At 41.9% G+C, this 138627-nt stretch overlaps 14 protein-coding genes across 21 annotated transcripts; 10 read left to right on the forward strand and 4 right to left on the reverse strand.

Moving 5' to 3' along the window:
- Window positions 1-298: 298 nt before the first annotated feature.
- Window positions 299-2615, forward strand: LOC115739015 (GRAS family protein RAD1-like). The gene has a single exon (XM_030671866.2). The coding sequence runs from the start codon at window positions 701-703 to the stop codon at window positions 2237-2239; it is 1539 nt and encodes a 512-aa protein (XP_030527726.1). The 5' UTR covers window positions 299-700; the 3' UTR covers window positions 2240-2615.
- A 17211-nt stretch (window positions 2616-19826) lies between these two features.
- LOC115738990 (protein HHL1, chloroplastic) lies at window positions 19827-22946 on the forward strand. The gene is made up of 6 exons (XM_030671827.2): window positions 19827-20259; window positions 20354-20491; window positions 21856-21942; window positions 22079-22126; window positions 22358-22506; window positions 22625-22946. The coding sequence occupies exons 1-6, from the start codon at window positions 19972-19974 to the stop codon at window positions 22635-22637; spliced, it is 723 nt and encodes a 240-aa protein (XP_030527687.1). The 5' UTR covers window positions 19827-19971; the 3' UTR covers window positions 22638-22946.
- LOC115738817 (tryptamine 5-hydroxylase-like) lies at window positions 22678-25056 on the reverse strand. The gene is made up of 2 exons (XM_030671543.2): window positions 23930-25056; window positions 22678-23651 (listed from the first exon to the last, which is right to left on the reverse strand). The coding sequence occupies exons 1-2, from the start codon at window positions 24872-24874 to the stop codon at window positions 23031-23033; spliced, it is 1566 nt and encodes a 521-aa protein (XP_030527403.1). The 5' UTR covers window positions 24875-25056; the 3' UTR covers window positions 22678-23030.
- Window positions 25057-26682: 1626 nt separating this feature from the next.
- Window positions 26683-38362, forward strand: LOC115738980 (heat shock protein 21, chloroplastic-like). The gene is made up of 3 exons (XM_030671814.2): window positions 26683-27136; window positions 27441-27956; window positions 38353-38362. Exons 1-2 carry the CDS (start codon window positions 26845-26847, stop codon window positions 27935-27937), a joined length of 789 nt encoding a protein of 262 aa, XP_030527674.1. The 5' UTR covers window positions 26683-26844; the 3' UTR covers window positions 27938-27956; window positions 38353-38362.
- LOC115738978 (two-component response regulator ARR11) lies at window positions 29469-33542 on the reverse strand. 3 transcript variants are annotated; one of them, XM_030671812.2, is made up of 5 exons: window positions 33027-33542; window positions 31665-31817; window positions 31155-31547; window positions 30952-31061; window positions 29469-30700 (listed from the first exon to the last, which is right to left on the reverse strand). In XM_030671812.2, the coding sequence occupies exons 1-5, from the start codon at window positions 33160-33162 to the stop codon at window positions 29741-29743; spliced, it is 1752 nt and encodes a 583-aa protein (XP_030527672.1). In that variant the 5' UTR covers window positions 33163-33542; the 3' UTR covers window positions 29469-29740. The 3 variants fall into 3 exon arrangements, with proteins under 3 accessions (XP_030527672.1, XP_030527671.1, XP_030527673.1); XM_030671811.2 differs by having other exon boundaries at window positions 30952-31079; XM_030671813.2 differs by having other exon boundaries at window positions 30952-31028; window positions 33027-33539.
- Window positions 37632-39363, reverse strand: LOC115738982 (E3 ubiquitin-protein ligase AIRP2-like). The gene is made up of 5 exons (XM_030671816.2): window positions 39177-39363; window positions 38523-38685; window positions 38364-38430; window positions 38052-38265; window positions 37632-37936 (listed from the first exon to the last, which is right to left on the reverse strand). The coding sequence occupies exons 1-5, from the start codon at window positions 39257-39259 to the stop codon at window positions 37726-37728; spliced, it is 738 nt and encodes a 245-aa protein (XP_030527676.1). The 5' UTR covers window positions 39260-39363; the 3' UTR covers window positions 37632-37725.
- Window positions 39364-43405: 4042 nt separating this feature from the next.
- Window positions 43406-45372, forward strand: LOC115738981 (E3 ubiquitin-protein ligase AIRP2). 2 transcript variants are annotated; one of them, XM_048274206.1, is made up of 5 exons: window positions 43406-43693; window positions 44212-44388; window positions 44488-44554; window positions 44659-44893; window positions 44986-45372. In XM_048274206.1, exons 2-5 carry the CDS (start codon window positions 44269-44271, stop codon window positions 45194-45196), a joined length of 633 nt encoding a protein of 210 aa, XP_048130163.1. In that variant the 5' UTR covers window positions 43406-43693; window positions 44212-44268; the 3' UTR covers window positions 45197-45372. The 2 variants fall into 2 exon arrangements, with proteins under 2 accessions (XP_048130163.1, XP_030527675.1); XM_030671815.2 differs by having other exon boundaries at window positions 44226-44388.
- An 847-nt stretch (window positions 45373-46219) lies between these two features.
- LOC115738818 (GDSL esterase/lipase At3g48460-like) lies at window positions 46220-48446 on the reverse strand. Its single transcript, XM_048274190.1, has 4 exons — window positions 47769-48446; window positions 47580-47690; window positions 47029-47459; window positions 46220-46917 (listed from the first exon to the last, which is right to left on the reverse strand). The coding sequence occupies exons 1-4, from the start codon at window positions 48340-48342 to the stop codon at window positions 46417-46419; spliced, it is 1617 nt and encodes a 538-aa protein (XP_048130147.1). The 5' UTR covers window positions 48343-48446; the 3' UTR covers window positions 46220-46416.
- A 6415-nt stretch (window positions 48447-54861) lies between these two features.
- LOC115738977 (trans-Golgi network-localized SYP41-interacting protein 1) lies at window positions 54862-63130 on the forward strand. Of its 3 annotated transcripts, XM_048273279.1 has the most exons (9): window positions 54863-55206; window positions 55575-55871; window positions 55950-56873; window positions 57000-59318; window positions 59404-60262; window positions 60366-61015; window positions 61820-61967; window positions 62047-62128; window positions 62723-63130. In XM_048273279.1, the coding sequence occupies exons 1-9, from the start codon at window positions 55042-55044 to the stop codon at window positions 62823-62825; spliced, it is 5547 nt and encodes a 1848-aa protein (XP_048129236.1). In that variant the 5' UTR covers window positions 54863-55041; the 3' UTR covers window positions 62826-63130. The 3 variants fall into 3 exon arrangements, with proteins under 3 accessions (XP_030527670.1, XP_048129236.1, XP_030527669.1); XM_030671810.2 differs by having other exon boundaries at window positions 54862-55206; window positions 55950-59318; window positions 60372-61015; XM_030671809.2 differs by having other exon boundaries at window positions 54864-55206; window positions 55950-59318.
- Window positions 63131-64723: 1593 nt separating this feature from the next.
- LOC115738956 (regulator of G-protein signaling 1) lies at window positions 64724-71454 on the forward strand. Of its 3 annotated transcripts, none has more exons than XM_030671775.2 (12): window positions 64724-64992; window positions 65748-65921; window positions 66243-66371; window positions 66467-66530; window positions 66620-66704; window positions 66941-67014; window positions 67637-67828; window positions 68525-68613; window positions 68728-68966; window positions 69347-69471; window positions 70567-70688; window positions 70830-71454. In XM_030671775.2, the coding sequence occupies exons 4-12, from the start codon at window positions 66467-66469 to the stop codon at window positions 71037-71039; spliced, it is 1200 nt and encodes a 399-aa protein (XP_030527635.1). In that variant the 5' UTR covers window positions 64724-64992; window positions 65748-65921; window positions 66243-66371; the 3' UTR covers window positions 71040-71454. The 3 variants fall into 3 exon arrangements, with proteins under 3 accessions (XP_030527635.1, XP_048135045.1, XP_030527634.1); XM_048279088.1 differs by having other exon boundaries at window positions 66243-66363; XM_030671774.2 differs by lacking the exon at window positions 65748-65921 and having other exon boundaries at window positions 66243-66363.
- A 1146-nt stretch (window positions 71455-72600) lies between these two features.
- Window positions 72601-75952, forward strand: LOC115739024 (very-long-chain 3-oxoacyl-CoA reductase-like protein At1g24470). Its single transcript, XM_030671879.2, has 4 exons — window positions 72601-72825; window positions 72926-73582; window positions 75107-75176; window positions 75680-75952. Exons 2-4 carry the CDS (start codon window positions 72936-72938, stop codon window positions 75935-75937), a joined length of 975 nt encoding a protein of 324 aa, XP_030527739.1. The 5' UTR covers window positions 72601-72825; window positions 72926-72935; the 3' UTR covers window positions 75938-75952.
- Window positions 75953-81853: 5901 nt separating this feature from the next.
- On the forward strand, window positions 81854-92752 carry LOC115738819 (very-long-chain 3-oxoacyl-CoA reductase 1-like). Its single transcript, XM_030671546.2, has 4 exons — window positions 81854-82212; window positions 82332-82663; window positions 83011-83080; window positions 92507-92752. Exons 1-4 carry the CDS (start codon window positions 81919-81921, stop codon window positions 92750-92752), a joined length of 942 nt encoding a protein of 313 aa, XP_030527406.1. The 5' UTR covers window positions 81854-81918.
- Window positions 92753-102795: 10043 nt separating this feature from the next.
- Window positions 102796-106252, forward strand: LOC115739025 (very-long-chain 3-oxoacyl-CoA reductase 1-like). The gene is made up of 4 exons (XM_030671881.2): window positions 102796-103104; window positions 103176-103501; window positions 104222-104291; window positions 105862-106252. Exons 1-4 carry the CDS (start codon window positions 102811-102813, stop codon window positions 106105-106107), a joined length of 936 nt encoding a protein of 311 aa, XP_030527741.1. The 5' UTR covers window positions 102796-102810; the 3' UTR covers window positions 106108-106252.
- A 2605-nt stretch (window positions 106253-108857) lies between these two features.
- LOC115738820 (very-long-chain 3-oxoacyl-CoA reductase 1-like) lies at window positions 108858-128442 on the forward strand. Its single transcript, XM_030671547.2, has 4 exons — window positions 108858-109198; window positions 109283-109608; window positions 110453-110522; window positions 128001-128442. Exons 1-4 carry the CDS (start codon window positions 108905-108907, stop codon window positions 128244-128246), a joined length of 936 nt encoding a protein of 311 aa, XP_030527407.2. The 5' UTR covers window positions 108858-108904; the 3' UTR covers window positions 128247-128442.
- The last annotated feature ends 10185 nt before the right edge of the window (window positions 128443-138627 follow it).

Below are 138627 nucleotides of genomic sequence, written 5' to 3' on the forward strand. Positions count from 1 at the left end.
TCGAAATTAAGCAATAAGTAGGCACGTTAGCACCTGAAGAACTGGTCAAATCTATTCTCCAGTGGCAGGTATTCAAGGGAAGCACCTGGACAATAGTAACAATCCACAGAAAGTGCATCAAATGAATGGAATGGAGAAACATATTGCAGATCTTTTCACAAACTGGGGGAAAAAAATCGATGAAAGGAAGACAGCCAAAGAAATGCAGACATGATTGGCAAAACTTTATGGTTCATGAAAAAAAATTTACAGGAAAATTTCGTTCTTTTTGCGAAAAGAAAAACACAATAATATAACATAAGCCGCTGCAGAACATGAGGAAGTCATTGTCCACCGAAAAAGACAGCCGTGTTCCGACAACACGAGTAAGCCAGAGTAAGACAAAGCTTTGAGTTGAGGGAGATTAAATTAAACCCCAAAATGCTTGGGATTCCATGCGGGAAAACGTTCTCTCCTATTGATCAATGCTGCCTTGCTCTATGCCTCCATCTAGCAGGACATTCCATTGTTTTTTTCGTGCTTCTACCTAGCTAACATTAATTTTTAATTGTACGACAACGTTGGAAACACGTTCATTCCTATGTATCATAATTAACAAGGAAACTTTGGAAAAATAAGAATAATATATAACAAACCTGGACCACCATTGAATCTTTGTCTAGCTTCCTCACACACAGTTTGTGTAGAGTTTGGTGAAATTATGGGTCCAGGCTACTTGCAACCCGAACTCTATGGTGAAGATCATAATGATGAATCCCAGGTCCTCGACCTGAACCATTCGACGCTGGAGCGTTACTCAGATTCATCCACAGCCCACCTAGAGAGCATCCACGACTCTGCATTGCAGACCTTCTCGGATGAGACAAGAGATTGCAAGAGGTTGAAGGTAGAACCGTCCGTTGGAGAATCCATAGAGAGTCATGAAATTGGGTATCATGGTTGCGGAGGTATGAGGACTAATAGCTTTAACAGCTTGCCTAAGCTTCAGTTCAGGGATCATATATGGGCATACAGCCAGAGGTACTTGGCGGTTGAGGCCATGGCAGAAGCAGCAGCAGCCATCATGCGAGGTGACCAAAGTGAGACGGGGGAGGAGGTAAATGGAGACGCGATGAAACTGGTCCAGCAACTCATTGCTTGTGCGGAGGCTGTGGCTTGTCGCGACAAGCCACACGCCTCTGCATTGCTTTCGGAGCTCAGTTCTAAATCTCTGGTGTTCGGAACGTCATTTCAGCGAGTTGCATCTTGCTTTGTGCAAGGCCTTGCTGACCGCCTGGCATTGGTTCAACCACTAGGGGCCGTTGGAGTTGTTGGCCAAAGCGCAAGGGAGATGGTGATGACGAACGAGAGAGAAGAGGCTCTTTGCCTCGTCTATGAGATTTGCCCATATATCCAATTCAGTCACTTCATTGCGAATGAATCGATCTTGGAAGCCTTTGAGGGAGAGAGTTCAATACATGTGGTGGACCTAGGCATGACCCAAGGCCTGCCTCACGGCCACCAGTGGCGCAACCTAATAAGCAGCCTAGCGAAACGGCCAGGCTCATCATCTTGCCACCTCAAGATTACTGGTGTTGGGAATTGCAAAGAGGGCCTCCAAATGATTGGGGACGAGCTAAAACACTACGCAAAAGGCTTGGGAGTGAATTTCGAGTTTTTTATGGTCCAAAGCAACTTGGAAAACCTCCAAGCAGGGGACTTCAGTCTCCTAGAAGGCGAAGTCCTAGTAATAAACAGCATCCTCCAACTGCACTGTGTGGTGAAAGAAAGCCAAGGAGCGCTGAACTCTGTCCTGCAAATTCTGCACAAGCTTTCGCCGAAGCTCCTGGTCCTAGTTGAGCAAGACTCAAGCCACAACGGGCCATTCTTCCTAGGGAGGTTCATGGAGGCGCTGCATTATTACTCTGCCATCTTCGATGCCTTAGACGCCATGCTTCCCAAGTACGACACCAGGAGGGCCAAAATGGAGCAGTTCTTCTTCGCTGAAGAAATCAAGAACATCGTGAGCTGCGAGGGGCCCGCGAGGGTCGAGAGGCACGAGAGGATCGACCAATGGTGCAGGAGGATGAGCCGAGCCGGGTTCCAGTCTGTGCCCATCAAAATGCTAACGCAGGCCAAGCAATGGCTTGCAAAGTTCAAGGTCTGCGAAGGTTACACTATAGTGGAAGAGAAGGAGTGCTTGGTTCTTGGTTGGAACGCAAAGCCCATCATTGCAGCTTCCTGTTGGAAATGCTCCTAAAGCCTAAGTGTTGCTTTAACTGGTTGACTTCACAACTTATTAAGCAATATATTTGATTTGTACAACAAGTTCATGTACTATTCTTGATAGTATTTGTAGCAATATGGGAGCATAAGCAAAACCAAAAACATGGCCCTATCCAGAATAAGCTGATTACTCAATCAGTTTCTACACTGATGAGCAAATATTTGACTCTGTATTGAAATCTGCTCTTGCACATGAGATGATGAGTCTCCTGATGTAATGATTTTAATCCATTTCTTGTTGTGTTGCTTTTATCATAGATGAAAAAAATCAGAGGTGGAATTGAGCTAAGCTTCGGCAATTAAAAGACATTGAATTTCTTGTCATGAGTCAACAATTTAAAAAGGTTTTGTTTTTCCTCTGCTTGGTGTTGCGCGTTAAAATCCTTCGACAAAGTTTTGCTGGTTATGGGTTCTAGGCCCGGACCGACTATGGCCCAAAGAAGGTTGCTTGCGCGAGAATCTTTTATCGAACTTAATCCGTTCGTTTTCCAAAAAGGAGTTCTGGGTCGGTTTTGGACAGAGAGTGTCAAATGCAATAGATTTACACAGAAGGGCGCGTTACAAACGGGCTTTCGACAACTTCGACGGCCCAATGCGCAATAGTGACAGTATGTTGACAGACTTCGACGTGACCCTGGAATTGAATCGACAGGATCGTAGGACACAATGCTGGAATTCAATCGACAAGACTGGACAGGGAATTATAGGACACAATACTGGAATTGAATCGACGGTATTGGACGGGATGGGTGAAGGGTGCAACACCGGAATTTAATCGACGGTATTGAACCTAACGAGCAGACTCGGAATCTAATCGACGACACCTAACTCTGGATATGATACTCGCCGGAATTGAATCGACGACGGGAATCTCAAAGCTACAGCTAGGCTAGGCTAAAGGCTAAAGATTAAGAGCTAAGAGCTAGTTTGATAATGCAGGTGTTTTGGATTTGTTGTGTGTCCGTATCTTTGCTATTGCGATGTATTTATAGGCAAGCTCTTTAGTAACCGCCGAGCGGTTTCTTCCCTTTGGCCCCACGCTTTGCTTTTTTCCATAAGCCACGTGGAATGACGGTTTCCTAGTCTTCGCGCATTTTCTTTTACCTCGTGGGGATTACCGCCAACCGCTTTGATCGTGGCCTCCCTCCGCGCGCTTTTCTTGTTCTAGAAGGAAGTGGCGCCAGAATTTATCCCGACACGTGGCACCTTTCTGATTGAAACGTTCCTTGCTTCAGTGTTTCTTCCCGTAGCTGATTATCGCTTCCTCACGTGCTTGTCACGAGTCTCTCTTGGTTTATTTTGAGTGTCAACATATGCCCCCTTAAAAGATGTAAATCGAAGATTTACCTCTTTTAAAATATCTTCCTCCGGTTTGGTGATCTCCAGTTTGTACAAATGATGATTAAGCTCTCCTTTTGATCTCTTTTCCCGAAACGCAACCTTTTCGACTTCGTACCGTCCACTGGCCCTTTTTCACCTTGCCTTTTAAGGATCTTAAAAAAGCTCCCAATTGTCGTCTTTCTTCATCAGCAGTTTTCCCTTAAACCCTAAACCCTTTTCTCCGAGCATTCCAAGCTTTCATGGCGACCGAAACTCCCGAGTTCCTTCCTCACCAACTCATCGCCCGCTTCGATGGGATCATTAATAGTGATGACGCTGATCATTGTTTTCTCAAGTTGTTGAACTCTCGACGAGAGCACGCCGGTCTCATTCTCGGGCCTAGTCTCCATGATCACCACCATATTACACCATCTCTTCGGTCTTGCTTTCCAATGCGAGCTGATGAGCAGCTTCCCATTCAAGCTTCTTCGCTAAAGGACATTTGGTCCATGCCGGCTCAGCGATTTAGGAGTTTTCCGTCATTTGATGACATGGCTTATACTTGGTTCCAAAGGCTTCAAGAGGATACTCCAACAGTTGGCCTCTGGGAAACAGCGCAAATCGGGACAGCACTTGAGGTCGGCATGTTGTCTCATGATTTGAATAGAGGTCTGCTAGGGTCCGTTACAAGCTTTTGGTCCTACTCCACTAATTGCTTCTTCTTCCCTTGGGGTCCTATGTCCGTAACCCTTCTAGATACTTTCGCCATAGCTGGTCTCTCTCCTTATGGGGCCTCGGTCAAGAATCTAGGAAAAACTAAGGATTGCCCCATTTCTGACGATTCTCTTGCTTATGGGAAGTTCATCGATGCCCATAGTAAAACGTTTGGGGATGTTTCCCTCGAGGAACGAACAGCCTTCCTTCTTTTCTGGCTGTCGAAATATCTATTCTTTAGCCCAACACTCAAAGTGTCCAAGGACTATTACGATCTCGCCCTTCTTCTAGCAAAAGGGAATCTAGTTGCCCTTGGCCCTCTTGCTCTTGCATCTCTGTATATGAGCGTTTCTTATGCCGCTCGGCTAATGTCGAATTCGAAGAGGATGGTGTATTGTCGGGGCCGCTCTGGATTCTTCAATCTTGGATTGCATTTTACTTCCCTTTCATGTTTGAGAGCGTCCCTTCCTTCAATCCCAACATGGTTCCCTTGAAGCTTGGCATACGACTACTCCAAGTTGTTCCCTTGAAAGTCCCCGGTGATGTTCGACCTTTTCGGTTCTTTCTTCGACAACTTCTATCTCTCGAGGCTGATCGAATAGATTTCTTTCCTTACCGTTCGGGTGAATTCGATTTTTGTTTTAACTCTCGAACCTTAAAACGGTTCAACCACCGTGATTTTTGGACCTTTGTCCTCTTTCCTCGGGACCTTCCAATCGGGCTATGTCTCAAGGGAAGGTTCTATCCTGGTTTTGAACCATATTCCCCCCAATACTGCGCTAGGCGGTTTGGCCTTCGACAAAACGTACCCATGCCCATCCCTTATCTCATGGATTTCCCATCGATGGACAAGAAGATCTATAACATCAAGATTGATGGGCCGTTCACCTCTTGTGCCGAAATTACCACCATGATGCATCGGCGGTTTTCAGGGGATATCCCAACAATACTTCGCTCCAGCCCTGGCGTGACTTCCGAGTTTACGACCTGGTGGACGTCCTTTGCCTTCGAAAGCCCTTTCGAAGATGCCATCTCATCCATCCTCCGAGAGCGATCGGATACAACCCTTCGGTCCCGCTTTGAAGAAAACTGGGAAAAAGGGTGCCACCAGAGCCCTTTCGATTGGTGGTCGCAAACGTCCGACGATTGTTTCAGGTGGGTCTTTTTCTCCCCTGGTCTTCGTAGTATTGCTGGCCCGAGGTGATTTTACTTTATTTTCGCCGTTAGGTGATGATTCCGACGACGGAGCTGATGAGGAGACGCTCACTTCTCTTAAACGGCGAAAGATGATAGCGAAGAAGAGCAAATCTCCGGTGGAATCTCCGATAGTCCCTCGGCCTGTCGAAGCGTCTTCAACTGTTTGTCCTGGAGATCCTTTGGTAGATCTTGATCCACCCGCTGGGGTGTCTAGCAATATTGCCAATGCTGAGGATCTGTTTGCACCCGCGGCTCCTTCGCCTACTGAGCCTCAAGGGGAACCTATTTCGATGACCCTTGCTATTGTCCCGACCCCGATAGTCGAAGCTTCTTTGATAGCTGAAAGTTCCTCAACACCCGAAGATCCTTCACCCGCGAATATTATCTGGGATCTTCCTGCTGCTTCTCTTCTTACGTCGCCCATCGAAGACGTTCAAGCTCATCCAGGTGGCTCTTCTCGTTCTTCGGATCACCCGAGTATGCCCGAATCAAGCAGCTCACACGACTCGGAGATTTTCAGCAAACCGGGAATCATGTTATCTTGCTCCCTCGACCTTGTTCATTCGGGGGTAGCCTCTTTTGTTGACAACCCATCGAATATTCGAAACATCCAATCCGTGATGGAGTGGTCGGTCAAAGAGGAAATCGGCGCGAAGCTTCCCGAAGGCTTAGTCCGCCGGCTGAAAGCATTCTTGGAGCACTTTCCTACTCCCTTCATGCATTTTCGACGGTGTTGGGACAAGGTGCTTGCTCTGTCGAACTTTCCCGATCGCCTCTTTTCTCCCGGTTCCGAGACCCAAGAGGCGAGGCAACTTGTAACTCAAGGAGAACAGTCCCTTCAATCCCCCGTCGACGAGCTTGCTGCTTTAGATAAGAAGGAGGCTACCCTGGAGCAACAAAGGCTGGTGATAGAGAGAGAACTAGAGGAGACTCGAAGTCAGCGATCGACAGTACTCTCTCGTCGATCCTCTATAGAAGATCAACCGAAAACGCTCGCGGCTTCGTTAGAAGAGAGGAAACGAGCCGATTGCGCTCGGGTTATGCAGGCAGAAGTAGACCGACGTCATACTAGGAATATGTACATAGATAAAAATAAGAAGTTTGAACGTTTACTCTGTGAACCGCTTGAGGGAATCAAGGCGGCTTTGTATCCCGATTTTCGTCAATAAAATTTCCCCTTCTTTCTCCTTATTTTCCGTATTGCATTCTGCCACGATCCATGTAATTGCCCACGTCCGAGTAATCGCCATCACAACCCCGAGTCGGTTACTTCAAAATCCCTTATAAATAATGATTGCCTCCAAATGAACTCTGCTATCAAGTTCACATGAGTACTGCGCAGTGACTTCCACGCTTGTCGCGCTTCGACGCCTTCTCTCACAATGAGGCCAAAAGGGAACTTTCCTTATCCTTCATGGATCACCAACCCAGCAATGGTCACATAATTTTGGGTCCGCATTTCACAAGTTTGCCACCTCCCTCTTTCTTGATTAATTGCTTTCCCCGCTTCTCTGAAGAAGTCTTACCCTTCGAGCAATCTATTATACGTGCCTCTGCTTGGTCGTCGAGTAACTATAGATTTTCTTCATACCCAAGCTTCGACCATCGGTTTTACAACTGGTACAAACGATTAGAAGGAGAAGCGGCTACCACGTGGGCACAGGCCGGGATAGATGTCCTACTGTCCTTTTGCGGTACATTCATTGATCCTTCGGAGTATGGCCTCGTCGGTAGTTTGTGTTGCTTTTGGTCACTGTCATCGAACTGTTTCTTTTTGCCTATTGGTCCAGTGACCCCTACCCTTCTTGATATTTGGTTTCTAACTGGTCTTTCTCCATTTATCGATGGTGACCCTCAACCTCCGGACGACCAATTTTCCCTTGATATGTCCTGCTGCCTTGACCTGTCATATGGCGAATTCATGGATCGCCATGCTAAACCTTCGGGACCCATTCTTCTCGAGGAACATACAGCCTTCATTTTATGTTGGCTTTGCAAATATGTCTTTTGTCTCCCCACATGTCGAATTTCCTCGGAATTTCTTGATATGGCCTATGAACCGGCATGTGGTGTTGATGTTGGCCTAGGCCGAATGTTCCTGGCTGCATTATATCGGGGATTGTCGGATGCTCAATCTTCGCTGATGGATAATCATCCCGCCTCCTTTTCGGGTCCTTTATGGATTCTACACCATTGGGTCCGAGTGTACTTTCCTCATATGTTTTTTGATCAAGCGCTCACTTCGACGACCGAATCCTCGAAAAGGGGTGATGTACCCTTGGCGTTCAATCGGGCCCTTCGTTGTGCCCCCGACAATCTTACCGCTTTCGATGACTTCCTTACCGAACCGTTGTCTCTCACCAGCTTTGATTTCTCCAGGCTGCACGTCGATAATGATATATATAGCTCTTCCGGTGCAGATCCCGATTCTTGTCTTTTACGGATGAGCGTGTTAGCCCCGGCCGACTTAGCTATGAATTTGTCCGGTGGGGGCAAATTCTCATCGGGACTTGAGATTTATAATCCTCATTATTGTGCTCGCCGATTCGGGCTTACTCGGGGGATCCCAATGCCGGTGGTGTATTCCATGAAATTCCCTTTCTCTGGCCGCAAGAAAGAGGTAACCGACATGATGGGCCATATCGAAGTTGTTCATGCCGCTCTTAGGCGCTTTGTATTTGTCCGCTTCTCTGACCATCCTTGTAGCACCTCATTTTTCGACAAGTGGTGGCTCTCCTATCGCTCCTCTTTGTTCTCAACCGGTGCAATGGACGTTCTCTCGAAAGTCCGTCGACACCGATTGGGCTTCTTGCATCCTCTAAGAAGACCTGCTTCTTTCATTATTCCGAGCATTATACTTGAACAACCAATTGATGAAGGTAAACCCTTTGTTGTTATAAGCAATCTGATAATGAAAGTGAGTACTCCCTGCATTCTTGCTTGATGTAATTATTGATCCGATTTTCTTCCCGGATGATTCACCGGCTTCTGATGGCCGCACGGATGACTTACCCAACAAATCGTGGGTTGTTCACATGAACATGGCGAGTGCCTCGGCTGGCCCATCGAATACTCTTCGCTGCGACTATTCATACCTTCGCGGCAAGTGGTCACGCCCGCATGACTTACTAGGAGGAGGATATGCCTACATATGTAACCAAGCGTCGATCGAGGATGAGATCAAAGCTCTCCTTGCTTTTCCGGCCCATTTGCCCTATCCGGTCCAATGTCGTGCCCTTGGATTTGCCATTAATGAACTTTTCCTCACATTTAGCTCGACTTTACGGTCCTTCGGGATAAGGCGGCGTGAACTAGCGATTATCGACAAGTTGGAAACAGATTCCCTTCTTGCGACAATGAGGCGGCTTATCGACGTAGTGTTCTTGATACCCTGGAAAGTGACGGTTGTACCACCCCGCAAGTACTATCTGCACAATTGAAGGCAATCAAACAGCAAGAGGCAATTTGCGAATCACCGCACCTTGATATGATGCAAGCCGGTCATCGAAAGGAGGCAATTGTTGACGCCAACCGCAATAGTGAAATGCTACTTCATAGTTTCGTCTTGAGTCTTGAACAGCACGTATTGTAGTCCGTTGTTGCTAGTTCCATATTAATGCCACCTGTCCTTATCATCTTGTTCTATCATTGAACCGCCGGTCTTAGTGTCAATTCTCCAAAGTTCATCATGACGCGATCTTCTCGGGATCACCCTTTTTCCATGCGGCATTTAATGAAAGGCGTCGTTTCCGATTTCTTCTTCTTCTCGCCTCGATAACCGTCCACTATCCTTTCTTGCCTCGATCGTCGGAAGGTCGTGGGCGGATACTCAGCATCGTGGGGCGAACCGTTCCTTGGCCTTCATCTATAAATAGGGTTACTTGCCCGGAGTGCGTCTTCATCCAAACCCTTCTTTCCTTTGATTCTTAGAGAAAACTTCCTCAAAGCCTTAATGGAGCGTGCTTCTTCTTCTTCGGCTTCGTCTCCCCCTACATACTTCGGTCGTGAGTTCTCGGCTATCCGGAGGGAGATTATCTCCCTTCCGAGTTACACCTACACCATGCTGGTGGTGAAACCGCGAGCCCTCGATAAACTTCACAACTTGCTCAACCGTTACGCACCTCAAAATCTTCCCTCCGACCATCCGTTCCGGTCGGACTACGAAGAGTTTGTCACGCTTTTCGACTACGGGCTGGATAAGTTTCACGGAATCGGCAATCATGTCTCCAGCATGATCTCACCGAACATGAAGTTTGGTGTAAGATCGAAGAGATTGAGAACGGAGAAGTGGTGCACAAGGAACTCGCAACGTCCAAGAAGCTCTCCATGCCTCTCATGCTAGCGTCCTTCAACTTCGAACATTGTTTCCAACCGCCCGACTACCAGCCAGCGACACTGCGAAGGCCCTCGAAGGAAACCGAGCGGCGGGGAACATGAACCGGCTGAAGCCTCGTGAGACCCGTTCCTTGGCTTCCATAGGGCCCCCTTTGGAGGGTCCGAAGGCCATGTTGGACTCTACCAATGGTCTTCGCGGGGTCGAAAGAGCACCTTCGGCCGGCTGGAGGGCGAGAAGGATAGGCTGGAGGCGGCATTGGAAGAGTTGGTGAAGCCCATCACCGCGCGGGAAGAGAACGCCAAGTTGGAGTGCCGGCTGCGGGGCTTCGTGGTTCGTTTCGGGAGCACTTCCGGTGAAGGTTTCTTTGGGGCGAGCGGAAGAGAGAGAGGAAGGAAGAGAGAAAGAGAGAGAAAGAGAAAAGGGGGAAAAGAGAGAGAGTGAGGGATGTATTGAAATTTTATGAATGAATTGGATTTTCTCACTCCTTGTCCTCTAACGCTTCCCGCATTTCCCACATCGATGGGTGGAACTTTTTTAAATACTTCCCGTTGATTAAGCGTTGTAGTTCTCTTCCATCAATTTCCATTACTCGATATGCATTTCCTGGGAGGGCGTCTACTATCAAGTATGGTCCTTCCCACTTCGACGACCATTTGCCGAATTTTTCATTTGTCGAGGTTCATAGGCAAAATAGTCTTCCACACCAAGTCTCCCACGTCGAAACGCTTGGCTTTCACGTGTTTGTTGTAAGCCTTGGCAACTCTTCGCTTCGAGCCATCAATTTTTCCAAGTCTTTGTGGCTCGGTTTTCTCCCAATTCATCAATATTGGTGTACATCATTTCATCGTCTTGCTCTTTAGCCATACCATCCTGGAGTTTTACTCTCAATGATTGCACCGTAATCTCTAGGGGTAACACGGCCTCTTGTCCATATGTTAGCATGTAGGGAGTGACCCCAGTGCTTGATCTTTTGGAAGTTCGATAAGCCCATAACACCGTCGACAACAATGAGTCCCATTCCCTTGGGTTGTCCTCCAAATGCTTTTTAATCAATCCGATGATTATTTTGTTGGAGGCTTCTGCTTGGCCATTAGCCTGAGCGTAATAGGGCGTCGAATGAATCATCTTGATACCCCTCGACTTAGCAAAGTCTCGTATTTCTTGGCCTGTGAAGACTGTCCCTTGGTCGGCAGTGATAGTCTCTAGAATTCCAAATCGATGAATAATTCGCTCTTCGATGAACTCCCTAACCGATTTTTGTGTCACGCTTTTATATGACGCCGCTTCAACCCATTTTGTGAAGTAATCTGTGGCTACTAAAATGAAACTGTGCTTCTTCGACGAGGGAGGATAAATTTTCCCTATTATGTCCATTGCCCAACCTCGAAATGGCCATGGCTTAATAATTGGGTTCATCGGTGCGGCAGGTACTTGCTGGATTGGTCCATGCCTTTGGCACGATTGACACCCCTTCGCGTAATCGATGCGGTCTTGGGTGATTGTTGGCCAAAAATACCCATGTCGTCTTAACAACCACTTTGTTTTCAATCCAGGCTGATGTGCACCACGGATCCCTTCATGGACTTCCGTCATGACTAGCATTGCTTCCTCCCGCCCTAAGCACTTGAGAAGCGATCCGTCGATTGTCTTTCGATACAATTCGTTGTCGATCAACAAATATTTTAAGGCTTTCCTTTTGAAGTCCCCTACGCGTAACCCGGGTTCTTCAAGTAGTTTACCAAAGGGGTTCTCCAATCTTGTTGGCCGCTGGTTTCTCCCGAGCTTTCGGATCGCTTAATCATCATTACCCGGGCATCTATTGATGGTAAGGTTCTTACTTGAGTAATGATGTGGTCCGCTAATTCCTTCGATATACGATATCCCGACGCCATCCGAGCCAATTCATTAGCCTCTGAATTTTCACTCCTCTTGACATGGATTAGCTCGTATTCGACGAACTTCGACAACAATTCTTTTGCCAGGTGGTGATGCCTAATAATGTTTTCATTCAAACATTGATACTCACCATTTAGTTGTCTGATCACCAACTGAGAATCGCCATTCACTTTAATTGACCTGACCCCCATGTCAATTAAAACATTCAGACCCACGATCGGGGCTTCATATTCGGCTTGATTATTTGAGCATTCAAAGTCAAACCTGAATATGAGTTTTGTTTTCTGTCGAAAAGGTGATATGACCATGATTCCTGCGCCCTTTGAACCGGATGCCACCGACCCATCGAAATATAATATCCAAGGCGCAATACCCGGATAATTTTCATCATCCTCGACTTTTAAACTTGAAGGGTATTCGGTAATGAAATCGGATATTGCCCGCCCTTTTATTGCTTTGAGCGGCACATAAATCGGATCGATTTCTATTAGAGTAAACGCCCATTTTGCAATCCGGCCCCTAATGATTGGCATGGACAACATGTACTTAATCACGTCTGTTTTACAAATTACATGTACCGTAGTCGGCAACATATAATGTCGTAATTTTGTACAGGCGTAGTACGGTGATAAACATAGTTTTTCGATGGACGTGTATCTTGTCTCGGCATCGTTGAGCATCCTACTTAGGTAGTATACGGCCCGCTCTTTCCCTTCGTCGTTTTCTTGAGCCAAGATACTCCCGATCGTTGTATCGGCGGCCGATAAATACAACTTTAAAGGCCGTCCCGCCTTTGGTGGCGTCAACACTGGTGGCTTGATGAGATAATCTTTTAACCTGTCGAAAGCCACCTGATGTTTTTCTTCCCACATAAACTCTCGCTCATTCTTCAATTTGAGCAACGGGGAGAAAACTTCGATTTTTCCTGAGAGGTTAGCTATAAAACGCCGCAAGAAATTTAATTTCCCGATTAACATTTGCAGCTGTTTTTTATTATCAGGAGATGGCAATTCTGAAATAGCCTTAGCTTTGTTCATATCTACTTCTATACCTCTACGATGAACCAAAAAGCCAAGAAAGTTGCCAGCTTTTATCCCGAAAGCGCATTTCAAAGGGTTCATTTTTAACTTAAATTTGCGCATTCTCTCAAAAACTTGCTCTAAGTGGTCCGGATGACTTACCCGGCCTGTCTTGACGATGACGTCATCGATGTAGACCTCCATAAACTCCCCAATCATATCGTGGAAGATATAATTCATTGCCCTTTGATACGTAGCACCAGCATTCTTCAAACCGAAAGGCATGACGACCCATTCGAACGTACCAATAGCCCCGGGGCATCTAAATGCTGTCTTGTGAACATCCTCCATCGCTATGAATATCTGATTGTACCCAGGATGCCCGTCCATGAGAGACATCATTTCGTTATTGGATGCCGAATCGATCAACATATCGGCGATGGGCATCTGGTACTCGTCTTTAGGGGTGGCCGCATTAATGTCTCGGAAATCAATGCACACTCGGAGTTTGCCGTTCTTCTTCTTGACAGGCACGATATTTGACAACCATTCGACATACCTTGCTGGTCTTATGAATCCGGCCGAAAGGAGACGCTCGATTTACTCCTTAACTTTAAGGATCACTTCGGGAGCGAATCTTCTAGCGGCCTGTTGGTGTGGTCGAAATCCTCTTTTAATTGGTAATCGATGCTCAACTATGCTCCTCGAGAGTCCAGGCATCTCATGGTAATTCCAGGCAAAGCAATCCTTATATTTTTTCAATAGGTTTACCATTTGAATCTTGTATCTCCGATCGAGTAGTTGGCTCACATAAGTAGGTTGAGGACGGGCCTCATCTCCGAGATTGACCTCTTCCAATGGGTCTTGAGCTTGAATTACCTTGTCGTCCTCCTTAATTGGTGAGTCTTCAAAATCTAAAATGCCGTCCGCAAGCTGTCGGGCTTGATCGCTTTGCTCGGCCCTGTAGGCCGCATACCTCTCGGCGAGGTTTTGCGCAAATGACCGACTTTCCATCGGAAAACGGGTCGATCGGTTCCACCGGTTCCTTTCTTGGGATCCACTCGGTACTCCCTTTGTCGAAACGGCAGAATGCAATATCTCTTGGGTCCACTTCGGGCGGCTTAGATATGCGAAGGCAATCATCCCAGCATCACTTTGTCCCTACGGATATACGGGTCCAGGTAACACAAGTCCGGGGATTTGCTTTTACATATTCCACTTTGTCCCCATTCCAAAATGCTAGCATCTGGTGAAGTGTCGATGGGACACATTGGTTTCCATGTATCCAATCTCGTCCCAACAGCAAGTTATAAGATCCGTCGGCGTCGACAACGCGTAAAGACGTCCTCGATGTTTTAGATCCGACGGTCGGGTCGGCGACATATACTCCCTTTACTTCAGTAATTTCGCCGGTGAAATCAGATAACTGTATATTCGATGGGATTATTTCATCATCATTCCTCCCGATTTTCTTGAAGAAGCGGTATGGAATGAGATTTAACGTTGAACCGCCATCCACCGTAACTTTCATTACCGGCCGCCCGTTGATCTTGGCATTTATATTGAGCGACCTCAAGTGATTCGAGAGATCCTCCATGGGTTTCCTGAATTCCATGGTCTCTTCATCGCTGAAGCAAAATTGAGCCCCTTCCTTTTCTTGCGTCGTTTCTTTATAGCCGCCGTCAGCCGAGGTCGACTCGAGTTGAAACTCGTGTGGTAACTTAACTCATACCATACAAGAGCTTAGGGGGGAAACCGACACGCTAGCGGGGGTTTTAAATCGAGATTTGGATGCATATGTTTTTCGTGTCTTTGTACCCTTGTCCTCTTTTTCTTGAGTTGGGTGTGTCTCTTCTGGTCGTCGTCGCCAAACCGGATTTCTCGGCCTCCGCAGTTTGGTGTGGTTAGGAGCTGCTGCCATCGAGTCATGACGGGCTGGAATCTCCTGTTGCCGTAGTATGCGGACCCTGTTCTTTCTTTGCACCCTTCTCTTCTGAGTTCGGGTCAAAATTTTCTCCTTTTCTTGGTCTTCCGTCACCTCATACCATGACCCTTCTACGGGGTTGCTTGGTATCTTAAGAGTGCGTCGACGATGTGGCTCATGAAGGCCTTGTCGAAAATCTCTGTCGAACTCCTTTCCCCATCCATAGTGGACTCTTTCCTGGGGATGTGGGGTCGATGGACCATAGCTTACGTAATAATCAAACTTGCCACTTGGCTCACCTAAAGTACCAATTGTAGGGTCCCCTTCATCGTATCTCCGCTTAAACGACTTATAAACTCTCCGATGATTAGAACTTCTTCGAGGTCCGGCACTTTCGGTGTGAAAAGGCGTCTTATTGCTATGACTGGCTTGACCGCTCTTTTGGTACCCTTCCTCGGGTGTACTATTGTTTTCCAATTTTCGCCCGCAATAAGCGCATAAATTTGTTGACGTATGGCTTTTACTCGATCGCTTTAAAGATACCATTCCAGTCATCACTAGAAAAGGATTCGCGTCTACATCCATCGGGGGTTTCCCTTTGTCTTCAGCAAATCTGATCTTTCCTTGTCGAATCGCTTCTTGAATGTTCTTTTTAAGGACTAGACAATCCGATGTGTTATGGCTCCATGAGTGATGCCATTTGCAATACTTCTTCCCCGCTAATTCTTCTTTGGACGGTATCTTACGCCCTTCACATCGGCTGATTTGTCCGTCGACCAAAGATATGTCGAAAATTTCTTCCGCCCGATTCGCATCGAATGAATAATACACTTGCTTCTTTTGCTTTAGCCATTATAGTTGACTTCTCTTTCATCCTTGCTGGCTTCAGTGCTTGGCAAGTGTATGGCTTGTCGATGATTAATTGGGCGACGGCCACTTCGACGGGCTCCGTTGATTCTTCGTCGAAATCGGGTGGCTCGACAAAACTTACATCTCCTCTTCGGGTGTGCCTTTTGTCTTTTTCCTTGAGCAGACTTTCGTGCTTTGTTGCCATCGTGGATAATTCGAATAGATCCGCACATGGATGACCCACCATCCTATCTCGTATTTCGAATTTCAACCCGTTGAAAGCGAACTCAGCGAATGTTTTTTCCGGTAAAGGAACTAAACATTTGTTCCTAGCCCGTTTAAACCTTGCAACAAACCGGTCGACCGTCTCGTTTGTCATTTGCTTCATCGTCGACAAATCTGCTGCTGACAAGTTTGACACCGCTCTTTGAAACCGGTCATGAAACAAACGCTCCATCTGTTCCCATGTCAACACCGAATTGGGTGGTAATGCAGTATACCATGTAAAGGTTGTTTTCGACAAGGATAATGGAAAGAGCCTTAATTTCCAGTGATCCGCATGTGTAGCATCCCCACATAGTGCTAGAAAACGGTTGATATGTTCATACGTGGACTGATCATCCTCCCCAGTAAAAAGTGTGAACTCGGGTATTTTAAACCCTCTTGGATATGGGAACGTATCCATCCAATCCGGGTATGGTTTTCGGTAAACATTAGCCCGGTATCCTACCATTGGGTCAATGTATACGGGTGTCCGGTCAAACACTGGCTGATGGTACTGCGGTTGATATGGCATTTGATATCCAGGTTGTGGAGGATGATATATGGGTTGCACAACGGGCTGAAACATCGGCTCGGGACCTGGTGGTTGAAAGGCCCGATTCATCCGTCGATATCCGGGTCGTATGGCCCGGTATCCATCTTGTCCTTGCCCCCTAGCTTGGGGTAATTGATCTTGCCCCCTGGCTTGGGGTAATTGATCTTGCCCCCTAGCCTGCCATTGCCCCCTAAAGGGTATTGCCCCCTGATTTTCGACAATCATGGGTACCGGTTGTTCATTGATAGGGACAGGGTTATGTTGGGCAGCTACTTCCCGACGAGCAATATTCTCGTCTTGTCGAACGGGGTGTCCCGGAAGCATAACAGTATCCGCGAGTATATCTTGTCGAATAGGATGTCTAGGGAACATACCGTGTCCGCATTTACCGGGGTCCGGGTTCGTTGGCCGGTAACGCCTCTCCTCGTTGCGGAATCCGCGGAGGTGCTAAAGGCTGAGTATTACCGCCCCGCAAGGCCTATATTTGGCGGTGTTGTTCTTGGTAAATCGCCACTTGCGCCGGTACGAAACCATTCCCTTCCCGAGCATGAGGTGGGTTAATTGTAATCCCATGTTGTCCTGCAGCACATTCGTGATACGTGTTGATGATTAATGGCCCGACAACCTCGGTCATCCGCCGTACCATGTGATCAGCAAACTCGTTCTGGACTTCTTCGATGGTCCGCCTTATCGATGTTAGCATGACGAGCGTCATTTCGGGATTTCTCCTTGGCTCCTCAACGTTACGTCGAGAGACCTCGACGTCCTCTTGATGGGCCGTGGATGACTCCATTCGTTGTATTTCTTCCCGGGGCTCGTCTCCACCACCGTCTATGTTGTTACGTCCTCGCGTGCGTGGCATAGCACTTCTCTCGAACCGACACCAAAGGTCCCACCGGGCGTGCCAAAAAAGATTGTTGCGCGTTAAAATCCTTCGACAAGGTTTCTTGGTTATGGGTTCTAGGCCCGCGATCGACTATGGCCCAAAGAAGGTTGCTTGCGCGAGAATCTTTTATCGAACTTAATCCGTTCGTTTTCCAAAAAGGAGTTCTGGGTCGGTTTTGGACAGAGAGTGTCAAATGCAATAGATTTACACGTAAGGGCGCGTTACAAACGGGCTTTCGACAACTTCGACGGCCCAATGCGCAATAGTGACTGTATGTTGACAGACTTCGACGTGACCCTGGAATTGAATCGACAGGATCGTAGGACACAATGCTGGAATTCAATCGACAAAGACCGGACGGGGAATTATAGGACACAATCTTGGAATTGAATCGACGGTATTGGACGGGATGGGTGAAGGGTGCAACACCGGAATTTAATCGACGGTATTGAACCTAACGAGCAGACGCCGGAATCTAATCGACGACACCTAACTCTAGATATGATACTCGCCGGAATTGAATCGACGACGGGAATCTCAAAGCTACGGCTAGGCTAGGCTAAAGGCTAAAGATTAAGAGCTAAGAGCTAGTTTGATAATGCAGGTGTTTTGGATTTGTTGTGTGTCCGTATCTTTGCTATTGCGATGTATTTATAGGCAAGCTCTTTAGTAACCGCCGAGCGGTTTCTTCCTTTGGCCCCACGCTTTGCTTTTTTCCATAAGCCACGTGGAATGACGGTTTCCTAGTCTTCGCGCCTTTTCTTTTACCTCGTGGGGATTACCGCCAACCGCTTTGATCGTGGCCTCCCTCCGCGCGCTTTTCTTGTTCTAGAAGGAAGTGGCGCCAGAATTTATCCCGACACGTGGCACCTTTCTGATTGAAACGTTCCTTGCTTCAGTGTTTCTTCCCGTAGCCGATTATCGCTTCCTCACGTGCTTGTCACGAGTCTCTCTTGGTTTATTTTGAGTGTCAACACTTGGTAACTCTGAAAGATGAAACTATCTTTGTAAGTCGAAATTGTACAAGCAAGGGTTAAGCTGGGCGCCATGTGACCTGGTCTCACTCTTTCGTGTTTCTAATCCGACCTTTACTAAAACAGCCTATATATTCACGAACTTTTCGTCCTTGGAAAAAGCGGACCGAACCGAAGTTGTGTGCCTTTTCTTTTTCCTGAGTTAAACATATTCCTGTCATGTGCATTGAGGTTTCTCAAGTAAAATTTCTGGTCTGTATCCGTTCAAGTCGTGTCACCTCGTCTTGCTAGAAAAGTTCCACCCTTTATTCGACATTTGGATTGCTTTTGAAGCACTTGTTTGCAAGACAAAGAGAGTGCTATCAGCTCAAGTTCAAGCTTTATGTGCTAACTAGAGAATTAATGTTTGAGGCATAGCTGCTGTGGCGTAATATTGCTTGACTTGTTTGGGTAAAATTTTCCTGGGCTTGTAGGGGGATGTGGTCTACTGGTGTCTACCCTTATTTCTAATTCTTCTGCTTAACAACAATTTGCTCAATAAGTCTGACAAAAAAAAGGCAATTTGCTTCATAAGGAGAAAAACTCTACATTGGGATACGACACAACCAATAAAAGTTGAACAATGGTGAGGCAAAGTGGGACTCTGCACTCTCGCAAGCATTTGATCAAACATGTAGCAGACATTATGAAGAGAACTCTGTGCAAACGCTTCACGCGTCTGGTCCTTATTTTATATATAGGCAAACTAATCTAGTCAAAGAAACAAGAGAAAGGACTTACCTTTGCTTTTGGGGACGCTGAATGAGGCTGGTCGTGATAGTTTCCTATCAAACTTTTGCTTTTTCTTGACAAAACTTTTCAATTGTGTATTTAAAGAAGAAAAGAATGATTTCCTCAAAATATGTCATCTGATATGTAAATCAAAACAATGATTTTCAGTAAATAGAAAGGCAGATGGTAAAATTAAGGTTGTCGCGTTCGAGACCCCTTAAAATTTTTTTGAAAAGGGTTAATACCATGCAAAATCCAAAACCGATACACATAAATTTACTTAAACTATTTTTTTTTACCACGAAAACTTCTAAATCGGTACAGTTATGACAAATTTACTCCAAATAATTTTTCTGACCACCAAAAACCCTAAACTAATATATTTGTGATAAATTTACCCTAAACTAATTTTTTTTACCTCGAAAAATTTCAAAGCGATACACCCGTGACAAATTTACACTCCATTAAACTGGTTTAATACTATCAAAAATTTTAAACCGATATACCTGTGATAAATATATGGTAAAAACTCAAGTTGGTACACACGTCAATCGCCACGTGTTATACAACTTAACACTTTAACGGTTAGATTTAATAAAAATTAAATGAGGGTAAATTTGTTACAGATGTATTAATTTAGAGTAAATTTGTCATAAGTATATGGATTTGGAATTTTTATGATTAAAAAAATAATTTAAGATCACATGTATTTTCGTCTTATTAATCTTTTTGGAAAATTTACTGTGGGACCGGAAGTGGGACAATTTCAGTCTCTGTCATGAGCCACGTGGATGGCCCGGGTTCACCTCTTCTCTCTCTCTCTCTCTGACTGTGGATAAGAGCACGACCCTCATCGGACAAATTCCCATCTTTGATGACCTGTCGCGCCGTCCACCTCTAAATTCCACCTCCGGAGAACGGCGACGACACCCCTGTCGACTCGACCACCTCATCAATAACATCATCACTCCGGAGTCCGAACCCAGACCGAGAAGGAAGAAAAATGGAAGCGGGCATGTCCCTGAACGCAATGGTCCGTCTTCCCCTGAGGAGCTCTCGACCACACGACGACTCCCTCGGGTTGGCCAAGCACTCCCTCTCCACTTCCCGACCCGCCCACGGCCATGAGCCCCGGCGCGCACGGTGGAGGGGCCATCCGTCGCTGGTGGTGGAAGCCAAGGGTAAGCGGGGCATGCAGGCCCGTCAGTTCCAGCGACCCCCGCCTCCTCCTCTGCCCAAGATCGAGGACGACGGCAACCCCAGATTCGTCATCTTCATTCGCATGGCCAATGTTCGTTCAAATGTCCAAGTGGCGGTCTTTTTTAAGAAATTGTGTCGGCTTTGAGCCTTGTGCGTGAACGGGTGACTTTTGCTTGCTTTTACAGGTTTATCTTTGGTACCCGCTTAGTCTGATAACTGGCGGCACCACTGCCAAAATTATGGTGGCGGCGAAAGATAATTTCATGGGGAAGTACATTTACAAGGACACTCTCGCCAGAAATCTTGCTGCTGTTATTTACAGAGTGAGTTTCTCTTTTCTCAGGTTGTTAAAATTCTTGCTCCGAGATCAACGATACGTGTACTGGCGCAAAAAGAAAAGCTCAATGGCGCATGTAATTGATGCTTTGGAATACTGAAAGTGTCCTAATTGAGAAAGCTTAACAAGTAGGGACGTGCCCCGGTGATGAGCACTTTTCGACTTTAGGTCTTCGTGCTGAGTAGCTGCTGCACAGCATTTCTTACTGTTGCTGTCCAGATCAAATCTTTGAAAGTGTGATATTGCCATTGTTTGCCATGTATGATTTAACAACTCAACGGGGAATATCATTAATCATGGTAAAGAGCTACAGCATTCAAAGGAACATTTTGAGTTTTGCAGAAAATTATCCCCCGTTTCTTTTGCTCTCTGAATCAAATGGACCTTGTCTGGGCAGGTTCGTGGAATAATCAAACTTTTAGGTTATAACTTGTGGGCAAGATTACACGGTTACATTGGTAAAATTACAACTTTGGAATCGGACCAAGGTTCCAGTAGAAATGCCTTGGCAGGTTGCATCACTATCCAACAGTATGATGTGTACGGTATTGAATGTAAATCATATGCCACCAAACACATATTTTCAAACACTTAAAAAATATCAGAGAAGGATGCACGCCCATGGCGGGCACGTGCGTGTGTGTGTGTGTGTGTGTGTGAGAGAGAGAGAGAGAGAGAGAGAGAGACGCCTAGTTAAATACAACTGTCACAGCCTGAAAAAAGAAGAGGGATGAAAGAACTATTGCCAATTATTGATTGGTTCAATGGCAGTTTCAGGAGATGAAACAGAGGCCTAATTAAATCCCTTTTCGTTTTGCTCCTGGATGGGAGTGCTCAAGTTATTTGACATACATAGTCCATATCATTTCTTTAAGTTTTGCACATATGCCATTTTTTTCCTTGTTACAACTTAACATTTGGTTTTGGGAATCCTTTAACCGACTGATGAGTGTTTTTTTTTTAATTTTAGTTTGAAACTTTAAGTTTTAGACTTTCCTTTCACAACATACGTACTGCTGTTAAGAGTTAAATTAATCTACTAGTTCGATTTTTCCTTGTTTATCTATCTTTGAAACTCAAAATTTATTTATGTTATTTTGGTCTTCTTTGAGGTTGGTTCTTTTGCTTCCAGATTATTTGTCACATTTGAACATGGTATTTTTCAGGATGTTGCTCTTACGTTGAGGCCTATCTTTTGTGTTCAAACCTTCTGGCAATTGCTAGCTATTTGCAGCATACTAGCGTGATAGCAAAAATTCTCATTCTCTGCTTTGAACAACTTTATCTTTATTCTCATGCCTGGTTGAAACTATTGTTTTGTTACTGAGAGACACAGTCACTAATCTACAGGATGAGAAGGAGATTCAGAAGACTGCATTGAAACAACATCGTGTCCTGAGGACGGCCACTGAGTTCAGATATGGCTACAAGCTGGTGGTATGTCTGCAGATTGTTGACTTTACTCTGGACAAGTTCGATTTGCTGTTGATCCTCCTCCTACTGGCATGAACAATTATTTTTGCATTGCTGGAAGATACTTTCCAATTAAAACTTGCGATCGCCGAATTTGCAGGAAAATGGTAATATACGAGCAGCACTTTCAACCACAGATGTCATTGAGGTGAGGAGCCTATATTTCATTATTGGTTGTTCTAAGCAACTTACTCATGAAGTTGGACATGAGAGTTAAATATGTGGTTTTCTAAACACAGGCACACTCGCACACACATAATCTTTGTATGGCTATGGTAATATTCAGTTTTGTATTGCATGTACTTAAGTTTTATCAGGTGTAGATGGTTGTTCAGTTCTTAACTGGCACTTCTGTCCACCCTTCCCTCTGCAATTTCAGCTTCCAACACAAGACCAGCTGAAGACTGTGCTCGATAAAGTAAAGGACTTCTTTGGGGATGCTAAGGAATCGTTTGGGAAACTCACGGCCCTAAATTCAACCAAAAGTGAGGAGTCCGAGCCAGAGGAAAGCTCTAAGGAAAAAGAGAAGTGAGTTGGAATGTGACATTATTGATCGCTTCTGCTAATCAATAGAGGCTTTAGCTCTAGAATCATAGAGTGGATGGTAATCATTGATTTGATCGTACTCAATTCCTCGATCTTCCAGGGTTAAAAGCTGAGATAAAGAAATGAATCCCTAGAAGGTGGCTGCTTTGTTTGTTTGAGATGGAGGTTGCTGAAGGGATTACACAGATTCTGGCAAAGTAAGGCATACGAATTAAACTTCCCTGCACAGTTTAGCTTTGTGAAATTTTTGGAAATTTCTGTCAATCCAACCGGGTTACCCTTAGCAACATCTCCGCGTGCAAATACAGCATCTCTTAGATATTGATTGTTGGCAACTACGGATTTGTAATGTGTCCTGTTACATTGTCCGGGAAGAACTTCAAACTTTGCATATTATACACTGGTAGAAACAGCTATGGCAGCATAGACAGAGTAATACTAATTGCATTGGCTTACATCAGAAGAAATGTCTCATTGTGTTCTCTTAAGCATATCCTCCTTAAAAGCTAGAACTCCTGACGTTGGCGGACAGTTGGTACAAGAACAAGCGGCGTCTTCTTCCTTGTAGCGAGGCCAAAGATCTCACTTAGGTCCATACCGTGCGCTTTAGCGCCTGGCGGCCATGCCCAATTAAAATGATACAGGAGTTTTGCCAATGAAGTCTCGACAGTCCTTAGACCGAAAGCAAACCCAGGGCAGCCTCTTCGTCCTCCCCCAAACGGTAGAAACCTGAAATCTTGGTCCTTCACATCAATGTCACTACCCTCGAACCTCTCGGGTCTGAACTCTAGGGGTTGGTCCCATGACTCGCTGTCTCTCCCAAGAACATAAGCGTTTATCAGCACCCTAGTTCTTGCAGGTACTTCATAGCCGTCGAGCACGCATCTCTCCATGGATTCCCGCGGAACCAGCAGTGGAACTGGCGGGTGTAGTCGCATTGTTTCCTTGATCACGGCTTTTAGGTAATGTAGGTCGTGGAGATGTCCCTCCCCAAGCTTGTCACTAGTGGGTACATTTCTGCAAACTTCTTCTTGTGCTTTCTTCATTACTCTAGGGTTTCTGGCTAGCTCTGTCATGGTCCATTCTAGAGTTGCCGCTGTTGTATCGGTTCCGGCTACAAACATGTCCTGTTGAGATATGACAATCCAAAAGGAAGTCTCACTTTAGCAGTCGAATTAAGCAATGGTAACATTTCTCTCTAGCTGCTAAACCATCAGACGTGTTAAGATTTTCATCTATGTTTTGAAATGCAAACGCTAATGCAAATCCATCGTCTTCGACTTGGGTAATTACGTGATGGGAACTACTGCATCTTTGATTCAGATGGGCAAGTAATGGATGATGCGGTGGACAGAATCAAGTCGTTTTAGAAAATATTTCGGTATGGATATGAAATTTTTTTTACCAGGACTAGAGCCTTGAGATTATCATCTGTGATGGGCACTTCCAAGTCCTCCTGTTGCACCCTCATCAGCACATCCAATAGATCTTCCCTATCATCATCAGCATCGAGACTTATGATCCTCCTCTCTCTCTTCTTCACATGGTCTCCGATGATCTCATCGCAAACACTTCTCAAACTTACCAAGTTGTTCTGCAACCTTCTCTCTAAACCAGTGACCCAGTTCACCCACTCCCACCTTGGGAAGAAATCCCCCACACTGAACCCAGCAAGCAAATTCTGAGTCTCAGTCAAAACTCTCACCAAATGGCTCTTGTCTCCCTCTCCAAAACCCTCTGCAACGAACCGCTTCCCGAACGCCACTCTACATAGCACGTCGTTGGCTAGCCCGAAGAATATCTTGCTCATGTCCACCTCCGACCCCGAGAGAGATCGCAGCACGCCGAGTAACCGAGCCATTTCCTCCTCGCGCACTTGTCGGAAGGAACCCACCCTTTTTGAGCCGAGCAGCTCGGTCATGCATATTCTCCTCGCCTGGCGCCAGTATGGGCCATAGGAGGAGAAGGTGACGTCAGAGCAGCCGAAGGAGAGGTACCGAGCAGCGATGAGCTGGGGGCGGTTCGCAAAGACATGGTCGTGGGTCTTGAGCACAAGCCTCGCCAGTCTCGGCGAGGAGATGACGATGGTGGGGACTTGGCCAAGTTGGAGGTGGAAGATAGGGCCGAGTCGGCGGGCGAGGTCCGCGAGGGCGTGGTGGGGCATGGCGGTGAGGAGGTGGAGGTGACCTATAATAGGGAGTCGCGGCGACGGCGAAGGCGGGTGCTCAGGTTGGGGGGGCGATAGGTCGCCGTGGCGGTGCTTGTGTGAGCGTTTGATGTAGATGAGGATGGTGAAGAGGAAGAGGAACAAGAGAGAGAGCATTTGGGTTGTGGATCCATTGCAGTCCATCTTGTATTGATCTTCCAATGGTTGTTTAAGGCGAGAAGAGAAAGACTGACTGAATCTTGTGTGCGTTTGTCATTGAAATGCTTCGCTCGGAGTATGAGATTGTGCTTGACATCTGAGTGGCTGAGGGATGCATGCTCTGCCACCACGCTGTGGGAAATTCGACACTTCGACTCGTTTTAAATGCATGTAGAGGGACACGTGATGACTTGTGTGCAAAGGGGGAAGAGTGCATGTGGCCAAAGGGGAGAGAGTGAACAATGAAGAGGCAGCGTCAAAAGAACCATGTCCAATGTAACCACTCTTGCTTTTTATCTTCGTTAGACCTAATTGCATCTCCCTTGGTCCTTTGGCGCTTCAAGGCTGATATTACATGCCTAGGGAGAAAATTGTTCAAAAAGTCTTAAATTTATTGCACTTTTGTTAATTTAGTTTTAAACATTTTAATTGGGCTAAAGTACACTATAAGTGCCAAAACTTTCAAAACAATCACTTAAATGAACTTTTTTTAAAAACGATCACTTTAGTGTCAACTCCGATTTGAACCGACGTGGCTCGCCGGAAATTTGACGTGGCCTATTTTTTTTTTATCAATATTTGAGCTAACGTGGTTGCCGGAGTTAGCACTAAAGTGAGTGTTTTTCAAAAAAATTGGTACTTAAATGATCGTTTTTAAAAAAATTTAACACTTAAGTAATAGTTTTTTGAAAGTTTTGGTACTGACTTAATTGTTTTTTAAAAAAGTTGGCATATTATTTTGAAAATTTTGGCAATAAAGTGAGCACCGTACACGTTTTAGCACTTGTAGTGTACTTAAATCTAATTGGAAACGAAGATGTGGATGCCAGCCTTTTTTCATGGCATGGCTGCCATTGATGTAAATAATTTTTTTTTGAATGATTTATTTAGTTATTTATTTTTTTATTTGCGTTTCTTTTCCTTCTCCTTTGTTCTTACTGTGGTCGGCGAAGGTCGCTAGGCCCTCATCCGCCACTTTGCGAGGGCAACGAAGCTCTTTCTAGCCTCGCCCCATCACAGGTGTGAGCGACGCTAGCCTCACAAGCGGCTTCACCCGCGACTGCGATGGCCTTGCCCAAATCTAGGCAAGGGTCACAGCCCTCACTTGCCACATTAACAGAAAAAGAAAAAAAGAATGAAAAGAAAATAAAAAAAATTAAAGAAATTATTAATGCTCCACTTCAGCACCATTGTTCACAGGATCAATTTTCGACCTAAATTGACCGGATCGACTTGATTAGAAAAACATTGATGTTCTTGGCGAGGGCAGGTGACCCCCTGCAAACCTTCATTGGCCCTCGTCGAGCCCCTACCGGCCCTTTCTAGCAATAGAGCAGAACAAACAAAATTAAAATTAAAAAGTAAGAAAAAATGAAATAAAAAAAATTAGCCGATTCTCAAGTAGACCCTAGAATCGATTGACAAGATAAATTTCAAATTCCGTAACATGCATGGTAGTTTTCAGATTTCAAAAAGTTAAAAACTATTCCGACATGATAAGTTTGAGGTGGAAGCATTGAAATCGCCCACCCTCAACATCATATCTCCTTAATGTCTGTTAATGGGAGGGACAATTTGAATTTTTTTTTTCAATGTATATATAATAAAGAATGAGAAATGGCGTTTATCATTTCATTTTCATGGACCTGGGTGAAATTGGCAGAATAAGAGAAAGAAAGAAACAAGAAGAAGCTCGTTTTGGCGTTTTCAATCCTCGACAAGGTACAAGGTGGTGTCGTTGTCGAGCGGTCCAAACTTCTCATCCACGAACCCAAAAAACACTGTGCGAAATATTTCTTCCGGACAGTTCCAGAACCGCCACCCGACCCTCTCTCGAATGTCCGTCTCCTTCCTTTTTAAGCTCTCCCGCGCCTCTGTTGTCCAGCATCAATCTCTGCAATCTGCTCTCTTTCTCTCGCGGTTGATCCATTCAGCGCCACGAACGAGCCCGAACGATGTCGCGGTCTCTGAGCACCCACCTCAAGCCCATCGTCCTCCCTCTGCCGTCGTCGTCGGTGGCGAGCTCTCTTCCTTCGTGTCGTCACCCCCTGCACTCCCTCGCGTTCGCGCCGATGAGAACCACGCGCTGCGGAGGGATCAGGGCCGCGGCGGCGACCGACGGCGGGGACAACCTCGATCACCTTCAGAGAGCCGCCAGCGGCGCGCGCCGAGGTCAGTCTCAGTCTCAGTCTCAGTCTCAGGTTCAGGCTCAGCCCAAGAGAAGAACCGCCCCTGTCGCTCCTATTGGTAAGTTGCCCGCCCTCCCTACCCCAACAACCCCCCAAAAAAAAAGCAAAAATCCCCTCATTTTCTCATTCCGATTGGTGTAGAATTGGGCAACCCAAGTTCGTTTCTTCGCTGAAAAAATGAATCTTTAAGTGAATTTGACAGACGTTTTCATAGAGAGATGTTTCGAAGCAATCTCAAGTTCTCACAAGTTTTAATTATGTTGCTTAGAATGTCGAGCAGTTTGATGAGTAATGTGGACATTCATGGACCTAGATGACTCGTGAGCTCAAATTTAATGAAACTCTTCTGGTTGGAAACGCAGGTTTATGGGACAGGTTTCCGACAGCAAGGACGGTGCAACAAATGATGGAGACGATGGATAGGTTGATGGAGGACCCGTTCGCCTACTCGGGCACGTGGCCGTTGCCCCTGCCGAGCGGCGGCGACGGGTACAGCCGCGGGAGGACGCCGTGGGAGATCAAAGAAGGCGAGAGCGATTACAAGATGAGGTTTGACATGCCCGGGATGACCAAGGAGGACGTGAGGCTGTGGGTCGAGCAGAAGATGCTCGTGGTCAGGGCCGAGAAGTCCCCCAAAAGGGCAGCGGAGAACACCGCAGGGGCGGGGGTGGCGGCGGAGCAAGAGGAGGAGGAGGAGGAGTGGTCCGCGAAGAGCTACGGGCGGTACAGCAGCCGGATCGCGTTGCCCGAGAACGTGGAGTTTGAGAAGATCAGAGCAGAGGTGAGAGACGGAGTGTTATACATAACCATACCCAAGGCAAATTCCAGTGGCAAGATTATGGATATCAATGTCCAGTGACTCTGAATGTACTTTGCTGAAAATTCGAAGGCCTTTCGTATTGCCACTTCCTTTATACTGTTTATGATCTGCATAGAAGATGATAGTTTTTGTACTTTGTATTCAAAACATAACTCTATGTTGGAGTGGGGAGGTGAAGCAGTATGTTGAGATCGACGTTTTAGTTCATGACACCATCTTTCTGTCACACGAAAGGAAGTACTTGTGACTTGATTGAAAAGTCTGTATTTAGCATTAACCATGATCTCCCGAGGAGATGTTTCGTCAAGTCCTAGGCTTCTAAGGCCGTCGAACCCACCCGGCCTCTATTCGACATGGCCAGAATTTCTGCCCCTCGAGAGAGTCGATGCGAATGTCCAAATGCGTTACAAGGATGTACGTCTTTGCCGCCTCGAGCATTGCCTATCTCGAGGCAAAAGCTTAGTGTCGGGGGCTCGTACACACGAATGGAAACTGTCTCAGCGCTTCTTCGGAAGTGCGGGCCCCGAAGGTGGCGAGGAGGAATCAGGGGTCCTCATCTCGGCCGTCCTTGAGGTCTCAAGCAGTGAATGTACCCCACAAAGGATGGTCCTTTCGCTGCTGGAAAACTCGGTGGGAACTTTGCCGGGTCCTTGTTGGAGGCACATGATAGGATTTAGCTGAAAGAGTTTGTTTTCGCCCTGAGGAAGGCTCACGAGAGCGGCGGGTCTTTGGCTTGGGGGCTTTGAGGGGATGGGGAGGTGTCGGGTGTCTCCGGGGCTGCCAAGAAGTTTGTGGAAACGGCAAAAGGGTGATGGGGGATCTCTACAAGTAGTCCAGTTTGGTGCGGGCTTCACTGGTATGAGGCTGATATTTGGGTCGGGGAAGCCAAAATGGGTGAACCTCGCAGTGCAGAGAGGTTGAAGAACAATGGTCCTCGTGGATGCTAGAGATGGTCATGAAATGGAGGCAAGGGTGAAGCTGAGCGAAGAGGACATGGCACTGCTGGGTCATAACCAATGAATGCTAGATTCTGTATCTGTAGAAACTCTGGTATCATGTTTTTCACTTTCCTTGATCTACTTTGGCTTGTGATCAGGTTGGTGATCCAGTCAGTGATTACTGGTGTTCAGCGACTTCATGTGAATTACACGAGAAGCTTTCAGTAGAATTACATGTGCAGTTTCATTCGTGATCATCCTGATCGAATCTACTCGAACTTCCGGTTATCATATACTTATTGTAAGAGCTTGGTGTATCATCACATGATCAAGATTTCCCTTTTTTCTTGTCATTGTTGAGAGAATCTCCAGCTCATATTACTTTACATGCTGTAGGTCTAAAAATGTCATCAGTTTAACACGGTCAAAGAGCCGTGAGACGTAAGACATGATGTTCCAGACATAGCAATAGATGTCTAATCCTCGTTTTGCATGGAAAGATGCGTGGCATCATGTTAAATCTTCCACTATGGATCTTCCTCGTTTCTTTTCTACAATGTTGATACTCTTTGAAGCTCCCCTTTGGAAGCCGCAGATTTCAACTGTAACCCTCCAAAATAAGTGAAAAAAAACAGTTCTTCCTCGTGGAACTCACTGTCTCCCTGATCATTTTGTTACATGAACGAATCAAGAGAAATATGCACAACATCGAGACTGATGCACTAATGTACGTCGACCAAACTTGGAGAAGCAAGCTTCGTTTAGCTAAGCATCTGCCAGTCCTCACCATTGTACATGTTTCCATAATCAAATCTCCTAACAGCTTATTAGGAAGATGACAAGCGCAGTCCTTAAAGATGATGCAAAACTTTCAGACAGGTCAGCAGACAAACTAGAGCATTGGTCATGCTATGAACAGACCTTGATTTATTACAGGTAACTCCGATTGGTCGGAGAGTTGCTCGAAGTCGAACTTCAGGGCAGTGTACAAGTGCATCGGGACTTCAGCCACCATGCTTGGGTCCCCAAAATCCGGAAACTCTATGTTTTGGAGTCCAAGGCATGTGGAGTAATCCTGAAGCCATCCGACCTGTAGAACCTCATCTGGAGATGTAAATGCCGACTCAGGGGTGGTCGAAGAAAAATTCCTCTGGGAAGATTCCAAATTGGTAACGCAGCTCGGGTTGAAGGCCTGACTTTCCATGCTTGGTTTGTTGGTGGAAGGGGGCTGAATAGCTTGTTGATTTCCCGTGTGGATTTTGGTGGGAACAGGAAAAGAGTCGATTCTCGTTTTCACTGGACTTGCCTGAGTAAAGCTGCTGATTGCATAATCAACATTCAAAGGCTTGGTTTCAATCAGGTTGGGCAGTTGTGCTTTCGAACTAATGGACGTGACGGGTAGTAGTTGATCTATTTGGACATGATTCTGCAGGCCACCCATAGGCACAGCCACGCGGCGAAAGCAATCTTCTGGTTGATTCCCAGCATTTTCTTGGTGAAATTGGATTTCTGGAACTTCTCTCCAAGAGTACGATCCCGGGGTAATCCCATCAATCGCTGGGAATTTCATTTCCTGCTCCAGTGGAGAGAGTGAGTGACTAATTCCTGGACTAGATTTCTCGGTGATTGTAGTCCCTCTGGGGTTGATTTCATTGCTTTTGGAGTTCAAATTCTGGATGAGCAAGTTGTTGCCCGAAATTCTCGAGTTGCAATTTGTAGCATCATTTTGCTCGAAATTGATGGAGTTCTGACGGCTCAATGCTCTGGCAGCATCTTGCGGGTTTAGATCCGAATGCTTCATCCCGCCATAAGAAATTTTCAGATCATTTTCCTTCTGCAACCTGCTCAAGTAAAGCCGGTACTTCTGCATAAAGCAAAATCGCACTGCCTTTACAATCTAATGGAACAAGAAAAGAAATGTAAGCTGGGGTCTATAATTACCTGCTCAGTTTATTGTCGGTTTAAAAATCGGTTTTAGATAACAACTACTTGCTCATAAACTAAAATCCTCGAAACAGCAAGGTAAATTGAGCTTAATGCAAACTAGCATCAGCATGGCCAAATTTTACTGTAAAGTCTATGACCCATCAGCGTGATTTTAGGGAAGGTATGTACCTGCAGGTGGCTGGCGACATTTTCTCTTGTCAACCATGGAATATTCATCAAGTCCAGTATTTTCTTGGGACCGACTTCTGCAGAACAGACAAGACATGTTACATCCTTTCCTGAATAGAAAATTTGGCTTGTGTGCGTGATTATTTACTTGTCTGGAAAAAGACGAGCTTTTAAAATATATTAACAAAAAATTTAGTACTTACTATCATATCCAATCAGATTCACTGCTTTCACAAATTTCTGATGGAGATCAACAGACCAAACTACTCTAGCTTTCTTTGTGGAAGACGAAGAATCGGTGAAGTCTTTCTCATCGTGCTTATTTTCTAGGTCTTTCCTTTTCTTTGCCGGTGTCAACATATCTTCTCCACTAAAGAAATGCCCATCATCAAACTGATCAAACCCGCTTTGGGTTACCTGAAGACCTTCAAGACCTTCATGACTCTCAATGTCCCTTACCTCGTGGATCCTCTTTCGAAAGACATGCTGCCATATGTTTCGGAGCTCTTTCATTCGGATGGGCTTGAGGAGATAATCACAAGCCCCATGTTGAACGCCCTTCTTAACTCTGCTCGTCTCTCCGTCCACAGACATCACTGTCCATTCAAGTAAAGACAGATACTTCAGGTAGGAAGTCCAAGGATCGATACTTCTCAACTATATTAATGGCGTTAAGAAGAAAAAGGGTTCATATGCAGCGACAAAGTACCGACTTATTACAGGAAGATCCATCTCGAGGCCGACAAGTTCCAGGAGTTTGAAGCCGTCCATGTCAGGCATGTTAACGTCGCTAATGACAATGTCATATCCACCCTTCCTTTCGCGAAGCAGTTTCAGGGCATCTCTTGCTAATCCACATGTGGTAACTGAAAGCACAACAGAGGAGCAGAACGTGAGAAAGTTACAAAATCTCAGTGTGCACGACATATTGTTCTTAAGCAACTGAGAATCAAAATGAGTTATTTGGTGGCAATCTAGGCAAGACCAAAAATGAGCTTTGGCCTTTATAAGTGGCAAAAAGTTCAGGTTTGTCCTTTAAATGAAAGAGCAACTACTGAGTAGTCAGAAACAAAGTCACAAACACCAAATCAGTCACGCACGAGGTCTTTCAGTTGACAGATAAGTTCGGAATCTGTCAGTGAATTAGAATCCATCAGCCAATTCGGGAGCCAGTTTAAAAGATGAACAGAGAACTATCCTATATCCTTTACACAATCGTCCCCAAGAACTAATGAATGAAAGAGTGAAAGTTTCAGGTGTCCAAGATCGTGCAAGATGCGATTAATTTCACTGTACCTGTAGATCAAACTCTAAGCCTTTAATGACTAACCAGCACATGAACAGCACTCTTCAGACATATAAGTGTAACCATTTACATATAAACCATGGAACTTTTGTCAGAAAGACCAGGCTACTGGACAATAGGACTTGAAGGAAGCACTTCACCCTATTTTACCAAGGTTAAGAACTTCTGTCGAAACGGTTTTGTGTCTTCAACCATGGCTATTTTAGCTCCTAAATAACCACTGGGGAATAAGTAACGAGAGGCTTGCAGCTTACAACCTTTGAGCTCATCTCGAGCTGTTGAAATCATGAAATACATTTTGCACAAAAAAAAAAAAATCACGAAACACATACTTTTCCTAGCCAACAAGGACAATTTTCCTTCTCTATACTTGCATCTATTAATTGCTAATTGAACAAGCGACCATTGGTTCACATATTATCTGCAAGTCATCCATTCAAACATCGGATACCAAGAACAATTACTCAAAAGAATCTCATTTTGACTGAATTCCAAAGCAAAGGAATGAAACCCGGCATAAATAATTGGACTAGCATCATCATCCTTAGGCAACGCGTTGTCCTTTTCTGAGCCTTGTGCATAATGGCACTGCAGCTTCTAAATCCGAAGGCTTTTAATGAGGGTTACTGGAATTCCCTCACAGAAACGCTTAATCGAACAACTAATGACATAAAAAGGAACACTTGATGGTTCTTGATAATTGCAAGAATCTAGCAAAGAACAGACGACCAAGAACCAAAGAATTGGGACTTCCTCTTCCAACCATTACCTTCATAAGAACATTTCTTGAGCATCTTTTCGAGGATCTTCAACCAAGTCGGGTCGTCGTCGACGACGAGAACGCGCAATCCGGCGGGGAAAGCGGTGCTCCGAGGAGAGGAGAAGCCTTTGCTGCTCTCCATCATCAATCAAAAGGAAAGGCTGACAAAAGACCCCCCAAAAAAATTCTCTGCTTCCCAGAGACACAAATCTATATATATGTGAAGAACAAATGCGGACAAGAAACAAAGGGACCCTTTCTGTGAAAAAACCGAAACATGCCCAGAGGCAGATGCAGAGAGAGAGAGAGAGAGAAGTAGGGAAGATCTGTGGGTGGCCCGGTGAGTTCTGGAAAGAAAGAAAATGGGGGGTTTTTATGTTTGGTTATAAGGGGAAGAGGAAGAAGCTCAACGAATATTGGCGCCGGCTAAGCTAACGGTCCCTGTGGCTCTCTGGTCAGCTTTTTCATCCCCCTTTCGGCTTCTCTCTCTCTCTCTAATCTCAATGTAATTCTTGAAAATGGAATGTCGCTGTGCGAGAGTGAAAAAAAAAAGAAAAAAGAAGGCAAGCTTTATGGAGGACAGGACAGAGACTCAGAGAGTGAGCCCTGTCGGAGTTTGGACCATATGGAGAGAAGAATCGGACCAAAACCCACTGCAAGAAACGACGTTGTCGCGTGGATGTCGGAGTGAAGAAAGCATCTTGTAGCTGTAACAACTGTTCAAGTGAACAAGTCTCCCTTTCTCTTCTTCGCCAAAGAGCAAAAATTTATGCGTATACCATTCTCTTGAGACACAAAGTATGATAGGGTGGATCCGTATGCCTTCGACCGCCAAATTCGACGATGATTCATCAAATACTCCAAGCGTTCTGATCCCGACATCGCGTAGTTAAGAAGGCAATTACCTATATATAGGCAAAAATGATGGGAAAAAAGTTTGATTGGGCCCACATTGCTAGCGTGCTCGACTAGATAACCACAATGGTAGAAGAAAATTCCAAGATTAAGCAGACAAGCAGAAAACAAAATTACTATTTGTAAGGTAGTGGCTTTGAGATCATGGGAAAGCCGACCTAGTGGACTAAAATTCCTAGATTTGACATCTTATGAGTGTTCCAAGTAAGTTTTGATATTTGGTAGTTTGAGTTTATCCCAAAATTTTTCATTTCTTGTGCAACTTGGTCCAAGTCATTTTGCCTCTTCACTTCATGTTTTGCAGCAAACTTCTCTGGTATATATCTTCATGTGGCCTTATGCTAAAAGAACAGTCCAAGAAGCTTCTGATGATTCATTGTTAAAATGCTGATTCTGGGTTCTCTGTTCCTTCTCAAACTGCTACTCTTTATCCACAACTTCATAAGACAGTTCAAAGCTGATCTCGTCGCAAAAAATCTCGTTAAGGCAGAGTAAAATGTCAGACAGAATCTTCAAAGAACTGAGGAAGACTGTCTGACATGTTTAAAGCTTCCTGCTGTATCTGCCTCCTACATACTTGAAGGCATGGAAGAGCAGCGAAAATGAGAATGTTTGAGATCATTTTAATCCATCTGATTAAGCTGACCATTTAAGAATTCAACCTGTTCATCAATGACTGGCCCAAATGAACTTTCATGCTTAGGCATAATTTTCACGCTGAATGGCGAGGCAATATATCTCTGTATTATTAAGCCAAGCAGTCGAAAATTGGAAATGGAGCATCCAGTCACGCATCAGCGTTGCCTTTAGTTGATGAATCGACATGTGCATCATAGATTTTATGGTTCATACACAAAGATCGAGATTAAAAAATCGCTCTTCGCCTTTGTCAGATGATTAAGAAATGCACTCCTTTCTTCACCAATGAGAAAGGAAACATGTCACACGACAGAACTACCTGAACTTGAAGCCATGGAAGTTCAATTGGTGAAGAAGAACAAAAAAGCTCAAGGCCACTTCTGGGTGTTCTCCTTTTGACTTTTCATTACTCTGAACTAATGCAGATTTGACATGCGCTCAAGACTTTGCACTCACTCACAAAATATTGCCAAGTTTTCATCTGCTCATTCAATCAACATTAGAATAATGAAAAAAAAAAAAAAAGTGGGAAACATACAGAAACCTTTGATTGCCCAGATGCCCAATATTTCCCACTTCTTTAAAAGGCCTAGTGTACTTGAGTTGAGTGGGTTATAAAGTGTTTTAATTATGGCAGAATATTTTAGGTGGATTGGCAATCAAATTGACTCCAAAATGCCGCATAATCAAGACACAAAAAAAAAAAACCTATCTTTTACAGCAAGTGCTGGAACCTTGTGGTCTCAGAAAAGCTTCAAGCACAATACCATCACCAAGGGGCACAAAACATCCTTGTCAATGTCAAATTAGAAACCTCAAAGTATATGCACTGTCTCCATCTCGGTGGAGCGTGATTCACACGCCGGATTTAGCCTGTGTCATGTCATGTAAAAACAGACTTGAAAAGGGGTCCTTTCCAATACTGATTGGTTGGGGATTGTTAGGGTCAAGTGCATAGAGCAAGTCATTAAGAAGCACAAGGTCTTAATGATTGGTGATACACGTAATGCAGCCTCTAAGCAGATGACCTGCAAACCTAATAACACAATCAATTCATTCCTGCAATTAAGAAGGACAGTTTAGTTCTCTACAATAAGGCATAGTTAAAAGGTTTGGTATAGGCCAAAAATCATGGGAATAATGAATGGATCTCTTTAAAAGGAGTTAACTTTGATTTAATATCAGGAGCTAGCAAGCTAGTCTTTTCCTTTTTTTTCCAGTTAACTCGGGCTACAGTCAAATTCAAAATGTAAACAGAGAATAGATGAGACCAGAATTGCACTGTTTTGCTCCCACACTGGTGGTGAATGCTGATAAGGTTGCATCTTTCTGCAAAATCATCTTCATGAGCAAAAGAACAAAACAAAACCCAAAGCCTTTCTTTGCACCAATAAGCACTAAAGATTTTCTGAAGCAGCAAAAAGTACAGATTTCCAAATGGACTGCCACATTATGCTGCAAAACAGATAAGTGATTTGAGAGTAACCGACAACACTTAATGAGGCCTTTTTCTTAGTGGATTAACTCAACATTTTCTCCAATACATGGGATGAGGTAGAATGTGATTGGTTTCTCTCCATTCAATATTATTGCTCGATAAGCTCAATTAGGGTGGGCTTAAAGGCTTAAGCTTTTGAGAGTGGGGCTGAGAGAATGAGCTTTTGAGTAAAAATTTGAGTTGGCTTCAAAAGGAAAGTGCCCACTAAAGATAATCTTTTCAATAAAAATTTGAGTTGGCTTTAAAAGGAAAGTGCCCACCAAAGAAAAGCCTTTTATGTGGAATGGGGAATTTTTTTCTGAATTGCAGGTAGAATGATTGGTGACTAACATTTTGGGGATGGATGAACTCCATGCAACTTCTCCTTAGTGGAGTGTTGCTTTTAGCCTTTGTGTAATTTTATTCAAAAGCAAGAATATTCTCAGGTCTGGTAATGCTCCTCCCATGATGCTTCACCCTCTTGCTTCTTTACCTGTTTTATTCTTTCTCCTTTTTTTTTTTTTCCAGAAGAAAGCTTTCCAAGAATTTATGATTATTCCCAACTCTTTCTCCTAATTCCTCCCCATGAAGATGCTGACTCATGCAAGGAAACTGTTCATCCTGAGAATATGCCAAAGCCTATATGTGGCGCCAAGTAAGTGGCTATTCACATTGAGCTTATGGTGTACATAAAATTTCATAGTTAGGCATAAATATGATCTGTTGTTTAAATAAATGAATTTTGCAAAGTACTCAATTTTTCATTTTTGCCTGGAAGGTTCTGAGAATTTACAGCTGCATAGATTAGTCTGGAGAATATGATTGCTTAAACTGGTCCACTTGTCATATTATAGTATTGGGGTTGAACCAAATCACTAAGAAACGGTCAAAGTCAAACTTGCTTTTCAATCCATACCTGTTTTCAAAAGAAGCCCTACCATTTCAACTAAGATGCCCCTTAACCATGATATTAGCAACTCTAAACTAGTACTGTGGAGATCATGCATAAGGCAACAGAGGTCATTTCTGGAAAGATATATTCAAGTTCAATCCATGAGTAACTTCAGTCAACCAGGACTTACAAGGACTAAATTCTTGACTACCTTTGGCAACATGCACCAAACACCAATCCTTTTTTTTTTGGTAAGACACCAATCACCAATCACCAATCAAAAAACTATCAAAATTGCTCTGTCTTGCTTGCTTTATCAGCTGTTCATTTCTAGTTCTGATTTGTTCTAGGATGTAGTATAAACATAAACTCAGAACACGGATGTCATTGGAGTGCCTGTGTAAATGGAGGGTTGAAGATTGTTAATTCCAGGAGTCCCACTGAAAACCCTCAGCCTGCATTGCAAGAGTTGGCTTTTTATATCATTGGCACTGCCAAACTTAGCTTTTTAATGTTGAAAAGTTTCGGACAATGCCTCCTTCAGAGTGCTCAAAGTGCTGATGCAGAGTAAGAGGAACCGCGAAAACAGTTCAAGCTTCTCTATGACATATGAATTGAGGGAGCCAGAGCCTTCTAGTCTCTCCTAGTATTGGATTACAGCACGAACATAAGTTAAAAACAAACGTTTGAAATGGAAACTTTGTCTTGGCTCACTTGCAACACTATGTGCTAGAGCTCCTGGCATTCTTGTTTGTAGGGACGCCAAATGTCAAAACAAGCCCTTCTCAGGGTAAGATCATGTAGTCTAGAAGGATATGTGGTGCCGGAATTGTTACACACAGACTCTCAATATAAAGGTAAAAACTGCTTAGGTTCTCCGTGGCAAGAGTAAACACGTCCACCACGTCACTTTTACTCATAAGAACCCACAAATCGGTAGAGGCAACTCCACTCAAGCTGCCTCGGCAGAAAGGGCAAGAACCAGACCGCGCATTCCTGAGAATTTAAACACGGATCAGACATGAAATCCTCTTTCTTTCTTTTTTTCAGGAACCACAACACACATTGCTAATCTGTTAGAAATCAAACAAAAGCAAAAACCGACAAGTACCAGTTATTGTAGCAGCTAATGCACATGGAATGCCCGCAATCGGGCAATACCGCATCAGCACAACTTTCCATGCATATCCCGCATTCATCATCTCTCTCCAGTTCTCTATTGCAGAACTTCCTCTTGCCTTCTATCCTCTCCGGGATTGCCCTATTGATACTTCCAATTCTGGCAAACTCGCCTTCGAGTAGTTTCAATGAAGGGTATATAACAGCTGCAACGAAAGTTTCATTACTTTGTTCAGTTAATTGATCTTCAAGTCACAAATCTGATTATATTTTTATCGGGGAAAATGGATTTCTTTAGAAAGACCATAGAATTCCCTGAGAGAGGCCTTCTTTTCTTTTGATGACATCCGGGGCATGCTATCGAGACATACCTGGAGATTTGCAGGGAGGACAGAGAACCATAAGTTGGCGAACACCACTGAATACAAGGTCAAAAACTTTCCAGGAGAAGTCTGAATTTTACCTTGTTCACAAGTACGCTAAGGATGCCTAAGTAAGTTGGGACGGTATCGGTGCAGCTATAGTCCATCCACTCCATCAGGAAGAGGAAGAACTGTGCAAACGGACTGTAGGACAACCTCATTTGGATACGATCGCCACAATCGTTTCCCGGCAGGGCCGCCGCGCTGCAGAAATCATTGGTTTCTTCTCAGGATGATCATGAGAGAGAAGCAGTGAGGGGGACAAAAGGGCAAATTTGATTTACCAGATAATAGACCACACGAATAGAGAGTGTCCAGGAAATGAATTCGGAAACAAGATTTTGGGATTGACACGGGAAAACAATTGGATACAGCAGGTGATTTTCTCAATTCATGACACCATCAAGGAACTTGTCCCGTCCACTGATGATGCCACTTTGACAATTTATGCAGTGAAAAGTGCAGGCTCATCAACCTTACAATTCCTTGAGTCCCTACCTTCCTATCTACGACAACTGACATGAACAAACACATAAATAAGAGGCGAGAACAGAAAAAACGAGAAGACTGAAAAAACACACTTAACATTTCTGTATCTTCATCAAATAGGTTGCTAATGCGTCATGCCCAACAGCATGCATATAAACCATCGGACCATCTGATCGCTGTCCTAAAAAGTTCGGGTTAGAACTTACATGCTATTTGCATGCTGTATGTCGGCTTCAAGAGCTTTGACAGACTCACTGAAGGACGACTTCCATGGCCTCTTCTGCCACATTTTTCGCCTCCCTCCTCTTATGAATTGTGGGCGCAGTGAAAAAAAAGAAAGGCTAAAGGGGGGAGACTGATTGAACTTTGAAGCCAGTAAAGATTTGATTTTTCCTGGATAGCCTTGGTCTCTGTCATGCTTTGGAATCATGCAGGACAATTATATCAGATGGGCAGCTAGCTAAAGAATTGAGGACAGATTGCTTTGTTTTCAAACAAGAAACATTTTGCAGAGTCACACTGCAAGACAAGAAAGGGATTACCCTTCTCTCTCATGCATGCATGCATGCATGTATACCTTTCTCATTATACCTTCCCTCCATTAACTTCTTAACAGCATTCATAAGCCACTTAGCTTCCAAGAACATGCAGAAAAGAGCCCATCTGATTAGATGGTGTTGGTGTCGAGCTCCAATATTTGCTGAATCATTAGGCCAGCTGGACCTGTTGCCCCACGATCACTCTCTATCCAGAAACTCACAGAACAAGAGATTCTTGACCCAGGTCAGCAATGGTGGCTGGCATATCAGATCAGGTCAACAGTCAGACCTTAGCCTTCGGCTGAACAGGTCTACAGTCAAAAGTAGTTGGCTTCCTCTCCAGCTGAAAGCCTGAATGTGATACGAAATTAACATCAAAGTACGTTTGATTCTGAGGTAGTTAATAGGAAGTCAAGAGAAATTGGGGAAAAGGAGAAAAAGAATGGAAAATTTCAAGAAAGGAAAGAACATGCGTCAGCGACAACATTGACAAAGTCAACTTTCCGACATGGGTTAATTAAACTGCATATTATTGATCGAGAAAACGCCTCGTTAAACGAGTACTCCTGAATCGCTTGTTAAAAAATTCTTGGTAACGAAATATTTATAATGTTCAAAATATTGACCGTGCATGTCGTTGACCCCATATTAGTTTTGATGATTTCAAAATCATGTTTAATTATGTTTAATTGTCTTATTGCTGTTTGTGTTTAGAGTAATGATTCTCGCGAGATTCCTAAAGAACAGACACGAAGGTTCCGGCGAAAGGTGTCTTGCATGAAAACCTACATCCCTTTAGGCCATTCTTTTGGGACCGGACGTCCTCAGGCTAGCGCCTGGATGGTGTAATGGTCGGAAAAATTAACCGTTTTAAGCGCGATTAACGTCTAATTAAGCTTGTATCTCTACAACTAGGACTCCTTAGCATCTTAGGTTTGGCCGATCACGACAGAAAGTCGTACCGTCAACCTCTTCCACTTCCGTATACTCCTTGCAAAGAGAAAATCGTAGAGCGAACGCATTTTGTTTAACGAGAGATTCCAAGCGTAAGAGAGCGATTAAACATTGGGGCCACGTTTGCTTCACGGACAACCAACTCGTGTATTAGCTTTCGACCGGTGGATTTGGCGCAACTCCCCAGCGGATTGGGGACTGGAGAAGACACCGATTTAGAGCCGAAGCACAGTGAATCCGCTGAGTTTTTGTATATCCCTGAACTCTTTCATTAAACGCACGCCACGTGTTCGATAGATTGCCAATTTTTTCTTTTTTGTGTGTGTGTGTGTGTGTTTTTTTTTTTTGTGGTCCAATGTGTGTGTGTTTAGTTGTTAAATAGTTAGCTTTATTTAGACTTGTCAAACGGGTGGATTGGATAGAGTCGGGCCATAAATGGTCCGGCTCAAATTGATTCATATAACTCATTTATGTCTCATTTATTGGAATGTAAACTTGATTCGATCGATATTGCTAAAACATTTCCATATTTAACATAATTTAATAAAACTCGTTTCTTATAAAAAAAAAATTATATTGCTAAAATAGGACAATTTTTATAATTTAAAAAAAATTAAATAAACTAAAAAAAATTAATTCTTTTTTATTTTTTATGTTGATTTTTTTTTTCCTTTTTTTTTCCATCGAAGTCCGGCGAGGGCTGCCTAACCCTCGCCAATCACAAGCGATCAATTTTGATGGGAAATCGCCGAAGTGGACGGTAGCCATGCCACATAGCGGTTATTGCTGAAGTGAATAATTTTTTGAATTCTTTTATTTTCTTATTTTTGTTCACGGTGGGAGGCCATTATGCGAGGGCTACTGCTAGCGAGGGTCGCGGCACTTACCTGCCATAATGAAAAAAAAATTGAAAAAAGAAAAAGATTCAAGAAAAATATACAAATTTTAAAATAAAAATAAAAAATTGAAAAAAAAAAAATCTACGTCGGCACATGCCGTGCCATATCGGATGGCCATCATCGATGTCAAGCGATTCTTAGCTAAAATTGACTGGAAAGACTAAATTGATATATTGACAGATGTTTTGAATTAAACTGGTCAAATTAAAAGAGCTAGAAGCAAAAAAGAAATGGTAAAAAAAAATTGGAATAAAAGAGTCGAGCCAGCAAATAATGGCTAAGAGCGGCTCGATGACGCGGGGCAAGGCAAAATCGCCAAAGCGCCCCCAGGGCCCCACCCATCTTCAGGTTGAGCCCGCACCCTCCATAGTGCCGATGATGCGGATGTGGGCCATCATGATCATGATGGAGGGTACACACTAGGACCCACTATGCACCAAATGGGCCCCCCCGCCCCTCCATCCCACTCAATCCTTGAAACACAAAAAAAAAAAAAAAAAAAATTATATATATATATATATATTCATTTTTCGAGCTTTTCCTTTTTTGTTTTGTTTTTCCAGAAAATATATCGGTCCAATTCGACTGCCAGAAACGTAATTACTTCGTGGGAAAAATTAAGGTTTTTTACGACGCTTGACGCATAAGCGATCATCGCCCTAAATGAACGGCGCGGATGTCGCGTCCCCGAAAAAGCAATCTGGTTAAATTTTTCTGCCGTGGACGGGATGAGATTTGATTCATCGAGATTTTTATCGGCCCATTGTTGTTTGCGTAAAAGTGGAAAAGGGATTAGGAATGGAGGGGGGGAGGGGGGGACAATAATGCACGCGGGGCCCTGGCCGAGTTGGGTAAACAACCGGGAACATAATTATTATATGACTAGAATCAATTTTGATTAAGAGAGTTGTTGGTGGGAGGGGCAAAAATGGAAATGGCAAGTCTAAGCTCTGTTTTTTTTTTTAATAGTTGGGAAATGGGTGCTTGCGTTCTTATAAGTTAGCTCTTGATAAATGCTTCGAGATCATATGCATATTTCTAACCAAGAGAATGAATGGCATTACCCCGTTGAGAAAATAGCGTTTGGTTCATGCCGTATCGAGAGCTCCGTAAGTAAATAGGCAATCCGAGCGGTAAATTTAACGTTGCAAAAGTCGTGCATTTAAGGGTAAGCAAGACGGATCGACTCACCGAACCGGGGGAACGGCTCGGATCGGACCGAACCGGCCGGTTGGGCTCGGTTCTCGAGGGGGTGCCAGTCCGGTTCCATTCCATAAAAGGGGCAATATGTGATTTTCGGTCTTGTTGGTTCTCGGTTCCTGGGGGAACCGAACTAGTTGGACTAGACCGATTATTTATTTATTTCTTAAATGTAAATCTAATAATTTGCCGATTAATATTATTTTTTTCTTAAATATTAATTAATATATTAAAAATGAAGTTCATATTGCTTACCTCTATTAATAATTCACCGGTTTCATTAGGCGATCTGAGAAGGGGAATCGGACTGATTCTCCGACTCAAAAATTAGGAGCCGGTCCTTTCCGATCCGGTTTCTAGTTCCTAGGTGGGGTCGGACTAGATTGAGAGCCAATTATCCCTAGCTTGCTTAGCGAACGAATAAAATAGTGGAGGGATCAAAATTGATTATTGGGTGAGATGAGCATTGTGGGAGTAGAATAATAGGAGGGAAGGATTTGGTGCAGTTTGACCAATTTTAAAGAGGAATCCAAAAGCAAAACGCAGAGGCATTTCTTTATCCTAAGCAAAAGAGAAAAAAGAATGGCGATATGATAAATGAATTGACGAAGGGGCAACCCAGCAAGCGCAAGGCACAATCTCGTTCATCAACGTCGTCGTCGTCATCATCATCACCGCCGTCGCCATTGAAATAAACGCGAAAATCCTCGGGAAGGAAAGGGGCTTCGGGCGTTCGCTTTCTGACCATACGTGAGGAAAAGGAAGAAGCCAGCAGGCACCAAAGACAGTCGCTATCAAAGCCGCCCCATTTCAGCAAAAGGTTGGATAGAAAGCTGGAGAGAGAGAGAGAGAGAGAGAGAGAATAAAATCCCCTCTTCTTGCTTGTCTTTGTTCGAGATTAGGTGCGCAATATCCCCAGATCATCTTCTTCTTGCTCTCGTCAATCTTCTTCTGTCCTGTTCTGTGAAGGGTTTTCTTCTCCTGCTCTGTTTCCCCTGTTTCTTGAAGGAGAGAGAGAGAGAGAGAGGGGGAGGGGGGGATGGAGATGATGTATTACCAGCTGGCCAGGTCGTCTTCGTACCAGGACTCGCTGAAAGTCTTAGAGGCTGATATACAGCACGCTAACGCTCTGTGAGTTCCAGAAATTTGCTGATTTTCGTTCCCTTTTTGTTCGTCTGAGGTGTGTTTGTTCTGCTCTTGCCTGCAAAATTTTCCCCTATTTCCCCCTTCTGGGTAGCTGCTTCGGTTTCTCCTATGTCTTGGGGTCCTTGCTGCTTTATGTGTTGTCAACAGCTTTCTTCCTGATTCTGCGTGCAAAAATCATGGAACCCACGAACAGTAACTGGAAATTTTATCCAAACTGAGAGAGAAATTGTTGGTGAAATTGGCGCTTTTGGGCAGTAATATGCGGTCTTTTTCGTCAAGTGTTCTAAGCGAGACGAGCTAGAGAGCTAAACCCCGGCATGAATTTGTCGACTTATCTGGTCTAGTTGTATCGTTTGATCATTCACAGTGTAATTTGCTGCCTAAAAGTTAGGGAAAGTGGTCTGTCTTGCCACTCGCGGAGCTGTGGAAAGAGATGTACTTTTGAGGGGCGACGCGAATAATCTGCTCGACGGGGTTTTTCTTTTTCTGTTCTGAAATTGAAGTTGTCCGTGATCAGGGCCACTGCGATTCCGAGGGCAAAGGGCGGCGCGCGCCTTCAAATGAAGCTGGTCTACAATCACTTGGCTCCGCTTTTCTTGTTTTTGCTACAATGGATGGATTGCTCCTGCACTTGTCTACTACCCAGATACTTAGACCTCTTCCACATACTCATATACAAGGTACATCCACCAGTTTGAAGAATCCGAAACCGTCCGACTTATAATTCCTTGCTTAATTGTTTGTACATGTTTATTGATTGTTCTAGTTGTTTTTTCCAGGTTTATAGTGATGGAAGGCCTAATATATCTACACATGGGAGGAAGGCAACAATAAGGGACTTCTACGGTATGTCTCAGAACTTCTTTTTTTATTCTTTTTGAGGATTGGCGAGTAAAAACCCTGATTGTGGCTGGCCAGAATTTTGAACCATGTTTGTTATGCAATTGCAGCCGTTATATTGCCATCTCTTAGACGGCTGCACGGCGACATGGAAGAGTTGGATGATGTCAAAGGCAAGCATCTGGCTATGGAGTCTGTGGGCAGGAAGAAAGTGGAAGGTGACTTTAGGTTTGCCAATGTAGATTTAGAGAGAGAAGATGAATGTGGGATTTGTTTGGAACCCTGCACCAAAATGGTGTTGCCAAATTGTTGCCATGCAATGTGCATAAAATGCTATAGGAATTGGTAAGTACCTCTGCCGCCACGCCATTGTCGTCGACTCATTTTCACTTTTCAAAGTGTCCATTTGTTTCTTATTATTCATTGTCAAATTTCAGGAATGTGAAGTCCGAGTCTTGCCCCTTTTGTCGTGGAAGCTTGAAAAGAGTGAAGTCTGAAGATTTATGGGTGCTCACTTGCAATGAAGATGTGGTTGATGCGGAAACAGTCTCTAAAGAGGACTTGCTACGTTTCTATCTCTACGTCAATAGCTTGCCAAAGGATAGCCCAGATGCTCTGTTCTTAGTTTATTACGAGTACCTAATATGATCCAAAGTAATTCTCACTGCTGTACAGATTAAAAATGAAAGGCCGACTGTCAGATGTAGATAGAGTCTGGTGAGAAGAGTTTCTCTCTGATTTATGGAATAATCAATTCCACATTGTACTTGTCAAAACATTTATCTGCACAAATGCAAGATATTTGATTATCCTGTGAGTCTTCATTTCTGGAACTTGGATTCTGGTCACAATGGTGAATTGTATGGAGTAGTAGTATGTACCTGGCGATTTGTCCAGAAGGCCGAATTGTTAGCCTTGTTCGAAAGGTGGTCCAGTACTCTTAGGTTTGCTCGACTGAGCAATTACGCGATCTATTACATGTTCCGGAACCGGAAGCGACCTGTTTTCCCGGTTTATTGAAGGCCATTAATATCTGGTCCACAATTTGCAGATTGACTGGAACAATTCTGGTTTGAATGTTTGAACCAAAGTGGTAATGTTAGGCTAGAGTGAGCTTTGCTACATCTAAATTTCACGGCCTCCTGATGACCTGCCATCTCTGACTGGGTCTGGAGGACTAGTGTTTGTGCAATGGAGAGAGTTTTGTGAGGCTATTGAATTTGCTCTTTTGACTATTACGTATGAAATAAACAGTCGAGTAGGTCTTTTTATTTTGTCTGCACTTATTGTTATTCTAGAGGCCTGTCATTGTTGACATTTTCAAGAGTGCCAATTTGACTCTTGTGACCAGCTTCATTCTGGACCACTACATGAGACTTAGGAGAGAGCCTGAGAGCTTTTTCTGTTCTGTTTTTTCCTAATCCTTTTGAGTGTAAGATCATCCCAAAGTGAGAATTTTTTTTTTTTTAATTTTTTTTGCCTTCTGGTTTTCCGTTCCTCTAATTTTCAGATTTGTCATGGGAATGATCAAGAGAGCGCCTTGACTTTCCCGGACTTGGCCATCAAACTTTGTCCTCTTTGACTCTGTTTCTGAAAGTTAAGTGAACCTGTGATATCTACTCTGGCCTTTTCCGTATGTTTGTGACTTTGGAACCTGACTCTGTGTTCGGCTGAAACTTGCCCTTGTAACTGGAGATCACATGTGTGTGGAAATAGTCAATCTTTTATTGCAGATGGATCAATTGCATCCCAGGTCCAAACTAAGAAAGAATAATTTTACAAAAACTTAACGAACAGATTAATCGGGAGAAGTTAACTCGGTGACCTAAGCAGTCACTCGGAGTCGAAACATTGATTTAACTCGAGGCTCATCCCATCTTCTTCTTGATGACCTCCTGCAATGGAGGGCTAGTGCAACCCTGGCTGAGGAACTGCTTGGCGATTTCCTTGTTCATGGCCTCCGTGAGATGAATCCCGTCCCAGATCATGTGCTTTGTGGCGTCTCTGCAGGCGGCGGTGTTGGCCGAGCCACACAGGTGGTGGGCGTCGAAGTTGAACGCCCCGCTGCCGGCCCCGCAGCAAGCCTTGAAGGGCTCGGCGAAGTTGTACTGGCCATGGTTCTGGAGGATGTTCATGTACGCTCTCCAGAAGTCGGCATAGATGATGGTAGCCGAGCTGTACGTTTTCTGCAGCTCGGCCAGGTTCTTCTGGAGCAGCTCGTTGTGGGTGGTCACCATGGCATTGGCACTGGCACAGCAGCCGTGTTGGTCACGGTCGCTGGTGGGGGTCGAGGCTAGAGACACAGGGAAGCATCCGCAGGGGGGCAAGCCTTGGACGACGATGTACTTCCCGCCTTTTGCCAGCAGTGCCTGTTTGCATTTGGATAATTGCATGCATTAGTCTGTGAACGGGATTGCTTTGATTTCATGTTCCTGCATTTTGGGGGTCAATTTTTGAGTTCTTTGTATTGTGTTGCATACCTTGACTAGTTTGCAGACTTGATTAACAGAGTTCTGGGTTAGCCACTGGTTGGAGACGGAGGACGAGCCGAGCAGGCGAGGGTAATCGCTTAAACCGATCCCTCCGATCCAAAACAGGGCACCCTGCATGTGGCTGCTTACGCTACCACTCCAACTTCCGCTTCCGCTCGTTTTTCCAGTCATGCTTCCACTTCCGTGTCCGCTTCCGCTTCCACTTCCGCTCATACTAGCACCTCCGCTTGCAGCACTGGCTCCACTCATGCTTCCGCTTCCGCTTCCACTGCCACCTCCGCTTCCACCACCACTGCCGCTCACGCTTCCACTCATTTTTCCGCTTCCGCTTCCGCTTCCGCTTCCCTGCCCACTTCCACTCCCAGTCCCACTTATGCTTCCGCTTGCACTCCCGCTTCCGCTTCCACCCATGCTTCCGCCTCCGCTGCCGCTCATGCTTGCACTCCCATATCCACTTCCGCTTCCCGACATGCTTCCACTTCCACTCCCGCTTCCGCCTCCGCCTCCGCTGCCGCTCATGCTTCCGCTCCCATATCCACTTCCGCTTCCTGTCATGCTTCCGCTCCCGCTTCCACCCATGCTTCCGCCTCCACTGCCGCTCATGCTTCCGCTCCCATATCCACTTCCGCTTCCCGTCATGCTTCCACTTCTGCTCCCACTTCCGCCTCCACCTCCGCCTCCGCCTCCGCTTCCACCCATGCTTCCACCTCCGCTGCCGCTCATGCTTCCGCTTCCACTTCCTCCTCCGGCTACTTGGCCTGCCATTTCTTGTCGGAACTTGTTAAACCAACTTATTTGCAAGTCTATAGTCTTTGGAACGGTGTTCAAGAACCAGCTCTGAAGGTTATTCTGAGAGAAGAAGTTGCTCGGGAGGGCGGTCGATCCAGCCACGGCAAAGTTCGCGCCGTGCGTGAAGTTCCCAGAAGCATTCTGGAATGCGGGAAGCGGGGGAATGCCCAGAGCTTCACACACGAAATCTATCATCAACTTGCCATCGCAGAGATGGTTCCCGCCGAGGGACGAACCTGACGCGCCTTGAGAGCCACCCTGGGCATGCCTGAGGATGCCCATAAACATGGCGTTCCCGGTGTCCGTCAGGGATTCGCCGAACGCGTACAGCGCGCTGAAGATGTCCGCCATGGCAAGGGCCTCGGAGCCCTTGGTGATCAAGTGAGGATGACCGAGGTGATGGCGAAGGTGCTCATGAAGGTGATGATGAAGAGCAAAAGTAGAAGAAGAAGGAGGAGCTTGCATTAGGATTGTGAGAGCAACAAGGAGAGAAATGTGCCTGAAGCTAACCATGTTTTTCTAATTGATTTGGCAGCTAAGATCACAAAAAGATGAAAACTTTCTTTCGTTTTCCTTTTATCACTTTCCCTGGATCATAACTATGGGGAGCTATGGAGTTTGGAACATTGGGGAGGGAGACTTATAATGAGCTCTGGAGGAGAAAATGGGTGAAGCTCCCAAGTTTCAGGAGCTGAATCTGTGCGTCTGTTGAATGATCTCCAGTTTGCTTGGCTCTGAGACAATTCTTAAATTTAGGTTGTTCTCTAATTTGTAAGATGATGATGTCCAAGGATTGCTTCATGGACAATGCAAGAACAAGTGGAGTTCAGCCCATTCGTTTAGAGGACATGAATTTCAACTGTTGTCCAATGATTTTCTTTTTCTTTTTCCTGACTTCTCCATGCAAGTTGATCCATAGGAAAATTGAATCAATTCAATGTTTATTAAAATTGTTTCTCTACCATTACCTGTTCAACTTATATGGAAAATTGGAAATAGTACTTTTAGTTTTAGAGTGATTTGGGGTGGGAAAAATCATGAAATTGTAAAAGAATATCATCTGGAAATGATATATAATATTCGGTAGATAATCGAATGTTATCGGTTTATTTGTCTTATATATAAATTCACTTTGATTTTATCGACGTCTGTCATATTTTACGAAAATTAAACTTATCGGGGAACTTTTTCTAAATAATTCGACCACTTTGTTTGGACATTTTTCTTTAAGTACACGCGCCACATCTGTCCTTCCCGAAATTCAATTATTCACTTTGTATATTATTATTTGATTTTTGCGCAGAAACATAATAGAATAAGTGAAGGCCATGTCACATAAGATCAACCACTTTGACTTAGTTTATATGCATCTGCACATAAATATTGATCATCCTTCTGTTAATACAAACATCCAAAAACATTTTAAAAAAAACAGAAACAAAAACTTATCACATGTCCTGGAATCACATCGGGATACTTGGGTGCGTTTAGCAACAACTCTCTGGACCAGTTTTAAAGAATCATAATTTGTTTTGTAATTGCACAAAATTTCCGTTCGCGGAATACAAATGCATTTGGTAACTGCAAAAATTTTCAGGGAATAATTTCTCTTCCCAATTTTTTTTTTTCATTTAAATCAAATAATTACGTTTTGTCACTATAAAGTCCACCTATATAGCATTACTAATAAAATGAATACAGACCATGGATAATTTATAATTAGTCTATTTATTTCGTGGAGTATAAAGATATATGCAAAATCCTTAAGAAAGGATATAAGATAATTTGCACTTAAATTTTTGCCACGAATTTTCACTTAAATAAACTTATGAGAAGTTTGAATAACTCCTAGATTGCTTCATGATGATACTAATCATGTAGAGACGGATTGAACATAAGCTGACATGAGATTTGTCAAGGTCGCAATGATTGATAAGCTATCAAACACATGTTGGGTTCGGAGGAGGTTTCACAGTCGATCTCTTTTATCTTTTCGTTTTGAAATTTGTGCAAACTCCAGATCGACATTTCATGGAACAAATTGTGCAATTAACGAGGAAAGTTGAGGTTTTGAGGGAAATTCAAAATTACAATATGCAAAACGTGAAGCGGGCGGGCTTAAAAAATCAGAAAAATAAGCAGCGATATGGACAAATGGGAAAAATAAGTAGAGATAGGCGTCAATCAAGCATAGGCAAGGACAAATGGGACGATTTTCCCTGAGGCCGATGAGGGTGGCCCTCACCCAAATCGGCGAACAAAAGACTAGCGAGGGCGACCCTCGCTCGAGGCCAACTAGGGCGGCTCTCGCCTAGATCAGCGAGGGCGACCCTCACTCAAGGTTGACGAGACCGGCCCTTGCTCGGGTCGGCCACCCTCGCTTGAGGCCGATGAGTAGGAGTGAGCGGTTCCAAGTTTTGTACAGGTTCCACCAAAAACTTGGAACCTATCTCTTGAAACCAATTCCTTATTTTTTGAAACCTAAAACCCACCATGAATAACTTGAAACCCGAAACCTACCCCGTTATAGGTTCCAGGATCTTAATTGAATTCACCTTTTTTTTTTGTTGGAAAAAATCATCACTTTTAATGACCATCATTTGTTGCTACAATCCATTGGTCACAACTCATATTTAGATACATGAATAAATACGAAACATTAACAAATTAAAAATATCAATCATAAATAGTACCGAAAGTGGAAGCTCATATTAGTGGTTCTAAATTATACACTCATAATCGAATGCCATGGAATATGGCAAGAAAATGCGTAGACATATAAAAAAAAAACGCAAAAACTCATTACATATTATATTATAGGTTCCAAGTTCCGATTCCACCTACTCGGAACTTGAAATGCACCCGTTGGAATAGGTTTTGTAATTTTTGAAACCTAGTACCTCCTCCGCATATCTTGAACCTAGAACTGCACGAGTTCCCCACCATTCCGGTTTTAAGTTTTATCCTGGAACCATGCTCACCCATATTGACGAAGGCTACCTTGAGCGAGATCCTCGAGAAAGAGACAACGAGGCAACGATGGAACCGAATGATGAGACAACGAGAGTACCGAACGACGAAACGGAACTCACGGGAGTCGTGCGACTAGGGCGGCGGAAGACGGTGGTGGAGATGGCTAGTCGAGCAACGAGAGTGGCGAATGAGCGTTCTTCCCCGAGGATTTGTTCTTTTTTTGGGGTCAAGGGAACAAAATGAGAGCCTTCCCTGAGCCCTTGTTTCTCAAAAGTGATTATGGAATAAAGAAACAACATTATTTTTTTTATTCTTGTTGCTGCTTCAAATCTATTCACGAGAACAGAATCAAAGAATTTGAAAATAGGAATCATTTACGTTATTAAGTAAGTCTCTCATCTTTTTCTATTTTTAGAAACAAAATCAGAGAATTAGAATGGTTACAATACAAGCCCTTAACTCCACTACATCCATAAAAACAAAAGCCTGCCTGTATCTTAGTCAAACCACCATCTGACTCAAGGTTTTGTGACCTCGGGCATCATCACATCACCTCCATGGCCATGACCAGGTCGACCATCAAATCCTTTCAATGGTCCTACCATCTCGCCATTCATGTCAACGTGCTAAGCTATGAAAAAGATAAGTAATAAATTTGAGTAGCCCTAAATCGACCCAAATAATGGAACTACATTATTTAATATACGTAATCCCGGATTTGGGCCCATGTATGTTTTCATTTTTCTCATTCTATACATGCAGGTGCTCCAAAACGTACGGCGCATGAGAATCCATCCTCCTGTGTATATTAGTGAGCTAATGTTGTAGCTGTGCATTATAAAGTAATATGTCATATGCTTGCATTTAAGTGAATAATCTTTTGCAATATCGTTTAGTGGTTATCATTAGTATGTCATGACAAGAAATATAGTGCATTGACTCATTCATTTGGCATATACAACGACATTGTACTCGTCTTTTATTCATGTTGCATTATTGATGCTGGATCGGGTGGTAATTTATTAGATGACCTATTATATTAGACTTAGAGATTTTATTTACTAGACATTGACTTACCCTTTTATTTATAGGATCTGGAGGATGGATCCTCATGCGCCGTATGTTTTTGCACACCTGCATATATAAAATGAGAAAAATCGAAACATACATGTGCCCATATCGAGGATTATGTATATTAAATGTAGTTCCATTATTTGGGTCGATTTAGGGCTACCCGAATTTATCACTCATCTTTTTCATAGCTTAGTACGTTGACATGAATGGCGAGATGGTGGGACCATTAAAAGGATCTGATGGTCGACTTGGTCATGGCAATCTAATAAATAAAATCTCTAAGTCTAATGCAAAAGGCCATCTTACCAATTACCTCCCGAGTTTCTATCCAAGGTAAATAATAGTTGTCATTCAAACAATCAATGCTGACATGTAGCTACAATGAGAGTTATGAAACAAAAAATGGATAGATTAGTATAAATTGGTTGTAAACTATAAAGAGAAAGTTGATATATTTATAAAAATATGGAAAATTTTCAAATAAATTGTCCGAAATGCCCTCATTTTCTCAAATAAGGGTCTGGAGTGGATTTTATTTCAAAAAAGGATTTGAAGTGTCCCTTTGTTTCAAAAAAGGGTATGACCAAATGTATTTTCATCATTTTACATTTTATGAATTTTTTTCCTTCTTTTCTTTCCTTTTTTTTTTCCCTTACTTTTCACCGGTGACCGGCCTCGGCCCTCGGGCGATGACTAACCATTGGTGAGGGTTGAGGGAGACCGGCTCCGGTCGTCGAGGGCTCCTTTGGCGGGCAAGGCCGTCGCTACCCCTCACCCAGGCTAGGCCCTCGCCTGAGCCAGGCTGCCCCTATCCGTCGAGAGTCGACCTCGTCTTTGGCGGGCAAGGCCTCTTAAGGCCATCATGACCCAGGCGAGTGTTGGCCACATGCCCCAATAGAGGGAAAAAAAAAAGGAAAAAAGAAAAGGAAATAGTAAAAATGAAAAGAAAAAAGGATAAAAATTCAGAAAATGTAAAATAACGTAGATACCATTAGTCCGGCCTTTCTTTGAAATTAGGTCAACTTGCAATTCAGGTCTTTATTTGAAATTTCTCCTAAAAATATTTATAGGTTATTAACAAGTTAGCTTTTAGAAGAAAAAAAAAAAAGTCACGGGGAATTTTTTTTTGGCGATGATAACTTACAGAGTCCTAAGACTTATTTCGATATAGAACTTTAGCCCAAAACCTATCATGCTCATGGAAATCTTAAAAACTTCTTGTCGTTCAATAGTGATTCCGATTGCTCCGCTAGCTTTGAATGGGTTGGAAAGGTCCGGGCTGGTTTTTCTTGTAGCCTTTTTTGTCCACGTGCCAACTATGAGCTTGTCATGAGAAAAAAGGTCCAAAACGATGTCGTTTCACACAAAATACACAAAATGACATAGTTTTTGTGCGAGTCCTTTTAAGTTCTATAAGGAAAAGGTAGTTTGAGGATGAGCGGTTGACCAACTTCCAACAGAGGCTTTGCATCTCGCACTTTCCAAGTATTCTATATAACTCTCTTGACTATTATCTTGATTAAATAGAATCTTTCCTTCGATAAAAAAAGAAGATATCCCGACAAGACTCGAGATCAAGAGATTCTCCCATATGAAGAAAAGGAAAAGCTTTCTAACATTTGAATCATGTCTTGGTCTAGTTAAAGAAAAAGGTTGACTTTGCTTTATTATAATTTGATATTGCTTTTGTTTGAGGAGGATAGACCGATTTCTATTAGATTACACGAATGCCCACTTGCTTTGAACAAACCCAAGACCATCATCTTTGAATTTATATTTCGTTCTTATGTCATGGTCCTTGAGTGAAAAACATGGTGCGCTTCTAATAGTGAAATTTAAATCAGGAAATCTGAGGGGATAATTGTTTGAAAAGTCCAAAATTTATTATACTACAACTAAAGTCCTAAACCTTTTAATTATGTAGTTTAATCCTAAATCTTTTGAAGATTTTCTAATTTAGTTCTAAAATTTTCAATTGTATCAATTTAATCTTAAACATTTTCAAGGCTGCCAATTTACTCCAAAGTCTATTATTTGGAAAATTTGTTTGGAAAGACTATATTAACAAATCGTTAAAATATTTAGGACTAACTTATCAAATCATCAAAAAATTTAGGACTAAATTAGCAAATCGTAGAAAATTTTAAGATAAAATTGGCATAATTGAAAAGTTTGAGACTGAATTGACAACCATACAATAAATTTATGACTTTTTGAACAATTTTCCCAACAATTTGGTTAGTGAGGGTGCATTATACCCGACGGATTGTCCGTAGTCTAGCAATTGGAGATTTAGGACGCGTGAGTTTTGATGTATAGTTGTGTCGGCGCATTTGAGGCTGTGTATTATCTATTTAGGGATAATTACACAAATGATCCTAAAACTTTAGCTCAATATTAAAGTTGTTGCTAAACTTTTAATTTGTTCAATGTGGTCTTTGAACTTTAACCTAATATACAATGCGGTCCATGAATTTTCAATTTGTTCAATTTGGTTCCTAAATTTTTAGAAGATGTTTAACATATTGAATATTTTCTTATAATTCATGGACTAAATTGAATATACACCAAAAGTTCATGAGTTAGATTAAACAAATTATAAATTCGAAGATCATATTGCACATTAAAATACAGTTCAGTTATCATATTAAATAAATTATAAATTCAAGGATTACATTACGTATTGGGTCAAATTTTAGTGGCCATGTTATTTTGCCTTCTATTTAACGAAAAATCGTTGGCGATTATTATGGCGGGTCGCGGGTACTCGATGGACACCCGACGACCTTTTCGGGCGGGTAGCTGTCCAAAACCCGTCTCCGCTTCTATGCCTTCGATGTCATAAGGCTGGACAGCTGCCATCGACCGTGACACGACAGACCAATGCGTGTCGTTTCATCTCGGCCGTTACAGTTTCACACGTGTTCCCAAAACGACCATGACCTGCCCAGAAACGCAGAGCCCAATAACAACACACTCGATACGTCCTAACGAGGCCCCCACGTGGACATTTCGACCGTGGCGTTGATCCCCTGCTGCGCGACCAGATCTCGTCCCCTGCATTCTCTCTCTCACATACACGATTTCAGCAAAATCAGCAAGGCAACAGAGACTGCGACCGATCGGGGCGTCTTTGCGATCCGAGAGTAGGCGTTTCGTGGTTAGATGTCGGAGAAAGATGGCAGTGAAGCTGGGGACGAGGCGGCGTCGGAGCCGTACGATGGCCGATCGAGCGTGGGCGGAGGGTTTGGCGATACCCGGGCCTCACAGCCCAACGGCACTATCCATTCCGAGTCCTCCGTGGCCGACGCTGATGCTTCGTTGAATCAGGTGCGTTTGAATCGCGTTTGCGTTTGCAGGAGTTGGACTCTTTCTTGTTGTCTCGTCTGATTTAGGCGGAGTGTCGTAGTTTTAGCTGAGCTGTGCATGGCATTAGGTTTGTGAATTCGAGTTTGAGAGCCGAGGATAGTTTCGCTTGCTTGTGTGTGCTTGAAAGATTATGGAGTAGGATGAGTAGCATGGGGCTTAATTAGGTACGGTCTCTGTGGTGGTGACTGAGTAAGGCGAACTGAGAGATTATTACTGGGGATGCAGAGGAGTGGGTCGTTGTTTGGGAGACATTAATGTATTTTCAGAAGTTTGACGTGCTCAGGGGAATGTGCTGAAGGGGGAACCATTGTCGATCTGGCTTCCTGCAGGTAGCTAACATGGAGCAGACCGATTCAGATAATGAGGAAGCAGGGCCGGTTGGTGAAGATGCTGGAAAAGATGAGTTCGTTGATGCCCCAGAAGAGTTAAATGCTGATGCCAGGGAAGCAATTATGACTGCTGGAATAGAAGGCGCGTCGGAGGAAAGGAGCAATTTGCCCAAGAGTGACTTCGGCCAACTTGAGAATGGAACTGGGGCCCATCAGCCGACGGATGAGCTCTTCCGGCTGCAAATGGTGTTGGAGAAGACCGTTATTGAGAAAGAAATTTCTATAAGGCAATACAAGGTTGATTAAATTTAGAATGAGGGGTCTCATGCTTTATTGATGCATCACTTTCTCACACTTGATTTTCCCATTGTGCAGGAAGAAAGAGATATATATGCCAAAGAACTTGGTGATCTTCGCCGTCAACTCAAAGGTTTGACTGTCAAACGGCCGTTGCTCCATGAAAATGGTGATAGGATAATTAATCACGAAGCAGAATCTGATGATGGGGAGGAAAAAACCCATGTACCTGGGTACTCTCCACATGATATGTTTAGGGAATGTTCAGACTTCATTAAAGTTGCACAAAAAGAACGTTTACAGATGGAAGCTACAATAGGAAACCTTCATGCTATCCTTTCTACAAAGGATCAACAGATGGAAGATCTTAAATCCAAGATTGCTGATTCTGCTCAGAAATCTGCCTATATATTTTCGAATCACCAAAACGTTGATGATGCTACTAGTAGAATATTAGATTCACTTGCCTTAGTAGTTGAACATGAAGATCTTTGGGATGATTCTGCCAGCGAGAAAATAAATCTTGTTGAGAGAAGAACATTGCGGTTAATTGAAAAGTTCAACCAGATTTGTTTACAAATTGATCATCTTAGGCAGTGTTTATCTGAGGTTTCTTCAGAATCTTTAGATTCTAGGATGCAGGAGGATAGGGGGGATGTAATAATTGCAGCTTGTAATGAGTTGTTGAAGTGCAAAAGGACGGAAGCACACTTTGCTGGAAAACTAAGCCAAGCAGAAGATGATAATAGAAAATTGATTGAACAGCTTAATGAGGACAAGGACTTGGCAGAAGAAACTAATGCAGAACTTAGCCGACTCAAAAGTGAAATTGAGCAGGAGAGGATGCGTTGTGGTAATGTCAAAGAAAAGCTTGGTATGGCTGTAACAAAGGGGAAATCATTGGTGCAGCAGAGAGACTTGCTGAAGCATTCATTGGCTGAGAAGACGGATGAGCTTGAGAGATGCTTGATTGAGCTTCAGGAGAAGTCAAGTGCGTTAGAGGCGGCTGAACAATCTAAGGAAGAGTTGGTACAGCAGAGAGACTCGCTGAAGCATTCATTGGCCGAGAAGACGGATGAGCTTGAGAGATGCTTGATTGAGCTTCAGGAGAAGTCAAGTGCGTTAGAGGTGGCTGATCAATCTAAGGAAGAGTTGGTACAAAGTGAACAATTGGTTGCACTCCTGCAGGAAAATCTCTCACAGAGGAATGCGATTCTCGTCCGGTTTGAAGAAATTCTCTCTGAGGCTAGTTTTCCTGAGGAAATGAAATCTGCTGAGATTGTTGATAAATATAAATGGCTTGTGGATGAGAGAAATATGTTGAAAGGTGTTTACAGAGAATTTCAAAAATTGAAAGATTCCTTAACTGAGATAGAGTTGTCTGAATCTTTTTCAACTTCCAACTTGGAATCCCGTATTTTTTGGCTAAAGGAGTCATTTACTCTTGCCAATAACGAAGCAGAAACCCTACGAGGTGAAATTTCTCGAATAAAAGAAGCCGCATACGATGAGATTGACAGGTTAACTGCTGCATGTTCTGTTGCATCGGTGGAGAAGGAATATCTTGAAATGGAGGTTGACGAAATAACACTTGAATACAATGATATTGTCAAAAAGGAGCAACAAGTGTCATGGGAGAAGGAGCAAATGGTCATGCTGTTGGTAAAAGCTTCTGGAATCTCGGTTGAAGAAGACCTTATGGTCCATCAACGGCTATCCTTCTCTGACTGCAATGTTCTCATTGAAAGATGCTTTGAAAAGGTTACGGAACAGAGAACTTCTGAGTTGGGTCCTCCTCATGCTGATTTGGAATCATTTGAAAGAATTAAAAGTCTTTTATACTTGCGGGTTCAGGAGTTAATGCTATATGAGAATGTACTTGAAGAAGAGATGCTGGAAAAGTCTCAGAAGGTTGATAATTTTTCCTATCAGTTGCAATTGTTGTCTAATGAACTTGAAACACTCAAAGAGGAAAAGGATCATTTGCAAAAGGATCTCGAACGATCAGAAGAGAAATCTGCTCTTTTGAGAGAAAAGTTATCTATGGCGGTCAAGAAAGGAAAGGGACTGGTTCAAGATAGGGAAAACTTGAAACATCTTCTGGATGAGAAGAACTCTGAAATTGAAAAACTGAAGCTTGAGATACAGCAGCAGGAATCTGCAGTTACTGAGTCCAAGGATCAGATAAACCGAATGTCTACTCACATTGAGCACATACCAAAGTTGGAGGCGGATCTTGTTGCCCTGAAAGATCAACGAGATCAACTTGAGCAGTTCTTATTGGAGAGTAATAACATGTTGCAGAGGGTGATTGAGTCCGTTGATGGTATCGATATTCCTGCAAACACTGTTTTTGAAGAGCCTGTGGAAAAGGTGAAGTGGCTGGCGGGGTACCTCAATGACTGTCAAAAGGCAAAGGAACATACTGAAGAAGAGTTAGCCAAAGTTCGAGAGGAATCTAGTGATTTATTGGGCAGGTTAGCTGAAGCCCATACTGATCTGAAATTGTTGCAAGATGAAAGGCAGGGGTTTGAAAAGTTGAAAGTAGAAGCCATTGACTTAGAAAGCAAGTTAGTTGAAGCCAAAGCATCTATCAAAGCTCTGGAAGACTTGTTGTCAGGAGCACAGGATGATGTACTCAGGCTTGTGGAAGAAAAGAGGGAAATAGAAACCAGTAAGGAAAATGTTGAAAAAGAGCTGCTGAAAGCCATTGAAGAAGCTTCTTTCCAAGTTAGTAACTTCACTGAGGCTTGTGCTCGCAAGAAGTCCCTTGAAGAGGCATTGTCGCAGGCAGAGAATCATGTTAATGCACTCACCAATGAGAAGGAAGCAGCTCATGTCTTTAGAGCTGCGGCTGAAAGGGAGCTAGAGAAACTGAAGGAGCAGATCTCCATTCAGACTGGAAAATTGGTAGATGCACAACAAACTATAGAGTCACTAGAAGATGCATCATTGGAGCTGGAGAAGAAACTTGGTTTATTAACTGAGCAGAACCATAATTTAGGAGTTGAGAGAAGCCATATGGAGACTGAGCTGAAGAAGCTGCAAGATGAATCTGCAACCAAGGAAATCAAGCTGGCAGATGCTTCTGTAACAATTAAATCATTGGAAGATGCAGTGTCAAAGGCTGAGAATGACGTGTTGGAGCTTGATAATCAAAACAAGAGACATAACCAGGAAGTATCAGCACTCAATTCAAAGTTGAACGCATGTCTAGAAGAATTGGCTGGCAAAAATGGCAGTTTGGAGAACAGATCTCTAGAACTTGTCAGTTACCTTAATGAGTTGCATGCCCTTGTGAAAAACGAAACGTTGTTTCCCCTTATGAAGGATTGCTTCGAGAAAAAATGGGAGGGCCTGAAGAGCATGAATGACATCCTTGAAAGAGTAAAAGATCAACATATTTGCTTATATTCAGAAGCAGCAGAAAAGCAAACTGCTGATGAGGTATTGTAGAATATCTGCTTCTTCACTGCTGATTACTGCATATGTGAAAGGTTACTTATGTAGCTTTTCTCTTTCTATGTCTCAGGAAGATCCCATCGCCAAAAACCAGTTCCCTGTTGAACTTAGCGATAACCTGGGTGTTGAGATGGATGCTGGTTTGATGAATGAAGTGGGTAACGACATCTCTTCAATGTTTAGGAGGACCATAGAAGGTTTTCAGTTGAAAGACAAAATTCTTGTTGATAAATTTGAAGGCTTGTCCGCATTTATAGATGAAATTCTGGCAGCTCTTTTGAAAAAGCTAGAGGAAAGATGTGATGATGTAAAAGCTATGTCTCAGGACATGAGATCTTTGAAGCAAGATCTGAAAGATATGGAAACGTACAAGCCGGATCATGGAAATACAGTGTCCATTTTGGAAGATGACATTGCAACTTTATTATCTGCCTGTACTAATGCCACCACAAAATTGCTGCTAGAAGTTGAACGGAATTCTCTTGGGCAGTTGTCTAGTGCTGAGCTGGAAACCTCGAGTAGATCTTATGCAGAAGAAAGAGAAAGTAGTATAATCAATGCAGAATGGTATCAAAAGAAGGTTGATGGCAGCAAATATGCCAAACCTATTCGAGATTTGTTATTTTCTGTTCAAAGTGTTCACGCTCTTATTAAGCGGTTCCAGAGCACGAGTGAGGTGGCAACTTCAAAGATAGAAAATATGGAAAATGAACTTAAAGAAGCGAAAGTAGGTTTCATGGAAGCCATAGAAGACAGAAATATCAAGCAAAATAGGATCTTTGAGCTGGAGACTGAGGTAGAGACTTTGCAAAATTCATGTAGTGAGCTGAGGCTTAAACTCAAGGATTGTCAAGCTGATTATGACAAGTTGAAGCAAAGAGAGGCTGAACTCTTAGAGGTGCACAGTAATTCGTTGATGAGACAACAAGGTGACCATTTTTGTGTCATGATCTCATGGTCAAGCTTTCCTTTGTTTTGATAAATCTCTGCTGTTTCTCCCTGAATAATTTATTTGTTTTTTGGTTTCTCTAGAAGCAGAAAGTTCATTCATGTCCCCATCCCAACGGGCAGCCCTTTTGGACAAGGTCGATGGGGTTAGAATCTCGTCGGAAGAGTTAGGAGGAGACACAGAGCCCCATATTTCTCCTCACGTGAAGAAGCTATTCTATATTGTAGACAGTTTTACTAGAGTGCAGGAACAAATAAGTTTGTTGTCACATGATAATGAAGAGCTACAGTCCACCCTTGCTGACCAGGTTCTTGTAAATAAGCATCTGCAGGAGGAAGTTGAAACACGTATGAGATATGAAGAAGACTCAGAGAAGATGAAGAGAGATTTATCTGATCTAAGAGTTATTTTGGAGAAAGTTATAAATATGTTTGGTGGTAGAGAGTTAGTTAGTGACCATAATACTTCTAGCTTAAAGGGACTTTTAGCAACCTTAGAAAAGCAAATTGTGAATGTGCTTATGGAATTTGAAAACTCTAAATCGGAAGCCCAAGAACTTGAATTGAAGTTGTTGGGAAGCCAGAAGCTTGTGGAGGAGTTATCGAGTAAAGTTAAATTGCTTGAAGATTCACTACAAGGTAGAAGTGCCCAACCAGAGATCATCCAGGAGAGAAGCATTTTTGAAGCACCTTCATTGCCTGCTGGTTCAGAGATATCTGAAGTTGAGGATGTGGTAATGTTTCTTTTTTTTGGTTTATTCATGCAGTTCCCACTCCCCCCACCCCTTTCGAACCATGGTTTGCCCGAGCACAGTAACCACAGATTTTTGGAATGCGTCTTGCTATTATCTGGCGAGTAACGGACATCTTGATATTAAAAGGTCATTTTGAAGGCCCTCTTCTCATTCCCATTTGTTAGGAGGCAAGACTGGAGATTTCTGTATCGACCCTAGATTGTCTGATTTTGTATTTTTTTCCTCTTTCCTTGAATTTTAGCTCCCATAGCTAATCTAAGGAAGGGTCATGGTGTGCTTACTTGATGCTACTTTTTCTTTTCTTAAGTAGACCATCAGAGAGCTACATTCTTGTTCTAGCTGATGGTGTAGGTAGATGTTAGTTATTATTTAACAACCATTTTTGTAGCTGCTGTTTCTGCCCTCCATTTCAGAATGGTCAAAGATTTCTTTGCATCTCAATACTGGTTGGATTTGCTGGGCAATGGGGTCATGATTTATTGCTGTTTCTGTGTCATAATTATTTCTGCCTATTTGGACAATGCCTCTCTGTAAGAATCATCTTGAATTTGGAGCCTCTAGGTTAGAACCTCAGTATAGAAAGGAAAGGAACGCATTTGAAACTTAAATTAGGCATGGCCAACTCATCTTAAGAGAGTTTACTGATGTAGCACATGCCTACTTCAGCTCATTTTGTGTTAAAAATATTTTCTAAATTTTTTTGTCAGTATGCCAACTATTGTGGTTGCAGTATGCTGGTTGGCAGCAGTTTCATATTATCTTTCACTCGTCATGCTTATGCAGGAATCAGTTGGAAAACCGTTGATGCCTCCTGTTCCTTCAGCTGCTCATGCGCGGACTATGAGAAAAGGATCTACAGACCATCTTGCTCTCAGCATTGACTTGGAGTCTAATCCTTTAATCAGCAACCAGGAGACCGATGAAGACAAAGGTATTGTTTTTATTTTTTATTTATCTGGGGTAACGTGGTCTGTAATCCAATTATAAATAGTAAAACAACTCCATCGCAGGTCATGTTTTCAAGTCTCTCAATACATCAGGCCTTATTCCGAAACAAGGGAAGTTGGTTGCAGACCGGATTGATGGCATATGGTAAAGTCTTTTACTTTGAAAACTCTCTAGCTTGTATACCAAAATTAGGGAAGATTCCTGTCTGATCTAGATGCTTGTAAAGCTACATGACTAGATCCTTAGCTTAGATTGACTTGCATTGATTTTCTGCTTACACTCTTAGTTCTCTTTCCACAATGGAAACTTCTTTTATCGGGACTAAAAGCTTTATCAGACGGTGATAATGAGATGAAAGGATATTGTTTTCAAATACTAGCCGCATTGAACCATTTCTATATTAATTTTCACTTTTCAATACAGTAGTAACGTGCATTTTGTGCTCTGTTTTGAAGGCCAATCCCTTTGAGCTGTCTGGAATGATTTTGATGTTTTTGGTTTTTCTACTTTGCCATCTTTTTTAATGTTTTTTCACTATACAATGGAGGAGAAATTACCAAGGGATGATTTTGAAGTAGTTTTGCCAAGAAACCTCTGCTTGCCAGTATGGCAAATGCATGTTTTGTCTTTCACTAGAAACAGACTGAATAGTCTTCTTTTCATTATTGGAGAGAGCTTTGTGGAATACTGCTCTCAGAGGACTAAAAAATAAACGTAGGTTGCATGTGAACCATGCAGGGTATCGGGCGGCAGGATTTTGATGAGTCGACCTGGAGCTCGCTTGGGCCTTATCGCCTATTGGTTGTTCTTGCATATATGGCTGTTGGGCACCATCTTGTAACTTTCGCCATCGATTGGACCAGGACCCCTCCGACATCATTCCTGTTTTCTTCAATTTGTATCATAGAAATATCTGTATCTCCAATTCTTTTTTTTCTCTTCTGTTAAGAAAAAGTTGTTTTTCATTACTTCATAGTGCTAAATTAGGGCAACAGTTTTATAGATAGGTCGCCAAACAAATTCTTTGGCAGTTCAGGGCTGTCGAGAAATTGCCGGTACCATATTCTGTGGAGAATAAGGCATATCACTTCCTGCCTTGTACCTGGTCACAGTAAGCTTGAATTAAATTACTGATGACTTTGATCCATCATTTGTTGCTTTGGATGTGTTGACAGACAATTTTTTTCCACCTAGTGTAAAGAGTGTTTTGATATCTACGAAGCGTCTTGATTAAACATGTCTTCGTGGCACTGAATTGATCTTGGTCATTACATGCCTAAGAAGTGTGTAGACCACCATTGTCAACTATTAACCTGTGGCTTAGATTTCTGAGTGTTCCTTAAACATCTTCAAGAAGATAAAAAGAAGAAGAAAGCGAAGGATGCTAATACGAATGGTACTAACATTTTGAGAACTTACTACCATATAGAGCTTTCCACCTAGAGCAGATTTTCAGCTTTTGGCATCATCCCGTGACTTTTGGATGATTTCATGGGAAAATTGAGGTAACTGTAGATTGATTCGCTAGCAATTTTCAAGTAAAAAACACTTTGCTCTAATTTAGATATGTCGAACGAGTGTATCAAGTCGGGTTAAAAATGATCTGATCTAAATTGAACCGATCTAGTGAGGCATATCCAACTTGATTTATATTATTAAAACACGTTCATATTTAACTTAATATAAGAGAATCATATCCAAATTAATTGACGTAAGATCTTTAGCGAATGCGAAATCGAGAAAGAGTGGAGAGGGCCATGGGTTTAAGTAAATTGTGGATCCATTAATATATATTATTATGTGCTTTATCATTCTAAATTTATTTATAACTAATATACTAAATATAACTAATTCATATAACAAGTCAGCCCATCAAATATGGTTTAAGAAATGAATTTTGACTAGTCTATTAACCCAATGTTGTCTTGCTCCACTTCTAAGATTTGCTCACACGCCATTAGGAGTGTTAAGATTAATAGCTAAGCATGTCTGTACTCAACAATGCCTCCGTGGTGCTTCACTTGGATGGATCGTATGTTTTTAGTAAGTTTAAGTTAAAAGGTATTTTGTATTACCCGAGCTACTCATTTTTTTTTCAATTATCATTTGTACAAAGTAATCGCTTTGTTCGAACCGATCGTAACATAATTCGACGAGGTTGTATTAGCATCACCGATAAAAATAGTTACAAATGAGAGCAACTTATTATCAAAGACTACTGAGTAGGCCGGTATGAGCATGAGAAAATGCATTCAAAAACAACTAATAGGGATCCCGGAACTATAAAATGATTTTGAAAATGAGAAAAATCTCGTGTATAATTTGATTGAAAAACGATATTCCTAGCAAATTGTGTGCTCGTGTCCTATTTTGGGTGAAAGTAAAATTATTCAACTCTCAAGAGAGAAGTGGCCAATATAGCTATCACATTTCAGACGTTATTGTGAGGATCCCACGTCCGTTACGAAATTCAATTTTAGATATAATTGTTTGCAAAAAATTTCGTTCACGATACGCCTCAAACTTGTGAGGTCGTGAATGATAGTATCGAAGCACCCGATTATCATAAATTTATTTATTTGTTTGGTGACTGATCAACATGAATCTTTGAAAATGTAGAAGTACATAGTTAAAGTTCGGGTTCCTAAGATCTTATCTGTATTACGTCAACATCTATTCACAACAAGCAAATCTCCTGTTCTTTTTTGTTGAAAAAGGTAGAAAATTTAGGCGAGATTTTCCTCTGGGTCAGAGCCTTGACTTGAAAAAATGGACGTCTTGCTCTTGAGCTCGCTGACTCCACTCATTTCAAGATTTCTCGTAACCGTAGTCCAACATATGTTTTCAAATGGGTGGTAATCAGGATTACAACTGGTGATTACACCAAATTAGGATCATCTCTTGCTGGATTCTTGGTCCGACGGCGATTCAATGGCGGGCTGCGCGAAGGAAGGTGGCTGTCCCAGCGACTACGTTGCCGTCGCCATTTCTATCCTGTCCTTGATCTTGTGAGTTTCTTTGTAGCTTCGCGTCAATGGTATGTCTGTTTATTTACTACTTTGAACTGGGCTTTCTCCGTGATTAGCTAATTTTCAACCTTGACCTTCCAAAGTGAACGAGCCTTTTTGGGTTGGAATCGGTTATATCGGTGAAAAGGCTAAGGTCATGATGGTTTGTCCAAGCGAATTAGGGTGCGGCCGAGAGATGTTTAGCACAGTTTTTGAAGTGGGTCATGAAGAGAATTTGTCCTTTTTCTGCTTGGTTTAGTTATTTCTTCTCTCAGATTTGGTTTGATTTGTACTCCAATGAAGTTGAGTACGGGATTGAGTAATTTGTTTGTACGTAAAATGCTTTGAAGCTTGTCCAAACGAACCATTCAGTAGGGGAAATTATCTCTGCATTAACGATAACTTTCGGTAGAAGTACACTTTGGTTGGGGGTGCAGTGGTTAGATCTAGCTGAACCTGATGCGGTGTCTACCCAAGGAAAGTCAATTTGGTTTGCGGGGTTGATATGGAGATAAGGACAGAAAATAAATTAGTGCATATTTGGTACCATTATATCCAACTTGCACACTTATTTTAAGATTGGCTTGACACTGTAATTAATCCAAATTCCAAATCGGATCATCTTCATCTCAATGAGAACATGGAGGATGATGAAAAGAAGAAGTGAAGAAATACTAGAGAAAGGATTTAGAAGCATTGATAAATGATTTCTAAGCTGTTGGTGTTAATGAGAACTTTGTTTGTGGTGTTGCTAGTACTGGTTTTGGGCTGTGGGCTGCAACAATGGATTAGAGGTGCTAGTGCAATTGAGACAGGATTCAGAAAGAATGCAGAATGCGTCTAATGATGACTTGGAGGAGTACCGTTATCGTTCAGCAGAGTGGTGGTGTATTGCAGTGCAGCCAGCAACTGTAGTAGCTGGTGGAGGGGTACAATGGTCAATTTTTTCTGGCTTGCTTTCTTTTCTTTTTCAATTACCAGTTACAATTATTCACAGCAGAAAAGGAGCTAATGCCCAATTGCAGCAAAATGATCATGGAAAAGATTTATCTAATCCTAAGTCCTAAGTTTAAGAGGGTGTCGGTGTGTTGTCTACACTTTTGTGCTTTTTGTTGCCAAATGGCGCTGCCTTTATTAGATGGTCTTGATCAGTTTCTGATTTAACTCTTCCGAACCTTGAAATGTGTACTGGAGATGGGTTGTCCTTCTTATCTTCATCATTGTTTAACTTAGTAGTCTTATGCTCTCAGGCTTCTTTCTCGATCGATCCTTCCCTTTGTTATCCACAAATTTTCTCGGACAAAAGGGAGCGGCTTCTGGATTCCTGCGTTTCAAGTTTTTGCCAGCTTTAACCTTATACTATCAATTGTGGTACAGTTGTATGCACATCTCATATCCTACACGTTTTCAGCCTAGTGGTTTTACGATTGTCAGAAAGGAAAGCAGCAATTACCGTGGTATGTGGTTTATGCAGATGTCCGTCAATTTACTGAAATTCAAAAGGAGGCATTGGTGGCAGTCTTGCTACATTTGGGCAGGTTATCATTGTAGTTTTGCCATCACCATTACTTCTTCGTGATCTGGATGTGTCTGACTAATACACAATTTGAACATGTGGTGATTCCAGTTTGGATTGAAGGCCCAGTTGGATTTGGTTTGCTGCTCAGCTGTCGTATAGTACAGGCATTGCAATTGTACTTCATATTTGGCAAGTAAGTGTAAAGGACAGGGACATTACAGTTTGCTCCTGCAGCAAGAAGTTAAAAGAATTATATCATGGAGGGTGGGAGGGAGCTGTCACGTTATGATGTGCTTCACTTTCAGATTCTTTAATGTTCTTATCCACATATTTTTATTCTAGTTATTTTGTGCTTTATCTTAACTTTTTACATCTTGTACTCCGTGTCTTTATAGAAGAGTTTGTGTCACCAAATGGCTTGCTTTGCAGGAGGCGTTTACCACCAATGAGGTCGCATGTCTGTCTTCCATTATTTCTGTTGCCATGGTTTGCTGGGGCAGCCCGTAAGGACTTCTGAAGTTTTTACTAATTTACTATCTTACATCTGTTGTCATTTACAAACAAAAGCCAGAAAACCTTTTTTGCCGGTATGCGGTTGATACTATATTAGGATTGTTGGCACTCATTGGCGCCTTATGATATACTTTCCTGGGTGAAAAGGGTGATAAGCTGTTACTTTGTCTGTCTGAAATTAGAAGGAAAAAAAGAAGGTTTAGGTGTAAATATGTCCAATTGAGGTCACCCTTCATTAGGGAGAATGGAAACAAGAACTTTTGTGCTTGCATAAGCAATGAGGAATGCTGCCTTAGTAGATGTGTGTGCAACTTTTGGCGGAATTATTTGCTGCTGTGTGGTTGTGGGTGGGGTGGTTGTGTTTGTCCTGGGCATTGGAGGATGGTTAGTTTACACCTTTCACAGGAAGTCACTGCTGTATGGCATGTTTCTAGAAAGGCCTAATGGGGATCTTGTTTCCATCATCGGTGCGGTCATTATTCTTGTTCTGTCTTACTACGAAATTTTGCAGCAGACTTATGTACTGTCAAGCACCTCAAGAAATAGGTTGTAAGTATATGAGGCATAGAGACATTTAATAGCTTTGACAGGAATGCTTGTTTCGTGCTGTAGTTATTCATATGAAGCAGCCTCTCAATAATCATTGTCACATGGGTGCTCAATGGGTTATCCCAGTAGTCTCCTTCCACACATTGTATGTTGCCACTCTTGTTGCATTCACTGGAGCAATTCGCCATATAGAGTTCAGATTTAATGAACTCCGAGATCTTTGGAGAGGAATAGTTGTCTCTTCGTCTTCTATTGGTAAGATCCTTTAGGATACTATTTCAAAAGATAATTTGGGTTTGCCTCGTCCTATGATTATATTCATGTACTTTTGTGTTCCTCTGCTTCTATTAGAGTCATAGCTGGCCCAATGTTTCTTTGAAAAATATCATATCTGAAGCTAGACTTAAAAACCAAACTATAAAAATGAGATATTGTGGGACCACCGCCAACTGTTCTAAGCTTAAATTGTTAGATAAAGGCGCAGTTTAATATTTATATATTTTAACACTCCCTTTCACACTTAGTTCGGTCTTTTTGCCTAGTACTAAGTATGGAAATATTTCACCGGGGAGGGAAGTAGGGGCCTGGAAAGATTTGAACTCAAGACCTCCTGCTTTGATACCATGTGAGATATTGTGGAACTATCGCTAACTGTTCTAAAAGCATAAGCTGTTAGATTTAACGCGGTTTAATATGAAGTGTTGGAATATATAAATATTAAACCACACCTTCATCTAATAGCTTGAGTTTGTAGAACAGTTGATAGCGGTCCTACAAAATCTCATAGCAACATTAAAAAGCACGATTGTATTTTTACTTTGCACTGAAATTTGTATTCAAAACTCATTGCTTAACTCCTTTTATCTGCATTGTATAGAATTGTAGAGTCTTAAATAGGTCAAACTGCTCCGTGTGTTCTTATCTTCTCATTGGTGCTTCATTTAAATACAGGAGTATGGATAGCTGCTTATGCTTTGAACGAAATCCATGAGGAAATTGCATGGCTCCAAGTTGTCTCAAGATTTCTGCTTTTAGTCACAGTATGCTTTGCCAACAATTAATTGTTATTTTTTAGCCCATGGTATCTGTAATTGTATATTCAGATTCAACCTTGAAGCTCACATATCTGCTTATGATTGATTTCTTATTTGCAGTCGAGTATTCTTGTCCTAGCTTTCTTTTCCATTTCAAGTTCACAACCTCTTCTGTCTCAAATTAGCATACGAAGAAGAGAACCTTTGAAGTATGAGACGATGGGTCAGGCTCTTGGAATACCGGACAGTGGTCTTCTAATGCAAAGAGAGCCAAGTCAAGCTATAGATCCAAACGAACCGCTGGATAAACTTCTTCAGAACAAAAGATTTCGGCAGTCTTTCATGGCATTCGCAGATAGGTCCGTTTACCTTCTCATATATTTATATCAAACAGTAGATCTCTTCCAAATGCTGGGTCTTGAACAGCTTCAGCTTCAGTGGGACTTACATGTCAACGTGTATAATCTGTTTTCTGATGCAACAATTTCCTTGTAAATGCGTTAAGAGTAACTTCATTGCATTTAGTTCAAAAGAATGAGAAGCTTTTAACAGTTTTAAAGCACGTATCTTACCTCATTGCAGCCTAAAGGGGACTAAAGGTGTTTGGTGTTTAATAGATTCGCAAATCTTGGGGCAGACGAGAAGTTCTTAAATGTTCTAAGTTTTCAAGCATATATCTTTCCTCATTTCAAACTTAAGGTACTAAAGGTGTTGCACATTTACCTTTGCTTGCTTGCAGTTGTTTGGCTGGGGAGAGCGTGCATTTCTATGACGATGTCCATGAGCTTGGTAAAATTCCTGTAAATGACTCCGTGCGGAGAATCTACATGGCCAGAGATATCATCGATAAATATATAACTGCAGGTTGCTGATTTACTGAAGGAAATTTGTCCTTGATGTTAATCCCTTGAGTGCATGAGCTTGTTCTTTAGTCTAATCTTAAAGTTCATATAGATAATTGACTGGCATGGAGGGATAGAGTTCTCTGCATGAGTTTAAGTACAATAATGGACTATGAGCAAAAAAATGAAAAGTTAAGGGGGGACAGCAAGAGGGGGCAGGTTTGTGTCCATATTTGCTAATTTTCTTGATTGACTCTTAGCTATAAATGAAATCTAATTGTATTACATGCAGTATTTACATGGTAATACATGCTTCTGTTCCGCAATAAAAAAAATGGACTTACACAGTTTCACTATGTTTGTTTGGTTGGCCCAAGTATCAGGTGTGATCTTTACAAGTTCGTCTCTTGACTCAAGAATCCGAGTTCCATGAAGTCATTAGAAATCAAGTTTTAGAGGGTTATCTGGAGCATTTTCAGTTCTCTTGCTTCCTACATAGAAAGTACTAACGGATACATGTGTGCTCAAATATGTAGTCTAGTTCTGTCATCTGATAAGTAGACTTGGAATTTCTAAAGCTATTTTTCCTTTATGTTGCCTTAGTCCGGACAGAGAATTTGTGACAGGATGTGATAAAATAGTTAAAACTTTTATGGAAAGGATAACTAGCTAATTCATGAAATGTGGAACTGAACAGTTCTGTCAAGTTTGTTTGCTTGGACGTCTGGAAAGTCAAAAAGTATCTTTTTTTTTACTTTTCCAAAATTATCAAAATTTCCAAAATTATGAGAAAATTATGTATAAATTTGCATCTAAATAGAAGACCATTTAGACAGGTTTCAACTATTCTAGATTAGAGAAAAAAGAAAATTGTGAAATCGTAAGATTTGGAAAAAAAAAAAAAAAAACAGAAGTCAAAAGTAAAAGTCGTTCCAAACAGACTCGAAGTTGATCAAGGACTACTCCTTACATAAGTCTCAGCTCATACTGGCCATATCGGTTCTGTATGCTTATACTGCAGTCTTTAACGTAATGGTTAGAATGCATACATCATGATTCGTGTTGGGCTTTGATCTTTCAGCTTTTCCTGTCTCACGTTTTTTGCTGAACTTAACAGGTGCACCAATGGAGGTTAACATATCTTACCGATGCCGACAAGATATTTTGACGACTTCTAATTTAGCACATCCTGCTCTCTTCGACAATGCGCTAAATGAATTACTGCAGCTCATGAAAATGGTTGGTTGCCCAATACGTTCTTATTATGTGTACTTGGAAATGACCCCCAAAAAAAAAAAAAAAAAAAATCAGCTCCTTTCCCTTTTGTTAGTACATGTTCTAAGCACGGTTTTGTTCTTTTCTTGAAACCTGCTCTTCAAGAATTTGGCAAAAGATTACTGGTCTTCCACCTTCTTCTTGAAGTTCAAAGAGGAAGCGAGCATGAGATCGGATGCTCACGAGATTGAACCAATGACCGGTTGGAACTTCTCCCCTAGACCGAGCGGCGTACGCGGTGCAGATGACCCCTTCCAGCAGGAATGTCTTACAAAGCACTCAGACCACAGTAGTGGGCCTACAGATCCAATATGAGCCATGGGGGAAAGAAAATACAGGAGATTGTCAATGAAAGTAACTCTTCACTCACAATCCAGCAATTCATATCCAATGCTGCCTCTGACACGGCTTTCATCTATACAGCATGGATACAACAAACAATGCTAGAGCGACAGCATACGACGGAAAGGGAAGCACAAGATACAGCAATTCTTCCACAAGATTATATAGTACTACAAAGAGACTCGAGCACCTGACTAACGACTTCAGATGTGTGTGGGAATCGAACATCCTAGCTAATCTGACTCAGGTAGTACATTAATGATTGGTTCATACGTACGTCGATCGAGGTGCTTGCAAGTGCACCTACTGCAAGTCGAGGCGGACATAAACACGCACTTCTCATGAGCTCTTGTTTGAAATGCTCTGTATCATATGTACATCAATGTTAAATCCATTCTGTTAGCATCTTCCCGCAAATAGAAAATAGCTCCATTTTCTCTGCCATCAAAGTGTGCGGCTAAAAGAACAAGTTGAAGAAGAGTTGTCGAAACTCCATTGTTAGATGAGAAAAATAAAAGCACAATGAAAGATCAGCGAGTCTTATCCTGATGTTCTACACCGTGTTGAGAATTTGACCGGATCTTCCGAGGTTAGTTTCCTTGAGGCGACTGATTAGGCGACACACACTAGTAACAATTCCGTGGAGGCCTATATTTTCCTCCGTCCTTATAGTTGGACGGAGTTTCCATGTCTCTGACTGGCGGGTGAAAAGTTGTGGACATCATTTACAATTGTGGGTGATATCCAAGTTTCTAACTCATCCATCGGAAGACTGGTCGAAGGAAACTTCAATCATAAATAGAGGAAAACACGATCCTTCCGTGAAAGTTGCAACTGTAATTTGGGACCGTAACACTAAGTATGCATGAGACGTTACGTGAGGACTAAAGTCCAACCTCCAAGTGTATACACACATTAAAGGTTTTGGCTACTTGTGGCACAGACATTCCAAAAAGGGCTATTGGCCCCAGAAGTGTTGATTGTACGTTGTAGATGCCAAGATGCAATGTGACATTGATTATAGTAAAATGAAGTTACATCTTGATCCTATTTGACCCTTGTAAAGGAAATGGGTTTGTGATCCAATGGCAAGGATTCATGTTCGGAAATGCAAGATCGACGCTCCAAGACTTTTGCAATAACGGTGTGTATGTCACTTAGATGAGTTATGGATCTTCAGCACTTCAATGTGGGGTCATGGTGACGGGCACCCCTAGTTCGGGTCAATGGGTCGTGAACGATGTCTAGTGATGACCTCTCCATGATCGTAAATCGGAAAATTCAGTAGTGCATGCGAGTGTCGAATTCCGGAAGCGGGACTGTAATAAACACTCTTATTATTACATGAACACTCAACACACACCCCGCGGTGGAGCCCCTTCTACTCCACACCTACACATGGAGCAAGTTGCTCCAACTTAGAAGATGCACTTTGCTAGCTTTCTATAACGTTCTACTGTAAGTATCTTCCTGTCTTAATGATTTGTATAACAACTTGGCAACCATAACAGGCGTAGCTCAACTTGACCCTCGTGTCCAAAAGTTGATTCCACATGAAAAGAGAAACCCTAGTCATCAACTGTTCCAGCTGACCACCCCTTTATTTTCTGACCTCCCCATCTTCATTTCTTAGCTTAAATGTGCACACATCTATAAATGTTCCATGGCCCCGCAATTTATCGATAGCAGAAAATGCTCTCCAGGAATCGGATGCCTTTCCTCTTTCCAAAGCACCAACTTCGAGTACGTGGCATTCGAAATTGGCACCGCTGACATTGAAGACTTGCGGTGGTTCTATTTCGTGTTCTATTGCTCAAGCACGGTTCCCTCTAGCTAACTCATTTTCACAAACACACGAGCACATGCCCAATGAACTTGGCATGCATGAATCACCCTCATGAGAACAAAGCACAATATCCATGGATATTCCTCCTGTCATCTCTTGGCTTCATCGTCCTCCTCAAGCACACCCTCTCTTTCCTCCAATGGGTTCACTCCACCTTCCTCCGACCCTCTAAAGACCTCGTCAAGTACGGCCCTTGGGCTCTCGTCACTGGCTGCACCAACGGCATCGGAAGAGCCTTGGCCTTCCGCTTGGCACAGAGAGGGCTCAACCTTGTCCTCGTCAGCCGGAACCATGAAAAGCTCAAGACGGTGTCACATGAGATCGAGACGAACTTTCTTGGCATCCAGACGAGGATTGTGGCGGTGGATTTCTCCAAGGACGCGTCGTCCTGCATTTGGTCGATCGAGGAGGCCATACGAGGTTTAGATATCGGCGTCTTGATAAACAACGTGGGGATTACGTACCCCAGGGCGTGCTTCTTCCACGAGGTCGAGGAACGAGTGTGGAGGGAGATTGTGAGAGTGAATGTGGAGGGAACTGCTAGGGCTACGAGAGTGGTGGTTCCGGGGATGGTCCAAAGGAGGAGAGGCGCAGTCGTGAGCATCGGTTCAGGAGCCGCCACTGTCGTTCCTTCTCACCCTCTCTTCACAAGTTACGCTGCTACAAAAGCGTAAGTCTCAGTGTTTATCTTACTCTAGCTATGTCGCCAGTTCAATCTTTGTCCATTATACCATGTCACGAAAACACAAAGAACAAATTTCGTAGAACTTCTCCTTCTATACGACGTAATTGAAGAAAAAGGAGCGATTGTAGAAGATAATTAGTAAATCTATCATTCTTGTAATCCATACTCATATGATAATAATCCGATTTCGACTATTCATATCATTGTTCTGTGATTTTATAATAACCGATAAATTCATGTCATGTGTTAAGCAGATGGGCTAACTAACTTTAAGTAATGTTACTATTGACCTGGAGTACAAACTTTTATGATCTAATTGCTCGTAATTAACAACATAAAGCCATTGAATCACCTTGTGTAGCCTAGCTCGTAAAGTAAACAGCCTTCATTAGGGTCTCTGATGTTATAATTGGTAACTTTCAATGCGCAGATTACATATGTTCCTTGGTTTAGCGTCTTCTAAGTTGACATGTTGGAAGGATTAATGAGGGGCACATTAACTTATCATCGGTCCCAAAATGAGAATACAGCACTTCCGTGTTTGTTGGGGATTCTATGAAGGGTAGGGACCACCTAGTGCAAGGGGAAAGGGGACTTATTAAAGATGGTGGTTTCACTGACGTTAAGGTTCCGCCAATATTTTTTTTTTTGTTTAATTTTGTAGCTTGAATCTTGCTACAATTTTGTTTGTCTGCAAACAAAATGTGCACTTTCTGGTTCCAATAGAATATGAAGATGGCATTCAATTCAACCAAGTTTGAGCTAAGGACAGTGATTTCCCCTAGCATCTTTCGGTGCTTTCTAGGAATTACAATCTTTTCCCTTTTTCCTTCTCCAAAGTATGTACAATTTGTTATACCCCATCAGCATACAAACAACTACATAAGTGAATCTTTTTTGCTTTACCTCCCACTTATTCAACTTCAGTTTTTGAATCTTTTCCATCTTTCGAAGGAAAAAAATCTTACTGAAAAAGTTCAAAGCTTGAAATATTTTATGTGTGTGTTATTAACATCGTGTAAATAATTTGTATCCACCAGTCAATAATTCAAATATGTCGTAGTAAGGCAACTTTGCGAAATTTCTTAAATGTCAAAGTTGCTGCATACACGTAATGTGTGCGTACTTTTATTAGCATTACAACTATGAATAGTCAATAACTATGTTTGGGACTTATATGTTTCTAATGGTGAAGCTTGCAAAACTTACTTATTAGTTATTACGGCATATTGCGAATTTGTTCGTCAAATGAAAAGGGTACTAATCAAGTTTAAAAGTCACCAACTTTCTATAATCTTCATTTTTTTTTTAATCACTTTGGGATCTCATTTCCTAGGATTCACAATCACACGCGAGGGAAGTTAGCCTTCACGCTTCCAAGCTCATCAAATGAACTCTAAAAGTAACACTTGGACGACCTTAGTGCGGTCCTTCAACTCTAGAGTTTAATTCATCAAATTATTTTGGTTTGATCGTTTCTTTTTCCGATGCTTATAACAATATACGCAGCTTCATTGATCGACTATCGAGATCGCTGCATGTGGAATACAAGCTTTATGGGGTTGACTTCTTGTGTCAGGTATGTCAATTTTGAGAATAATTGTCCAAAAAATCCTAAACTTATTGTACGGCGGCTATTCAGTTCTAAAATGTTCAATTGTGTCAATTTAGTTCTAAATATTTTGACATCATAAGCCTTTCAATTGCATCGATTTAGTCCCAAACCCTTTAAAAGTTTGCCAACATAATCCTAAACCTATTATTTGATTAATTGAGCGAAATGACAACATTGACAAATTGTCAAATGGTTTAGAACTAAATTGACACAATTGAAATGTTTATGACTTTTGAAAAAAATAGGTTTATTACTAAATTGGCAAATCGTAAAAAATTTAGGATTAAATGACACAATTAAAAGATTGATGACTGATTTGGTTGCGGTGCAATAGATTTAGGGCTTTTTGGATAATTTTCCTGTCAATTTTGCAGTAGGGATTATTGCGAGGTACTTCCGAAAGCAATCATTAGAGAAAATCATTTGTTCCAAGTCGATTGTTTCATTGTGTGACCCTAATGTTTTAGGTCCCTCTATATGTGGCAACAAGAATGGCATCCAAAGTGGCGTCAATAGAGGGCGAATCCGTGTATGTCCCATCACCAGACAAGTACGCGCGAGCCGCGATCGACCACATCGGTTACGAGCCACAGTGCACGCCCCACTGGGCTCACTCGCTCCAGTGGTGCTTCGCTCGTTCGGTCCCTAATCGCGTTCTTGACGCGTGGCGTCTTTCGATTGGTCTCAAAAGGAGAGAGAAAAATATTAAAAGAACTTCACCGTAAGACAGTGAAGCTACTTCGGTTCCAATTGGTACAATATGTTGAATGTAACTCTTGTACTTTTGAACGGACTTCGTCAAGTGTTTTAAGTGTACTTGTTAGGTATTTACTTAAGCAGATTCTATCATTTTCAAAACATTAGTTTTCTCGGGTCGTGCACAATCAATGCATCGAAAATGGGAAAAAAATAATATTTATTCATTAAGTATGGCTGACATTAACAAGAGCCCTTCCTAAATAATCAAATACACAATTTAGTTAATTTGTTTTTAATAAGTGCAATCAATGCATTCAAAATGTAACCCTTCATTACCACATGATCTGTTGATATGATAATTCGTAACATATCTTGGATTGTACGCATTAGCATTAGATTTATGAAAAAGCAGCTCCAACCACGAGACCTTGAAAGACTACATACATTGGAGATTGGACTTATGAAGTCAAATGAACCGGTTTCGTGAGTTCGTTGGGAAAACAAATCTAGGCAGTAAGTATGTTCATCATGTGCACTTTGTCGTAACAATCCCCGCTAATATTTTTGTTTCTTAGCAACAAAAAAGGACGTATAGGAACATTAAAAATAATGATTTTGTTAACAAGTTGGGTTTATTATTCCTGGAAAGTAGGAAGAAGTCAAGATTCAACGATTTGTATATAAAAATAGTAAATCTGCTAACAAATATCCCAAACACTACGCATGACAACATTTCTATAGTAAAATTGATGCTCCAAAAGTGTTTATAGAGCAGAAATTCGTTTGATAACGTAACTTCTGAAGTAAAAATTCATTTGATTATGTTTCAAAAGTAATTTTAGAGCCACTTGCATAAGTAAAAAAAAAATTATTTCTTTCTAGAAGTAGAAAAATCGACTTATACTCGGAATCAGAAGCAAAAAAACCAACTTCTAACCGGAAGTTGATTTATAAAATAGAAGTGTTGTCATGTGCGTCCTAAAGCTAACCAGGAACATTAAAAGTACTTCTCCAAATACTTTCTGAAGTGAAGAAGCACACAGTACAAGGGGCAAATCATCAAAAAATTTCTAAACCTACTGTATGGCTACCAATTCAATCATAAACAATTTAATTTGGCTAATTTATTCCGAAATCTTTAGATGATGCCAATGTAGTCATTCTTGCTACTTTTAACTGTAAATCATTGGCATGGACAATCCTTTTTGCATTACTATATAGCTTAAAGAATCATGTGAAGATTTAACACTACCAAAAACATTTGAAAGCACTTCACCCTCTAGAAGAAATTAAGCAACAAAACACTACCAATTATGCTCTTTTACACATATAGTAGTTTGATGGTAAAAGCACCCAAAAAGTCCTATATCCATTACATCGATACCAATTTAGTTCTAAAACTTTCAATTGGATTAATTTAGTTTTAAACCTTTTTGTATTATTACCAATTTAGTCCATCCGGCCAATTTTGGCTAGAAATCATAGATGTGGACACTAATCACCTTATGTGATACGGTTGGCATCGACGTGAATATTTTTTTAATATAAAAAATATATTTTCAAAGAATGTTTTTTAATTATATATATTTTTTGTTTCTCTTTTACTTTGGCTTGTGAGGGTCACCGGCAACCCTCGCCGGCCATTAAGCGGGGGCCTCGCCTAGGGCAATCGCGGCCTCCTTGGACGCAAAGGCCCTTGCCCTTACCCTTCGTGGCCACTACGGCCTTGGGTGAGGTGACCCTCACCCGGATGTTGCGAAGGCCACAACCCTTGCCAATCGCTCTCAAGGGATGGCTTATATAGCATCGACTTCGGTACATGACACGATATGACACACCGACACGTTAATTCTCAAAAAGAGAATTTTAACACGTTGGGACATGTTGTATTAAACGTATATTTTTTTTTATACATGATAAATTATCAGTTTTATGATTATTTAAATCTAATTAATTGGATTCAAATCCACAAATAAATAAATAATAAAAAAGAGCCTAGAATGCATTCACCCTAAGAACATTAATCCACCATTTGTTAATATCATTCATTGTTTCGAAATGACAAATTCAACTACATTCCAATTCAATAATCCATAAGACTTGGAGAAAGAGAGGGTGATGGGGCACGATTAGGGTTTGGGCAAAGTGATCGAGCCTATTAGATTAACCTAGCATGTAAAAAATGGCATGTCGGAAACTAGACACGCATGTCGGCGGTATGTTGACCGAGTGTTCAACAACGACATGCGTCACGAAGTCTTCGGGTGATTGTTCGTGCTACATAGGGGTTGGCTGGCTCTCACCGGTGGCGGTGTGGGTTGTCGGCGACCCTTGCTAGCCAAAGTTAAAGAAAAAAAAAAGAATGAATAAGCAAAAAAGTAATTAATCTTTTTTTATTAAAAATAAAAATTTATTTATTTAAATAAATTATTTAAAAATATCTATGTCAGCAACAAACGCACCACATAGGATGGCCGGCGTCCGACTTGGTAATTTTTGGCTAAAATTGATCGGATGGACTAAATTGGCACCTATACAAAAAGATTTAGGACTAAATTGGTCCAATAAAAACTTTTAAGACTGAATTTGTACTAATACAATCGATAGGACAAATATGGATTTGCTCTCTATTGACGCCACTTTGGATGTCATTTTTGTTGTCACATATAGAGGGACCTAAAGTGTTAGGGGACACAAAATGAAAAAAATAGACTTATGAACTCCATGTATCCTCTAACTTCAATTTTGATACTTGCATATATCAGATATCGCATTGACATGTCGATGATTGATCGAACAATTTAAAATAGGTGAAAATCTCACATGAAACATATAATAAGAATATAGGCAATTTTATTGAAATCCGTTCATCTAGCATGGTTGTCAAACTACGAGAAAAGTACCAAAAAGTCCTAATCAATTGATTCATAAACCTTTACTCAAAATTTCAATGTAGTCTTTCTTATCAATTTTCGCGAAAAATAGCCGATGTGACAGTGTGCTACATAGGATGGCCGGCGATGACTAAACCGTCACATCGGTAATTTTGCGAGAAATTGACTGAAAGGATTACACTGAAGTTCCGCACAAAAAGTTTAAGATTAAATTTGCAAAATTAAAATGCTTGTGATTCGATTGACATCCATATAATAGATTTAGAATTGATTGGGTAATTTTCTCACTTAATCAAGTAATCAAGAAAAATGTATTTAATTTCTTTCCAAAGCGTGACATTAATGTCTTCAGAATCCAACCCTTCTTTACCATGATTTGTTAATAAGATAATTCGTAACCGATCTTGGAGACGTGGGTATATACTCTGGATTGGAAGGTAAATCAACAGAAATCATATCGAATTTCTTTAACATATGCACATGTTTGCAGTCACTGGTGCTAAACCAATTTAGCTAACTCCACGAGGGTTGTACCCATTAGCATCAGATTAATGAAAATGGCCAGCGATTCTCTTGAATTTAAAAGTTGTCCAATAATATAAAAATGGAAAATCATATGACAAGATTTAAAATTTAGTAACTCCATAAGATAGACAAAAAGCTGCTCCCACCACAAGACCTTGAAAAACTACATACATTGGAGATCGGACTTACAAAAGCCAAATGAACCGGTTTCACGTGCATTGTCTCCTATGTAACACCGACACGACAGGGGACACGGGACACGACACGATACGATACGCCGACACATGATTTTTCAAAAATTAGAAAATTTCGACACGCTGGGACACGTTATATATTAAATATATATATTTTTATATATACATGAAAAATTATGAATTTTATGATTCACATAAAAGTAAATAATAAAAAAAGAGTTCTAGAATGAATTTATGCTAAAAATAAGGATTCACCATTTATTAACATCAACATTTTGAATTGAAAAATTCAACTACATTCATTATCAAATATAACAACTCATTGATAATGTCTTTGTATCCGCTCCTTTTATATCGGGGTCATCAATGAAAATATAAGGGCACAAGTAACTGTGTGTGACAAGCTTACGGGTTTCTCATGAAAGACAAAAACGCAACCAAAGTGGGAAATGGCAGCACAAGTGACTGTGTGTGACTATCTTGAGGGGCGAAAAGGGTAAAAGGAAATCAAAAGGAGTTGAGAGAGAGAGGGTGGATGCAACACATCACTGACACCTGCACAAAAGAGAGAGAGAGCTCTCTTTGGGAGCAGTGGTTGAAGAAATAGCACAGGCGAAGGTGAAGTCACCCTTTGGACCAAAAAACAAAAAAAAGGTGAAGTCACCCTCATCCTCGTCTTTTTGTGCCGTGAAATGCGGACTCCTCCACTCTCTCTCTCTCTCTCTTCTTCATTGGCCACTGCTTTTTTCTTCTGTTGCTTCATTTCGTCATATCCATAAACCAAACAGGCCTCCACAGTCTCTCTCTCTCTCTCTCTCTCTCTCTCTTCTCTCTGCTTACCCTCCATCGAACCCGCTTTCGCTCACATTCTTTCTTCATTTCTGACTTCGCGCCGATCTCTTCCTCGCTATCTTCGTCGATGTTATGCGGGACATGGGCATCTCTGTAAAACCCTGTTATTTGCTCCTGTAATCTTGCTTTCACCACCATCATTTTCGCCGCCAGGCCTTGAGGGGAGCGACAGAGCCGAGAGTAGCGGGAGACGACGCGAGAGAGACAGAGGAGAGGTCGCGACAGCAGAAACAGAAAGAAGAGGTCGTATTTCTTATTTTGACTTCAGTTTTTGCCCTTAAAAAGATCAAAACTTTCCTACCTTATGTCCGGATGCGAGTCCCTCGCGTGTCCGTTCCGTTGACTGCGAGTCGGAGCTCGGACACGCGTTGACTGCGTGTCCGGACGTGTCCGGCGCTTGTCGGACACCGACACGTGTCCGACATGCGAAAACTGCGCCCAAAGGCGTGTCCGTGCTACATAGACTGTGTCATAACAATCCCCACTAACTTTTTTTTTTTTTTTTTTTGGTTGTTTCTTAGCTCAAAAGAAAAGACGACAATGATAATAAGAGTATGGCTATACCTTCTACTAAAGGATTTGAATATAAAAATAAGGTTTTGTTAATCAGTATCCCTTCTTGAAGAGCCTTGACTTCACTCATTGAAACTCCATAAGTTTCGACTGGGCCCCCTAGGATTAGAAGAGCTTTTGTACTAACCTGCCGCCCGTATCCATGGCAAACTTGGCTCGATTGAAGAAAATGAAATACATGGAGCCAGGTTAGGTCACTTCGATCGCTTAAGAAGCTAATTTGGAAGAGAAAAATGCTTTTTGAGACACTTTATAAAGTGAAGAAATACACAATGTAGGAAGGCTTATTACATTAAGAGTAATTACTATATATACTAATGATTTGAGAAAATGGATAGATATAAATTATAAGAATGGACAAATTGCTTTCGCGAAAGTTTTTGATAAGAAAAACAATTCAGAACGTTTTCAAGGAAGCTTAACAAGTGATTCGAGGGCATTTCATTTTTTTTTTCAAATTTCTACCGAAAGCAGCATAGGTCGTAGTGTTTGACTGAATAATTTATAGATTTTTTTTTTGGTCGAAAAATAATTTATAGATTTACAGGTAGACAAACTTTGGGATTTCTTTTGTTTCTTCAACTGAAGTAGTAACTGAAAAGATACTTGCCGAGATCTTCTCCCGGCTTCTCAAATTGAATGGCGAAACAGTCAATTGGTAAAACTATTCTGTCAGCCTAAAAGATTAATCAATTTGTGTCAGTAGAGTTTTTTTTTTTTTTTTGTGTGGGCCATTTTAGATAGTGTAGATTTTAGGGTTCTGGGGTTCACGAGATGGCCAAATCTTGGCAAATCAATATCAATAGGGCGGATAATTTATTCGTTCAGATCCAAATGAAACGGAGTGAAAACGAACTTCTCGATAAACAGAGAAAGTCCATACCAATTTTAGATAGCCTTCATCTACAAAACTCAAGCCGTTTTGATATCTCATGTTCTTATACAGCACGCGCGCGCGCGCACAAAGCAATGGAACTTGAAGACTTTACGATCACGGCGGCTGCCCTATTAGGGTTGATCTCGCTCTTCAAGAACCTGCTTGTCTTCATACGATGGCTTCATGCCACATTTCTTAGGCAGCCGAAGAACCTGCGCGAGTACGGCTCGTGGGCTGTCGTCACCGGACCCACCGACGGCATCGGGAAAGCCCTAGCCTTCGAGCTCGCGTCCAAGGGCCTCAACCTTGTTCTCGTGGGTCGAAACCCGAGTAAGCTAGAAGCCACTTCCAGTGAGCTGAGGTGGAGATACGGAAATGAGATCCAGGTCAGTGCTTATCGAATTAAGAATGTGATGCAACAAACACAATTCCTATCTACTTTAACAAAGTGATTACACGTCATGCCTAACAAGGGAATTGACCATTGATAAGGTACTTTCTCCAGGTCAAGACCGTAGTCGCCGACTTGGCAAAGCTGAGCGGATTGGAAATAGAGGCGGCGGTTGCCTCCGCGACCGAAGGGCTCGATGTCGGGGTGGTGGTGAACAATGCCGGAGCGGCTCAAGGCCATCCATTCGCGAAGTACTTTCACGAAGTTGATGATGAATCGATGGAGAGCATACTGAGGGTGAATGTGAACGCAGTGGTGTGGGTAACGAAGGGAGTGATCGGTGGAATGTTGAAGAAGAAGAGAGGAGCGATTGTGAATATTGGATCTGGTTCCACCGTGTACGTCTCTTCGTTTCCTCTTCAAACCTTGTATGCCTCAACCAAAGCGTAAGTTTCGTATTCTCCAAAGTCCTAATGTATCTTCTTTCACCACATAAACTATACTAACATCCATTACATTTGTTAGTCTTCGTATACTGGGGAAAGTATATAAAATCTATCAATAACATATTAATGAGTGCTCCCAAGACAGTACGGCACTAATTGAGCATCGAATTAAGGAATCATTACCGATATTACTGTCTTTTAGGTTTCATCATGAAACTAAACCGATGCCCTTGGGAACGGCTCAGAACCGGCCGGTTCGGTCCGATCCGGGCTGTTCCTTTTGCTCACCCTTAATTTCATGAATACATATGTTAACTACACTTAGTGTTTTATTTATTTGCTTGTAGGTTTATGGCAATGTTCTCAAAAAGCGTGGCTCTTGAGTACAAGGACCAAGGGATCGACATTCAGTGCCAGGTAAATGTCTTATAAATTGTTATGCAATGTCTAGATAGATATAAAACTTTTTCAGTGCATGAATGTGGGTGAATGATCAACCTTCAACCACTATTTAATTTATGGATATTGTGTGTTGATTCCGAAGTTGTTTGCGTTTGAACTTTAGATAGACATCATAATAGAAAAAGTTAGCCTTAACGTAAGGGAAAACATCGATTGATTTGTTTACTTGTAATGATTACTCATTCATAAACTTGTTTAGAACTTCAATTTTCGGATTGGATAAGTCAATGTCAATAAAAAGGAATCTTATCCATGATTAAGGAAAAACGTACGTAAGCGTTAATCGGGGAAGACATATTTTGCATCTTGTGATATCATTTCGCCCGGAATGGCTCCACTCGATGAAATACATGTCACTGTTATGTTCGATTCTTATTGAATCGGGTTCCGTGGCAATTCGGACAACAAGCATAACGCATAATTAAGAACTGGAAGTGATTACTCTAAAGGGTAGTATATACAGGAACTGGAAAGATAAAATGGCAAATTGAGAGATACATAGTTCTTGATGATTGTTGATTCCCTTCTTATTAACACAAAAATTAACCAAGTCAGCATAATCAGTATGATATCGATTAGGGTAAACATATGACCTGAGACTAGGTGAGGTGGCTATAGGCGAGATACTGGCTCTACTAGTCTTTGTCCATGGTCATACTGGACACTAGAGCTCTTGCTTATGGTCATACTTACTAATGACCATGTTCAGTTATGGATATACGATAGTGATTGGTTGACGATTGTTATAGTAAAATTGATTGTGATGTGCTTATCGAACATAAAAAGAGACCGAGTACAGGAGGAAGCCCTTGCATGTTAACATACGCAAGGAGGCTGTCCTTCTGTTAGAAAGTTAGAATATAGAGTGGTATTCTAAACGAAGATTATGATCAATCGATATATATATGAATCTCGACGAGTTGGATGAATATAAGGGAGTCAGCATTAAATTATCGCTCAAACTAAAATAATTGTCAAAGCATAAAACAAACATGTCAAGTTAAAACAATTTGATGTTGATGACTTGGTTTAGGAAATTACATTGCCGATGAGTACAGATAACGAAACATCCGTTAGATGTCTTTCTACACGAGAAGTACATTATTTACTGTCCGACGTGATTAGTGATAACACTTATCGACTAATGGATATTGATAAGAAAAAATTGTCACGTTCAATAAATGGAAAATACCTCAAGACATATCATCCAACTATGTGGGAGATGCAAGAGATGCAAGATGAGCGAGAAGAAGAACCATAAAAGGAAATATCGCAAGAAGTAGCTGTTGAAACGGGTGGATCGATTAAAAGAGAAATAATTCATTAAAAACTTTCTAAAACTCTGCACTCAATTATATAATATCACCAAAGCATTATATAACAAGTACCATAATTCGTTCATAAATAAATATTTCACATAAATATTCACATTACAACATCAGTGGGAAATATTTCACAGGATGACAAACTAACTCTAAAACAATATCAGGATTGCAATATTCACAAACTCAAAAACTAACGGCACTAAAAGAAAACATCAACATCCTCTCCAGTAACATCGTCTTATAACATGAAATGACTTCACAAACTAGTTAAAGCCAGGCAAATTATTAAGTCTACAAGGCGCTCTTATAAAAGCTCTTGCGGTACCATTTGCTCTACGTTAAGACGCATTCTACCTCAGCCAAGGCCTATTTATAGCCAGGGTCGATGTCCTTGCCATCCCCATGCTCATGTACTTAGTCGGGAATCTAATCCCAAAACTCTTATAAAAACGGGAGTTGGCTTCCCATAAACGATCTATGACTTGTGCCATTCCACAGAAAGAGTTGTTCTCAGCACTATGACCCTCCTATCGTTTGGCATTACGTGATCATTCCGTATGACTTTTTGAATCATTTCGTTGACCCTCTTCATATGTGACATCATGTCGGTTTGACCATCCCAGTGGTAAAGTGCTAAGTTCCATATGACTTCCTAAATCATTTCGTTGACCGTCTTCATATGTGACATCATGTTAGCTTGACCATTCCAATGGTAAAGGGCTAAAGCATATGTGACATCATGTCAGCTTGACCACTCCAGCGGTAAAGGGCTAAAGCATTCCATGCGTCCTAGCGTAGAACGAATGATCCCTCGAGAGCTTTTATAAGGGCACCTTGTAGACTCAATAATTTTCCTGGCTTTAACTAGTTTGTGGAGTCATTTCCTGTTATAAGGCAACTTTACTAGAGAGGACGTTGATACTTTGTTTTAGTTCCTTTAATTTTGAAGTTTGTGAATATTGCAAACCTGATGTTGTTTTAGAGTTAGTTTGTCATCATGCAAAATATTTCCTACTGATATTGTAATATGAATATTTATATGAAATATTTGTTTATGGATGAATTATGGTATTTGTCATATAAGTCTTTAGTGGTATTATATAGTTGAGTGGGGAATTCTGGAAAGTTCTTAGTGATTTTAATGAACTCAATTTTGCTTAAATCTTTATATTAATGATAATTTTAAATGAGGATCCTTAGATGATGATTGGGAACTTAATGAACTTTCGAATCTATGTCCTTATGTAAAATACATTGGTATAATTAATTAGTGTAAAACGTGTCTATAAATGTTAGGTATTAATGATTTGTGCGAAATGTCTAAACAGCCTCATATTCATATATAATGGCAACGGCTTCAAAGAATATCGTGGCTGAGCTCAATAAGGGCAAGAAGTTGAATGGTGAAAGCTATGAGATCTGGAATATAATAATCCAGTATGTGCTGGAAGAGTTATATGAACTGGAAGCTCTTAATTTGGTCATGATAGAACCAGATGATGGAATCATTGCGTTGCGGAAGAGATAAGGATGCCTTTCTTGCTTGGAAAAAAAAAAGAACTCAACAGCTCGTATTACGTTGCTGAGCAGTATGGATAATGATATCATGCGTAAGTTCGGGCAGCATGAGAATATCATGGATATGTAGGATGTATTAAAGACTAGTTTTGGGCGGACATCGGTCACTAAGCTGATGTAGCTTACAATCAGGCTCAATACATATAAGATGCCACATGGGTATAATATGAAGCAACATCCGAGGTGCATGTCGAGCATGATCGGTGAGCTGGAAGGATGCTGGTCACACATTATCTGATGAGCACCAGGTGCAGGCAATGATCCGCTTTTTGCCCTATAGCTAGGAGCATATGAAAGTTAACCCGACCCATAACGAGAATATGAAGACCTTCGAGGATGCTATGCGCCACCTTAAGCTAGAAGAGGTCCGCCTTTCCGGTGGCTAAGCCACAACCGATGTGTATTTTGCTGGTTCTAGCTTACATGGAGCTTCAAGTTGCAAGCGCAAGCATCCTGAGGGGTTTAGGAAGTGAAAAGGTAAAGGAGCAGAACCAACTCACAAGAAATCGAAGTTTGACAAACATTAAAAAGGGAAGCGTCCTTTTAATAAGAACATTTCAAGGGTAAAGTGTTTTAATTATGGCAAGAAGGGTCATTTCACTCGCGATCGTGGCAAGTCAAAGAAAGTAGAAACCTTTTGTACACTTAAAAGTGTTAGTTATGTATCGAGTTCTATATTTCCAACTGAATTTCATCATTTATGGACTGTAGACTCGGGGCCACGAGACCATATAGCCAAAGACAGAAATACTTTTGTGGAGTTTTGACGAATTTCACGTGGAGCGAAGTAGGTGTGACCGGTTCTCGGTCCGGTCCGGCTCTCCTCAAGAACCAGGAACATGGCCGTTGGTTTCGGTTCCCAATTTTCGAAATCGCGGACTAGATTGGGTCCAGTCCGGTTCTCGGGCGATTCTATGGGACCGGTAACCATATTGACTTTTGAATAATATTCACACTCCAATCACCAAATGGGGGTTGGTCCATTGCATCTCTCCCATTGTCTCTGTCTTTATATTGTTGATGCATATTTTGTATGTTCATGAAGGAAGAAAGAAACAAGTAGCATGGGAATAGGGTCATTGGTCTTTTCTTTTTTTGCAGAGGAGGAAGATTTTAAGGTCATCACATGAAAGCAAATAAAACCAACAAAAATGAGCTTTTGTGCTTCCTCGTTCCATTCACTTTCTTTAACCCCTACCCCCCCTCTCTTCTTTTACTGTTTTGTTACATTATGTTTCTTCACTTGATTTTTTCCCTTTGTGATAAAAAACACTTCGGATAAAAAATTATCACGTGATTGCCTAAGATGTGAGAAAGGGAGAGGCCATGTAAAGAAAGAAGGGAAAATTGGATTTAGCATTACGATTAAAAATTTAAAATAATATTAAAATCAACCGATCCGATTTGGGTGGTCCGGTCCAGTCCCGTATACATGGAACCGAGAATCAGATCGCCGCCCTCTAGAATCAAGAACCGGACCATCGGTCCGGTCCGGTCGAAGCGATCCAAGTTCGGGCGGTCCAATTTGCTCATCCCAAGAGCGAAGTGGATCTATGTGGGGAACAACTTCAAAGCTGCTTTAAGAAATTTATGACCTTAGTGAAAAATCAATTAGATAAGAAAATAAAAGTATTGAGATCCGATCAAGGTCAAAAATAATTATCTCTTGAGTTCGGACATTTGCGTGATGAAAAGGAAATAGAAAGACAATTATCTATTTCATACAGTCCACATCAAAATGGTGTTGAAAAAAAAAAAGAAATAGAATCTTAATGAAAATGGTAGGGTTTATGATGGCATAGGCTAATTTGCCTATCACCTTTTGAGGTGATGCTTTGTTGGTTGCCGTCTATGTACTTTATCGTGTGCCTTCAAAGTCAACTTTTTCCACCCCATATAAGTTATGGACATGTCGAAAATCATATTTGAGTTTTCTTAAACCTTGGGGTTGAGTTGCCTACATTCACAAAACCTCATAAATATGGAAAATTAGATCGAAGAGGCAAAAAGAGCATCTTCATAATGAACATAAATGAACAAAAAAGCAAAAATGTGACTGAATTTGAATCTCGAGATGTCACATTCTTATAGAATGACTTTTCGAGAAAGGGCGAAATAGATGAAGACTACTCCCTATTTGAGACCTCGGATCGAGATAATGGGAAATGCAGATATAATGATACAATGAGAGCAATGTGAGGAGTGGGGAATCAAGTACGAACCAGTCTCAATTACAATCACTTTCGAGTGGGAGCATAATGGAAAATAAAGTATATAGGGTACAATCTTCTCCACGACAAACAAGTCGCAAAATCATTCCTAGTTGACGTTTTGAGAGCGAAGGGAAAGCTTTCATAGTTGCTCCACAAGAAGAGGGTAAGCCTATGAATGTAATTGAGGCTCTATCTTGGCTTGATAAGAAAAAATGGATGAAAGCAATGGAAGAAGAAATGGAGTCGATGAGATCACACCAAACTTGGAAACTGGTTAATCTTCTAAAAGGATGCAGAGCTTACCTCTTCGTTGGTTGATCTCCAATTTGGAGAGTTGTTTTTACACGGAAACGGAAACAAGTAGGTTATCAAACTAAAGTATAAAGCTGATGACTCAATTGAGAGATATAAGGTTCATCTTGTAGCGAAGGAGTATAACCAATAAGAATAAATTGATTATGAAAATATTTTTTCTTCTATGGTAAGATTTACTTCAATTCGCCTTATTCTGGCAATAATGACAAGCTTGGATCTTAAATTACATTAGATGGATGTAAAGACTACTTTTCTCAATGGAAAATTAGAAGAATAAATCTACATGAAACAACATGCTGGGTTTATTCTTGAAAGACAAGGAAAAAAAGTACGTCAACTTCTGAAATCAACATATGGCCTCAAGCAATCTTCAAAATAATAGCACATATGTTTTCATAATGCCATAGTGGTTTTTGATTTTGAGATGATTAATGAAGACAATTACGTATATATCAAGAGATCCATATGTCATTTTGTGTTCTTATCATTATACGTTAATGATATACTAATTGCCTGAAGGAATATGGAGTTTGTCAAAACAGTCAAAAGTTGGCTATCTTGTAATTTTGAAAAGAAAGGTATGGGTGAAGCTACAAACATTTTTTGAGTCAATATTTCAAGAGATCATTCGAAAAGGTTATTATCTCTTTCGAAAGAGACATACATTAATAAAGTTCTTAAACGATTTCGTCTATAAGACCGTAAATCCATAGATATTCCTATTGTAAAAGGTGAAGATTTGAGTTACAGAATGTGTCCTAAGACTCCACATGAGTAGGAATGAATGAAAAGTGCTCCTTACGCGAGTGACGTTGGAAACTTAATGTGCGCTATGATGTGTATAATACCCGATATTTGTTATGCAGTTAGAATGGTAAGTAGATACCAATCCAATCCAGGTCAAGTATATTATGCCGTTGTCAAGAGAATCCCGAGGTATTTGAAAGTTACTGCTGATTATGCCCTGAGTTATCAAGGAAGTGATCCGCATCTTGACGATTACACCGATCTTGATTGAGGAGGAGATTTAGAAGAGAGAAAATCTACCTCTAGAAATGCGTTCTTACTAAATAATGGCGCAATATCATAGAGCAATAAGAAGCAGAAGTGTATAGCTTTATCTATCATGGAAGCCGAGTTTGTGACTATGTTAGCGAAAGCGTAAGAGGGTGTTTGGCTTAGGAGATTTTAGGATCATTTAGGTATTACTAGTGATACCGCAAATCCAACTTTGGTGTATTGTGATAGCCAAGTAGCAACAACTTACACTAAAGATCCCGGGTTCTATTGTAATACCAAACACATAGACATTAAGTGTAATTATGCTAAGGATGTAGTTGCATGAAAGAATGTGAACATACAATAAATATCTATGCATAGAATGTTAGCAGATTCGATGACAAAACCGATTCCTAGAGATATTTTTCACGATCATGTAAAATTTCTAAGACTGCGTAGAATGCAATATACTAGATATTGAAATTTCCCCAAATTTTGAGATTATTGCGTATGAGTTTTCATAATAATTATGGATATTAAAGTTTGGTGCTTTATGTTGAGAAAGTATGTTAGACAGATGAAAGATCAGCCCACTCATACGGGTAATCACCTCTATTTACTGCACGATGAATAGAGATGAGACAAAATTTAAGCTCATTATCTAGGAGATAATTGTGGTGATAATTGAGAGATCGAGCTTAAATATCGGTGTCGCCTTAACAGAATGTTAAGATGAAGACTTAATATTTATTATGTCCGAAAGTGAAATACCCACATATATCATTGTATCTATTTTTTATTGCTAGGTGTAAGTTCTGATGGATACTTTTGAGCGGAGTAGTTATGTAAACTCAAGTTAGACATTGGGTGTGTCTAAACTTTCATATGTACGGTATTAAATGGATAGACATACACTCCATGAGAAGGAGAGAATATCGTAATAAGTATTTCATATTACATATGCATGAGTCAATCAATAAGAGTAGGCAAAAGTTTGGATCTCAACTTTTTAAGTTGTGTAAGACTCTTGAGAATAAGAATTCCTCATTTGGTGCCCTCACGACTCTTAATTATTCTCAATATTTCTACTCAGTGTTCTTTATCTTAGAGTGTTATCTATCGTCATGAGATTGATTCGATCTAATGGGACATTTCTAGAAAGTGAGCTGAACTGAGATTGAGAGGTCTAATGAAAGAGGAAGATCGATTTAGAGTTTTGAGTCACATTATAGATTTATATGCACAGATGAATCGGTAATGATTATTTTGTGTGATCACAACTGTGAATATAACATATCATACTTAAAAAGAGATCGAAAGAGAGATATGTATGTGACTGATCAATCTAGGGTACATCATACAAAAATGACCAAATCTTCTAAATCCGATCCGAGTAGTCCTATGAGTAGTTCCACCCCCGGATCAAGAATCGAACAGAAATTCTCCAGTTCCAATTTTATGGAATCGGGAACTGGACCAACCCCCAGGAACCGCCCGTAATCGACTGGTTCGGTTCGATCGGAGCGATTCCTTTTGCTCACCCCTAAATCCGCGACTTAACTCATACATTGGTGCTTTGTGGTTGCTGATCGCATCCTGAATGCTGGTCCCTATTTCCAACAAAAACATAAGGGAAGATAGTTAGTGTTGGTCCTCATTTCCAGCAAATATTTGCTCTTTCACTTATGAGTCTTCCTAGAAATAGCAATGCTACAAAAACCCAATGTTGATTGTTTAGACATAGCTATGTATAGCGACTGTGCTTGCGAGTTAAATTGATACTACTACAAGTTTGGCTAATTTATGCTAGATATGTATTACCCGTGTAACGAGTCTCGTATAGGCAATTGATTCATACAAGCGTTTCTGCGGAGTTTCACTGAAAATTAGTGAAATACCTTTCATCAAAGATAAATAGTTGTTTTTCTTTGTCAATCGGATCCATTGACAATTCGGACGGGAGTCAAATTGTGTAACAAGGATCAAGAACAACTAAATCTAAAGGAAAATCAATGCAAATGTTGGAAATTGAAATTTATTGATAAGTTGAAACTGAAAAAATCCATAAATTTGTACTAGTGATCGTGGAACTCTTTACGATACATATTGTTTACACAAAAAATGACCAAGTCTTGTAATCGACTTGACGTCAATAGAGATGAGTGCGGGGCTTCGTGTCAAGTATAATTTGGGTCAATGAACTATCAATAATAGAAATACTTGTTAATAACCATTATGATTATCAACGACCATGATATATAATTGTCGATATACGATGGCGATTGATCGACGATTATCACCAATTGTTGGACTAGCAATGAAGAAGGCAAAGTGAAGATGCCGGTTCAAGATGAGGAAACCAATTGACAGTTACATCTTATGGCATTCGAAGAGCTGTAACCACTTGCAGGTAAGGTTGACGTGCGATTATAGAGCCTAAAGTTTAGGGATTGTAGTTGTAACAGTTAATATAAGCAGTTAATATTCTTCACACGATTGCAAATGGTAAGGACTGCGAACCCTAAATTTTATTCTCTATGATCGCACATCGACCTTATCAGCAAACGGTTACAACTTTTGAGTGCCACTGGACTTAATTGTCAAGCAGTATCTTCATCTTCAATCGGCATCTTCACTTTGCCTTCTTCATTCCACGTCCAACATTTGGTTATAATCATTGACCACTCGCCATTATATATCGACATTTGTATATCATTTCATAATCATTGACAAGTACTCCCATCATGGGTAATTCATTGATAATCAAATCGTACTCCACATGGGTCCCAGCACTCATGTAGATCGGGTTCATGTTAATTACAAGGACTTTGTATTTTTTGTTTGTTGTATAAACAAGAGGATTAACTTCACTTATCGAATTACAACTTCATACAAGTTGTGTACAGTATAAAAGCTGTCAAAACTAACATAAGGTGTAATGCTCATGATAGGTTCCCCTATTCACCGCTACAAAGATGACAATGTTGAAGAAGCGTCCCATCTTCGTACCCTCGGCGGAGATGTTCAGTAGAGCAAGCATTCGATGGATCGGTTACGACCGGCAATGCAACCCCTATTGGTCACACGCAGTGGAAGGGTTTGTCTTCCACACCTTGGACACGATCTCTGTTTGGTATATCGAACGCTACATGACATGGATGAGAAAGAAGGGGCTTGAGCAAGATCGCCATCTTTAGGTCGAATATGGTGAAGCGCCCCAAGAATTGTCAAAGTTATGCTACAATTCCAAAATTTTAGTATTTTATGCTGTTTAGTTTAATAGTAAGTTTTTAAGTTTCACTTGTGGACTTTGGTACTTAACCGTTGTTTGCTTCACTGGTCATCAACCTAGTTCAGAGATAATTTCTTAGCCTATACAAAATAGTTTGACAATTGATGAACCTGTATAAACTTTATATGATATTTCTTGTACGTAACTAAATTGTATCCTGTTTTAGTTATCATGATCTATAGGTAATGACAATATCTCCGAAATTGGTATTACTTGGTCCTCATTTAGACCAAGAGATGGCGTTGCAGCCCTCGCCGACCACAAGCAAGGGCATCGGCAAGGGCCGCGACGCCCTCACCCAGGCTAGGCGACCTCTCCTGTAGCTGGCCTCGCCGCCGGCCAAAGTTGTAAAAGAAACAAAGAAACCAAAAAAAGAAAAAGAATAAAATAAATTAAAACATTATTAAAAATTCTTCACATCAGTATTGGTTGTGTCACATAGAACAGCTGGTAATCATTTCAGCGGTTTCTAATCAAAATTGATCGGATGATCCGATCTCAATTGGCAAAATGTAAAAAGGTTGAGGATTCAATTGGCACAATTAAAAGGTTTATGAATGAATTAGCAAAAGTACAATAGGTTTAGGACTTTTTGCCCAAATTTTTCATGGATCTACAATAGGTATAGATTTTATGACCGAACTATATTATAGGAATCTAATGTAAAATTTACGTGTCAATATAATTGCTGTAAGTTGTTAAGAATTAACCATTTATCAGAAGACTAATTTCAGACCTCATGATCTTCTCTCTGCCATACAAAAGGACGTTGTCGCAATCATCGCCGTCCAGCCAGAGATCGGCCATTCGATGGCGTCAGAAGCAGTCGATCGTCCCACATTGAATGCCTATCGTAAAGATTTGTGGTAAGTTCAGATAAATTACACTAAGTTTAGATATGTTCGTCATCATGAGGAGATAAAATTAATATACACACACGAAAAAGGTTGGGTATACCTAAGCCTACCAAAGTCTTAGTGATGAAGCTAGAACTTTCCGCTAGTGGGGTCATCAAAATTGAAGTTAATTCCATGCATGCAATGCAATTTACCACTATACAAGGCCCCTCTCAGCAATTAAGATTTAGTCTCTAAACTTCTACGTAAGTACGATTTCCTAATTAAATACAACGAAATTAAAGGGATAAAGTACCAAAAAATGGCAGAAGGACGTCAAAAGTGCTAAAGTGTAAGTACAGCGTTCACTTTGATGACAAAAAAAAAAAATTCGGATCACTTAAGCGCTAATTTTTTTGAAAAATGATTAGTTGAGTACCAACTCTGGTAAGCTTTGCCAGAAATCTTATGTGCCATCTATATGGCTTGTTGGAGGATCCAGTCAATAAAAAAAAAAGCTAAAACTTAAAAAAAAAAAACTTAGAAAACTAAAACATAAGCTAAAAACTAAAAAATGAAAGGAAAATAGAAGGGTTGCAGCGGTGAGGGCTCGCCACCACCCCGCCATCGCTGGCGATGGCCGACGAGGGTCCCCGAGCCCTAGCCATTGGCCGGCATCCCACGCCGCGGCCCTCACCCAGATTGATTGAGGGTCGTCAGCCCTCGACTGCGGTCGTCGTGGGTCGCCGGCCACCAGTCGGGGTTCAGCCACCCCTGCCTGCCATCCCCCATCTTCGCTTTGCTTCTTCCCATCTTCGATTTGTTTTTCTCGTGCATACTTTCAGATTGTTCAACTCATGCAACAAGTGTTTGATGAAACGCCCGAACCACGCTCTCCTTCAATTCGGCATCCACACACTTCGTCACCCTGCGCAAGTGTCAACACCTACCAACTACGGCACTCGGCCACTGGCCAGGGCTCCACGACCCCAGGCGACCATCCCCCACTTTCATCGGCCATTGATAGAAATGGGGGGGCAGCGGCGGCACAACCCTCGCCACTGGAAGCCAAACTTGTGTAATTTTTTATTTTTTTAGCTTTTTTAGTTTAATTTAATTTTTTAAAGAATTTAGCTTTTTTTTAGTTTAAAGTGCCCGTGGACAATTTTTTAACAAATTTTGCCATGTGGACTGATTCTTTTAAAATAAGTGCCACGTGATTTTTTAATCATAAATGACATGACACTAAAATATTTTAGTTATAAATGACACATATATTTTTTTGCCGGAATCTCTTGCCGTTGATACTTAAATAATCGTTTTTTTTTTTAAATATTTGGCATTTAAGTGAGCCGGTGAAAAATTTTAGCACCAAAATTAGTGCCGTACATAAACTTTGGCACTTATGGTGTCGTTCTGCTACCAAAAAAATCCTAAGCCTATTGCATTAGTACCAATTCGGTCCAATTTAGTCATAAAATTTTTTACATTAATGACAATTCAGTCAATTAAGTCAATTTTAATCAGAAATCGCTAACATGGACGCCAATGGTGCCATGTAGGATGATCATTGCTAACGTGGATTTTTTTTAACATTATTTTTTGTAATTATTTTTTCTTCTTGTCATTAAACTTTGGCTTTGGCTGGTGAGGGTTGCCGGAGACCCTCACCACATGTGCAAAGCCACGAAGGCCCTCGCTAGCAGCCATCAAGGGCTTGTTGGCCCTCACCAGCAGCCGATGAGAGTTGACTGGCCCTCACCAACATCCGTCAAGGGCTTGCTGGCCCTTGCCAGCAGCTAATGGGGGTTGTCGGTGACCCTCGCCAGGCAAAGCCATAGTTTAAAGGGAAACAGGAAAAAAATTATGATTTTTTTGCAAAAAGTATTAATAAAAAATATCTACGTGCCGCCTACGTGCCGCCGTCGGCGTTCACGTCGGTGATTTCCAGCCAAAATTGATCGGATGAGCTGAATTGGTACCAATGCAAAAAGATTTAGGACTAAAGTGATCCAATTGAAATGTTTATGACTAAATTGATACCAATGCAATAGGTTTAGGACTTTTTTGGTACTTTTTTCATGTTAATGAGAAAGAAAGAAAGGAAGTTCAATGAAATCCTCATGAAATCCAAGTCTCAATTTATGCGCTCATTGAGTCTAATCATAACCTAATTATAACAAATCCATATAGAATATCTGGAAGTAACTAGAAAGTGTATATTTGTGGAATATAAATCTCGTGCAAGAAATATGAACCCAAAAAGAGAATTAGAGAACATATTCGCTCAAACATGAGAAGCTCATAAAAAAAAATGCGACTCAATATCCTATAATTGTTTTGACCATTTATACATATGAAAATTCCAACAAGATCATGATTTGGAAATTTCATTTATTATGACTTAGCTCTATTAAGCCTATTTAGAGGGAAATTGATTGTTTAAAGAATTTAGTGGTGTCAATAATGCTAATGGAGTCAAATGGATAGATATATGAAAAGTAATAGGTACAAGTGCAAATCCTTTTGGAAAAGTTATTCAAATAATCCTAAATTTTATTGTACAAATGCCAATTCAGTGTTGAACTTTTCAATTTCCTAACATAATCCTAAACCTTTACCCAAAATTTCAATGTAGGCATTCCAATAAATCACTGTCAAAATCACACGGTCGGCAACTAAACGTATACAACGTAACAACGCTACTCAAAATGGCTGTGTATTTGCCAAATTTTCTGCTTATTCTGTTTTTTTTTCTAATTTTTTTTCTTTTTACTGTTCATCTTCTTCGGTCATCTTCAACCTCTGTTATTTAATTGAGAAAGCCAGTTTTCAATCAGACAACGAACGGCTTAGAGCCCCAAGTTCGACTTAAATGCGAGAAGCAATTGGACAATGTCGACTCGAACCTGCCTGATGGCCAAGTCAAACAATTTCTGGCCCTGCTCGCATCGGCAGTCTGCGGGCTTCCAAGCCAAGTCGTGGTCGCTCCCCTCCAACGCCTTCGTAATCTTGTCCGTCAAACCCTCGGCGATGAGATGAACCAGATCTAGTCTTTCGAAATGTGGAGCCTACTCTGCATAGTCTGAAACTTGAAAGTATCATGTCACAGGTTTTAGGATCTGCCCAGGTTCCACTAGTATTATTAATTGAATGATTGCAGTGAATTATTACTTTTAATGACCATCATTTGATATTATAGTCCACTAACTACACCTTATATTTAGACACACGAACAATATGAAACATTAACAAAGTAAAAGTCTCACTCATTAATATTGTCGGAAATGAAAGCTCGGACTAATAATTCTAGATTACACACTCATTATCGAATGCCAAGAAATGTCACAGGATTGCACGAAGATATAGAATAAGAAAAACACAAAAACTTGTTCTAGGTTTCAGGTTCCACCTCCTGGAACCTAGAACTTACCCCTTGGAATCGATTTCTTAATTTTTGGAATCTAAAACCTATCATACATATCCTAAACCTGGAACCTACTCTATTTTTACCAGTTTGATATTCCGATTTTCAGTTCTACCTTGAAACCATGCTCACCCCTAAATTCTATATTTGAGTTGAGCTGGGAACTGGTTCCATGCAAAGGAGAGCTCACTGGATCTTCTTAAAATGGCACGATTCATACATTATAATGACTTTGAAGAGAGGGAGAAAAGCCATCCTGGCCTCCGAGGTGATGGATAAAGGCTCTTCGTACCAATTCTCGCCGGCATGCCTACCCAATTAAAAGTTGGTGACCGCTTTGTTCACCCATGCGCCTAGCATGTCTGTGTTCCCTCTTCCTCATACACCAGATTTTACTGACAATTATGAGGTTCTGGTGGCCTCAAATCCTACCAGTTAGCATGTGACAAAGCGGCTCTTGAGCCGATGAAACAGGAAGCCCACTGCTTGACGCCCAATAGATTGATACAACCTCATTAATAAAAGCATTAAGGGATTAGAAGAAAAAGGTTTCATTTTGTTAGGAGCGCGTAGCAGAACTCTGATACCTTCACTCTTAATTTAGATATATTAACTGCTCCAACAACTCACACCCCTTCACCCGATACCTTCATCCGGGGAGATCGTCAAGAGAAAACCCAAGTCCAATCCCGTTAACATATTCAGTTGATCCATTTTTACCCAAAAGCTTAAGCCAATGAGTCATCAGTCAACTTAGATATGTTAACCGCTCCATACCACATTGATTTTTCAATGTGGGACTTCTCTAATACAACTCACAGGTAAATTCTAATAGATTTCCTAAATTACTACCTGGTAGATGGGAGGAATCACAATGAAAATGTTTTCAAATTACACTATCTAGATTATGGAAAATGTTGCCATGGACAGAATTTGGAGCATCAATGATGGGAGGTGCGTACATAAGCTTAATTACGTAATTCAAAAAGAAGTCGGTCCTAATTTGTCTCTCTCTCCTCTATGTCTCATTCTCACGCACTTTCTTCCATGGAGGGGAAGGTTTGAACTAGATCTCTCCCTCCCCTCCCCCTTTTCTTAAGCTGTTTTGATTCTCTATTTCCTTTTTCTTGCTTTTCTCTCATTTGGGAGTTTTTCTCTTCCTATGCAGTCTAAATCTGGAAGCTTTTCTCTCCCATTTTGAGAAGATTTCCATTCCGATCTAATGTACATTTGAGATTTTATGTGTGTGTGTGTGTGTGTTTTGGGGATTTCGCTCTCATTGAGTTTTGTTGGTGAACATGTCTAGTTTTGAATGAGATCAAAAGAGCTTCGTGAAGATTTTGATCTTACGGGTGTCCAATCTGTGCTCTTTTAACCTTTTTTCTCTACACGGTAAAGGTGTTGGGAACACCAAACCTAGGCGTGCACCAAAAGGCAAAGTCGTAACATTAGATGGAGATCTCGGTGTGTACTCATTATTGAAGACAAATTTGGTGATCGGCCGCCAATTTTAGTGTGAAGAAGTCATAAAAATGTTCTTTGAGCATGTAAACCTTGTTCTGATGATTTCTTTTATTATCTGAGGCTTGTTTTATTTTGAAGTTGTCTGGGATTTGTTTTGTTTTGCGGTTCATCTGCGATGTTTTTCTTTTGTATCCCGAGAAAGTGAATAAAATGTTATTTCAACCAAAAAACAACTTATGTCATATTTATTGTACGTAAATAAATTGTATCTTGTTTTACTTATATAACTTAGAATAATGATCTAATAGATAATGAAAATATCTCTGAAATTGGTATTATGTCGTCCTCATCCGGACCGTGTGAGGGCGTCGCAGCCCTTGCCGGTCAACGGACAGGGCGTGGTCGGCGAGGGCCGCGACGTCCTCGCCCAGGCCAAGCGAGCGTCGTTGACCCTCGCCCAAGCCCTCGATTGTCCCACGTTGAATGCATACAATGAAGATTTACGATATATTCATATATACTACACTAGAAGTCACATTAAATTGAGATAAGATCGTCATCACATTATAAGTCAAGGAAGCTGCTGGTTTGACAATCCAACAGTACTATCGGTTATTTTTTACCACACGATCTCCTAATCAATAAGTGATTTATGCAAATACGCAGTGAATGTGTGTAGATCTGCAGTTGAGATTGTGCAATCCCTAACGATACTATCGGATGAGCATTTTCCTCGGTGACATCATGTGTATATATGGGGAAAAAGTTGGGTATATTTGAGCCTCCCAAAGTTTCAGTGGCGAAGCTAGGACTTGTCGCTAACGGGGTCAACAAAATTGAAATTAATTCGATGCATGCAATTTACCACTATGCAATGCCCATCTCAGAAATAAAGATTTAGTCTCTAAACTTACACGTACTTATGATTTCAAAATTAAGTACAACGAAATTCAAGAGAGAGGAAAGCAAGGAAGGTCAATGAAATACTCGCAAAATTCAAGTCTAAATTTGTGCAGTGAATGAGTCTAATCATAATGTAATTAGTATATATTTGTAGAATATAAATCACGTGCAAGAATGAAGAACCCAAAAAGAGAATTAGAGACCATATTCGCTCAAACATGAGAATCTCTATAAAAAAAAAAAAAAACTCAATATCCTAAAATAGGTTTTACCATTTATCCATCTGAAAATTCGAGCGAGATCATGATTTGGAAATTTTATTTATTATGCCTTTGCTCTTTAAAGCTTAATTACAGTGAAATTGATTGTTTAAGGAATTTAGTGGGATCAATAAAACTAATGGAGTCAAATGGAAAGATGTCTAAAAAGTAATGCATACAAGCACGATCATTTTGGAAAAATCATCCAAATAATCCTAAAATTATTTTACGGACGCCAATTCAATCTTAAAATTTTCAATTTGCCAATGTAATCCTATATATTTGCTCAAAATTCCAATGTAGCCATCCCATATATTATTGCCAGAAATCACTGTGGTCACAATCCAATCAATGCCGACCGTCCGAAGTGGCACTATCAACGACTAAACATGTGCAACTCTACTCATAATGACGTCATTTTGCTATTTTATTTTATTTTATTCTCTTTTATAGTGTTTTTCCTTTTCACTGTTCATCTTCTTTGCTCATCTTTAACCTCTTTTATTTAATTGAGAAAGCTAGTCTTCAATCACAACGAGGATCGGCTCGATCCCCCAATTCAACTCGAATGCATGAAGCAAATGGACAGTGTCCACTCGGACCCGCGTGATGGCCAAGTGAAACAATTTCTAGTCGTGCTCGCATCGGCCGAGTCCACGAGCTTCCAAGCCAGCTTGTGGTCGCTCCACTCCAACACGTTCGTAATCTCGTCCGTCGAACCATTGGCGACGAGATGAGCCAGATATGTGCTTTGAGCTCCATGTCCCGACGGAGCTCGCGCCGCCAGATCTTGGGGGCTCAAGCTTAGGGTCTCCTCACCGAGACATTGACCTTGCGGTGTAGGTAGGAGGAATATTGCTAAGTCATCCGATTCCTGATTTTCGATCCTGTGATCTTTGTCATCTCTGAATTTTGCGATATGGATACGGAAACGACCATTGTTGATGGAGGCAAGAGTCGGGAAATTTCGTGGCGATTGAGAAAAATGATGTTGAAGGTGTGAAGTTAAGGTATGATGCCGATAAATGATTTGATCGACATGTATATGAGGAGAGGCATGCAAGAAGATGAGATTGAGACGTGAAGACCAGAGGTTGAAGATAGATTATCGAAGAAGTTGACCACGTTAAATAAGAGGTCGTACTGCGTGGGATGGGCAACAACAATTACGAGCCACACCAATAATTTCCTATCAAAATTGATTGGAACGAATACCTTAAAATTTCATAAATAGGTTTGAGACTCAATTATCCCTAAAGTAAGTTTAAAACTAATTAGATAATTTCTCCGTACTTTTAAATGGCCACATCTATAAAACTTTAGGTGAGCTTTTTATTACGAACACCCCACATGGCCATCCACATGTACAATATTATGTGTGCGCTTCGAGTCGCCCTCCCTATCCAGCCACTTCGTCAGTGCCACAGCTGAGATGGTCGGCCACCGCCACTATCCCGGCCACCCCAAAAGTGAGGCCTCAACATTTCCTCGCCCATAGTCGCCATCCACCGCTTCCGAGCCACCGCCATCCTTCCCCCCGCTCTATCAAGTAGCCGGGGTGTCAACTCACCTCCGTTGGAAGAGAACTAATCGCATTATCGTGGACTAAAGGCCCGACCAATCGTTAACATAATCAAGAACAAAATAACATTATAGGTAAGTGGTTTATAGCTTCCTTCTAACCATTTCCCCATTTTGAGAAATCTGAAACCTACCTTGCATATCCAAGACCCGGATTTCATCCGTATTGTTAATTGAACGATTGTAGTGAATTATCACATCTAATGACCATAATTTTCTACCATAATCCACAGACCATAACTCATATTTATATACACTAAGTATATAAAACATTAATAAAGTAAAAATTCCAATCATGGATATTGTCGGGAATGGAAGCTCGGATTAATGATTTTAGATTACTAGCTCATCATTGGACAGTATGAAATAGCGTAGGATTGCTCAAAGACATAATACAAGAAAAACTTGTTCCTGATTTCATATTTTAGGTTCTAGATTCCACTTCTTGAAACTTGAAACTTACTCGTTGAAATCGGTTTCCTAATTTTTGAAAGCGAGAACCTACCATGCATATCCTAGAATCTAGAACCCACATTATTTTGATCGACTCGATTTGCGATTTTCAATTCTATTCTGCAACTATGCTCACCCTTAAATAGCATATTTGAGTCGACTTGGGAACTGGTTCCATGCAAAGCAGAGCTCACTCGACCTTCTTAAGATGGCACGACTCTTATATTTTAATGAGTTTGAAGAGATGGAGAAAAGCCAGCCTGGCCTACGGGGTGACGGATGAAGGCTCTTCGTACCAATTCTTACCGGCATGCCTACCCAATAAAAACTTGATGAACGTTTGGTCACCCATGCGCCTAGCATGTCTATGTCCCCTCTTCCTCGTACACGAGATTTTACTAGTATGGCAACTTAGATTCCGTTTGTTTCGCAGAAAATACATGATTCTGAAAATATTTCCTAGAAAATGATCACTTGTATCGTTCATAAAAATATGTGAACGAAAAATATTTTCACCATCAATGAAAATATTTAAATATAAATGATTGTCGACAGCGAAAATATTTGTCATTGGTCAATTTTTTCAGGCGATGGAGTTGATCATGTATAGAAAAAATGTTTTTGAACTCACCCATTTTTTACGAAATAGACGGAGCTATCGCTGGAGAAGTTATTGCAAAATTCATAACTTGCTTAAATCAACATCTTTTTCAATCCCTAATTATTTGGGATCCAAGGCGAGACTCGCATAATTAATGATAAAGATAAATTTAATCTGTGTGAATTATGAATCATAATCATAATTATTTGCTATTTCGAAACATTAGCTAGCTTTTAAGACCATTAGAACATGGAATTGTCATGACCCGATGAGATGACAAGTACTGGCCTCGACTCCGGTCCACATGGAGGGACCCTACTGTGGCCGTTAATCATGAGAGATCCGCACGTGAGACCGGCACGATCAACGGCCATGTCTATAAAACATGAGCCCTTACCATCATCGAGTTTAGGCATGCAACTTCACACACGCAACGAAATGGAACTTGACGACTTGATGATCGCAGCAGCCGCCGCGTTAGGGTTCATCTCACTCTGCAAGAACCTGCTCGCCTTTGCCCGGTGGCTGCACGCCGCCTTGGTGAGGAAGCCGAAGAACTTGCGTGACTATGGCTTGTGGGCCGTCGTCACCGGCCCCACCGACGGCATCGGGAAAGCCCTGGCCTTCGAGCTGGCCTCCAAGGGCCTCAACCTTGTGCTCGTCGGCCGGAACCCCGACAAGCTTGAAGCCACCTCGAGCGAGCTGAGGGAGAGATACGGCGCAGCCGTCGAGGTCCATGATATAAGAAGTATTTTCCTGCTCCAGTTGCATCTTCTCTCTTATACATGACGTGCTTTGTCCAGGTCAAGACCGTGACCGCCGACTTCGCAAAACTGAGCGGAGAGGAGATAGCGGCGGCGATGGCCGGAGCAACAGAAGGGCTCGACGTCGGGTTGCTCGTTAACAATGCGGGGGTGGCTTATCCATACCCGAGGTACTTCCACGAGGTGGATCGAGAGCTGATGGAGAGCGTGTTGAGAGTGAACTTGAACGCGGTGGTGTGGGTCACGAAGGGAGTGATCGACGGGATGCTGAAGAAGAAGAGAGGAGCGATCTTAAATATAGGATCTGGTTCAAGCGTGTATGTGTCTTCATATCCTCTTCAGACCCTGTATGCATCAACCAAAGCGTAAGTTTCATTTTTTTTTTTTTTTGAGGGGGGGGGTTAGTACGCGAATGCTGCAGAAATTATGTTAAACCTTTTATTAGTTGACTAGACATAAGCGCACATGGCCACACTTCTACTTTAGAAATCAACTTCTGACCAGAAGTTAATTTTTCTACTTCTATTTCTGAACGGACATTGATTTTTTCTACTTCTGGATAGAAGTAATTTTTTTTTTATTTACTTCTTCAAGTGTCTCCAAAAACTATTTCTAGAGCAAAAAAATGCTCTAGAAGTAAAAAAAATGAAATTGCATAACCAAATGAATTTCTGCTTCAAAAGTTGCGTTACCAAACGGATTTCTACTTTAAAAGTATTGTCATGCGCGCCCAAAGTTTCCATGTCTTGCTATATATCAGTCAAACCCGATGGCCATTTTAATCTCAAATTTTTACGATTTTTATTTCATTATCGAGAATCCATACATGTATTTGAACTACACTAAGACCAAATCTAGCCATCCGTGAACAAACCATTATTTATGATACTCAAGATGATTGGCAAGTAATCAATTGAATCACCGACATTTCAAATTTGCGCAAAAGTTATTTACAAATAACCGGTCGGAATTTTTAGATACTATCTATTTTCTTGTGAATTTTAATTTTTTTCCTTCATAATTTCTCTTCGCGTGTGCTCTCCAGATATGCTGAATAAGAATTGTATCTTGTTTGTTAATCGCAGTTTTATGGCAATGTTCTCGAGAAGTATCGGCCTTGAGTACAAGGAGCAGGGGATTGACGTTCAATGTCAGGTAAGTGTGTGTCATAAATTCTTTTCTATAAGAAACATAGATCATGTCGAAATGTTTAGCACATGAATGAAAGTAACATGACCTGCCGACCTTTAGTCCGTTTATCTATCAAATTCTTTTGTGCAACAATTTCCGCTAATCGGCCGAGTTAGCCGAAGACTTGATTCGTAAGTCGAAGGGTCATTTGTCACGATTATATCCGCGGTTTCAGAAAACTGTGATTAATCTGTGAAGAACGAATCCAAGCTTAGGCGAATCGCCGGTATTAGGCTTTCGCTCTTGCACCCCATGAGGCTGCGATAGTAGGCAATCTCTCGGGTAGTTGGTGTTTGATCGGCACCTGAAGCGGAACATTTCAGCAACGGGTGAGGTAGGTCCAAACCCCGTCCAAACTTTTTCTTTAGCTAGCCCCCCAAAAAAAAAATTCTATAATGAAAGTGATGTTTGAGTCAGCGATCAAAGTTGATTTGGATCGTGTCTTACCCAGTCTGATTGGGCAGTGAAATATTTGATGAACAACCTAACAGGCGACCTTTACTCATCTCTTCCAAAAAGACAAGTAAGGACCACCCAGGTTTTCAGAGACAATCACAGTCACGAGCGTGTTTTTTTTCGAGAAAAATTTCATGATACAGGAAAATGTCTTCCGAAAAATCATACTTCAGGAAAATGCTTGTGCTTTTCAGGCTAGGAAATTCATTTCCCTGACTTTGAGCATGCATATTTCTTTCACCTTAAATGATTTTCGTTGATGGATCATTTTCAGCAAACTAAACGCGTGAAAGTCTAGAAAATTGGTTCACAGGAAATTCTGTCACCGAAACAAACACACCCCAAATAGTTTCCCTAACTCGATGTTTACTTAATATTTCTAGTAATATCAAGCAAACCAAGTTATCTAGTTAAATGAGGGTAATGTGTAAAGAATAGTCGGGATAGCTCGGTTGATAGAGCGTACAATTAAGAATCCTTGTGTCACCGGTTTAGTTCAAATATGGTTCCCGACACATAATTAATTAGCACGAGCACTTCCCTTTCATGAATTAATTAATATAAACTGCTTAATTGATATGGACAGGCCTTCGCATACTTTGAGTTCCCAACCCTAATCTTCCCCATATTACCTCTCTCTCTCTCTCTCTCTCTCTCTCTCTCTCTCTCTCTCTCTCTCTCATTTGTGTGTGTGTGTGTTCAGTTCCAACTGCTACTGAGCTGCTGTGATCACTTTCTGTCTTTCTTCGCACATCAACCTCGTCATCTTCGTGATCACCCTCGTCATCCTACACGAGCCCCATGTTGATTCCCCAGTTTGAAGGATGAAACTTCGTGCAAATTAACACTATTACACCCCATGCTTCTCTCATAGTCATGAGGGAAGGCTCTGTGTTCATACTGTGCTCGCAAGTAAAATTGATGCTACTCCATGTTGGGCTAAGGCTCCGCATTAGATCATTCATGTGAAGAGTACGGGTCAAAATGATCACTTTACACGTTGAATTAGGTTTTCATACAAGTCGTATGCAGTGCAAACAGAAGTTAAAACTGACGGGTCCTCGAATTCTCCTGCTAGGTTCCCCTTTTCATAGCCACAAAGATGACCATGTTGAGGAGGCGCCCGCTGCTCGTGCCGTCCGCCGAGATGTTCAGCCGAGCGAGCGTGCGGTGGATCGGGTACGAGCTCCAGTGCAACCCCTATTGGCTACACGCGGTGCAAGGGTTCGTGATCCGTTCCCTAGACGCGATCACCATTCGGTACGGCTCACGCTACCTGAAATGGATGAGAAAGGACGGGCTTGAGCACGATCGCCTTCTTTAGGTCGAATATGGCCATGCACCACAGGAATTCATGGGCCGGCGCCGCCTTTGATGTTGTGCGGCTAGTGTGCATGATCTAGTTATGAGAGTTCGGGGTGGTAGATATAATAACAAAACTCTTGTTGTGGCTCTTTTTGGGATTGAAATGTTTGCTTGTAAAAAAATTATTGGTTTTGTGTGCTCAATTAGGTTTCCACCAATAATCCCACTTACATCTTTGTCCTCTATCGTCCTCACTTCTCCTACAAAGAAAACAAATTCCTAAAAAAATGAAAAAATATATATGTATCTAAAAGTTAGGGTAAGCATTTTTTTTATTTATTTAAAGTTTCAATCTTTTAGCATTAAAAAAAAAACTGTAAATCCGTGTGATGCAAAATTCTGAAAAAAAGGTTCAAGTACTGAGAAAAAAGTCACTCAAAAACATACATTCACATTCAAAATAACATATATTGATACGTCTATTAATTTGTTAAATTTGAATAATGGTTACATTTTTTTTTTCATAAGAAAAAAAAATTCCCTCAAATAAAATTTCAAGCAACATAGCACAAATTTGAAATCACAAAGATACCCTAATCCCTCTATGCTTAAGTTATGAAGAAAAAATCAAAAAAATAAAATAAAAATAAAAATCAATAACAAATTAATGAAAATTCAAAAACAATTAAAAATTTATAAAATTGTCCACGTCAACGCCTGCCATCCTTCGCGACACCACCAGCGTCCAAGTCAGTGATTTCCAATTAAAATCGGCCGGATGGACTCAATCGACCAAGTTTCAAAAAGTTTAGGAGTTAATTGACAAAATTGAAAAGTTTAGAATTGAATTGGCCAAATTGTAATAGGTTTAGGACTTTTTGAAAAGCCTTTCCTTTTCAGCACTCAATTAATTTCCATTGAGTGTGCAAATCTGCCATCCCACACATCGAGTAATAACTGGAGACACACAATATGTGCTCCTAAGTATGGCCTAAAGAGAATACACATATGTGGCGATTAGGTTTCCCAGTTCTAATCGTCTTTGTTTACAAAAGCTTTCCATCTATCTGTTCCGATTCAACAAAGTTTCATGAGATTTGCTTACTTGTTCCCAACCTACTGTCTGCGCATTGCTTGTATAGTTCGAATTTTTTACAAACCTGTTAAGACTCGAAGGAATATTAGCATCCATTTTCTTATGGTTCTAAGTTAAATTGGATACTTTGGACTTTGATCATTGAGATCTTCGAATTTCGAAAAAAATCCAAATAAAGGCTGAAGTGCCTTCATTTTCTCAAATAAGAACCCGAAGTGAAACTTGTTTCAAATAAGAGTTTGAAATGCCCTCGTTATTTTAAAAAAAAAAAAAAAAGGAGCCCAAATGAAGGGCATTTTCGTCTTTTATTTTTTGTGCTATTTTCCTTTTTTCTGTTTTTCTTCTTTTTTCTTTTCTTTTTTTAACCATCTTCCCTCCCTAGCCATCGCCGAACTCGAGGCAAGGGCCACCGTTGCTGCGTGGAGCAAGGGTTGCCCTTGCCTAGCCGGGGTTTCCCTCGCCCAACGCCGGCGAGACTCTCCCACTTGCTAAGGGTCTTGTAGAGAAGCCTCTAGCCTATTTTGTCGCTGCCCCATTTCCAGATTTGGGCCTTCAATCCCCATCTCCGATCGCACAAGGCGTATCAGAGTGTGGCGTCATTTATGTAGAGCGAGACGAAACGTTTCGATCTGCGGGAGAAGTTAGTGATCTCGAGCAGAGTCAAGAATGACAAGATGCATAGCTAGACGTCTTTCGGGAAGTCCGTGAACGACGTTGAGAAGCTCCGGGGTTGTGGGCAAGGGCGGCCCTCACTTGAGTCCAACTGTGGCCAAGGAGGGAAGAGGGAAAAAAGGAAAAAAGTAAAAGGAAAGGAAATTAGAAAATGGAAAAAAGGAAAAAGTTACAAAAAAGTAAAGGATGAAAATGTCCTTCGATCATGCCATTCTTTGAAACAATAAGAACACTTTAAGTCCTTATTTGAAATAAGTTCTATTATTGAAATTTTTCCTTAAATTTCTATCTATCACAGCTCGACAAAAATATATGTAACAACGGTGTTTGTTCGGCCGCAATTATTTGACAAGAAGCCAACATCTAATATGCCACATTGTCTTGTCTTCATGAGATTGACGGCATGGAGCCAAGCCAGCCTGGCTGAGCGGGCGCTGAACGAACCCCACATGTCGATGCCCCGCCTACTTCCTATAGCAAATTCAATACGACAAGTGCATACTTAGTAAACGTACAATTACTCACCTTATCATATCTCCCTCCCTTTGCGAGAATTGGTAACTATTCCTAAAGATGATCTAGGTTTTAGTTAAAGACTATTAACTTCATCCTAAACTAGGTTAAGAAGAAACTCAGAGTCCTTACCATGTCCCACCAGACTTAGAACTGGAAAATGTGTCCGATCCAACGAGATGGCCCCAACACATTAAGAGGTCCAAAAAGCCTACTGGAGGTGGGGGAGCGGCGGCTGTGTGGCCGCGAGTTGGTGGCTGCAGGACTTTAGCAGAGTGAGTGGAGAGAGAAAGGAGAGGGGATGCGCGTATGGATTGAATTCATTTTGTAAGTTTGTTATTACGAGTAATTTCTAATGATTTACACGTTCACTGTTAATTTACATGCGGAACATTTGGATACACAACTATCTTCGGACGTAGTGCGAGAACAGAGTAATTAAGACACGTACCGTGGAGGGCAGTGAGACGGACGTCTATAAATGTTAGCGCTCGCCCCAGCAAAGTACCGGCGCAACGACGGACCACACAAAGCCATGGTGCCTGCGGACTTCTTGATCGCAACAGCCACCGTGTTAGGCTTTGTCACGCTCCTCAAGAACCTGCTCGCCACCGCCCGATGGCTGCACGCCACGTTCCTGAGGAAGCTGAAGAACTTGCGGGCCTACGGCTCGTGGGCTGTCATCACCGGCCCCACCGACGGCATCGGGAAGGCCCTGGCCTTTGAGCTCGCCTCCGTGGGCCTCAACCTAGTGCTCGCCGGCCAGAACCCCAGCAAACTCGAACCCACCTCGAGCAAGCTGAGGGAGAGATACGGCCCTACCATCGAGGTCCATCACAAAGGAAGTATTTTCATGCTTCAGTCGCATATTCTGATGGACGATATTATCTTATCCGTGACATGCTCTGTCCAGGTCAAGACCGTGATCGCTGACTTCGCGAAGCTGACCGGAGAGGAGATAGCGGCGGCGATGACGGGAGCGATGGAAGGGCTCGATGTCGGGTTGCTCGTTAACAACGCGGGGATGGCTTATCCGAACCCGACGTACTTCCACGAGGTGGATCAACAGTTGATGGAGAGCATGTTGAGAGTGAACTTGAACGCAGCGGTGTGGGTCACGAAGGCGGTGATCGGTGGAATGTTGAAGAAGAAGAGAGGAGCGATCTTGAACATAGGATCTGGTTCGAGTGTGTATGTGTCTTCGTTTCCACTTCAGACCTTGTATGCATCAACCAAAGCGTAAGGTTCATTTACTTTTGGTCGGTAGAAGAATACTGCAGGAATTACGTAAAACCCTTTTTACTAATTCGATAGCCGCTTTCATTTAAAATTCCTGTAAAAATTTTAATGAAAAACTCACCCATAAATTTGAAATAGGTGTCTCTGAACTTTGATCTACTGTGCAATATGATCCCCAAACTTTTAATTTAGTCAATATGGTTCCTGAACATTAGTCCGGTCTGCAATGCGGTCTTTGAATTTTTAATTTGATCGATATGATTCTAAAAATTTTGGAACATATTTAATTTAGTCCTTGAACTATATGAATACGTTCAATGTAGTCCTTCCATTAATTCAAATTTAGGGATGACATTTGACATTTTCTTATAATTCGGGGACTAAGATGAACATGTTTCAAAAATTCGACGACCATAATGAATAAATTGAAAGTTCGGGAATCACATTGCACGTTGGGCTAAAGCTCATAGATCATATTGGTCAAAATTAAAAGTTCAGAAACCACATTACACATTGAGACAAAGTTTAGAAAACTATTTGTGTCATTTTCCCTTTGAAATACACTACGACTACAAGCAGCTACACGTGGACAAAATCGTAACCATTTATAATCAAGATGATTGATAAGCAATCAAATGAACATCTTACATTCTAAATTTGAATTCAAAATGAATCTAAAGAATTGAATAAATTAATTTCCTTTCACGCTAACAAAATTATTGACAAAATAACGGATCAAAATTTTGTCATGTAATATTATTTTTTGTTATTATTTCTTTCACAAGTAACGCCTGTGCTCTTTGTATATGCTGAGTAAGGATTTTATTTTATTTATTAATCGCAGTTTCATGGCAATGTTCTCGAAAAGCATCGGTCTTGAGTACGAGGAGCAAGGGGTCGATATTCAATGTCAGGTAATTGTGAGCAATATGTCACTATGTGCAAGATAGATAGATCATATTGAGCCTTCCGGTACATGAATGTAACTAAAATAGAAAATTACCAAAAAGTATTAAATATATTGTAATCGTGCCAATTCAGTCTTCAAACATTTTTTTTTTTTACCAATTGAGTCCTCAACCTTTTACAATTGTGTCAATCAGTCCATTTGTCCTACCGGCACTAACGTGGCGCCACCGACGCCGACATAGACAATTTTAGTAGTATTTTGAATCAATAATAAATTTTTCTATCTTTTTTTTCTTTTCTCCCTTTTTTTGGTGGGGTTAGGCTCAACAGGAGGCCACCGGCCAATAGCCAAGGGCCATCGACCTTCACCGGCCACTAGGTGAGGGCCGCATGTCATCGCCAGCAGCAACGAGGGTCACGGCCCTTGCCGATCACTAGGTGAGGGTCACAAGCTCTCGCTCGCGGTTGGGCAAGGGCCGTGACCCTCACCGCAATCGGCAAGGGCTCCCCCCCCCAAATGGTCGACGGCTTCCTACCGGTCCTAAGACAAAAAAATTAATAAAAAATAATTAAAAATTTAAAAATTATTTAAAATTATTCACATTAGCGCCGGCGATGCCACGACAGTAGTGACCGGTCAAATGGACTGAATTGGCATAATTACAATAGGTTTAGGACATTTTTTATAAATACCCCCGACTAAATTGACCAAAATAGATTCCATTTTTCTGTCAAATTTAAGTATAAGAACCTCTGCCAATTGGTTGTGGTTCAAGAGATCTAGAAAAATTGCCAAAAAAGTCATAAACTTATTGTAATTATGACAACTGAGTCCTAAATTTTTTTTTTTTTGCCAATTCAGTCTTAAACATTTTGCATTTGTACCAATTCAATCCATCCGGTTAACTTTGACCAACCGGGATTGACGTAAATGCCGGCCAACGCTGACGTGGCAATTTCTAAAAACATTATAACATTTTTTCAAATTTGTCATTTATTTTTTCTTTTCTTAGTTTTTTTCTTCTCCTTCTTCCTCCAGCCGGTCACCGGCGAGGTTGACCTCGCCGTCGCTGGGCTAGGCTGGACTTCATCGTATCTGGGCGAGCTCGGCCTAGCTGGCCCTTGCCTCCAGTTGGTCACCGATCCAAACTAATAGTACGACAATTTTAAACCGAGCATTTCGGCGGCTGGTGAGGTTAATCCCAATCCCATCCAATTCTTTTTTAGCTAGCAATAATAAGTATGAGTATAACGATTTTATGTATGAATCATTCATCCAAACTAATTAGAGTCGCGTTTTATTGGGTCTAACGAGATATGGAGGTATTTCATGGGCCTTATATTCACTATCTAACTTATGAGCTTCATCATGTTTTTGACAAAAGACAATTCGGACTTCATTTGTTTCACAAAAAACGAATAATTTATAAAATAATGATCATTGGTAACATATGCAAAAATGAATAAATAAAACATACTTTATCGGCCATAAAACTAGTAAATCATTATCATTAGATCCCCCCCCTTCTCACTCTATCTATTGCGTGTAAGTTTTTTTTTTTTTTTTGTCGTACTATTGCGCGTAAGTTTACTTGCAACTACTACTGTGCTACCGTCATCACCTTCGTCAATCAGCGTCGTCATTGGTTATTTTCCTTAGCAAATGTTTACATGTGTTGCGCGTTAAAATCCTTCGACAAGGCTTTGCTGGTTATGGGTTCTAGGCCCGGATTGACTATGGCCCAAAGAAGGTTGCTTGCGCGAGAATCTTTTATCGAACTTAATCCGTTCGTTTTCCGAAAAGGGGTTCTGGGTCGGTTTTGGACAGAGAGTGTCAAATGCAATAGATTTACACAAAAGGGCGCGTTACAAACGGACTTTCGACAACTTCGACGGCCCAATGCGCAATAGTGACGGTACGTTGACGGACTTCGACGTGACCCTGGAATTGAATCGACGGGATCGGGGAATAACGTAGGACACAATGCTGGAATTCAATCGACAGCACTTGACGGGGAATTATAGGACACAATACCGGAATTGAATCGACGGTATTGGACAGGATGGGTGAAGGGTGCAACACCGGAATTTAATCGACGGTCTTGAACCTAACGAGTAGACGCCGGAATCTAATCGACGACACCTAACTCTGGATATGATACTCGCCGGAATTGAATCGACGACGGGAATCTCAAGCTACAGCTAGGCTAGGCTAAAGGCTAAAGGTTAAGAGCTAAGAGCTAGTTTGATAATGCAGGTGTTTTGGATTTGTTGTGTGTCCCCGTATCTTGCTATTGCGAGGTATTTATAGGCAAGCTCTTTAGTAACCGCCGAGCGGTTTCTTCCTTTGGCCCCACGCTTTGCTTTTTTCCATAAGCCACGTGGATGACGGTTTCCTAGTCTTCGCGCCTTTTCTTTTTACCTCGTGGGGATTACCGCCAACCGCTTCGATTGTGGCCTCCCTCCGCGCGCTTTTCTTGTTCTAGAAGGAAGTGGCGCCAGAATTTATCCCGACACGTGGCACCTTTCTGATTGAAACGTTCCTTGCTTCGGTGTTTCTTCCCGTAGCTGATTATCGCTTCCTCACGTGCTTGTCACGAGTCTCTCTTGGATTATTTTAAGTGTCAACATATGCCCCCTTAAAAGATGTAAATCGAAGATTTACCTCTTTTAAAATATCTTCCTCTGGTTTGGTGATCTCCAGCTGTACAAATGATGATTACGCTTTCCTTTTGATCTCTTTTCCCGAAACGCAACATTTTCGACTTCGTACCGTCCATCGGCCCTTTTTCATCTTGCTTTTTAAGAATCTTAAAAAAACTCCCAATTGTCGTCTTTCTTCATCAGCGGTTTTCCCTTAAACCCTAAACCCTTTTCTCTGAGCATTCCAAGCTTTCATGGCGACCGAAACTCCCGAGTTCCTTCCTCACCAACTCATCGCCCGCTTCGATGGGATCATTAATAGTGATGACGCTGATCATTGTTTCCTCAAGTTGTTGAACTCTCGACGAGAGCACGCCGGTCTCATTCTCGGGCCTAGTCTCCATGATCACCACCATATTCCATCATCTCTTCGGTCTTGCTTTCCAATGCGGGCCGATGAGCAGCTTCCCATTCAAGCTTCTTCGCTAAAGGACATTTGGTCCATGCCGGCTCAGCGATTTAGGAGTTTTCCGTCATTTGATGACAGGGCTTATACTTGGTTCCAAAGGCTTCAAGAGGATACTCCAACAGGTTGGCCCTCGGGAAACAGCGCAAATCGGGAAGACTTGAGGTCGGCATGTTGTCTCATGATTTGAATAGAGGTCTGCTAGGGTCCGTTACAAGCTTTTGGTCCTCCTCCACTAATTGCTTCTTCTTCCCGTGGGGTCCTATGTCTGTAACCCTTCTAGATATTTTCGCCATAGCTGGTCTCTCTCCTTATGGGGCCTCGGTCAAGAATCTAGGAAAAACTAAGGATTGCCCCATTTCTGACGATTCTCTTGCTTATGGGAAGTTCATCGATGCCCATAGTAAAACGTCCGGGGATGTTTCCCTCGAGGAACGAACAGCCTTCCTTCTTTTCCGGTCGTCGAAATATCTATTCTTTAGCCCAACACTCAAAGTGTCCAAGGACTATTACGATCTCGCCCTTCTTCTAGCAAAAGGGAATCTTGTTGCCCTTGGCCCTCTTGCTCTTGCATCTCTGTATAGGAGTGTTTCTTATGCCGCTCGGCTAATGTCGAATTCTGAAGAGGATGGTGTATTGTCGGGGCCGCTCTGGATTCTTCAATCTTGGATTGCATTTTACTTCCCTTTCATGTTTGAGAGCGTCCCTTCCTTCAATCCCAACATGGTTCCCTTGAAGCTTGGCATACGACTACTCCAAGCTGTCCCCTTGAAGGTCCCTGGTGATGTTCGACCTTTTCGGTTCTTTCTTCGACAACTTCTATCTCTCGAGGCTGATCGAATAGATTTCTTTCCTTACCGTTCGGGTGAATTCGATTTTTGTTTTAACTCTCGAACCTTAAAACGGTTCAACCACCGTGATTTTTGGACCTTTGTCCTCTTCCCTCGGGACCTTCCAATCAGGCTATGTCTCAAGGGAAGGTTCTATCCTGGTTTTGAACCATATTCCCCCCAATCTTGCGCTAGGCGGTTTGGCCTTCGACAAGCAGTGCCCATGCCCATCCCTTATCTCATGGATTTCCCATCGATGGACAAGAAGATCTATAACATCAAGATTGATGGGCCGTTCACCCTTTGTGCCGAAATTACCACCATGATGCATCAGCGGTTTTCGGGGGATATCCCAACAATACTTCGCTCCAGCCCTGGCGTGACTTCTGAGTTTACGACCTGGTGGACGTCCTTTGCCTTCGAAAGCCCTTTCGAAGATGCCATCTCATCCATCCTCCAGAGCAGCCGGATCTGACCATTCGCTCCCGCTTTGAAGAAAACCGGGAAAAAGGGTGCCACCAGAGCCCTCTCGATTGGTGGTCGCAAATGTCCGACGACTGTTTCGGGTGGGTCTTTTTCTTCCTGGTCTTCGCAGTATTACCGGCCCGAGGTGATTTTTGCTTTATTTTCACCGTTAGGTGACGATTCCGACGACGGAGCTGATGAGGAGACGCTCACTTCTCTTAAACGGCGAAAGATGATAGCGAAGAAGAGCAAATCTCCGGTGGAATCTCCGATAGTCCCTCGGCTTGTCGAAGCGTCTCCAACTGTTTGTCCTGAAGATCCTTTGGTAGATCTTGATCCACCCGTTGGGGTGTCTAGCAATATTGCCATTGCTGAAGATCTGTTTGCACCCGCGGCTCCTTCGCCTACTGAGCCTCAAGGGGAACCTACTTCGATGACCCTTGCTATTGTCCCGACCCCGATAGTCGAAGCTCCTTTGATAGCTGAAAGTTCCTCAACACCTGAAGATCCTTCATCTGCGGATATTATCCGGGATCTTCCTGTTGCTTCTCTTCTTTCGTCGCCCATCGAAGACGTTCAAGCTCATCCTGCTGGCTCTTCTCACTCTTGAGATCACCCGAGTATGCCCGAATCAAGCGGCTCACACCCGACTCGTAGATTTTCAGCAAACCGGGAATCATGTTACCTTGCTCCCTCGACCTTGTTCATTCGGGGGTAGCCTCTTTTGTTGACAACCCATCGAATATTCGAAACATCCAATCCGTGATGGAGTGGTCGGTCAAAGAGGAAATCGGCGCGAAGCTTCCCGAAGGCTTAGTCCGCCGGCTGAAAGCATTCTTGGAGCACTTTCCTACTCCCTTCATGCATTTTCGACGGTGTCGGGACAAGATGCTTGCTCTGTCGAACTTTCCCGATCAGCTTTTTTCTCCCGGTTACGAAACCCAAGAGGCGAGGCAACTTGTAACTCAAGGAGAACAATCCCTTCAATCCATTGTCGACGAGCTTCTTGCTTTAGATAAGAAGGAGGCTACCCTGGAGCAACAAAGGCTGGCGATAGAGAGAGAACTAGAGGAGACTCGAAGTCAGCGATCGACAGTACTTTCTCGTCGATCCTCTATAGAAGATCGAACCAAAACGCTCGCGGCTTCCTTAGAAGAGAGGAAACGAGCCGATTGCGCTCGGGTTATGCAGGCAGAAGTAGACCGACGTCATACTAGGAATATGTACATAGATAAAAATAAGAAGTTTGAACGTTTACTCTGTGAACTGCTTGAGGGAATCAAGGTGGCTTTGTATCCCGATTTTCGTCAATAAAATCTCCCATTCTTTCTCTTTATTTTCCGTATTGCATTACGCCACGATCCATGTAATTGCCCACGTCCGAGTAATCGCCATCACAATCCCGAGTCGGTTACTTCAAAATCCCTTATAAATAATGATTACCTCCAAACGAACTCTGCTATCAAGTTCACATGAGTACTCGCGCAGCTCCTCGCTTGTCGCGCTTCGACGCCTTCTCTCACAATGAGGCCAAAAGGGAACTTTCCTTATCCTTCATGGATCACCAACCCAACAATGGTCACATAATTTTGGGTCCGCATCTCACAAGTTTGCCACCTCCCTCTTCATTGATTAATTGCTTTCCCAGCTTCTCCGAAGAAGTCTTACCCTTCGAGCAATCTATTATCTATGCCTCTGCTTGGTTGTCGAGTAACTATAGATTTTCTTCATACCCAAGCTTCGGCCATCGGTTTTACAACTAGTACAAACGATTAGAAGGAGAAGCGGCTACCACGTGGGCACAGGCCGGGATAGATGTCCTATTGTCCTTTTGCGGTACATTCATTGATCATTCGGAGTATGGCCTCGGCGGTAGTTTGTGTTGCTTTTGGTCACCGTCATTGAACTGTTTCTTTTTGCCTATTGGTCCGGTGACCCCTACCCTTCTTGATATTTGGTTTCTGATCGGTCTTTCTCCATTTATCGATGGTGACCCTCAACCTCCGGACGACCAATTTTCCCTTGATATGTCCTGCTGCCTTGATTCGCCATATGGCGAATTCATGGATCGCCATGCTAAACCTTCGGGACCCATTCTTCTCGAGGAACATACAGCCTTCATTTTATGTTGGCTTTGCAAATATGTCTTTTGTCTCTCCACATGTCGAATTTCCTCGGAATTTCTTGATATGGCCTATGAACCGGCATGTGGTGTTGATGTTGGCCTAGGCCGAATGTTCCTGGCTGCATTATATCGGGGATTATCGGATGCTCAATCTTCGTTGATGGATAATCATCCTGCCCCCTTTTCGGGTCCTTTATGGATTCTACACCATTGGGTCCGAGTGTACTTTCCTCATATGTTTTTTGATCAAGCGCTCACTTCGACGATCGAATCCTCGAAAAGCGGTGATGTACCCATGGCGTTCAATCGGGCCCTTCGCTGTGCCCCCGACAATCTTACCGCTTTCGATGACTTCCTTATTGAACTGTTGTCTTTCACCAGTTTTGATTTCTTCAGGCTGCACGTCGATAATGATATCTATAGCTCCTCCAGCGCAGATCCCGATTCTTGTCTTTTCTGGATGAGCGTGTTAGCCCCCGGTGACTTAGCCATGAATTTGTCCGGTGGCGGCAAATTCTCATCGAGACTTGAGATTTATAATCTTCATTATTGCGCTCGCCAATTCGGGCTTACTCGGGGGATTCCAATGCCGGTGGTGTATTCCATGAATTTCCCTTTCTCTGGCCGCAAGAAAGAGGTAACTACATGATGGGCTATATCGAAGTTGTTCATGCCGTTCTCGGGCGCTTTGTATTTGCCCGCTTCTCTGACCATCCTTGTAGCACCTCATTTTTCGACAAGTGGTGGCTCTCCTATCGCTCCTCTTTGTTCTCAACCAGGTCAATGGACGTTCTCTCGAAAGTCCGTCGACACTCATTGGGCTTACTGCATCCTCTAAGAAGACCTGCTTCTTTCATTATTCCGAGCATTATACTTGAGCAATCAATTGATGAAGGTAAACCCTTTGTTGTTATAAGCAATCTTATAATGAAAGTGAGTACTCCTCGCATTCTTGCTTGATGTAATTATTGATATGACTTTCTTCCCGGATGATTCACTCGGCTTCGATGGCCGCACGGATGACTTACCCAACAAATCGTGGGTTGTTCATATGAACATGGCGAGTGCCTCGGCTGGCCCATCGAATACCCTTCACTGCGACTATTCATACCTTCGCGGCAAGTGGTCACGCCCGCATGACTTACTAGGAGGAGGATATGCCTACATATGTAACCAAGCGCCTGTCGAGGATGAGATCAAAGCTCTCCTTGCTTTTTCGGCCCATTTGCCCTATCCGGTCCAATGTCGTGCCCTTGGATTTGCCATTAATGAACTTTTCCTCACATTTAGCTCGACTTTACGGTCCTTCAGGATAAGGCAGCGTGAACTAGCGATTATCGACAAGTTAGAAACAGATTCCCTTCTTGCTGACAATGAGCTGGCTTATCGACGTAGTGTTCTTGATACCCTGGAAAGTGACGGTTGTACCACCCCGCAAGTACTATCTCGCACAATTGAAGGCAATCAAACAAGTAAGAGGCAATTTGCGAATCATCGCACCTTGATATGATGCAAGCCGGTCATCGAAAGGAGGCAATTGTTGACGCCAACCGCAATGTGATGAAATGCTACTTCATAGTTTCGTCTTGAGTCTTGAACAAAGACGTATTGTAGTCCGCTGTTGCTAGTTCCATATTAATGCCCACTGTCCTTATCATCTTGTTCTATCATTGAACTGCCGATCTTAGTGTCAATTCTCCAAAGTTCATCATGACGCGATCTTCTCAGGATCACCCTTTTTTCATGCGGCATTTAATGAAAGGCGTCGTTTCCGATTTCTTCTTTCGAATTCAAATCGTCATGACGGTTCGTCATAGTTAATAGCCAGCGGAAAACCCGCCACTCGCGCCATTATGGTTGCTTATGTGTTTCACCAATCGCGATATACCTTCTCGCCTCGATAACCGTCCACTATCCTTTATTGCCTCGATCGTCGGAAGGTCGTGGGCGGATACTCAGCATCTTGGGGCGAACCGTTCCTTGGCCTTCATCTATAAATAGGGTCACTTGCCCGGAGTGCGTCTTCATCCAAACCCTTCCGCCCTTTGATATTTAGAGAAAACTTCCTCAAAGCCTTAATGGAGCGTGCTTCTTCTTCTACGGCTTCGTCTCCCCCTACATACTTCAGCCGTGAGTTCTCGGCTATCCGGAGGGAGATTATCTCCCTTCTGAGTTACACCTACACCATGCTGGTGGTGAAACCGCGAGCCCTCGATAAACTTCACAACCTGCTCAACCGTTCTACGCCTCAAAATCTTCCCTCCGACCATCCGTTCCGGTCGGACTACGAAGAATTTGTCACGCTCTTCGACTACGGGCTGGATAAGTTTCGCCGGAATCTGGCGACCATGTCTCAGCATGATCTCACCGAACATGAAGTTTGGTGTAAGATCGAAGAGATTGAGAACGGAGAAGTGGTGCACAAGGAACTCTGCAACGTCCAAGAAGCCCTCTCATGCCTCTCATGCTAGCTTCCTTCAACTTCGGAACATTGTTTCCGATCGCCTGACTACCGGCCAGCGACACCTGCGAAGGCCTCTGAAGGAAACCGAGCGACGGGAACATAAACCGGCTGAAGCCTGTGAGACCTGTTCCTTGGCTTCCATTGGGCCCCCTTTGGAGGGTCTGAAGGCCATGTTGGACTCTACCAATGGTCTTCTGCGGGGTCAGAAAGAGCACCTTCGGCGGCTGGAGGGCGAGAAGGACAGGCTGGAGGCGACACTGGAAGAATTGGCTGAAGCTCATCACCGCGCGCGGGAAGAGAACGCCAAGTTGGAGTGCCGGCTGCGGGGCTTCGTGGTTCGTTTCGGGGAGCACTTCCGGTGAAGGTTTGCTGGGGCGAGCAGAAGAGAGAGAGGAAGGAAGAGAGAAAGAGAGAGAAAGAGAGAAAGAGGGGGAAAGAGAGAGAGTGAGGGATGTATTGAAGTTTTATGAATGAATTGGATTTTCTCACTCCTTGTCCTCTAACCCTTCCTGCATTTCCCACATCGATGGGTAGAACTTTTTTAAATACTTCCCGTTGATTGAGCGTTGTAGTTCTCTTCCATTAATTTCCATTACTCGATATGCATTTCCTGGGAGGGCGTCTACTATCAAGTATGGTCCTTCCCACTTCGACGACCATTTGCCGAATTTTTCATTTGTCGAGGTTCATAGGCAAAATAGTCTTCCACACCAAGTCTCCCACGTCGAAACGCTTGGCTTTCACGTGTTTGTTGTAAGCCTTGGCAACCCTTCGCTTCTGAGCCATCAATTTTTCCAGTGCTGTGGCTCGGTTTTCTCCCAATTCATCAATATTGGTGTACATCATTTCATCGTCTTGCTCTTTAGCCATACCATCCTGGAGTTTTACTCTTAATGATTGCACCATAATCTCCAGGGGTAACACGGCCTCTTGTCCATACGTTAGCATGTAAGGAGTGACTCCAGTGCTTGATCTTTTGGAAGTTCGATAAGCCCATAACACCGTCGACAACAATGAGTCCCATTCCCTTGGGTTGTCCTCCAAATGCTTTTTAATCAATCCGATGATTATTTTGTTGGAGGCTTCTGCTTGGCCATTAGCTTGAGTGTAATAGGACGTCGAATGAATCATCTTGATACCCCTCGACTTAGCAAAGTCTCGTATTTCTTGGCCTGTGAAGACTGTCCCTTGGTCAGCAGTGATAGTCTCTGGAATTCCAAATCGATGAATAATTCGCTCTTCGATGAACTCCCTAACCGTTTTTTGTGTCACGCTTTTATATGACGCCGCTTCAACCCATTTTGTGAAGTAATCTGTGGCTACTAAAATGAAAGCGTGCTTCTTCGACGAGGGAGGATAAATTTTCCCTATTATGTCCATTGCCCAACCTCGAAAAAGCCATGACTTGATAATTGGGTTCATCGGTGCGGCAGGTACTTGCTGGATTGGTCCATGCCTTTGGCACGATTGACACCCCTTCGCGTAATCGATGCAGTCTTGGGTGATTGTTGGCCAAAAATACCCATGTCGTCTTAACAACCACTTTGTTTTCAATCCAGCCTGATGTGCACCTGAGATCCCTTCATGGACTTCCGTCATGACTAGCATTGCTTCCTCCCGCCCTAAGCACTTGAGAAGCGATCCGTCGATTGTCTTTCGATACAACTCGTTGTCGATCAACAAATATTTTAAGGCTTTCCTTTTGAAGTCCCTCTTGCCGGAACCTAGGTTCTTCAAGTAGTTTACCAAAGGGGTTCTCCAATCTTGTTGGCCGTTGGTTTCTCCCGAGCTTTCAGATCGCTCAATCATCATTACCCGGGCATCTATTGATGGTAAGGTCCTTACCCGAGTAATGATGTGGTCCGCTAATTCCTTCGATATACGATATCCCGACGCCATCCGAGCCAATTCATTAGCCTCTGAATTTTCACTCCTCTTGACATGGATTAGCTCGTATTCGACGAACTTCGACAACAATTCTTTTGTTAGGTGGTGATGCCTAATAATGTTTTCATTCAAACATTGATACTCACCATTTAGTTGTTTGATCACCAGGTGAGAATCGCCCTTCACTTTAATTGACCTGATCCCCATGTCAATTAAAACATTCAGACCCACGATCGGGGCTTCATATTCGGCTTGATTATTTGAGCATTCAAAGTCAAGCCTGAATATGAGTTTTGTTTTCTGTCGAAAAGGTGATATGACCATGATTCCTGCGCCGCTTGAACCGGATGCCACCGACCCATCGAAATATAATCTCCAAGGCGCAATACCCAGATAATTTTCATCATCCTCGACTTTTAAACCCGAAGGGTATTCGGTAATGAAATCGGATATTGCCTGCCCTTTTATCGCTTTGAGCGGCACATAAATCAGATCGATTTCTATTAGAGTAAACGCCCATTTTGCAATCCGGCCCCTAATGATTGGCCTGGACAACATGTATTTAATCACGTCTGTTTTACAAATTACATGTACCGTAATCGGCAACATATAATGTCGTAATTTTGTACGGGCGTAGTACGGTGATAAACATAGTTTTTTGATGGACGTGTATCTCGTCTCGGCATCGTTGAGCATCCTACTTAGGTAGTATACGGCCTGCTCTTTCCCTTCATCGTTTTCTTGAGCCAGCATACTCCCGATCGTTGTATCAGCGGCCGATAAATACAACTTTAATGGCCGTCCCGCCTTTGGTGGCGTCAACCTTGGTGGCTTGATGAAATACTCTTTTAACCTGTCGAAAGCCACCTGATGTTTCTCTTCCCACATAAACTCTCGCTCAATCTTCAATTTGAGCAACGGGGAGAAAACTTCGATTTTTCCTGAGAGGTTAGCTATAAAACGCCGCAAGAAATTTAATTTTCCAATTAACATTTGCAGCTGTTTTTTATTATCGGGAGATGGCAATTCTGAAATAGCCTTAGCTTTGTTCATATCTACTTCTATACCTCTCTGATGAACCAAAAAGCCAAGAAAGTTGCCAGCTTTTATCCCGAAAGCGCATTTCAAAGGATTCATTTTTAACTTAAATTTGCGCATTCTCTCAAAAACTTGCTCTAAGTGGTCCGGATGACTTACCCGGTCTGTCTTGACGATGACGTCATCGATGTAGACCTCCATAAACTCCCCAATCATATCGTGGAAGATATAATTCATTGCCCTTTGATACGTAGCACCAGCATTCTTCAAACCGAAAGGCATGACGACCCATTCGAACGTACCAATGGCCCCGGGGCATCTAAATGCTGTCTTGTGAACATCCTCCGTTGCTATGAATATCTGATTGTACCCTGAATGCCCGTCCATGAGGGACATCATTTCATTATTGGATGCCGAATCGATCAACATATCGGCGATGGGCATCTGGTACTCGTCTTTAGGGGTGGCCGCATTAATGTCTCGGAAATCAACGCACACTCGGAGTTTGCCGTTCTTCTTCTTGACAGGCACGATATTTGACAACCATTCGACATACCTTGCTGATCTTATGAATCCGGTTGAAAGGAGACGCTCGATTTCCTCCTTAACTTTAAGGATCACTTCGGGAGCGAATCTTCTAGCGGCTTGTTGGTGTGGTCGAAATCCTCTTTTACTTGGTAATCGATGCTCAACTATGCTCCTCGAGAGACCGGGCATCTCATGGTAATTCCAGGCAAAGCAATCCTTATATTTTTTCAATAGGTTTACCATTTGAACCTTATATCTCTGATTGAGTAGTTGGCTTACATAAGTAGGATGAGGACAGGCCTCATCTCCGAGATTGACCTCTTCCAATGGGTCTTGAGCTTGAATTACCTTGTCGTCCTCCTTAATTGGTGAGTCTTCAAAATCTAAAATGCCGTCTGCAAGCTATCGGGCTTGATCACTTTGCTCGGCCCCGTAGGCCGCATACCTCTCGCCGAGGTTTTGCGCAAATGACCGACTTTCCATCGGAAAAGCGGTCGATCGGTTCCACCGGTTCCTTTCTTGGGATCCACTCGGTACTCCCTTTGTCGAAACGGCAGAATGCAATATCTCTTGGGTCCACTTCGGGCGGCTTAGATATGCGAAGGCAATCATCCGGCATCACTTTGTCCCGGCCGGATATACGGGTCCAGGTAACACAAGTCCGGGGATTTGCTTTTACATATTCCACTTTGTCCCCATTCCAAAATGCTAGCATTCGGTGAAGTGTCGATGGGACACATTGGTTTCCATGTATCCAATCCCGTCCCAACAGCAAGTTATAAGATCCGTCGGCGTCGACAACGCAGAATGACGTCCTCGATGTTTTAGATCCGACGGGCAGGTCGGCGACATATACTCCCTTTACTTGAGTAATTTCGCCGGTGAAATCGGATAACCGTATATTCGATGGGATTATTTCGTCATCATTCCTCCCGATTTTCTTGAAGAAGCGGTATGGAATGAGATTTAACGTTGAACCGCCATCCACCAGTACTTTCATTACCGGCCGCCCGTTGATCTTAGCATTTATGTTGAGCGACCTCAAGTGATTTGAGAGATCTTCCATGGGTTTCCTGAATTCCATGGTCTCTTCATCGTTGAAGCAAAACCGAGCCCCTTCCTTTTCTTGCGTCGTTTCTTTATAGCCGCCGTCGTCCGAGGTCGACTCGAGTTGAAACTCGTGTGGTAACTTAACTCGTACCATACAAGAGCTTAGGGGGGAAACCGACACGCTAGCAGGGGTTTTAAATCGAGATTTGGACGTGGATGTTTTACGTGTCTTTGTACCCTTGTCCTCTTTTTCTTGAGTCGGGTGTGTCTCTTCGGTCGTCGTCGCCAAACCAGATTTCTCGGCCTCCCGTGATTTGGTGTGGTTAGGAGCTACTACCATCGAGTCATGATCGGCCGGAATCTCCTGTTGCCGTAGTATGCGGACCCTGTTCTTTCTTTGCACCCTTCTATTCTGAGTTCGGGTCAATATTTTCTCCTTTTCTTGATCTTCCGTCACCTCATACCATGACCCTTCTACGGGGTTGCTTGGTATCTTAAGAGTGCGTCGACGATGTGGCTCATGAAGGCCTTGTCGAAAATCTCTATCGAACTCCTTTCCCCATCCATAGTGGACTCTTTCCTGGGGATGTGGGGTTGATAGACCATAGCTTACGTAATAATCAAACTTGCCACTTGGCCCACCTAAAGTACCAATTGTAGGGTCCCCTTCATCGTATCTCTGCTTAAACGACTTATAAACTCTCCGATGATTGGAACTTCTTCGAGGTCCGGCACTTTCAATGTGAAAAGGCGTCTTATCGCTATGCCCGGTTCGACCGCTCTTTTGGTACCCTTCCTCGGGTGTACTCATGTTTCCCAATTTTCGCCCGCAATAAGCGCATAAATTTGTTGACGTATGGCCTTTACTCGATTGCTTTAAAGATACCATTCCGGTCATCACCGGAAAAGGATCCGCGTCTACATCCATCGGGGGTTTCCCTTTGTCTTCAGCAAATTTGATCTTTCCTTGTCGAATCGCTTCTTGAATGTTCTTTTTAGGGACTAGACAATCCGATGTGTTATGGCTCCATGAGTGGTGCCATTTGCAATACTTCTTCCCCGCTAATTCTTCTTTGGACGATATCTTACGCCCTTCCGTCAGGCTGATTTGTCCGTCGACCAGCAGTATGTCGAAAATTTCTTCCGTCCGATTCGCATCGAATGAATAGTACACTGCTTCTTTTGCTTTAGCCATTATAGTTGACTTTTCTTTCATCCTTGCTGGCTTCGGTGCTTGGCAAGTGTATGGCTTGTCGATGGTTAATTGGGCGACGGCCACTTCGACGGGCTCCGTTGATTCTTCGTCGAAATCGGGTGGCTCGACAAAACTTACATCTCCTCTTCGGGTGTGCCTTTTGTCTTTTTCCTTGAGCAGACTCTCGTGGTTTGTTGCCATCGTGGATAATTCGAATAGATCCGCACATGGATGTCCCACCATCCTATCTCGTATTTCGAATTTCAACCCGTTGAAAGCGAACTCAATGAAATGTCTTTTCCGGTAAAGGAACTAAACATTTGTTCCTAGCCCGTTTAAACCTTGCAACAAACCGGTCGACCGTCTCGTTTGTCATTTGCTTCATCGTCGACAAATCTGCTGCTGACAAGTTCAACACCGCTCTTTGACGCTGGCTATGAAACAAACGCTCCATCTGTTCCCATGTCAACACCGAATTGGGTGGTAGTGCAGTATACCATGTAAAGGCTGTTTTCGACAAGGATAATGGAAAGAGCCTTAATTTCCAGTGATCCGCATGTGTAGCATCCCCACATAGTGCTAGAAAACGGTTGATATGTTCATACGTGGACTGATCATCCTCCCCAGTAAAAAGTGTGAACTCGGGTATTTTAAACCCTCTTGGATACGGGATCGTATCTATCCAATCCGGGTACGGTTTTCGGTAAACATTAGCCCGGTATCCTACCATTGGGTCATTGTATACGGGTGCCTGGTCAAACACTGGCTGATGGTACTGCGGTTGATATGGCATTTGATATCCAGGTTGTGGAGGATGATATATGAGTTGCACAACGGGCTGAAACATTGGCTCGGGACCTGGTGGTTGAAGGGCTCGATTCATCTGGCGATATCCAGGTCGTATGGCCCGGTGTCCATCTTGTCCTTGCCCCCTGGCTTGGGGTAATTGATCTTGCCCCCTAGCCTGCCATTGCCCCCTAAAGGGTATTGCCCCCTGATTTTCGACAATCATGGGTACCGGTTGTTCATTACTAGGGACAGGGTTATGTTGGGCAGCTACTTCCCGACGAGCAATATTCTCGTCTTGTCGAACAGGGTGTCCCGGAAGCATAACAGTATCCGCAGGTATATCTTGTCGAATAGGATGTCTAGGGAACACACCCGTGTCTGCATTTACCGGGGTCCGGGTTCGTTGGCCGGTAACGCCTCTCCTCGTTGCGGAATCCGCGGAGGTGCTAAAGGCTGAGTATTCCGTCCCGCAAGGCCTATATTTGGCGGTGTTGTTCTTGGTAAACCGCCACTTGCTGCTGGTACGAAACCATTCCCTTCCCGAGCATGAGGTGGGTTAATTGTAATCCCATGTTGTCCTGCAGCACATTCGTGATACGTGTTGATGATTAATGGCCCGACAACCTCGGTCATCCGTTGTACCATGTGATCAGCAAACTCGTTCTGGACTTCTTCGATGGTCCGCCTTATCGATGTAAGCATGACGGGCGTCATTTCTGGATTTCTCCTTGGCTCCTCAACGTTACGTCGAGAGACCTCGACGTCCTCTTGATGGGCCGTGGATGACTCCATTCGTTGTATTTCTTCCCGGGGCTCGTCTCCACCACCGTCTATGTTGTTATGTCCTCGTGTGCGTGGCATAACACTTCTCTCGAACCGACACCAAAGGTCCCACCGGGCGTGCCAAAAAAGATTGTTGCGCGTTAAAATCCTTCGACAAGGCTTTGCTGGTTATGGGTTCTAGGCCCGGATTGACTATGGCCCAAAGAAGGTTGCTTGCGCGAGAATCTTTTATCGAACTTAATCCGTTCGTTTTCCGAAAAGGGGTTCTGGGTCGGTTTTGGACAGAGAGTGTCAAATGCAATAGATTTACACAAAAGGGCGCGTTACAAACGGGCTTTCGACAACTTCGACGGCCCAATGCGCAATAGTGACGATACGTTGACAGACTTCGACGTGACCCTGGAATTGAATCGACAGGATCGGGGAATAACGTAGGACACAATGCTGGAATTCAATCGACAGATCTGGACGGGGAATTATAGGACACAATACCGGAATTGAATCGACGGTATTGGACGGGATGGGTGAAGGGTGCAACACCGGAATTTAATCGACGGTCTTGAACCTAACGAGTAGACGCCGGAATCTAATCGACGACACCTAACTCTGGATATGATACTCGCCGGAATTGAATCGACGACGGGAATCTCAAAGCTACAGCTAGGCTAGGCTAAAGGCTAAAGGTTAAGAGCTAAGAGCTAGTTTGATAATGCAAGTGTTTTGGATTTGTTGTGTGTCCCCGTATCTTGCTATTGCGAGGTATTTATAGGCAAGCTCTTTAGTAACCGCCGAGCGGTTTCTTCCTTTGGCCCCACGCTTTGCTTTTTTCCATAAGCCACGTGGATGACGGTTTCCTAGTCTTCGCGCCTTTTCTTTTTACCTCGTGGGGATTACCGCCAACCGCTTCGATCGTGGCCTCCCTCCGCGCGCTTTTCTTGTTCTAGAAGGAAGTGGCGCCAGAATTTATCCCGACACGTGGCACCTTTCTGATTGAAACGTTCCTTGCTTCGGTGTTTCTTCCCGTAGCTGATTATCGCTTCCTCACATGCTTGTCACGAGTCTCTCTTGGATTATTTTAAGTGTCAACAACATGCAAGAATTATTAGTTCTTACCCATGTCTTAAAAGATTCACTTTACACGTTGAATTGAGTTTACACACAATTCGTATACAGCTGCAAAAGAAGTTAAAGCTGGGCGTATTCTCGAATTCTCCTCGTAGGTTCCCCTCTTCATAGCCACAAAGATGACCGTGTTGAGGAGGCGTCCGATGCTCGTACCGTCTGCCGAGACGTTCAGCAGGGCGAGCGTGCGCTGGATCGGTCACAAGCGCCAGTGCAACCCCTATTGGTCACACGCGGCGCAAGCATTCGTGATGCATGCCCTAGACGGGATCACCGTTTGGTACGTTAAACGCTACATGGAATGGACGAGGAATGAGGGGCTTGAGCACGATCGCCATCTTTAGGTCAAATGTGGCGATGCACCCACAAGGATACCCGGGCGGTACCGCCGGCTACCGCCTTTCATGTTGTTGTGTGGCCTAGTGTGCATTCTTTATAGTTATGAGAGTTCAAGGTGGTAGATATAATGTAAAATTATTATTTGTGACTCTTTTGGAGTTGACGTGCCAGGCTTTAGAAGCTCTTAATTTTATGTGCTCGTTTAGATTTCTACCAATAAGGCCACTTAGATTTTTGTCCTCTCTTATCTTCACTTCACTTATAAGAAAATCAGGCTCCAAAAAAAAATTGCAAAAAAGCATTTAAGTGTATCTAAAAGTTAGTATAAGCATTTATTTTCAATGTTTCAAGCATTCAACCTTAAAAAAAGTCAAAATGCGTGTAACGAAGAATTTTTAAAAAGGACAAAGTACCAAGAGAAGAAAGGTCACTCGAAACATATATTCGCATTCAAAAAGACAATGTAAGGGGAACTTATGGGGCTTCCTTGTTTTCTATAAGCGGAAAAAATTGAAAAAATCTTACATTTTACCTCATCTAAAAGTCACGATGTTAAACTACATAGGATGCAAAATTTCTGTCCAAATTGCAAAATTGCTTTTTATCTCTATTATTTTAGTGAGTGGATGAGAGTTTCTTTTTTATATAGAAGTCGCAATGTTAACTACAGAGTTTAAACCAATCGGTAGGCGGCTCTGCTGGTAATGGAATTAGGGGGTGAGGGCGTTAATATCATAGATACGATATTCGACTCCTACGCTCTGCAATGAGGCAGAGCAAAGGTCAGAGAAAGAAGAGCTAGATATAAGACAGACCAAACAAAAAAAAAAAACTAAGTCTAATGGCAAAACTCAAAATATTTTTCATCGAAATATTTGTCGCATAAAATCGTTTTTCGGTTTTATTAGAGGAAACAGGTTTTGTGACAATTCAAGATAGGAAATATAACAGGTAAATAAGAGAATGGGTATTACTTCAAAAAGAACCAAGCCTACACAAATGTGCCGGAATATTTTAGGCTTCAGCTTTTCCTTTTCTTCAAATCATGCTCGGTTTAGGGCATTGCCCAATTCAGAAAATTTGTCTGCAAAGATCGAGACCGGCGACGGACGGACATTCACGGTGAAGAGCTCAGGGCACGAGGACGGTGACCAGAGAGGGGAATTAACAAACAACTGTCACATATTGCAAGGTGTGGTGGAGAGCTGCTGGCATCGCCGAGATTCTGCTGGGATCACCGGAGATGGCGCCGATAAAAGACGGGACTACTAGTGGGGCTTCGCCGGAGATGTCCTGACGTGGGTACCGAGGTTGCGACGCGGTGTCGGGGCCGGTGCCAGTGCCGGTGATGCTGCGACGGTGGTTATGCTGCTGAAGCTCGTTGATGCGGCCGAGAAGCTTGCTGCTCCGTTGATGATGGTGGCGGTCAGTCCGGTAATGTCATGTACCCACTGTTATTGAATATCTAACTTCCCTTTTTGTCTTTTTGTTCCTACTCACTCTCCCTCGTTTTAAAATGAGCATACGTGGCTATTGCTCTTTCCCTTGAAATCAAAGGATACGGCCACATAAATTCCTCACGTGTAATATATCTTCTATTCGATTCTTGGCATTCCTTTCCCTCTCGGCCCATATTTTATAAGAAGATATTTGTCACGTCTTCTTGTTTTCCAATTTTGATTAACAAACCAAATTTTCCACCTTGGCATTTATTGTGCAATTTCGATCCCCGTGTACTCTTTGGGCTAGGCGACAATGTAATTTAATGCTCTTATGGACTTAGTCCGGTGTGTCAGTTAACTCAGGCCTATCCGCCGCCAGTCCGATATAAGTGCAAAACCATATGGCTTAATCACCTATTAATGCAAATGTTCCTAATGCAGTTTAGCTAATATTTTTGTCTTAGGGATCGGGGTCGGGGTCGATCCCTAATTTTCTATGTAGTGAATAACTAAATGGATTGTCAGAATTCAGGTGGCAACATGTAGTTTCCTATTTATGTGCTCGACTGAATATTAAATTGCCTAAATTGAGATCATCTGATTCTAACTTGATTTGGCATGATTTATATAGGCATCACACACACACACACACACACACACACACACACACACGGATATTGATAATTGGGGATCTGATCTTTAGGACTAAAGATTGGACCCTTAATTAAATTTTATACTCCATTAGATTAGTCACATACATCACATAAAATATACCAAGAAGATTGCATTGCATTTAGTTTAGATTGCTTTCATACATGTTTCCTAATTAAGTATTTCATATCCTAAAGTACATTTGGAATCATGTAATAAAATTTCCTAGTTTATTTAGGTCGTCATGTAGATTTAGGAGATTCCTATTCTAACTCATGGAGAAAATCTAAAAAATGGTCACATATGGCACGTCATTTAGTGAGTCACTTAATTTATATTAGTATCTCGCCAAATCTGAAAAAACAAAAATCAGAGGTTATGGAAATCACATCACTTGAATAGATTTAATAAATAATCGCATTTCATGCATCACTTGCTTATTGTTTAATTCTCATTAAAAGAAAAACCCGAGAAGAATGTATAGACATTGTATTTACAAATCATGCTTAGGTCAAGCATACATCGTCGTTTTGCAGAACATTTCATCACACTATTTCATTTCCCATCGACTAGCTAAATTAAATTTTAATTCTAGTGGTATATACATTGAGAATCTATGGTTATTACATAATGAGGGAGAGTTGAATCTAAGTTCTATACACTTGTGGATCATTTAACTCGACTAATGCACCATTAGACTAGTCAATATGTTTCATATGATCCATGCTAATAACAAGGGGTTTTCTTTCTAGACATTCAGTGTAAAACATGTAATTCAACGATGAGCCACGGCCATGTGGTCGATCAGAAATCAAACTGACCAAGTATTTAAGCTACATAAACCGTGATTGACATAAAAACAAGATCTCTTGAAACGTGTTATCCGGACGACCCATCTTGTTCTAAACCAAGATAAGATAGTTAAAGGGCAGGTTGGGTCAAGTTTACGTAGGTGTCATAAATTGTCCGAACCAAATAGACCCCTTATTTTTGCAAAGCAAATCTAGTGACACATATCTAACCCAACTCATATTCCTAAAACGCTTTCATATTTAATCCAATTCAGAGAAACTCACACCCAAACCGAGGTAAGAATGCAGAGTGAACGAGTGCGACATCAAGTGAGGAGGATAGAGAATGAGGAAAGTGTCATGTAGGTGGCTTTGGTCTAAGTGTGTAAATCCATTTATGACTCATTTATGATCCATTTATAGTCCATCTAACACTCATATTACGTTTAAACTCATCTATGATCTATTATTGAGTAAAACTAACAAGTATAACAACTTATCCCATCATTTATGGAATAAGAAATGGGCTCGGGATCCATTTTGACCGATCTACTTGGAAGATGATACTTGGAATGGGTGAGTTGATTGACAGTTTTTCTTAGGCATGGTGCAGGCTCCACAAATACGATCCAATTGCACTTTCCATATTAGATGGAGCATGGTATTACATCGAGAGAAAGAGAGAGGGCGTACGTAGTTAGGCCAAGTTGGTTGAGTGTTGAAACCGCCATTTTAAATGCAAGTTAGTAAGACATTTATAAGACCTTTCTCATCCATCCATGTCATGGGGTCTATAAACATGCTTGTGTTTCACCCATTATGGTTTCTCGTACAAGAGTTACCGCTAAATAACAAATAAATGGACTTGTCGCGCAACGAAAGTACGAACAGATTGCTTGTCCGCACGTTTGTTTCGCACAAGTGATTTCGTGCCAAAACAAATCTGACTAGTGAAAGAGACTCTATCCCGAAAACAGAAAGCAATAGCAGGCTATTCAATATGCACGTGGGGACGTGGTGGTTGCAACCTCGGTTGATCAGTTCTCGAATTGGTTTGAGGTCGAGCCGAGCTAGTCTTAACGTTGCCCGGCACCTATCTCCACTGTCAATTCATATCTCCGTTGCTTTCGTCGGTGGTCAGAAATTTCGTTGAGATGCAAATTAGGAACGCCGTGCAAAGTAGAGAATCTTCGTCCTCCCAGTCGGGGACGATCCCTTCTTGGTTTCTAGTGCATGTACCGTCAGACGGACCCATCAAATCTAAGATGGATCGGCAAAGTCAGTCGTTAACGACGTTGTTTGATTGCTTCATCTGAGGTTGGTGCCCCGAAGATAACTTCGGAAGTAGAAGAACTCGTGGTTTCTCTGGTTTAGTACGGGTGTCTGGTTTAAGTGGGAAGGGTATTCAAAGATCAGTATGGTCTTAGAATGAAAAGTGAGAGCAAGTCGTACGCGAGTGGACGTGAAAGAGTGATTTACCCTCTTGAGATGTGCAGCGAGAGGTTTCGGGTGAGATGTAGCAAACCAGATTCAGATCATGATGTTGCTTGAAGACTATCCATTCACGGCGCTGTTGCTATACGGCAGAGGAGAAAAGTACCAAAAAAATCTTAAACTTATTAGATTTGCTCCAATTTAGCCATGAACATTTTGATTGGATTAATTTGATCTTATATCTTTTACATTCGTGCCAATTGAGTCCAGCTGATCAATTTTAGTCGTAAATTATTGACGTGGACACCAATTGTCCTATGTGGCGCACCAACGCCGACATAAATATTTTTAATAATTTTTTTTAAAAAATTGAATTCTTAATTATTATTTCTTTCTTTTTTACCCTTTTAGGCAACCCTTGCCAGCCCTAGGGCAAGGGCCAGTATACTCTCACTAGCTGCTAGCAAGAACCAATAAGCCCTCGCCGGCCCTAGTGATGGCTGCCTCGCTCCCAGCTAGCGGGGCCGCGAAGGTCTTGAGTGAGGCTGCAAAGGGCTCTTCTAGATCTTAGCAAGGGTCACCTCGCCCGCGACCAGCATGGCAACCATGGCCACACTCGGGGCCATCGCGGCCTCATCGGGTGAAGGCCTTCCTAGCATCGCCGGCCATGGCTTGCTGGCCCTCACCGAGTGGGTGGCGAGGGTCACCGGCAACCCTCGCCGGCTAAAGTGAAAAGGAAAAAAAATAAGAAAAAATAATTAAAAATCTAAATTTTTTTTTATAGATAAAATGTCCATGTTAACGTTAGTCGCGTTATGTAGGATGACCGGCATATATGTCTATGATTTTCGAGTGAAATTGGTCGGATAGACTCAATTGACATTAATGTAAGAAGTTTAGGATTAAACTGATTCAATTGAAAGATTTATGACTGAATTGACACCAATGCAATAAGTCTAAGGCATTTTTAGTACTTTTCTCTACGATAGAATGGTGATAATGGTAACCAAAAAGGACTAAGTATACCAAACAGACTTGGATTAACCTACTTCTCTTTCTTGGAGGTCTTCCTGGACTTGGTTTTTCTCAACCTACTTCCCGTATTTCGTTCACTAATGTGTCTTTTGGTAAAAGGGGGGTTAATACCACGAAAAATCTCAAACTGGTATATTTGTGATAAATTTACTATAAACTATTTTTTTGACTTCCAAAAACCCTAAATTGGTACAGCTTTGACAAATATATCTCAAACTGGGACACCTGTGACAAATTTACTCCCGTTAGTTTTCGTTAAATTTTATCGTCAAATTACTAAGTTGGATGACATGTGGCAATTGTCGGATGTACAAGTTTAGGGTTTTTACCCACTATTGTATCAATCTGGGGTTTTTCGTGATATTGATCCAATTTAACGAAAACTAACAAAGAGTAAATTTGTCACATGTATACCAGTTTGGGTTTTTTATGGTCAAAATAATTAGTTTATGGTAAATTTATCACGGATATATCGGTTTGGGGTTTTTGGCAGTTGAAAAAATAGTTTTGGGTAAATTTGTTACATATGTATCGGTTTGGAGTTTTTTGCTATCAAAAAATTAATTTCGAGTAAATTTGTTATAGGACTATCAATTTGGGGTGTTTCGTGGTATTAATCTGGGAAAAAGAGAGATTATTAATACATCTATTTATTTATTGTACATACCAAATGAAATTATTGGGACATACGACATGTATCGCTTCCTCCCTCCTTTCTTTACATAGTTTCCTTCTTTTCTAACTTTGCTTTTACTAAATTCATCAACTTCCACTTTCTTTTCCTCCTTTCTGTCACTTTTTTCCTATCGAAATTTCTTTTACTTTACTGTTAAAGCTAATTCTTTTTCTTATCAATTGTTTACATGATCATACAATCCCACAACTTAATGTGCAGTTACGAGTTTTGACATCGATAATTTATGAGGGTACAAATTTCTATTTAAGCTCCTAAATAAGATAAGTTCACATTATAAATATGAAACTTTGGAAATGATGGTTTTTAAGGATGAGTTTCATGGGTGGCCCGGCCGTGCTGGGCTAACCCAGCCCACAACACACAAAAGTAACTGCCAAAGGGAGTTACTTTTGAACGTGACAAAGCAGTTACGTTCTTCGGAAATGTTCTCACGTTCTTCGTTAGCTTCTCTGATGTTCTTTCTTAAGGAGGGAGAATAACTCTTTCAAGGCTACAACGAAAACATTTAATCTGTCGAAATCAAGGTATGTTTATAAGTGTGATATACCCTTTTAGATCAGTGATTCAAGAAGTTCCTGAGCATGTTTCTCGTGTGTTGATTTTGAAATCCATTTCCAACAGGAAATTCAGTAATAATGACGACTCGATTATTCATTACATGTCTATGTTTTGATTAATCGAGCCGTCAAAACATTTAGAGTTAAACTCCATTAAAAAGTTATCCCTGGTTTTATTATGACAACAAGGATGGCCCGGAATTAATCATTTTAACTCTAAATTTAACACGTACTCACATATAAAGGCAACTCTAGAGTTACCAATACTACCAATGCTGAAAAATTAAAAAACGATAACGGAAGTCCCAGGAAATTTTTTGTTTAACAAAGATATTGATAATGTTGTGATTGTTATTATTAATTTGATTTTTTTTTGGGTCCAGAGGCAATGTGCGGATTAATGTACTGGTACAAGACAAAAATAGACTCTTCCAAGATCACTGTCGAAGTCCCGCACATTGTTGGACATGATTGTTGACACCTAAATTTTGAGTTCTTATTTAATCATTTATGGCATAAAAATTAGGAACTAACATTAGTCCTTAGCAAAATGTGAAAATCAATTTTCATATAGTTATTACTTAGATTAATTTATTTTAGCATGCACTTACATTTGCATTTGAGTCGGACCGACATCAGATGAAATTAATTCAGTTTGTATTAAGCTCGCAAGAATGTGAAAATCAATCAAGCCGATATCCGCCAACGAGTCAAATATCGCGAAGGATTGCATGACAGAATGGGATCTTTGGGGCGTGGAATTTTTGAAAAAATGATGATAATGAAAGGGGCGTGAATCAAGAGGGAAGCGGGCAGAGGCAGTTAGAAAAAGAAAATATAAAGGGATGTGATCAGATTTGTTGAACCAGAATTGATGTTCAAAAGATCTTAAACAGAAAAGTTTTTTTAAACATTCAAAAAAAAGAGAAACCCGCTAGTCTTGGCTTATAAAAGGCTCTTTGATTCACGCTCAGGGGGCCTCGGGTTAAAAAAAAAAAAGGAGTCGTCCAGAGAGGTCCATGATCAGAGAGCGAGAGAAGGGTGGAAGAGGAGAGCTTCACAGTACCACACGTCAGAAGGTGGAGAGAAAAGAGAGGCTTCGCCCAGTGAGAAAAGATTGAGGAGAAATAAAAAAAATAAAAAAAAGGGGGGGTTTTGAGAGCTCCACCATTTGAGAGTTTATGTGGGAGTGAATCCATTTTCATTCAGAAACACCAAAAATGCACTTGAGATTTTGAGAGGCAAAAAGTGAGAGCGAGTTTGAAAGTTTTCTCTCGATTTTTAGCCAAATCAAAACCGAGAAAACCCCCTTCGGCGAGAATCAAATCCTGGTGTTCTGCGACACCGACGGCTCGGTCCCGCGTTCCCTGTGATTCTACCTAGTTCGTCGCTGGCCCGGTGATCCTTGTCGCAAACCACTCCAACGATCCCAGCCATGACACGGTGGAGCCAAAACTGAGGTGAATTCCACTCTTGACGATGGAGCCGCTGTCCAGACGTGCATAAGCTGAGCCTTCTTACATTGGTATCCTTTTCCGCAAATCTGCTGTTCTGGGTTCATTGAAGGCTTTCCAGTGTGGTGTCCAACTTCAGAAGAAAGCGATAGTGCCATCATCCCAAAAAGTGATCTCCTTTGGTGATTTGTCTTTTTGCTTGGTCAATAGAGTCTAAAACTTAGATTCTTTTGCTACTCACCTACAAGTCTAATATGTTGATTAAGTGAATCCTGAGGTTGGATTCGGTGAAGCTTTGGAGAGAGGTCCAGTTGTGGTGCATGCGGTAAATACCTTGAGCATCATCGTAGATGTTTGAGCCTCCGGCCTCTCGCCCACGTCAACTCTCACCATCGCCGCACGTGATCCCCATAGATCGCGTTCAAAGGGTCCTAGCTCGAGCTGCAATTTTTGTGCAAGTAAAAAAAAAAAAAAGGAAGGAGAAAAGCAATCTTCAAAAGACAAGGTACATTATCTATCTCGAAATTTGATTAATTTGAGGATGTTTTGCATATCCGAATGCTGCATATCTTGGAGCATATTTTGCAAATATCAGAGCATTTATTGTGTTATCTTGCATAAAGTGGATTTCTTTTAAAAAAAGAGCGCAGGTTGATTAGGAAAATAAATTTTCCTAATCCGCAACTTGCCACACGAGCAAGGATTTGAGTTGTGAGTTCAATCGTTAATCGTAGGATTACGGATTAAAGATTGAATTCAGATATTCGCGAAATGTTTTCAAAAATCGGTTGAGATATCCACTTTCTTGATTCATTTGATTGGCATAATATCTTTAGAATGAATATTCTCCGGCGTGATATTTAAAATTCTAAAAGATATTGCATTGCATTTTTAGATAAATTTGCATCATTAAATTAAAACTTGCACGTTAATTTACTTTTTAGAACAAGTTAATTTAGATTTGCATTCTAGGATAGAATCAACATATTTAAGTAGATTTCATGTCTAAAATAATTTATCTTTAATAAGTTAGGGATTAGGCAAACCTGAACCTTAAAATATGAAAGATAATTATCTTTAGGCATATTTTTATTTAGGGTCATTCATTAATCCGAAAATACAGAAAAATAAAACAAGCTTGCCATGTCATTTGCATGTTAGGTTTAGATCATATAGAATTTGCATGTTTAGGTCTTCAATTAATTTGTAAGTCATGCAGTCATTTTAATTAGACCGTAACATCATTTGTACATTAGTTTCATTTAATTGCATGTCATCTAGGTTAGTTAATTAAATTAATTTCATATGCATGCTTAGGATTTCCTTGCATTTAATTTAATTCATTTGCATCTTAGATTAAATTCATGCATTGCATATAAGTTAGTCTTTATCCCATTAAAAAGAAAAAATTCAAAAGTGAGAACAATTTGTTTTGGTGTATGCTTCCTGTAATTACCTTGACTTCTAGATGTTCAATTAATTGATTGTGCAATCGCATGATAACCTTTGTTAGTGCCTTAGGTTAAAATCAATTAATGTTGCCCGACAAAAAATTTTCATGAAATAAAATGGTACCGAAAAGGCATTAGAGTAATCTAGCGTAAACAAGTCCCCGGACTTAGAATCTCTGGTTCGTAGAAGTAATTTAGTTCTCCCGCTAATTTACTTAGGTTTCTAATCGGCCTACCAAAAACGATTAATGGAGACTCCAATTCAAATATCTTTGCATGTTAAGTTGCGATTTGGTATGGGCTTGGAGAGTCCGAGTTAGGTTAGTTGAATAATTGACCCGATAATCCATTAGCTTAGAAACCTGATTTTTAGGTCACGACGACTTGGCGACTCCACTGGGGAACCGATTTCTTAATTCTTTCGAAATAAAATTGATTGATTAATCACTTTAGTTTTCGGAAGAATGAAAAGGAACCTTAGTGGACTTAGGCCGATAATTTCATGAAAAAATTGCATTTTTGTTTGGCAATTCGACTCCAGGTAAGTTTTTAACCTTGTGTTAGATGGTTTTGCAAATGGGAGATATAAGGGGTGGAGTGTGTGGCTAACCCCTTTGTTTTACAGAATTGGAGTTTGGAATTTTTGTAATTATTTCTTGCAATTTTTGAAGCAGTGTTTGCATATTATTTGTTATGCATGATTAATTGCTTTAGCACTACACCACACAATAACCTGTGGCTGGATCTGGGCCACTAGTTTTAGAATGGTATTGAGATTGGTTCTAGCGTTCACCGTGGGATCATAGTCGAAAGTTAGTCCAAATTTAATCCCAAATCTTTTTCCAAAAATGAGTTTCAAAAATTAGAACTCATA

Source organism: Rhodamnia argentea, chromosome 1, assembly GCF_020921035.1.
Source record: "Rhodamnia argentea isolate NSW1041297 chromosome 1, ASM2092103v1, whole genome shotgun sequence".
Taxonomy (NCBI): domain Eukaryota; kingdom Viridiplantae; phylum Streptophyta; class Magnoliopsida; order Myrtales; family Myrtaceae; genus Rhodamnia; species Rhodamnia argentea.

What these genes read in the sequence shown, in the direction of transcription:
- LOC115739015 (XM_030671866.2), top strand. Translation starts at nt 701, where the DNA reads ATGGGTCCAGGCTACTTGCAACCCGAACTCTATGGTGAAGATCATAAT.
- LOC115738990 (XM_030671827.2), top strand. Translation starts at nt 19,972, where the DNA reads ATGGAAGCGGGCATGTCCCTGAACGCAATGGTCCGTCTTCCCCTGAGG. An exon ending in TTGCTGCTGTTATTTACAGA is followed by an intron (nt 20,492 to 21,855) that starts GTGAGTTTCTCT and finishes ACTAATCTACAG; the next exon opens with GATGAGAAGGAGATTCAGAA. An exon ending in GATATGGCTACAAGCTGGTG is followed by an intron (nt 21,943 to 22,078) that starts GTATGTCTGCAG and finishes CCGAATTTGCAG; the next exon opens with GAAAATGGTAATATACGAGC.
- LOC115738817 (XM_030671543.2), bottom strand. Translation starts at nt 24,874, where the DNA reads ATGGACTGCAATGGATCCACAACCCAAATGCTCTCTCTCTTGTTCCTC. An exon ending in ATCTCAAGGCTCTAGTCCTG is followed by an intron (nt 23,652 to 23,929) that starts GTAAAAAAAATT and finishes ATATCTCAACAG; the next exon opens with GACATGTTTGTAGCCGGAAC.
- LOC115738980 (XM_030671814.2), top strand. Translation starts at nt 26,845, where the DNA reads ATGTCGCGGTCTCTGAGCACCCACCTCAAGCCCATCGTCCTCCCTCTG. An exon ending in CGCCCCTGTCGCTCCTATTG is followed by an intron (nt 27,137 to 27,440) that starts GTAAGTTGCCCG and finishes TTGGAAACGCAG; the next exon opens with GTTTATGGGACAGGTTTCCG.
- LOC115738978 (XM_030671811.2), bottom strand. Translation starts at nt 33,162, where the DNA reads ATGATGGAGAGCAGCAAAGGCTTCTCCTCTCCTCGGAGCACCGCTTTC. An exon ending in CAAGAAATGTTCTTATGAAG is followed by an intron (nt 31,818 to 33,026) that starts GTAATGGTTGGA and finishes TTGTGCTTTCAG; the next exon opens with TTACCACATGTGGATTAGCA. An exon ending in ATGTCGCCAGCCACCTGCAG is followed by an intron (nt 30,701 to 30,951) that starts GTACATACCTTC and finishes TGCTTTATGCAG; the next exon opens with AAGTACCGGCTTTACTTGAG.
- LOC115738982 (XM_030671816.2), bottom strand. Translation starts at nt 39,259, where the DNA reads ATGTGGCAGAAGAGGCCATGGAAGTCGTCCTTCAGTGAGTCTGTCAAA. An exon ending in ATACAGCATGCAAATAGCAT is followed by an intron (nt 38,686 to 39,176) that starts GTAAGTTCTAAC and finishes TGATTTCTGCAG; the next exon opens with CGCGGCGGCCCTGCCGGGAA. An exon ending in ATTAGCTGCTACAATAACTG is followed by an intron (nt 37,937 to 38,051) that starts GTACTTGTCGGT and finishes TTAAATTCTCAG; the next exon opens with GAATGCGCGGTCTGGTTCTT.
- LOC115738981 (XM_030671815.2), top strand. Translation starts at nt 43,602, where the DNA reads ATGGAGATGATGTATTACCAGCTGGCCAGGTCGTCTTCGTACCAGGAC. An exon ending in AACAATAAGGGACTTCTACG is followed by an intron (nt 44,555 to 44,658) that starts GTATGTCTCAGA and finishes ATGCAATTGCAG; the next exon opens with CCGTTATATTGCCATCTCTT. An exon ending in ATAAAATGCTATAGGAATTG is followed by an intron (nt 44,894 to 44,985) that starts GTAAGTACCTCT and finishes GTCAAATTTCAG; the next exon opens with GAATGTGAAGTCCGAGTCTT.
- LOC115738818 (XM_048274190.1), bottom strand. Translation starts at nt 48,342, where the DNA reads ATGGTTAGCTTCAGGCACATTTCTCTCCTTGTTGCTCTCACAATCCTA. An exon ending in CGGAGGAGGAAGTGGAAGCG is followed by an intron (nt 47,691 to 47,768) that starts GAAGCATGAGCG and finishes GAAGTGGGAGCA; the next exon opens with GAAGTGGAAGCATGACGGGA. An exon ending in AAGCATGACAGGAAGCGGAA is followed by an intron (nt 47,460 to 47,579) that starts GTGGATATGGGA and finishes GCGGCAGCGGAG; the next exon opens with GCGGAAGCATGGGTGGAAGC.
- LOC115738977 (XM_030671809.2), top strand. Translation starts at nt 55,042, where the DNA reads ATGTCGGAGAAAGATGGCAGTGAAGCTGGGGACGAGGCGGCGTCGGAG. An exon ending in CTGATGCTTCGTTGAATCAG is followed by an intron (nt 55,207 to 55,574) that starts GTGCGTTTGAAT and finishes GGCTTCCTGCAG; the next exon opens with GTAGCTAACATGGAGCAGAC. An exon ending in TATCTGAAGTTGAGGATGTG is followed by an intron (nt 61,016 to 61,819) that starts GTAATGTTTCTT and finishes ATGCTTATGCAG; the next exon opens with GAATCAGTTGGAAAACCGTT.
- LOC115738956 (XM_030671774.2), top strand. Translation starts at nt 64,916, where the DNA reads ATGGCGGGCTGCGCGAAGGAAGGTGGCTGTCCCAGCGACTACGTTGCC. An exon ending in TCTATCCTGTCCTTGATCTT is followed by an intron (nt 64,993 to 66,242) that starts GTGAGTTTCTTT and finishes TTATGCTCTCAG; the next exon opens with GCTTCTTTCTCGATCGATCC. An exon ending in TTCATGGCATTCGCAGATAG is followed by an intron (nt 68,967 to 69,346) that starts GTCCGTTTACCT and finishes GCTTGCTTGCAG; the next exon opens with TTGTTTGGCTGGGGAGAGCG.
- LOC115739024 (XM_030671879.2), top strand. Translation starts at nt 72,936, where the DNA reads ATGAACTTGGCATGCATGAATCACCCTCATGAGAACAAAGCACAATAT. An exon ending in AGTTACGCTGCTACAAAAGC is followed by an intron (nt 73,583 to 75,106) that starts GTAAGTCTCAGT and finishes CAATATACGCAG; the next exon opens with CTTCATTGATCGACTATCGA. An exon ending in GGGTTGACTTCTTGTGTCAG is followed by an intron (nt 75,177 to 75,679) that starts GTATGTCAATTT and finishes CTAATGTTTTAG; the next exon opens with GTCCCTCTATATGTGGCAAC.
- LOC115738819 (XM_030671546.2), top strand. Translation starts at nt 81,919, where the DNA reads ATGGAACTTGAAGACTTTACGATCACGGCGGCTGCCCTATTAGGGTTG. An exon ending in GATACGGAAATGAGATCCAG is followed by an intron (nt 82,213 to 82,331) that starts GTCAGTGCTTAT and finishes TACTTTCTCCAG; the next exon opens with GTCAAGACCGTAGTCGCCGA. An exon ending in TTGTATGCCTCAACCAAAGC is followed by an intron (nt 82,664 to 83,010) that starts GTAAGTTTCGTA and finishes ATTTGCTTGTAG; the next exon opens with GTTTATGGCAATGTTCTCAA.
- LOC115739025 (XM_030671881.2), top strand. Translation starts at nt 102,811, where the DNA reads ATGGAACTTGACGACTTGATGATCGCAGCAGCCGCCGCGTTAGGGTTC. An exon ending in GATACGGCGCAGCCGTCGAG is followed by an intron (nt 103,105 to 103,175) that starts GTCCATGATATA and finishes TGCTTTGTCCAG; the next exon opens with GTCAAGACCGTGACCGCCGA. An exon ending in GGATTGACGTTCAATGTCAG is followed by an intron (nt 104,292 to 105,861) that starts GTAAGTGTGTGT and finishes TTCTCCTGCTAG; the next exon opens with GTTCCCCTTTTCATAGCCAC.
- LOC115738820 (XM_030671547.2), top strand. Translation starts at nt 108,905, where the DNA reads ATGGTGCCTGCGGACTTCTTGATCGCAACAGCCACCGTGTTAGGCTTT. An exon ending in GATACGGCCCTACCATCGAG is followed by an intron (nt 109,199 to 109,282) that starts GTCCATCACAAA and finishes TGCTCTGTCCAG; the next exon opens with GTCAAGACCGTGATCGCTGA. An exon ending in TTGTATGCATCAACCAAAGC is followed by an intron (nt 109,609 to 110,452) that starts GTAAGGTTCATT and finishes TATTAATCGCAG; the next exon opens with TTTCATGGCAATGTTCTCGA.